The following is a 123,172-nucleotide window of genomic DNA, read 5'->3' on the forward strand; positions in this document are numbered from 1 at the left end:
ACCCCGGGGGTCATGATTTGAACAAATTTTGTAGAGGTCCATTAGGCAATGCTACATGTCAAATATCTAAGCTGTAGGCCTTCTGGTTTATTTTTAGAAAAATTTGAAGATTTTTCTATGTACAATCAAGTAACCCCATTGGGCGGGGTCAATTTGATCCCGAAGTTCATGATTTGAACAAATTTTGTAGAAGTCTACTAGGCAATGATACACGTTAAATATCTAAGATCTAGGCCTTCGGGTTTATTTTTAGAAAATTTTTGAAGATTTTCCTATGTAAAATCAAGTAACCTCTGGGGCGGGGTCAATTTTGACCCTGGGGGTCATGATTTGAACAAATTTTGTAGAGGTCCACTAGGCAATGCTACACGTGAAATATCTAAGCTCTAGGCCTTCTGTTTATTTCTAGAAATTTTTTGAAGATTTTCCTAATGTAAAATCAAGTGACCCCTGGGGCGGGGTCAATTTTGACCCCGGGGTCATGATTTGAACAACTTTAGTAGAGGTCCTCTAGGCAATGCTACATGTCAAATATCTAAGCTCTAGGGCTTCTGGTTTTTGAGAAGAATTTTTTTAAAGATTTTCCTATGTAAAATCAAGTGACCCCTAGGGCAGGGTCAATTTTGACCCCGGGGTCATGATTTGAACAAACTTGGTAGAAGTCCACTAGGCAATGCTTCACACCAAATATCTAAGCTCTAGGGCTTCTGGTTTTTGAGAAGAAGATTTTTAAAGTTTTTCCTTTCTGTTGCCATGGCAACCAGAGTTCTGTATGGAACTCAATTCTTTGAAGAATTTTTAAAGAAGACCATCCAAGGAACATCCCTGTGAAGTTTCATCAAAATTGGCCTGTTGGTTTAGGAGGAGATGTTGTTTAAAGGAAAGTGTGGACGGACGGACGGACGACGGACGGACGCCGGACGGTGAGCGATCACAATAGCTCACCCTGAGCACTTTGTGCTCTGGTGAGCTAAATACGTACAGATGCACCACGATTACATGCATAACATCACATTTGTGTACGTATTACGCCACATTGTAGCAATGTAGTATATATACAACTATATTTACATAAAAATAGGCAGTCTTAAATCTATTATTTTGACTCAGTTTTACAACAATCGTGAAAAAGTATTAAAAGATGAAATTATAGGAAATAAATAATATGAATCGGTCATTATAAAAGCTGTACAAAAATAGGAAAAAATTAAGAATAAAGGGAAGTAATTTAAAAATCTAACCCATTTTTAGACGAAATCAAACAGTTTCTTAGGTAGCAGGGTACACTTAGATTCGAAAATTTTGGGCACGATCAGGCTTACATGTAGCGAGTCGCAATGTTGCACTTCCCTAATGAGCAGAATCAGGGTGGCCATTTTATAAATTGCGTGCATGTTTTGTGCTTTTGATTAATGGCAAGATCAGGACTCTCATACAAGGATACAGAAAGTTATCAAAACGAAAGTTTTACACCATCCATTAAAAATAGCATGCCAAATTATCAATTTTGCACTTTTTGTACAGCCTGCAATGATCCCGCTGCAAGAACAATGCCCAATTTTATTGCATTTCTCAATTTAATAGTCCCTACTGAAGTACATGATATGAACGGAATGGGGGGCCCATTCAGCTCGTTTTTGTTTTCACAAAATAGCGAAAATGTTCCTGAGTATCATCAACAAGCACGGAACCCTTCCGTGATTTGAATTTCCGGCGCCAATGTGACTCATCGATTCATAAAAAGCTAGCAGCAGTTAGTTTTACAACTGAAATCAGAATTTTACATGTATCGACTGTTTAAATTTTCTAAAGAGTTAACAATCATTATCTCTGACCTTAATTTACAGACATCCAAAATCACGAATGTCTAATTATTAAAAATATTGACGGGGGCTAAAATTCGAAGTGTACCCTGCAACCTTATATAGCAAACTCCTACACAGTGATCTCCCTTGCCACTCGAGTCTGGATAGGTAGGAAGAATCGCATGTATATACAAGTACAAAAAAATGATTCAGATCATATGCTGTTTTATTACTGACGACTGCAATATGTAATATTAAGGCTAAATAAGAGAAATCTTTATAATACGTTTCGAACTATTTTTATCGGCATATTTTCATGCGCTTCGGTCACATCCGGGGTTTTCTGAATGTTTTAAAGGAATACACCTTCACTTTTCAAATTAGCCATGATCGATGGGTTAACAGACCTAAAAACAATTTTTTATGCGAAATGACGCATTCTTTAACCTTATTGTATTTACATATGTATGAAAATACCAACGGAAAAATGTTCAGATCTCGAGAACAGTTTATATAAAAAAATATCCTTCGGTTAGCCTGAAAAAAAAAACGGGTAAAAACCTTACGGCGGATTAATCTGCCTTTCAGTGAAAACTGTCAGTATGATATTCTTGCAAGCTCTGAAATACGGTAGTTACAGGTCTCGACCGCCTCGCGGTTTCAACATAAAACTATAATTCAGACAGCACCAAAACCGTGGTTCAATAAAAAATTGCAACATCTAAAACAACAAGTTAGAAAGTCGAGCGTACATGGATGTGTTATGGTAAAACAGATCAGTTTGAGTCGTATAAACAAGTAAGAAATGAAGAGAAACACACTCAGTGAAAAGACAGAGAACGCTAAAGGTGATTCCAAGACTCTGTATGGATTGGTATCTGAACTAACTGGTACCAAATCTGAAAACCCACTGCCTCAAGGAGAGTCAAATAATTCATTCGCCAAAGATTTGCTGACTTTTTCATGGCAAAAATCTCAAAAATACGTCAATCACTAAGTGAATACCAAAACTTTGAACCTCAAGTAAAGGATATACAAAATTTAAACAAATTTATTGAATTGACCCCAGATGCAGTGAAAAGGCTCATCAATGAATTGAATATTACGTCTTCAGAGTTAGATATTTTGCCAAGACGTATTCTGAAATCACATGTAGATGAACTTCTCTCTAGTATCACTAAATTGGTAAATCTCTCATTACAACAAGGTGTTTTTTCCCCTGTGAAATACAAACAAGCAGTTGTTAGACCTCTGCTAAAAAAGCAGGTCTTGAACTAGAGCTTTCCAATTATCATCTCGTGTGTAATTTATCATTTCTATCAAAACTTATTGAGAAAGCTGTTCTTTACAGATTAAATAAACATGTAAATCAAAACAAGTCTTTTGCCTAAGAACCAGTCTGCATATAGGAAATACCACTTCTGTGAATCTGCGCTGCTTCGGTCGGTCAATGATCTTCTAAGTGGTATGGAGAAAAAGGAAGTCACGGCCCTTATTGCGATTGACATAAACTGATATAAAACATAAACAGGGTTTACTTTTTGAGCTATGAGCATCACAAACAAAAAATCCACTATGTTGGCTATTTCAAGGTACCAGTGGGGGCACACTCTGTGTCCTACAGAACCAGCGCAGGCTGGTCTGGATCCATGCTGGTCGCAAAGCCACTATGTTGGTTTTCTCATTGCGCGGTCCATATATAGTTGAAACTCGATATCTCGAACTGGTTTATCTCAAAATTACAGCCCAGTATCTCGAAGACATTTTCAAGCCTCATCCTGAAAACATGTGCAAAAATGTAATTTTATAAGTTGAAACTGAACTGAAGCAGGTAGCATGTTAGAATGGTCTACTAATTTTGTGTAAAGAAGATTCAGTTATATATATTTCTTTTCCTTTAAAATGCATTATTTGATAATTAGCTATAAATAAACGATCAATATATGGGTACATTTTTTACTTATTTTAAAAACACGGCTGCATTTCAAGTTTTTATTTTTGGGTACATTTTGGTTTGGATACGTGCTGACCTGCACCCCAAGAAAATGACTATTGCCGCGGCGATCCCTGTTCGATTTACAACCGTCGGGCATGTTTTTTTTCTTCTTCTAGAGTCAGCATTTTTAGAATAGTTTAGAAAAAACAACAACACATTTTCTTCTGTTCATAACATGACCAAAATGAGCGGGTAGGTAACAACAAACATTTACTGACATCGTTAGGTTATTCACTAAATTTCTGTTGTTAGTTGACATTTATAAGCATCTTGATGAAATACTCTTCTTAATTCAATGATAATTGAGCCGCGCCATGAGAAAACCAACATAGTGGGTTTGCGACCAGCATGGATCCAGACCAGCCTGCGCATCCAGGCAGTCTGGTCAGGATCCATGCTGTTCGCTAATGATTTTTCTAATTGCAATAGGCTTTTAAAGCGAACAGCATGGGTCCTGACCAGGCTGCGTGGATGCGCAGGCTGGTCTGGATCCAGGCTGGTCGCAAAGCCACTATGTTGGTTTTCTCATTGCGCGGTCCATATATAGTTGAAACTCGATATCTCGAACTGGTTTATCTCAAAATTACAGCTCAGTATCCCGAAGACATTTTCAAGCCTCGTCCTGAAAACATGTGCAAAAATGTAATTTTATAAGTTGAATTTCGGTTATTAAGAAGTAAAGCGCACGATGTCTTGAAATTTGAGATATCGGGTTTAAACTGTAACTTATTTTGAAATAACAAGGTCTCCAGTATGTCTGTATGTATGTCATTGTTTTGAAGCGCCTGGTGCATCATCTCTGACTGATTGGACATATATTTGTTCTTACATTTGATCTTTATCTACTAAGGCTTATAAGAAGTTGAAAACTAGAATGTGTCTGTAGGACACAGGGTGTGCCCCCCCACTGGTACATTTGTCACATATAAGGGGAAATAATTCAAATGTTTGCAGTCTTAATGGGGTATAGCCTCAAAAAAAATATGAAAATGATTCATTATTCTATTTTGAACTAGGTGCGTCACAAGGTGAAAATGTGCATTTTTGACTATTCCAGGGGCCATAACTCATAAAATAGGCGACGGAGGCAGATAAAAAATAAGTGCACAAGTTCATATCATGATAAAGACTCATGCAAGGTTTAAGCAATTTATATGTTAGTAATACTTTTTGAGTTAGGCACGTCATTAGGTGAAAATGTGCATTTTTTGACTATTTCAGGGGCAATAACTCTTGATAAAGGGGGCGGACCCAGATGATAAATAGGAGGGGCGCAAGTTCATATCATGATTAAGATTCAAGCAAGGTTTAATAAATTTATATTAAATACTTATTGAGCTAGGCGCATCACAAGTGAAAATGTGCATTTTTACTATTTCAGGGGCCATAACTCTGGAAATAAGGGGCAGACCCAGATGAAAAATAGGAGGTGCGCAAGTTCATATCATGATTAAGATTCATGCAAGGTTTCATGAATTTATATCAAATACTTTCTGAGCTAAGCGTTTCACAAGGTAAAAATGTGCATTTTTGACTATTTCAGGGGCTAAAACTATAAAAATAGGTGTGGGGGAGGGTGGGGGCTGAGCCAGACGAAATATAGGAGGTGCGCAAGTTCATATCATGATAACAACTCATGCAAGGTTTTATCAATTTATATTGAATACTTTCTGAGCTAGGCATGTCACGAACTTCGGACGGACGCACAGATGCATGGACAAGTGCAAATCTATATGCCCCTACCACTCATGAGGGGGCACAAAAACATTACATATCTTAAGATTAAAATAGAACAAATGACCTTTGAACTACGGTTCTGGATGTTGCAATTTATAACTAGAATGTGTCTGTAGGACACAGGGTGTGCCCCCACTGGTACATTTGTCACAAATAAGGGGAAATAATTCAAATGTTTGCAGTCTTAATGGGGTTTAGCCTCAACAAACGTTATATGAAAAGGATTCATTATTCTAGGCCATATACTTTTTTAGCTATGAGCATCACAATAAAAAAAAATCCACTATTTTGGCTTTTTCAAGGGCTGTAACTCTGTAATAAGCCCTAAGATTCTCAAGAAGAATGCCAAGTGCACAAGATCACATCATAAAAAAGACTCAAGCAAGGTTTCATGAAATTACATCAAATACCTTTTGAGCTATGCACATAATTAGCTGAAAAAGTTGATTTTTTTACTAGTTCAGGGGCAATAACCCTGAAAATAGGAGGCAGAGGCAGACAGAAAATAGAAGGTTTGCAAGTTCATATCATGATAAAGACTCATGCAAGGTTTAATCAATTTAAATATAATACTTTTTGAGCTAGGTATGTCACAAGGTGAAAATGGGCATTTTTGACTATTTCAAGGGCCATAACTCTAAAAATAGTGGGCGGAGGCAGACTAAAAATCAAAGGTGCGCAAGTTTGTATCATGATAAAGACTCATGCAAGGTTTATTCAATTTATATGTAATACTTTTTGAGTTAGGCGTGTCACAAGGTGAAAATGTGCATTTTTGACTATTTCAGGGGCCGTAACTCTGAAAATAGGGGGTGGAGCCAGATGCAAAATATGAGGTGCACAAGTTCATATCAGGATAAAGACTCATGCAAGGTTTAATAAATTTAAATGTAATACTTTTTGAGCTAGGTATGTCACAATGTGAAAATGTGGATTTTTTACTATTTCAGGGGCCATAACTCTGAAAATAGGGAGGGGATCCAGATGAAAAATAGGAGGTGTGCAAGTTCATATCATGATTAAGACTCATGCAAGGTTTCATGAATCTATATCAAATACTTTTTGAGCTACGCGTGTCACAAGGTGAAAATGTGCATTTTTGACTATTTCAGGGGCCATAACTCTGAAAATATGGTGCGGAGTCAGACAGAAAATAGGAGGTTTGCAAGTTCATATCATGATAAAGACTCATGCAAGGTTTAATCAATTTAAATATAATACTTTTTGAGCTTTCATGAATCTATAGCAAATACTTTTTGAGCTACGTGTGTCACAAAGTGAAAATGTGCATTTTTGACTATTTCAGGGGCCATAACTCTAAAAATAGTGCACAGAGGCAGACTTAAAATTAAAGGTGCGCAAGTTCATATCATGATAAAGACTCATGCAAATTTAATCAATTTATATGTAATACTTTTTGAGTAAAGCGTGTCACAAGGTGAAAATGTGCATTTTAGACTATTTCAGGGGCCATTACCCTGAAAATAGGGGGTGGAGCCAGATGTAAAATAGGAGGTGCACAAGTTCATATCATGAAAAAAACTCATGCAAGGTTTAATAATTTATATTCAATACTTTTTGAGCTAGGCGTGTCACAAGGTGAAAATATGCATTTTTGACTATTTCAGGGACCATGACTCTGAAAATACGGACGGGACCCAGATGAAAAATAGGAGATGTGCAAGTTCATATCATAATAAAGACTCATGTAAGGTTTCATCAATTTATATCGCATACTTTTTGAGCTAGGCTGTCACAAACTTCGGATGGACGGACAAGAGCACTCATGGGGAGGCACAAAATTCGTGAAGTCAGTTCAGCTATTGTGTATACAAATCACAATAATTGTCAACTAAAAAGATTAGATAAGTACTTCTCTCGCATGGTATTTGTAACAATAACATGTTAAATGTTACTACTGAGAAAAGGGAAATTGGGTAGTGAAACCATTATCCATGACAAAATAGTTTTACTACTTTTGAATCGTACCGACTATAAAGAAAACTCTGATTTACCATGAAGTAAACCCTGAATTACCAATAAAGACATAATCAACTTTTCCGATAATGTTTTCGTTATCGTTCTCTATTTATACTAATAATGTATAATTTACTGTGTTAATATTCATTCTACCCATGACCAACAACGTTTCCAGGTGTTACAAAGTTATCGCATACGTCTATAGACAGTGGTTCATCCACCTTTTTCGCCATTCTTCTGTAACAGTTTTAATTTACAATGAGACTATGTTTCACCAGGGCCAGTGCCAAAAAATAATTATTTCTTTAGTAGCATTTTATTAGTCATCTTCAGACTTTGCTACATTTGAAGGCATGACCTAAATTTAAATTCTCATAAATTACGCATTTTGGCTAAAAATGTAAAAAAAAAAAAAAAAACAACTTTAAAATAACTTTAAATGAACTGCTTAACTGATGCGCATCAACCTCGGTCAGAAAAAAGACTAAAAGGTCAATTAAGAAATTATTTATAGCAAAAAAGTGTTTTAACACTATTTATGCACGATGGGCTGTTATACGTCGGGCATAATATTTTCACGAGGACGCAGCCCGAGTGGCATTATTTGTACAACGTATTACCGCCCGAGTGTATAAATAGTATTAAAACACGGTTTTGCTAAAAATAATTTCGATTCTAATATGCCCTTTATCTAAAACAGTAGATATATAATATAGAAGTGCGCTCTTTCTTTGTCGCAACAAAAACTTTGACATCATCGCACATCAACACGACGTCATTCTAGCGTAAGAGTGTTTTAACAAAGACAAGCACAATCTCGGAGCAGAGTTGTCGTTCGCGATCCTCACTATAAAATATCACCAGAAGTGCAAGAGATCGAGACAAGCATATCAGAATGTAATTTCAGTTGAGGGGCTTTACTGCGACAGCATTTGTAACTCAGGATTGGTCAAGAACTTTTGGTACTGGGAATGAAATGATTGATTCACAAGTTTTTAGTCAATATGTTTGTATAAGGTATTATTCTATACCTATTTTATCTGTCCAATCGCGAACGTTCATTTGCAACACGTGATCGTACAATATATTACGGTATTTGGATGCACGTGCGTACAAAAGTCCTGTATTTTCTGTATTTGGACGCACGCGCGTACAAAAAATCCTGTATTTTCTGTATTTGGACGGTTCAACAGTCCCATGTTAAACATACGATAAAGCCCTAAACGCGTGAAAATGTTCCGAATGTAAATCGGATGAAGTAGGCGCTCTATGTACAGAGTTTGATTATGCGTCTTGAAATCTGGATTTGATTTGAGTTTTTTTTTTTTTTTTTTTTTTTTTTTTTTTTATTACAACACACAAAAACGATTCAAGGGATAACAATGCTATCTGATTTAGATATTAAAACGTTCGTTAATAATCAAAAACTTAAAAATACAGTAAAAAGGATCATCAGATGTTGGAATATTTGAAAAGTCGCTTAAAAGAAGCCGTTTCGGACGAAACCGTGGCTAGAAATTGGTATCAGCCCTGACTGTCTGAATAGCTACCTCAGCAGTTTTTATTTAACGGTTAAGAAACAAAATGGAGAAGATTACGAATGGCAGCGGAGGGCGGTCAGCATCCAAAACATGTGTGCTCTATAATTCATTTTTCGCCGGATCTTCACCAAACTTGCTGACAATGTTTGTGGGCATTAATACATCTCGGCCAGTTCCGATAACCAGCCGAATTGTATCAGGCACTCTTTGATTATAGTCCTTGAATTACTCGAAAAACGGGGAATTTAGCCTTGTCCGCTCTTTTAAGTCGAACAGTTTTCATCCGATCTTCACCAAACTTGCTGACAATGTTTGTGGGCATAATATCTCAGCCAAGTATTATTACCACCCAAATCGCCAAATGGCTGTTGTAGGGAGGTTGCGCCATATACTTTTTTTAAATGATGATACGCAGAAAAAACAACATTCAATGAATTGCGTATATTACGTATGAAGTGAAATAAATATAGAATAAAAAGATTATTTAAGGTCTAACATTGTTCTGTATAATATATATTTGCACTCATACCAAGCTGGGAAAAACTAGAAAAGGCAGGAATACAATATTCAGTGAAACATTTTTAATTTAAACTATTGTTATAGTAAGATAAAATAGATATAGAATAAAAAGGTTATTTAACATTGTACTGTACAATACGAGATATATCTGGACTCGTACCCAGCTGAGAAAACCATATTAAACTCGCCTAGCGGCTCGTCCAATATGGTTTTCTCAGCTGGGTACTCGTCCAAATATATCTCAGTATTGTACAGAACAATGTTAAATAACCTAATATTAATTGTACTGATATGCTTACAATTTTCAAACCCCACTTTCTAAATCACTTCTATTTGCTGGGTTCAATAACTAATTCGTGCTCAAATGATCATTTTCACCTATTCTGATGGCTCAAGTGGTTGCTTATCAGCTTATAATTATATATATTATAAACATATATAACACAAACAAATTTCCGCAGTTGCCAGAAATTGCCAGGTCCTACAAGAGACCCTAGAAATCTAGAATAAATGTATACTTACTTGAATAACTAAATATGATGAATAATTTTAGGTCAGTTATTTCAAAAGTGTTCTATCTGGAAAATGGAAGAAAGGGTCCTAACAAGTTAATGGAGTACATGGTTTTGCTACCAACCGTGCCATAGCTTGATACTCCAGTTTCAGTATGGTCTGTTACCATTTATTTGAATGTCAACAGACCTTGTGGGTAATCATTAATCTACAACAATGATCTTAGAGTATTTTATTTATAAAGAATAAGGTAAAAATATAAATAAAAGGTACTAAAAAGAGCATGATATTATAACAATAACAAATATACTGACCAAGACAGCCTAGACGCCTGTTATCAACTGTGTAATGACACTGATTAAATAAACCTACATATTAATTATTCAAAGTTTTAAAAATATTTTATTGGTGCTATCTACCATTAATGTTCTTTCTCCATATAGTCAATACTGCATGACAAATGATAGATAGTTTTGGGAAGATTATGCAAAACAGTACGCAAAAGCAAGAAGAGGACTGGCTAATTGGCTGTTCTGATCAGTATGTATAGAAAGAGTATACAGGTATACAAATATAACAAGAACAATATTTTTGCGAGATAAAACAATTACAATAACATTCAAAGACAAATTTCATATTTTATTACAAAACAAGAGAGATATACTTAAACCAGTAAGAAACCTCTAATGCTTAAATCTGTAATTCATAAAATTTTTTTAATATAATCACAATCTATTTTTGTGAATAATCTTTGATATCGTACAATGTAAAATGTTTAACATTACTTCAGTAAATCTACAGCTGTACTAATTTGCTCACTAAACAACTACTTCCAAAAATAAATTTGAGACGCAAAGATTCAAAAGTGTTGTAAAAATCATCACAGCCAGCATATTCCTTCATTCAGGGGAAAAAATCTGGATTTTGAATAATAAATAGTACAAAAGAAAAACTGACATATCTATTTGTGTTATCACAAAAATCCTCTACCTACTGAAACATTATATCTACTGAACAGACAGGATTCTACATCCATTAATACGGTAAACAAAAATGTGTATAAAAACATAATTAATAATATATTAAAGCCATATCACATTATATGGATTTGTCGCATGACATTTCTTCTCCGGATGTCTTACTATAAATGTCCTAACATTGCTAACCCTAAAGCTTTTGCTAACAACAATATACTGTAATGTCTCCCCATACTTGGATTCAGTGTTGTTATATTTTCTGGTCCTTTGGGATCATGGAGTCCATTCAACATATGTGTAATAGAGTTCCACTTAAGCCGGTGCTAGGGGGCGTGAGAGGTGTTGCACATTACATTACCTCTTATGAACTGACTCGATCAAACCAAGTCTGCTATTATTCTTCTTGGTTGCATTCTTTGCTTCCAAAGGATCTTTTTACAGATTTTATTAGTTATCATGACACTTAAACTCTTGAATTAAATGTTGGAATCATAAGTTCTTGAAACAACACCAAGTTTAAACTGTTCAGAATAGAAAAAAAAAATCAGTAGTCTCCATCACTATGTAAAGCACCTTTGAATGTGTTAATAAAAAAAATGGCGCTACATAAATTTGGTATAATATATATATACTATGATGAAAATTTAGAATATTATATAATAATATGGACAGAATCTTAAGACTATTAATTTGACACATGATTTACAAAAATATCTCTTTTTTACAAAACACTAATTTTTATATTAATATTAATAATAAATTCATAAAAAGAATACAATTCAAACAGTTGTTTTTCTTGTAAGCAGTCCAGCGAACATTCATTTATTTACCCTCTGACTAATGGGGTACATACCTTGTCCAAATAGTTTATATACTCGGGTTAATTAACCTTTACCCTGCTGGCAGCAAGTGATTCTGCCTTTGCGACCAGTGCAGGTCAAGATCATATCATGGTTTACACTGTTCACTATTCTGTCAGTAATTTTTTTAGTGGACACATATTCCATTAATAAATGCTATTGCCAAAATTGAATGATAGACTGTTCATAAATATAATACATTTTTACTGTGAATGTTTATGTGTGAAATGTATTAAAATTTCTATATTCTTTTCTTACCCTATAAATCAACTTTAACACAGAAGAAAGAAGGCCATAATTTATTGACGGCTAAGTGTGTCTCATTAAAATAAATCATTATGACAAAGCCATGAAGTAAATATATTTACAATGTTGATTTTGAGAATAAAATGGCAAATGAGGATTATTTTTTTTAAAGGATGATAAATAAAGGATATGTTTAATTTCATGGTGCAAAGAGAGTATTTTTCTCAAAACCAAATCCAGAGTAGAGATTATCTGATGATTCTTCCAATGCCCTTATCATCATCAGTGAAAGTTTGTGATCCTCTCGCGTAACATTGAGCCTAGAATATAGTTCGTTTAGAGCTATAACATATGAATTTTGCACTACTTTCTCCTTGTCAGCTTCAGCAATGGATGCAATTTTGTTTGCTTCAAACTGTCCTTTCTGAATTATCTCCTTAGCTGAAATCACAAAAGGTTTTATATTTGAGACAGGACGGATACTTCATGTTCAAATCTAGTGTTTTAAAGCAACTCACATTAAAAAGTAAAAATAAGTGGTCATTAGTTGGTTGATCTGCTAATTTCCCAGTCAGCTAAACTTATTATAGGTCTAACCAAAAACATATGACCAATATGCATATTTGTTTCAAATCCATGAATTACACTGTTTGTCAATATTAACAAAAAAAAAAAAAAAAAAAAAAATCTCTGAGAATACTGCAGAATCTATGATACAAAGTTAGGAAAACCATTTTAAGAGAAGACCCTTTTACATTTCTAGCAGGAAAACAGAGAACATTTATTACAGGTAGCAAAAACAAGAGCTGTCAGTGGACAGCGCTCTCAACTATTCTCAGTGCTTGATAGTATAATATAAGCTATGAGTAAAACTTTAACATTACAATAAGCATATTCTAAGTCGAAAAGGGGCCATAATTCAGTCAAAATGCTTGATAGAGTTGCCTCCTCCTTTTTACAGACTGGGGTCATGATGGTAAACAAGTATGCAAAATATCAAAGCAATATCTCAATGGACTTTGAAAATATTTGGGGTGGTACGCAAACTTTAACATTTATTCTAAGTCGAAAAGGGGCCATAATTCAGTCAAAATGCTTGATAGAGTTGCCTCCTCCTTTTTACAGACTGGAGTCATGATGGTAAACAAGTATGCAAACTATGAAAGCAATATCTCAATGGACTTTGAAAATATTTGGGGTGGTACGCAAACTTTAACATTTGTGTGACACTCACGCTAACTCTAACGCTCACGCCAACGCGAGTAGGATAGCTCCCCTATTCTTCGATTAGTCGAGCTAAAAAGTACTGATGGTCTACCTTCATTTTTTATACTACTGGTGATTCTCTTTGTTTCTTCCTTTGTGACAGCATGCTCTTGCAAGAAAAACTCTTTCTCTTTTCGAACCTGCAAAAACAAAAATATATATCAATCTTATACTTACGTAACTGTTCAAATTCATCTTTATGAAAAAAAAAAAAAAAAAAAAAATTCTATTGATTTTGAAATGCAACTGAGTTTTTAGAACAATTTGACCAAACAATACTAAGTATAGCAAAAGATATAGATGTGCTATCAAAATTAACTGATTAAAACATTAAGATTTTCTGAATAAGATTTAGCCCATTTCCTATTTGTGAAAACATCTATCAAGCATAAATGGGAAATTTCTTCAATATGAAATTTTCCCCCGTTTTAGCTTCAAAGCATATTGTATGCAGTACACTGGAACCATGTCACAAAAACAAGGATAACTTGAATAAGTTTAATTCTAACAAAACCTGGTATATTTTAAATGAAATTGTGTATTATTATGTAATAAAATCATTTTTTGTTTGTCACAATTACAATGTCATATCGTCAAACATCATACCAGCATGCTGAAGAAGAAAATCATACAAAACAGGCAAATATTTGGCTGATATCAACAAGGATGTATATAATAATCCTCGACATTGTGTTAGAACTGAAATAATATCTCTCAAACAATGACTTTCTCTTGAATACTATCACTGTATTGTTCAGATCACTCAAGATATATGAGCCGTGCCATGAGAAAACCAACATAGTGGGTATGCGACCAGCAAGGATCCAGACCAGCCTGCGCATCCGCGCAGTCTGGTCAGGATCCATGCTGTTCGCTAACAGTTTCTCCAATTCCAATAGGCTTTAAAAGCGAACAGCATGGAGCCTGACCAGACTGCGCGGATGCGCAGGCTGGTCTGGATCCTTGCTGGTCGCATACCCACTATGTTGGTTTTCTCATGGCACGGCTCATATATCATTTGTTAAGTATAAGGGCAGTGTTACCTCTAAAATTGTTCTATACAGAAGTCGTTCAAATATTTCTCTGGCAATAGAGACAGAGAGCAGACGGAAGAATCTAACATCCACATGGTATCCCTGATCACAGCTTCCTGTTCTACATGTAGAACAGTATGTGTTGCTCTGGCACAGCTTCTCCTTACAGCACTGTGGACAACAGTCACCTAAGTAAAAAGACCATAATAATCATAAAGAACTGTTTACTGTGTTAGAGAATTTTGATTTTTGTCTTCAAATTCATTTAATGCTTTTATAAGTGCAGCAACAGTGGGTTTACTACAGTCTCATTTTTATTCTTTGTTAAATTACATGGAACAGGAAACATCAATACTTTTCTATACTTACGTCTTAATAACATACTAAATAGGTGCATAATGTTATTTTAACGTGTATGGTAACTTTATGATTTGTTGCATTGAATCGTTTACTTATGTCCATATTTCATTCATGCTATTGAATAAATTCATAACATTTATGTAATATCAATTTGTGTGATTACATATCGTGGCCTCAACGCGAAACTAGTCTATCTGCTTCTATTTCTATATACACATAGACTAGTTTCGCGTTGAGGCGACGATATATAACTATAAGATGCTTCTGCAGAAAAGTGCATGTCTCCCCCAGAGCAAAGTCATATAGGCAAGAAGTCAATAGAGGACAGGAGCGAAATTCAAAGAGACACTGATGGTTGGCTGCAATAGAGATCATCTACTTGGCATGTCCAATCATCCCACTAAGTTTCAACATTCTGGGCCTAGTGGTTCTTGAGTTATGAACTGGAAACGGTTTTCCATGTTCAGACCCCTGTGACCTTGACCTTTGATCGAGTGACCCCAAAATCAGTAGGGGTCATCTACTCTGCATGTCCAGTCATCCTATTAAGTTTCATCATTCTGGGTCGTGGTTTTCAAGCTTTTGATTGGAAAGTGTTTTCTATGTTCATGCCCCTGTGACCTTGACCTTAGCTGATGAGACCCCAAAAAGATAAGGATCATTTTCTCTTTTAGTCTTATCATCCTATGAAGTTTGAAGGTTCTGGGTCAAAAGGTTCTCAAGTTGATCAGAAACAGTTTTCGATGTTCTGGTCCCTGTTACCTTGACTTTTGATCAAGTGACCCAAAAATCAATAGAGGGCATCTACTTTACAAGTTTAATCAACCTACTGAACCTAGTATTAAGTTTCAACATTCTGGGTCATGTGGTTCTGAAGTTATTGATCAGAAACTGTTTTCCATGTTCAGGCCCCTGTGACCTTGACCTTTAACAGAGTAACACCAAAATAAATAGGGGTCATCTACTCTGCATGACTAATCATCCTATGAAGTTTTAACATTCTCAGTCAAGTGGTTGTTAAGTTATTGATCGGAAATGGTTTCCATATCCAGGCCCCTGTGACCTTGACTTTGATGGAGTGACCCCAAAAACAATAGGAGTCATCTACTCTATAGGTCCTGCCGCCCTATAAAGTTTGAAGGTTCTAGATCAAATGGTTTCCCAGTTATTGATTGGAAATGAAGTGTGACAGATGGACAGCGCAAAAAAAAAGTCTCCCAAGAGGGGAGGGGGGGAAGGGAGACATAATAAAAAGATCATTAGCATTGCATAGAGATATATACACTAGTCTTGTTCTTTTGCAAAATAATTATGTGCTCCTAATGTCACACAAATATCTGCTGCAGTTTTTGAAGATACAAAGCAAAACAACCTATACATATTTTCCAGCTGTCAGTCTTAAAAATATCAGATATTGCAATATAGAATACTTCCGAAAAAATCTTACCTCCAAGCCTTTTTCTGAGCATGGCATGCATCTGTGTCTCTACATATGTCCTGTTGAATCTGAAATTATCCACTGTCAATGTGGATCCTGCCAAATTGCGCATGCTGCTTCTGATAATCTTTCGGAAAACATCATCGTAGTCAAACATAAACACTGTAAACAGCTTTCCAACCTCAGGAGGCCTGTTCAGATGATAATACAGGAACACAGAACTTTTATAAATTCATTTTTTAAAATTTTGAATGGTCATTTATATCTACACAGAAATAAACTGTAATTGTTCTTAATTATTACAAAAGATATTAAATGGTGAATATTTTCACCTGAAACACAGTACACACTGACAACAGGTTCATATTGCATTTACAAAGTTATCCTTGACAATAATTATCTAGAAATGAAGCAAAACAGATCCAGCTTTTATGTATACCTCATATTCAGAGTAAATAATGAAAGTTAAACAGGACAGTTAGATATGAAGTGTTGGATGCACAGAAAGCCATTATTTAATGTGCGTATGCATTATTCTAAGGTCAAATCACTAATCTAAGTCTTCTATATACCTGATAAAGTAATGAACACTGTATCGTATAGAAACAGTAATGGTGTCAACAGTAAATACACTCATTTCCTCTACGATGTTGTGTACTGAACCAGTAAAGAACAGGAGTTTTGTGTCTGGTCCAAGAACGTAGCATCCTGGGTAATACACTGATTCCCTATCAACAACATTCGTCATTTTACTCTGCTTTAAGGCAATCTGGAACAGAAAATGAAAATTTTAGATCCCTGTCAATGAAATGCATAGGTAATAGACTGTCATGCTATCAATGATTGTGCTCATTGTATAAAATCCTTTAAGACAATTTGAACTGGAAAATAAAAATCTTAGATCCCGTCTTAGACAGCAGAAACATTGGTAATAGACTGTAACCTTGACAACGTTATGAAAATACCTTCAGTGGTAAAGAAAATATAGAACAGACACTAATTTGAGCTATCTGATCTTTGACCTCAGTGTCCTTGACCTTGGATCTTGTGACATGGGTTGTGTGCTCTGCATGTTGTCCCCGTGAGGTAAACAGCTGATGTTAGTTCTATAAAATCTTCCAAACGCCTTTAAAAATATGGTGCCGAAACAAAATTATTTGACCTTCAAGCATTCACCTGTGTACAAGGCTTTGAGTGTGTTTGTATAATGTAATGGTACAAGTACAGAGTAAGGTTTATATACATATCAAGGCTCTTGCTATTTTGGATTCAGAGAAGAAGCTTTTCAAAGTTTGATAGTGCTCAGGCGAGCTAAAAACCTACAGTTTTTCCTTGTAATAAGATGGGAAATGGGCCACTGTCAACAGAGAACCATTCCACTGCTAATTCAGCATTTAGTAGGAAAGCATTAAATGAATCAATAAGAAGTTGGTTGTCTGGAACAAAATTTACACTGGTCATTTTAGTCACTTTTATAACTGTATATAACAGGGTCTACCCTTACAGCCTCATAAATGTTTTCAAACACCAAACTCAGAAAGTTGTTAGTTCTTTCTGCATATGGTTCTCTAAATGGACATTCTTCCAAACATTAGATATAACTTCTTTATCCTTTACCTCTTTTAAGTAAGTAGACCATCATAAACTGCAATTAACTGTAAACAGAACACCGACAAAAACTATCATTTAAACAGAACACAAATTAAGGACGTATGCTAGAATTTGGTGCGAAAATTTTCCCAATAACAGAATTTCTTCAAACTTTGGATATTGAAGGACAATCATCTAAGAAACAAAAAAATGCAATAAAAATCATAGGTCACCGGTATCGAAAAAGAGTTATCTGCCCTTGAAAACGGCATTTCCACCAAAAATGACGTTTTCAAGGGCAGATAACTTTTTCAAATCCGGTGACCTATGATTTTTATTGCATTTTTTTGTTTCTTAGATGATTGTCCTTCAATATCCAAAGTTTAAAGAAATTCTGTTATTGGGAAAATTTTCGCCCATCTCATATACAGGGAATTCTAGCGTACGCCTTTAATAAGAAAATTTAAGACATTTAAAAATGCTACCTGGTGATAATCCACATATACAAAGCTGGCTGGGAACAGACCAACAAACAGAAGTAGACCAATGCCAGCCATTATAAGCAGTGAGAACAGGATAAGGCGCTGAAGTGACTGTCTACGTAGAAAACGACAAAAACGTGTCATTGGTTCGTCCAGTGGACCCCATCCAGAACACGTATATTCTTCCCTGAAAAAGAATGTATCTTTACTACTGTGTCCATATATATATATCTATATACGGATTCTATTTTGTCCAATATGGTTCTGGGCTTATATATATATCTATATACGGATTCTGTTTTGTCCAATATGGTTCTGGGCTTATATATATATCTATATACGGATTCTGTTTTGTCCAATATGGTTCTGGGCTTATATATATATCTATATACGGATTCTGTTTTGTCCAATATGGTTCTGGGCATATATATATATCTATATACGGATTCTATTTTGTCCAATATGGTTCTGGGCTTATATATATATATCTATATACGGATTCTGTTTTGTCCAATATGGTTCTGGGCTTATATATATATCTATATACGGATTCTATTTTGTCCAATATGGTTCTGGGCTTATATATATATCTATATACGGATTCTGTTTTGTCCAATATGGTTCTGGGCTTATATATGGTTCTGGGCTTATATATATATCTATATACGGATTCTATTTTGTCCAATATGGTTCTGGGCTTATATATATATCTATATACGGATTCTATTTTGTCCAATATGGTTCTGGGCTTATATATATATCTATATACGGATTCTGTTTTGTCCAATATGATTCTGGGCTTATATATATATCTATATACGGATTCTGTTTTGTCCAATATGGTTCTGGGCTTATATATATATCTATATACGGATTCTATTTTGTCCAATATGGTTCTGGGCTTATATATATATCTATATACGGATTCTGTTTTGTCCAATATGATTCTGGGCTTATATATATATCTATATACGGATTCTGTTTTGTCCAATATGGTTCTGGGCTTATATATATATCTATATACGGATTCTGTTTTGTCCAATATGGTTCTGGGCTTATATATATATCTATATACGGATTCTATTTTGTCCAATTATAATGGTTCTGGGCTTATATATATATCTATATACGGATTCTATTTTGTCCAATATGGTTCTGGGCTTATATATATATCTATATACGGATTCTATTTTGTCCAATATGGTTCTGGGCTTATATATATATCTATATACGGATTCTATTTTGTCCAATATGGTTCTGGGCTTATATATATATCTATATACGGATTCTATTTTGTCCAATATGGTTCTGGGCTTATATATATCTATATACGGATTCTATTTTGTCCAATATGGTTCTGGGCTAACAACTTCAACAGAGCTTGAAAAGAACTGGAATCACTGCCTTACCTTTGACTAATCATAAGAAGCTACAGATAGAGTCTGAACACTTGGTTTTGCTATATCTCTGTGATTCTAGCAGATATAAAAGTTGTGATTCCATACCTCAAATTTTTCTTTTGATGGAAATGAGATGTGAAATCAGAATTTTAGTCCTGTTTGGCACTACATAATGTGTAATGCCTTGGTGCACTATAAAACCCATATCAAGTCCAATAAAATTCTGTTTTCATTGCAACAGAGATGCCGATACAAAACGCAATACAGGTAAAATTTTATTTCGTCCTTCATGGCAAGAAATATGCTTCATAGGTTTAAGTCTACCTCAATAACAAGTAACAACGCAATTACATAATAAATATTATAAATATTTCTTAAAATCAAGTCCTACCTTCGACCACCGTCCTCCATCTCCATGGGAGCCATGTCAGCAGTAGTATCTACAGCAGGGGCTTCTGCTCTCTGTTCTGATGCTGGAATCTGAAATATAACAGCCCTCATGTGCTGGCAGGAAACCAAGTCTTTTCATAAAACAAACGAAACAGACAAGACTAGTTTTCTTAAGTTCTGCTGCGATGACTGGTATCACCGATTTGAAACAGGAAAATCAGAAAATGTCCTGACCCAGACAGGGTCACAATAACCAGTATATTTAACATTAATTTCAATCACATTCAAAATTTCTTTTTTGATTGCATTATTTTAGAGCATTTTTGCTGGTTAGCCTGGGTACATAGTTTAGCAGGTTAAAGTTAACATTTATTAAAACATATAATTATAGAGAACATTTGTTTGTTTCAGTGTAAGAAATATCTTTCACGAGTGAACACCAGTAATTATTGCAATATTTTCAGGAGTGGCATAGCCAAAAGTGAAAATGTCAGGTATGGTGTCCGTGAGTGAGACATCTTCTGATCTTACATGTAAAGCAATAATTTTTTAAAAAAATCTTGTTTTGTCATGTTTTGGCTAAATTTACCCATGTTACAGTTCTTACCACTGAAAAATAATTTTGATTTCTTTCACTGTGAAAATATCAGATATATATCTCTCTATTATTTCGATAACTCACTGAAAAACCTGTAATAAATCTGTTTTTCATCAATACAAAACACTGGGACTTTGAAAATATCAGTATTAAGATATTATAATACATAATACCATAGTTTGTTTTCAGACATTAAGACAGTCTGATTTCCTAATGTTTTCTCTACCCGTCATGGCATAAATAAAATCTGAATAATAAATGGTATGACTTTCAAAGATCCTGAGCATTTTGTCAGTACATGTCAACTATATATGAGCCGTGCCATGAGAAAACCAACATAGTGGCTTTGCGACCAGCATGGATCCAGACCAGCCTGCGCATCCGCGCAGTCTGGTCAGGATCCATGCTGTTCGCTAACAGTTTCTCCAATTCCAATAGGCTTTAAAAACAAACAGCATGGAGCCTGACCAGACTGCGCGGATGTGCAGGCTGGTCTGGATCCATGCTGGTCGCAAACCCACTATGTTGGTTTTCTCATGGCACGGCTCATATATTATCCTTAGTAACCAAACAGTATTATCTAACTGCAGCTTCATTCATAAAACTTGTGTAATACATTTTAATGACTTTGCAATAAATTTAGTAGACAAAAATAAGTATGTAATAGCTTTATAACTGTTTATAATGTAGAACTATTGTGATTTAATGAGGAATACAGTTTGAAGCTGGTGATTATAGCTTTAAGAAGACTAGCATACAAATTATTAAAAAAGAAGCTTCTATGCAGAAAGAAATGGGAGTGCTAATATTTGCATTAGAAGAGATTAAAGTCATTATTTACCACTAATTCCCCAACTTAGAAAATAACCAAATAATTGAAACAAAATAACTCACTGTCATTACTGACAAATATCCCAAAACAGCATTTCTGTGTAAATCGTTCAAATTTTTATATTTCAATATAGCTTTGATTGAATTTATTTTATTTATTTTGTTGGGTTTAACACAATTACACATTAGCAATCAAAGAGGTTTAAGATGCTCTGAAAGCTTTTTCCAATGGACTAAATGACAAACAAACTGACTATATACAACTTGATCTTCATTTTCCGGCATATAATTAAGCATTTAAACAAAGTTAGCTTGAAAATTAGACAGACGTGTCTTCTTGCTAATTACAACATGTACTGAGCTGCCACCCACCAGGTTCAAATTTCTCAAAATTTCACGAATTTTGTATGATTACAAACTCTTACTCCAAAAATAAACACCACTGTTTTACAGTACACAACATAAAAACAACTAAAACTGAAATAGTGAACTGTAGAATAAATCTGAATATCTAAAATGTACATAACTCACAGTGTACAGGAACTTAATCTGTTTATTAATAAATATAATTTATTGTAATAAGTTTTTTGAGAAAGTAAAAGCAGTTGCAAGGAGGATATTAGACTGGCTCCCATCCCTACGTTTGTTCTTATCTATATATATCAGTTTTCATCGGCAAGAGGGAAGTAACTCCAGCAGGTTGTTTCTATAGCAACATTTTTTATTGCCCCTGACTCCAAACAAAGGGGCTGAATGGTTCAGCCATCAGATAAAATTGCACTATTTAACATGTGTTTTAGAGGCTTAAAATTTTCTCATAAAATGTTTGCAGTATTTATATAAAAACTAGAATGTGTCTGTAGGACACAGGGTGTGCCCCCCACTGCTACATTTGTCAAAAATAAAGGGCAATAATTCAAATGTTTGCAGTCTTAATGTGGTATAGCCTCAACAAACATTTTATGCAAAGGATTCATTATTCTAGGCCCTATACTTTTTGAGCTATGAGCATCACAAACAAAAAATTCACTATTTTGGCTATTTCAAGGGCCATAACTCTGTAACACGAGCTAAGATTCTCAAGAAGAATGCCAAGTGTGCAAGGTCACATCATGATAAAGACTCCAGCAAGGTTTCCTGAATTAACATCTAATACTTTTTGAGCTAGGCACATAATTAAGTGAAAAAGTGCATTTTTTTTACTATTTCAGGGGCCATAACTTTAAAAAAAAGGGGTGGAGCCAGCCAAAAAATTAGAGGTGTGCAAGTTTATATCATGATAAAGATTTATGCAAGTTTTCAACCATTTATATTAAATACTTTTTGAGCTAAGTGCGTCACAAAGTGAAAATATATTTTTGACTATTTCAGGGGCCATAACTCTAAAACTAGGGGGCGGACCCAAATGAAAAATAGGAGGTGCGCAAGTTCATATCATTATTAAGACTCATGCAAGGTTTCATGTATCTATATCAAATGCTTTTTGAGCTAGGCATGTCACAAGGTGAAAATGTGCATTTTTGACTATTTCAGGGGCCATAACTCTGAAAATAGGGGGCGGAGCCAGATGAAAAATAGGAGGTACCCAAGTTCTTATCATGATTAAGACTCATGCAAGGTTTCATGAATTTATATCAAATACTTTTTGAGCTAGGCATGTCACAAGGTGAAAATGTGCATTTTTGACTATTTCAGGGGCCATAACTCTGAAAATAGGGGGCGGAGCAAGATGAAAAATAGGAGGTGCGCAAGTTCATATCATGATAAAGACTCATGCAATATTTCATCAATTTATGTCAAATACTTTTCAAGCTAGGTGCGTCACGAACTTCGGACGGATGCACGGACAAGACCAAATCTATATGCCCCCACCACTCATGGGGGGGGGGGGGGGGGGGCACAACAATAACCATGCAGCCAGAGAGCCAGGCTAGAAGGATATAACATTTAAATAAAGTAATCACAACCAAAATGTATTTTCAGCAATTGCAAAGGAAAATGCTCAACAGATTTTGGCTTCAACAAGTGTAGTGACCATACTATACTCAAAAACAAGAGACCTTTAATAACATGCAAATTACTCTATTTTGTACAGTATGAAAATATTTCTACATGTTAGCTTTAGCTGTTACCTTGAAATCCCTTGACAACAGAACAAAATCTCACTTATCAACAAATACGCTTTCTTCATACTTTATTTAATAAGAGGACACATGATTTCATTTGAAAGCAGCCCTGAACAATGCTGCTGTTCATTTTATATTACATGTATTTCTTTGCTATTACCTAGATAAGGGTTTACTTTTATTAAGCGTCAAACATAGTGGATATTAATATTGAGGTCTAGTACACCATTAATCAGTTTTAAAAACTCTCCAGTGGTGTTACGCCACTACATGTAAGTGTTCCAAGCTAGTGTCCCACTCAATATTGACATCAATCTATGATGCCTTGAATAACAAGGAACTGCGTTCAGTAAACGCTTGATGCCCACGGTGGCATCCTTGTTGATACAAAGCAACCTAAGTCCAAAATGAGGTCAAAGTCAAGGTCAAACTAAGGTAAGGAGATGTTTGAAGATGAGGAATGGTCACAGGTTTCATCTGTATTAGTAACAATTCATTCATGCTAGATGAAACGGTCCCATTTGGTTAACCAAAATAAAGCAACCTAAGTCCAAAATGAGGTCAAGGTCAAACTCAGCTCAGGTGATGTCTGAAGATGAGGAATGGTCACAGGTTACATCTGTATTAGTATCAATTCATTCTTATAAGCTGTATTGATGCTAGAAGAAACGGTCCCATTTGGTTAACCAAGAAAATGAGGTCAAGGTCAAAATGAAGTCAGGTGATGTCTGAAGATGAGGAATGGTCAAAGGTTACATCTGTATTAGTATCAATTCATTCTTGTAAGCGGTATTGATGCTAGATGAAACAGTCCCATTTGGTTAACCAAGAGATGGCCCATATAAAGCAACTTAAGTCCAAAATGAGGTCAAGGTCAAGGTCAAACTGAGGTCAGGTGATATCTGAAGATGAGAAATGGTCAAGGGTTACATAATGTATTAGTATCAATTCATTCTTGTAAGCGGTATTGAAGCTAGACAAAACAGTCCCATTTGGTTAACCAAGAGATTAACCTAAGTCCAAAATGAGGTCAAGGTCAAACTGAGGTCAGGTGAAGGTGAGGAATGGTCACAGGTTACATCTGCATTAATATCAAGTAATTCTAGTAAGGGGTATCGATACTAGACGAAACAGTCCCATTAGGTTACCAACGGAGGGACGGACAGGACAATCACTATATGCCTCCTGCATCAGTAGATGCCGGGGGCATAAAAATAAGACTATTTACTGGCAAACCCAGGGACATAAATAAATATACATTATTCCTGGCAAACCCCATCTCAGATGTTGAACAAAGAGGTTAATACTGCTTTAAGTATTCTTACAGATTAACTGACTAAGACTTTTATATATTATCTATCAAAATTAATGTAGATAGATAAGCTACAAATAAAAGTAAGTGCAAACTAAACAAAAGCATCCTGCTAAAGTCACTATGCTATTAACGTTTTTGAAAATATGATGATAATTGTGTGCTGGATTTGTGCTTTAATAATGACTGCTATTGAAGAGGCATAACTTAATAGTCTGGTATTATTCATGTCAAATTTGGAAAGATTGTGAATCATGATGATGTATCTTTTATGCAGCTTTATATGAGCCACGCCATGAGAAAACCAACATGGTGGCTTTGCGATTAGCATGGATCCAGACCAGCCTGCGCATCCGCACAGTAGGGTCAGGATCCATACTGTTCGCAAACAGTTTCTCTAACTGTAATAGGCTTTGAAAGCAAACAGCATGGATCCTGACAAGACTGGGCAGATGCGCAGGCTTGTCTGGATCCATGCTGGTCGCAAAGCCACTATGTTGGTTTTCCCATGGCGCAGCTCAATTATATCAAAGCTACAGGCGAAGTCTACATTATTTCGAGATAATTATTATAACTTCCTTACAACATTTTTAAGCATGAAAAGGACAATTATAATTTTGTAAAATGTCTGATTGCCAAATTTATGAAAATGACTTGTGAGAAATTACTTGTGAGAAATTATGCAAAACAAGGCCACCACTAGAAAGTGTTTCACCCAAAGGCATTCTGACTCATGCAAGGGGTTTTAACACTTGCATTATATTTTTAACACTATTGCAAAATTTAAATTTGTAATAAATGGAGATGCACATCTTAACATTCTGATTAATGAATTTCTGAACCATCCTACAAGGTTTCAAAGCAATATATGTAAAGGTTCTTGAGAAATTGTCATTTTTGTGCATTTTCAAAAACATCATTAAAAAAAAATGCTAATTTCTTTGAAGTCAAGGTACTAGGGGGCCAGGAGTCACCATGTGGGTTTAAAGTTAGTTTTTAAATCATCCTACAAGGTTTAAAAGAAATATATGTAAAGGTTTCTGAGTTATTCCCAATTGTTGATGCCATCGCCGCCTTGGGACTTTGGATTGCTTAGTCTTGCTTCAACTTAAGGGACAAGACAAAAAGGGGAATAATTCTGACAAAACGTTAAACAGAGTTATGCAACATATCCTATGAAGTCTATTAGATTCTAGGAGTTTCTAAGAAACTTTCACAAAAATTATCAGGTTAACACAGACTACAAAGAAACAATGTTCAATGTTCAAAATTTCCTCAACACCAAGAATCACTTTATATTTTGTTTTTCATATAAATGATTTACAAAATTATGTACACCTCTTCAACTCAATACAAAAACAGACAAGGTCTAGGTTATATGTATATTAGTGAACACAGAAAACTACCACTGTGGTCAGACAGACAGACAAGAAACAAACATACCTTTAGGCTGGCTCTAGATTTCTATCAAACATAATAATGTAAAAACACAAATATTTATGTTGTCCTGAAATACTTTGTTACAATTACCAATTGTAGCAAAGGAGTCACTACATGTGTCTAATCTTAAAGCATAAATAGAAATTCAAATAAGAACTGCAGTTAAATAATACTGATTTCTGATGACTGCCTTAAATAAACAAGAGCTGTCTCCATAGGATGACATATGCCCCCAATGGCACTTTGAATGAGTAGTTATGGCCGATGTTAGAGTTTAGGACCTTTGACCTATGGAGCTGGGTCTTGCACGTGACACGTCGTCTTACTGTGTCACACATTCATGCGTAGTTATTTTAAAATCCATGCATGAATGACAAAGATATGGACCGGACACGCCCATCAATGCACTATCATGAAAAATGACCTTTAACGTCTAAGTGTGACCTTGACCTTTGAGCTACGGACCTGGGTCTTGCGCACGACACGTCGTCTTACTGTGGTACACATTCATGCCAAGTTATTTGAAAATCCATCCATGGATGACAAAGATATGAACCGGACATGCCCATCAATGCACTATCCTTTAACGTCTAAGTGTGACCTTGACCTTTGAGCTACGGACCTGGGTCTTGCGCGCGACACGTCGTCTTACTGTGGTACACATTCATGCCAAGTTATTTGAAAATCCATCCATGGTTGACAAAGATATGGACCGGACACGCCCATCAATGCACTATCCTTTAACGTCTAAGTGTGACCTTGACCTTTGAGCTACAGACCTGGGTCTTGAGCACGACACGTCGTCTTACTGTGGTACACATTCATGCCAAGTTATTTGAAAATCCATCCATCGATGACAAAGATATGGACCAGACACGCCCATCAATGAACTATCCTTTAATGTCTAAGTGTGACCTTGACCTTTGAGCTACGGACCTGGGTCTTGCGCGTGACACGTCGTCTTACTGTGGTACACATTCATGCCAAGTTATTTGAAAATCCATCCATCGATGACAAAGATATGGACCGGACACGAAAATTGCAGACAGACTGACAGACCGACAGACTGACAGACGGACAAATGGTTCAAAAACTATATGCCTCCCTTCGGGGGCATAAAAATGCAACTTTAAATCTATACTAAATGTATGAAAATGATGTTTACAAAAAATATACTTATTTTGCAAAAAGGACAAAAGAAGGTATTGAATGCATTATGACAATAGACAAGGTCTGTATGATCATGTATTATGACAATAGGCAATGTCTGTATGATCATGCATTATGACAATAGGCAATGTCTGTATGATCATGTTTTATGACAACAGGCAATGTCTGTATGATCATGCATTATGACAACAGGCAATGTCTGTATCATCATGTTTTATGACAACAGGCAATGTCTGTATGATCATGCATTATGACAATAGGCAATGTCTGCATTATGACAACAGGCAATGTCTGTATGGTCATGTTTTATGACAACAGGCAATGTCTGTATGATCATGCATTATGACAATAGGCAATGTCTGTATTATGACAATAGGCAATATCTGTATGATCATGCATTATGACAACAGGCAATGTCTGTATGGTCATGTATTATGACAATTGGCAATGTCTGTATGGTCATGCATTATGACAATAGGCAATGTCTCTATGGTCATGTATTATGACAATAGGCAATGTCTGTATGGTCATTCATTATGACAGTAGGTAATGTCTGTATGATCATGCATTATGACAACAGGCAATGTCTGTATGGTCATGCATTATGATAATAGGCAATGTCTGTATGGTCATGCATTATGACAATATGCAATGTCTCTATGGTCATGCATTATGACAATAGGCAATGTCTGTATGGTCATGCATTATGACAATATGCAATGTCTCTATGGTCATGCATTATGACAATAGGCAATGTCTGTATGGTCATGCATTATGACAATAGGCAATGTCTGTATGATCATGCATTATGACAATAGGCATGTATTATGACAATAGGCAATGTCTGTATGGTCATGCATTATGACAATAGGCAATGTCTGTATGGTCATGCATTATGACAATAGGCAGTGTCTGTATGGTCATGCATTATGACAATAGGCAATGTCTGTATGATCATGCATTATGACAATAGGCATGTATTATGACAATAGGCAATGTCTGTATGGTCATGCATTATGACAATAGGCAATGTCTGTATAGTCATGCATTATGACAATAGGCAATGTCTGTATGATCATGCATTATGACAATAGGCAATGTCTGTATAGTCATGCATTATGACAATAGGCAATGTCTGTATGATCATGCATTATGACAATAGACAATGTCTATGTGATCATGCATTATGACAACAGGCAATGTCTGTATGGTCATGCATTATGACAATAGGCAATGTCTGTATGATCATGCATTATGACAACAGGCAATGTCTGTATGATCATGTATTATGACAATAGGCAATGGCAATGTCTGTATGATCATGCATTATGTCAAATAGGCAATGTCTGTATGATCATGCATTATGACAATAGGCAATGTCTGTATGATCATGCATTATGACAACAGGCAATGTCTGTATAGTCATGTATTATGACAATAGGCAATGTCTGTATGATCATGCATTACCGTATTTTCCGAACAATAGGCCGTGGCCTACACGTTTAAAAAAGTGAAATTTTTAGGGGTGCGGCCTATGCGTCGAAACGGCCTATACGTCATTTTATTTTTTCTAAATGGGCTTTTCATGTGGCCTATAAATAATATCAATATTACAACTCGGTATTTGAAATAGTTTTTAACATGAAATCAATATGTTTTATGTTCATAATTCAAAGAATTCCCATCTTTATAAAATCTCCACGAAAGACAAACTGTGAAATTAGCCCAGTTGTTTTACATCTCTATTGTCCTGTAGACAAAAGATGAATAGACGCAAACAGACAATTACCGGTATTGCGTCATCTTATTACCGAACAGAACAGTGTTTCTGTTACATACCTCAAAGTAGCGACCATCATATTGATTTCCATTCTCTTCAGCTTATGCAACCGAACAATTTTCTCTTTTTCGTCGGTGTAGCCATAATTTGCTTATCCGATCGAATCAGGTTAAAAGTACAGAATGGACAATTTTGCCAAGAGGGCCTTTGAAAACAGCTAACGATAATTTACAGTTCGGACTTTATAGTTCACTGCATTTGACGTATTAACAAGTGTGATTACCAGTAAATACAACCGATTTCAATGGCTATTTATCAAGGACAGCTAGTCTTTATATAACACGGTCAAAATCGCCGCATTGCTGAGTATTGGCCGCGGCCAATATGCCAGAGCGGCCTATACCATAAATTTTATTTCTAATATAGTTAAAATATATGGCTGCTGCCAGTACGGTGCAGCGGCCTATTGTCCGGAAAATACGGTATGACAACAGGCAATGTCTGTATAGTAATGCATTATGAGAATAGGCAATGTCTGTATGATCATGTATTCACTTTTTGTGACAATCTTCACTAGCATAAAAATCACTGGTTGTATGAGCTAAAGTTTTGACAGGAAAAAGCATACAAGAATAATAATGTCGGTACAGATGAATTATCTGAAACAAATATTTCAGATTTGCTGTTCCAAACCTGTAGTCACACTGTACTAAGATTTTTGATAAATATTAGGTATACACAGAGGCATTTTCCCATACATAGCACAAACAGGGAATTCTGCATGCAACATGAATGTATGCTTTAGTTTAGCTGCATCCAATCTTCTTCAAGCTATGTTTAGGCAGAACAATAAGGTATCATACTGACAAGAAATAAATATTTTGTACCTTATAAATGATGCAAGAAAGTCCCATAAATTTATAGAATCTGAATGTATATTTGAGCCGCACCATGAGAAAACCAACATAGTGGGTTTGTGACCAGCAAGGATCCAGACCAGCCTGTGCATCCGCGCAGTCTGGTCAGGATCCATGCTGTTCGCTAACGGTTTTTCTAATTGCTATAGGCTTTGAAAGTGAACAGCATGGATCCTGACCAGGTTGCGTGGATGCACAGGCTGGTCTGGATCCATGCTGGTCGCAAACCCACTATGTTGGTTTTCTCATGGCGTGGCTCATTTAAGTAACATGCTCTATTTAGGTAACTGCTGAAATTTACATGCTTTTCCTATTTAAGTATTTATAGAATAAGGCAGTTTTGTTTGTTTCACATCTTCTATTCTAGAACCTTAAATTCTTTATCACTTCAAGTTATTATTATTGAAACAGTAACATGATTACAAACCAAACACAAGTTAATACCACATATCACCTTTAAATCAGATCTGCTTAAGTTACAAACCTTAATCATTTTTGAACAGGAAAAAACTCTTCAGTTAGAAGACTGCGAAAACTTTTGCAGCATTCACGTATGTGATAACTGACTTATATTCTTATTTTTGATAAGACAGACAAATTTTATAGCACACACAGGTGTTAAACAGCAGTTTTATTGGCAGATATTGTCTAATTAGGCAAATCATTAAGTAAAAGACCATCAGTTAACAAAAAAGAAAAACTACGATGTGAATCAAGCAGAGCCTTGAATAAGTCAGCAAACAGAAAAGTGTTTTCCATCTTTCAACCATACAGAATTCATACACTTTAATACGAGACAAATTTACCGGCAACACCGCCCCATTCTCCTGTATTGGCAAAACAAGTTATACAATATTTATAATTAATAATAATGCTGAACACAAAGATTTCAAGCCTCTAATTTCAATAAACTGTCAAAGGCAATTGCTTAGTTTCCATTGTTTATCTAATAAGAAGTACTTTTTGTCCTGAACAGACTAGTACTCTAACAGTTCTCTTTCAGTTATTTTAATTTTCATGACTAAAAAAATGTAAATGGAAAATGAAAGCATACCAACATTTTACATCCAAGCTACAGGCTCTGATTAAAGCTTAAACAATAATTGTGCTGCTGGAGTATGTAAGCCCCAAAATAGAGCATTTTGATACAATTCTTTTTTTTTCAAAGAAACTGTAGGAACATAACATGGTGTATCTTACACTTCTCATAACACCATAAAACATGCATATCTACTTAACAACTGAAAACTTCCAAAATATTTTGCTTTATATCACTCGGATATTTTTCACAACAATAAACCTTACATTTAAGAGAAAAGGAATCTTTAACCTGTTAATTTAAGACAATATGGCAAATTTACACCAGAAAAATCTTCTTTATTCATTAATATCTTATACCATAAATTCTCAAGTTATAGACTTTGCTCAAGCTTTTGCAAATTGCTGTCAGATCTATAGATTATAACACTGTCAAATCATTGTTGTTGGTAGGGGACTAGTTTTTTCATGGCTGCACTGATCAATATAAATATCCCAAATATCACACACAATTCTAGTTTATTTAACAAGAGCACCGCCTTGTGGATGCTGACACTCATCTGATTTTTTTGTATAATAGAAATATTATCCTACCCATGATTTTCTAAGTCTAAAAAGGGCCATCTTTTTTGCAAAAAGCAGGACAGAGTTATGTTTCTTGATGTACAGCGTCCGCTTATGATGGTGAAAAACTGTTGCAAGTTTTAAAGCAATAGCTTTGATAGTTTATGAGAAAAGCTGACTTAAATTAATACTCAACCAAAAAAAACAACAATTTTCTAAGTCCAAACGGTGCAATAATTATTGTAAAAAGCAGGATGGAGTTATGTTTTTTGATGTATAGTGTTAGCTTATAATGGTGAAAAAGTGTTGCAAGTTTCAAAGCAATAGCTTTGATAGTTTAAGAGAAAAAGTTTACCTAAACATAAAACTTAACCAAGAAATCTGATATTTTCTATGTCCAAAAGGGGCCATAACTCTTGCAAAAAGCAGGATGGAGTTATGTTTCTTGATGTACAGGGTCAGCTTATGATGGTGAACAAGTGTGGCAAGTTTTAAAGCAATAACTTTGGTAGTTTAGGAGAAAAGCTGACCTTTACATAAAACTTAACCAAGAAAACTGATTTTCTAAGTCCAAAAGGGGCATTAATTCTTGCAAAAAGCAGGATGGAGTTACGTTTCTTGATATACAGGGTCAGCTTATGATGGTGAACAAGTGTTGCAAGTTTCAAAGCAATAGCTTTGATAGTTTAGGAGAAAAGTTTACCTAAACATAAAACTTAACCAAGAATTCTGATATTTTCTAAGTACAAAAGGGGCCATAAATCTTGCAAAAAGCAGGATGAAGTTATGTTTCTTGAAGTACAGGGTCAGCTTATGATGGTGAACAAGTGTTGCAAGTTTTAAAGCAATAGCTTTGATAGTTTAGGAGAAAAGCTGACCTAAACATAAAACTTAACCAGGCAACGCCGACGCCGATCAAGAGATGACAATAACTCATCATTTTTTTCCAAAAAATCAGATGAGCTAAAAATTCATGTAAAACTGACAAATGCATGTCCCTATTGTCAGACAAAGACACCAAAAATTTTTTTTCTGCTGTCTATCAACAGTCAAGTAAAGACAAAATTTCTATTTTTATAAATACCAACCATTTCCATGGCTTCTTCGTAACTGTCCCGTCTGTCAGAGGAAGGGAGGTAGCTATTGCGGTCCTTCTTTCTCTGATCGTACATGGCCTGCTGTTCTGGGGTCAGGTCATTTCCTGAAATATTGACAAAATAGCTTGGTTTCTGTTGTTTATTTTATCACAGCTTTTCAACACTATTACAGATATCAATTGTATTGGTTATCATTTTAAGCTATTAAGTTACCAGTGTTTCTGAATTTCATACAAGATATAGGTTGGTTTATGCAAGTACCAAACTAGAGAAAAGCAGCCATCTCCCACAACTGCCTAATCACCTGAATAGTAGTATATGAGTCAACCATGCACCAAGACCTCAACTGCCTAATCATCTGACATGATTAGGTCTTGGGTCATAAATGACTTATTTACTACTATTTGCATGATGAGTAGTATATGAGTCATTTATGCCCCAATACCCGAGCAATTTTCGGTAATTCAAGGGCCTTAATTCGGAAGGGCCCTTGCCAATTTGGCTAGTTATTAAACTTAGCCGAGGACTTATTGTTAAGATATTGTGAAGATCAGATGAGAACTGTTCAACTTAAAGCGCAGACAAGATTTGTGACAGACAGACATACAGACACGATTGATTCTGCTTTTGCGACCAATGCAGATCATGATTTGCCTGCACATCTGTGCAGTCTGATCATGTTCTGCACTGTTCGCAATTCAGTCCGTATCTTTTTGATAAGCACCCCCTTTTGACAGTTAATGGTACTGTCCAAATTGAAAGATGGACAAGTTCACTATATGTATAGCATGGTAAGGGTCAATCTATTTCAACTTTTGAAGATAAAATGAATAGGAATTTTGTGTGTTGATTGCAATTTAATTTTGTGGATTCATGCAACCACAAAAACAATGAATATTGGAACTATGTGAATATTACAGATTTCACAGCAAATTTATTGTGGGTTTATCATATCCACACTGAGAATTTTCATCTCAATCAGGGCTCAAACTTCATTTTCTCTCACATATTCTTCCACAGGCAAGTGGTACAGAGACAGAAGTATTATGTTGTTTTTCTATTGCTAAATGCACTCAATAAAGTTTGCATAAAGAGTACATGATAGTGTGCAGTCTAATAGTTCTCATTTAATGGTTGGTTTGTTCTGTTGGGTATTTAGCAAAAGAAAATATAGAGTTTAAACTGTCTAGTGCCTACAATGTACATACATTGGGTGTTTTCTATCCTACACTAAATATATTACATATAAAATATGCACCTATGTCCTAAATTATCTCCCATTGTGAGAAAACAGTTTATTATTTGTCTTACCACCACTAGCAGTTGCACCACCCTTGTTAAGGCCGGCTGCATTCATGTCTTCATGAGACCGCATGATCACTGCTATTTCATCTGGTGTAAGTGTGTCTTCTTCAGCTTCAGAAAAGAAAGACATGTACATTTAACATACCTGCTAGAAGAACAACAACTACAGAGCATTGCGCTGAACAAGTGGCTCTATTAAAAGTTTCAGAACAATATATTTTTTGTTAGGTTTAACATCACACCACCACAACTATAGGTCATATGGTGACTTTTAAACTTTTATGGTGGAGGCAAACCCCAGGTACCCCTTATTTCATCAGGAGGGGCCACTGGGTAGAACCATCAACCTTCCATAAGCCAGCTTGATGGCTTCCTCAAAGAATTTAACGCCCGAGTGAGGCTCAAACCCTGAACGGTGAGGGGCAAGTCAAGGTCTTAACCACACGGCCATTGAGGCCCCTTCACAACAATATAACCTATTTGATAATGCTAATTAATGAAAGATGTAACAGTTTAAGGTACAAGATGTATAGAATTATGCTTAAGGTAGTGACTCAGCTTACATATAATACCCGTAAATAGTTTTCATTGTAGTTATGATGATATGAATGCCATTTATAGAGATACAGACAAATGTTTTATCTATTATTGTAACCAGTCTACTTACAATTTCTAATCAGATCCTTTATCAAAAACAATCGATTAGCCATTTCAAGCTGGATTTCATAAACAACTACCTCTTATTTATTTGTTGTTTTTTGTTGGGATTTGAATTTAGACATTACCATGTACATTCATGCTAACTTTCTAGCTTTATTGAAAGGGGAAAAACCTAGGGTACTCTTTGACTTATGGTACATTCAGGTACAACCTCCTCAAATGAAATAATATTACATGCTGGCATGGTTTGGACTCAAAGTTGTGAGGGGTGAGTGAACCACCTTTTAAGTATTTGATACAAGAACTGTTTCTACCACATTCAAACCCCCATTTTCAGTTCCATGATGATCACTTTGACCTTGATCTTTACCTTCTTACCTAAAAAAAAATAGGGGTCAACTATTCATAAACCCAATCACGCTATCAAGTTTGAAGGTTCTGGGCTAAGTGATTCTAAAATTACCATGCAGAAACAGTTTTCAACATTAAGGTCCCAGAGACCTTGACCTCTGACCCCTAAAACTAAAGTTTTAAACTATAGGGGTCATCTACATCTTAAGCCCAATCATGTTATCAAGTTTGAAGGTTCTGGGTCAAGTGGTTCTCAAGTTATTCAATGGAAACCATTTTCAAGGTTCAGGACCTTGTGATCTTGACCTTTGGCCTACTGATCCCTAAAACATTAGGGCTCATCTAATTTATAAGCCCAATCATGCTGTCAAGTTTAAAGGTTCTGGTTCAAGTGGTTCTCAAGTTATTGTTCTTATGTTATGGTGTGGATACTGTTTTCAAGGTTCAGGCCTCTTGATCTTTGACCCACTGACCCCAAAAACAATGCCCAATCATGTTCCAGTTTAAATTTTCTGGGTCAAGTGGTTCTCAAGCTTTTGGGCAATAACTGTTCACTTTAGCATGTAATACAGATGGATCAACTGACATACCTACCAAAGTGACTGGCAGGTGCAAAGAAATTAACTCCTATTAATTTGAAGAGGGGCATAAAAATACCTTAGAAAGGCTGTATCTGAGGAATTATTTGCAATTTTATGCATACTTCATTAGTGAGGTAGTAATGCCATGCAGAAAATATAAAAGAAGGCCATGATGGCCCAATATCGCTCACCTGTTATCATTGCACTTGAGGACAAGAAGGTCCTCAGTAAAATATCAAAGTCCAAAGGACAGGAACAACAAAGGGAAGAAATTTAACCAAAAAGAAAAAAAAATTCTTACACGGTATAGATATGTCAAAATACACCTAAAAATTGGAGGTACCATCCATGTTGTACCACAGAAAAGTGGTCTCGGTTTTTCCCTACGGTCAATAATAAAAAAGTTACTAAAAATAAGCTATTTATAGTAACGTAAAAGGGAAGTAATTAAAACAAGAGGACCATGATGGTCCTGAATCGCTCACCTATCTCCACATGACCCAGTGTTCAACTGAGTATGACATCGTTATTTCTATTATTTGACATAGTGACCTAGTTTTTGAGCACATGTGACCTAGATATCATCAAGATAAAAAATTCTGACCAATTTTCATGAAGATCCATTGAAAAACATGGCCTCTAGAGAGGTCACAAGGTTTTTCTATTATTTGACCTAATGACCTAGTTTTTGAAGGCATGTGACCCACTTTTAAACTTGACCTAGATATCATCAAGGTGAACATTCTCACCAATTTTCATGAAGATCTCGTGAAAAATATGGCCTCTAGAGAGGTCACAAGGTTTTTCTATTTTTCGACCTACTGACCTAGTTTTTGACCGCACATGACCCAGTTACAACCCTGACCTAGATATCATCAAGCTGAACATTCTCACCAATTTTCATGAAGATCCATTGAGAAATATGGCCTCTAGAAAGTCACAAGGTTTTTTCTATTTTTAGACCTACTGACCTAGTTTTTGACCCCACGTGACCCAGTTTTGAATCTGACTTAGATATCATCAAGATGAACATTCTGACCAATATTCATGAAGATCTCATGAAAAATATGGCCTCTACAGAGGTCACAAGGTTTTTCTATTTTTAGATCTACTGACCTAGTTTTTAACCCCACGTGACCCAGTTTCGAACTTGACCTAGATATCTTCAAGGTAAACATTCTGACCAATTTTCATGAAGATCCATTGAAAAATATCGCCTCTAGAGAGGTCACAAGGTTTTCCTATTTTTAGACCTACTGACCTAGTTTTTGACCGCACATGACCCAGTTTCAAACTTGACCTAGATATCATCAAGGTGAACATTCTGACCAATTTTCATGAAGATCCATTGAGAAATATGGCCACTAGAGAGGTCACAAGGTTTTTCTATTTTTAGATCTACTGACCTAGTTTTTGACCCCATATGACCCAGTTTCGAACTTGACCTAGATATCATCACGGTGAACATTCTGACCAATATTCATGAAGATCTCATGAAAAATATGGCCTCTAGAGAGGTCACAAGGTTTTTCTATTTTTAGATCTACTGACCTAGTTTTTAACCCCACGTGACCCAGTTTCAAACTTGACCTAGATATCATCAAGATGAACATTCTGACCAATTTTCATGAAGATCCATTGAGAAATATGGCCTCTAGAGAGGTCATAAGGTTTTTCTATTTTTAGACCTAATGACCTAGTTTTTGACCCTACGTGACCCCAGTTTCAAACTTGACCTAGATATCATCAAGATAAACATTCTGACCAATATTCATGAAGATCTCATGAAAATTATGGCCTCTAGAGAGGTCACAAGGTTTTTCTATTTTTAGACCTACTGACCTAGTTTTTGACCCCACGTGACCCAGTTTCGAACTTGACCTAGATATCATCAAGGTGAACATTCTGACCAATTTTCATGAAGATCTTGTGAAATATATGGCCTCTAGAGAGGTCACAAGGTTTTTCTATTTTAGACCGACTGACCTAGTTTTTGATGGCACATGACCCAGTTTCGAACTTGACCTAGATATCATCAAGATGAACATTCTGACCAACTTTCATAAAGATCCCATGAAAAATGTGACCTCTAGAGTGGTCACAAGCAAAAGTTTACGGACGCACGGACGCACGGACGCACGGACGGACGACGGACGACGGACACCGCGCGATCACAAAAGCTCACCTTGTCACTTTGTGACAGGTGAGCTAAAAATAAATATTGTAAGTGAACAAAAGAAGGATCTGCCAAATAAATCTAGCTGTTGACATAAATGAAATTTCAGATCAGTATCTTCGTTAGTAATGGAGATATACCCATTTTAATTTGAAATAAAGGGAGGTAATTTGACATAAAACCAGTCCATAGTTATCTACCCTGACTGTCTCTGTCCAACTAATAACAATAATGAAATTTCAAATAAGTCCTATAAGTACTTACTGATATAAATCCATTTTGATTACAATCAGGGGAGGTAATCAGATATAAAATAACTCTGGAACCTATGATTGGATCTGATTTGTCATGGAATCCAAGATTTATTGTTGTTGAAGATATTTTAGAAGTTTGTATCAAATAAAACCATAAATGAAGTCTCTATATGGCTGCAAAAGCCAAAATAGCCAATTTTGGACCTTTAAGGGACCTTAACTCTGGAACCCATGATGGAATCTGGCCAGTTGAAGAAAAGAAGCAAGATCTCGTGGTGATACAAGTTGTGTGCAAGTTTGGTTAAAATCAAATCATAAATGAAGCTGCTATTGTGCAGACAAGGTCAAAATAGCTAATTTTGGCCCTTTTAGGGGCCATCACTCTGGGACCCATAAAGGAACGTCGCCAGTTCAAGAAAGGAACCAAGATTTTATGGTGATACAAGTTTTGTGCAAGTTTGGTTAAATTCAAATCATAAATGAAGCTGCTATTGTGCAGACAAGGTCAAAATAGCTAATTCTGGCCCTTTAAGGGGCCATAACTCTGAAACCCATAATGGAATCTGGCCAGTTTAAGAAAGGAACCAAGATCTCATGGTGATACAAGTTGTGTGCCAGTTTGGTATAAATCAAATCATAAATAAAGCTGCTATTGTGCAGACAAGGTCAAAATAGCTAAGTTTGGCCCTTTCAGGGGCCGTAACTCTGGAACCCATAATGGGATCTGGCCAGTTCAAGAAAGGAACCGTGACCTTATGGTGATACAAGTTGTGTGCAAGTTTGGTTAAAGTAAAATCATAAATGAAACCATTATCGTGCAGACAAGGAATTGTTGACGGACGGACGGACGCACTGACGACGGACGAAGGGTGATCACAAAAGCTCACCTTGTCACTATGTGACAGGTGAGCTAATAAAAAGATTGAAAATTATGACATTTAACAATACACAGCTTAGGGTTAGGGTTTTGCCTTTGAGAACGTTTATTTACTAGGAATAGCTGGTTGATTAGCAAATCTCCGTAAGTACAACACATCTTTTACCATTTTTTCCTCCAGATGTTTCTTTATAATCAGTAACCGCTTCATCATAGGATGGAGGTGGGGCCTCATTTTCCTCATCAATGGTTTCCGTGTGTGCCAATGGTGGCCGCCCTCTGAGGTATTCTGGTACAGGCATAGAACGACTAGATCTGATTGGTTCTTCTGCATCTTTATCATCATGATGCATCAGGCTGCGATCACTAGGATCACTTGCTCCACCCTCAGATGCTAAAAATAGACATTCATAGATTTAACAACATCAAATGGTACATGATACATAAAACACAGCGTCCTTGAAAACATATTTGTCTTCAGACATTGAAAATAGATTTAGCAGAATGCTGAAACTACATGTATATATTCAAATGCTTAGCAGCAGTTAGCCACTTCTAAAATTATTCCTCTTTGTTACTTTTACCACTAACATAATTATTACCTGTACCCATAAAAACATGTAAAGAACCCCATGTTCATAGCAGATTTATACATTATTGCCAGGAGCATATAAACCTGCCTCAGTTCTGCTACAATATGTAAACAGACTTAAAGGTGGTCAATCACATTTAAACAACATTTAATGACATTTTTTACTTTTTGTATATTCTGGTAGAGAATTATTTAAAGAACAAAAAGACCGATTACATAGAGTTAGATTCCTATTTGAAATGTATATTTTATTATTTTTATAAAATTTTGTAATTACTCCCCTTTAGTATGAAAGTATATAAAAAGCTGAGTATTTCTTTTTATTTCGATACAATCTCTAGTTTTACATTTGAATTTGATAGACATATCAACTATTGAACAATCTGAACCAAAATGCAAGTTTTAAAGCTGTGTGTAGCTTCTGAAATCATTTATTTCTAATCTATCTTGGTTGCGCAACCAAGATAGGCAAAGGGAGGTAATAATAATTTTTCAAACTTGCATTTCTAATGAATTCCATCTAAATACATAATTTTTAATGCAAATATTTTACAAATATTACAATATGTCTAATATTTATACATTTCCTTAGGCAAAGTATGTTTATCAAATTTATACTTATGATAAAATAACTCTATCTTGGTTGGGCAACCAGGATAGGAAAATGAAATTTTAAAAATACCTCCAGTGAAAATCTAATTTGTATTAAGTGTTAAGTGAACATAAATGATCAGATGCTAAAGTTTCGAACAAATCCGTTTCATGGCCAAAATCTGATTATCCACCTTTAAGGCAGGGTGCATGGAAAAATTGTTATCAGCAGAGATGTCAATATTTGAACATTTTACCTTCTGATGACTATTTTACATTGACATGGTAACCATTTTCCATAAGGTTAACCAAATAAAATGTTATATACCGATTTCAAAGAAGGGCCATAATTCTGGAAAATGTCATCAGACATGAAATTCCTGATAATACATGCATGTCCTCTTCTTGTTGACAAAGTGCACCAATTTGACCCAGTTTCAACAGGATGGAAACTGTAGGAGCAGTTGAGTACACAATATTCTGATGTAGTTTTAATATCTCAGTCTTAAAAAGGTCCATAACTTCAGAAAAAACAAGAGCTGCTTTTGAGAAAAGCGCATGTCTCCCACAACTGCCTTATCAGACTTTCAGTGCTTTGATTATCAAAAAACAAGTTTCAAGGGCCATTATTCCTAAGTGCCTGGGCCAATTTGGCTAGTTATCAGACTTTGCCGAGGCCTTATTGACAAACACATTTTGTTTGAGTTTGGTGAAGATCGGAAGAGAAATGTTTAACTTCTATAGTGCTGACAAGATTTGTGACAGACACACAAACATAGACAGGAGTAAATCAGTATGTCTCCCACACCACTGTATAGTAGGAGACATAATTATTGGACACAAAAAAAGTCCTGATAATATGTGTGTTGATGGTGTATATCAAGTTTCATTTCAGTAGGACGGAAACTGCAGTAAGCGCTGAATATGCAAGGAAGGGTCCAGATGGACAGAGGGATTGAGAGTTCAAAGCCCATATGCCTCACAGTCTTTGACACAGGGGGCATAATTTTTTTTTGTAATTTGGAAATTATATTTCTAAACTTATGAAACTATGAGTCAACTTCAGACTGGGAAGCCTCCAAATCTCAACCTCTGTTACAGAACAATAAGACCCAGTTTCAATTAAATGCTTCCCCCCACCCCAAATTTGGCAATGATTTGGTGTGAATTTTCCAATCTGAAAGACAAGGCCTCTTCCAAATTCCTGGATGAAAAAGCCTTGTAGATAGTACATGTATGTACATGTATATATACTTTTCCACCTGTGGATTACACATGCTATGTTATGGCCTTACCAGTGTTGAAGCTTGTTTCATGTACTCCATCGCTGTCAGACTGGCTATGATCCACACCTGGAACAGAGTTTTACTAAAATGTTAAAATGCCATACCAATAACCAGGAAGCTGAATTTGGAGACCAGTCTCACTGTCTTGCCATTGGTCAATTCCACATTTGTGCTCTTAAACAACCAATCAGGTGCTAAAATGTCAAGACTGGTTTCCAAACTCAGTTTTGAAATTTTTGCACAGCATATGCACAAAATTTCAGGGCCCAATATTAACAATTTTTCTATTGATCTAAGCAAGAATAAATTTAGTCTGGTAGGTATAAAATGATACACAGTCAAATTATGGTGTTTCTTCTATCTTGAATTTTCAAGTAGCATAAGTGTACCTTTTTCATGCTTTATTTTATAACACTGAAATGCACATGAGGTTTTCAATCTAAAATTAATGTCATTTACAACATTCAAAAGGCAGTAATACATGACTTTGTATAAAAATTTACATGACTTGTGTGTGAATGTTACATGTTTTAAAAAATTGAATTTGTAGACATCTCAAACAAGTTTCCCCCAGATTATGATTTAAATTTAGTCTGAATCAAGCTGACAAGATTGATATGAATTTCCTTCATCATGTTCATATATAATCATCTTAAATTTTAAGTTAACATAAACCAGGTAGAACCTGTCAAAATAAAAACATGCTTTTTCTTCCTATAAAAATCATAAAATTAACAAGTTTTTTTTTATTCTTTTATTATTCTGTTTGAACAACAAACATTTTTCTTTCAATGGAAAATTGCAAAGGTTAGATTTAGATTTTATAGTTATCACATTATGTATTAAATAAGTTTGATAATAAAATACATTGGTTCCTCTCCTGGCTTACTGATACAGTTAACACACTGACTGACTTTCCAATAAATACCAGTAATGACCCTGTTTATTGGAAACTCTTTAGCACAAAAGATAGAAATCCCTTATATAGACCTAACATTTTAGCTTAAATTGTAATTTAGAAAATGGACTGTTTTTATTTTGGACATTTTGTTTAAGAAAAGTTTTCATTTCATTTCAACTGTATCAGAATAACTGTTGTCCTGTAAAGTGAGGAAAATCCATGGTGAGTAGTTTCCAAGACTTAGTGGGTATGAAACACATGGAAGCATTTTAACCCTTAGCCTGCTGCAGGCGAATTTAACAGCCTTTGCAAACAGCTTGGAACCAGATCAGACGCCGATTAAATCGGCGCCTGATCAGGTTCCAAGCTGTTTGCTACTCTGACAATATTTTTTCCAATTTTGGAGCAAATTGAATGAACTTTACAATTTTAGCAGACGCCATTTCCAGCAGATGACAATTTATCTAGCATGCTAAAGGTTAAGGAATGTGGCAGATGAGGGCCTCAGATTTTAAACTGATCTAATGTTGAAATAGATATTTTTTTTTTGGGGTGTTCTTAAACATTGATTAATCAAATTTAGATTCATGTAGAGGATCTTAACAAGTGCTAAACTTAAGTTGGATGCCTAAATATGTATATCCTCTTGCTCCAAACTGAAAAGTTATGGCTTAAACCCAAACAAAAATTACAATATTTACCTCTATACTTCTTATCATCTCCATCCATTTTGTCTGTGGGTAACTATCTCTCCAACCTAAATAAAAAGAGTGATATGTTACAATGAAGGAAGTGTCTAGCCGTCCGGTAACCGGATGCCTAGCCTGTGCTCTAGCCGTCCGGTCACTGGACAACTAGCAAATCCTCAGGGGGATTTTCTAGCCATCCGGTAATTGATTTCTTAATGCATGAGTAATGACTTCATATAATTTTAATTGGTAATTCAGATATCAATACTTTTATCTGTAACAAAATATTGTGTGAATATATACCAAAGAATATTTTACATCACCTTGAATAGATTACTGATTTTTCAAGATAAAATTGATTAATAATGAATGTTTAACTTTTCTAAAAGTATTGAACACCGCACTGCCGAATTCCAGATGTTGGGGGTCAAAAGTCTGCCAATCTACAATGTCATTTAAAACTGTTATTCATTAAAAAAATATTTCTATGCTAAAATATGAAAATTGTAAGTATTTAAATTTTAAAAACTATTTTAATTTTGAAAATCAAGTGTTAATAAAATTAAAAATTCCGATCCCATAAAAACATTGCTTTGCTCTGCAAACTTTCGCTTTATCGACTGAATAATGCAGTGATTTATTTGAGATGATTAAAAGTAAATCTTTAGTATGTATTCACACAAAATTTTGTTTGCAGGTAAGTATCGCTTTCTTTACTAAATAACAGGTATCATTACTTATTCATAAGGAAATCTATTACTGGACAGCTAGAAAATGCTTGCACACAGGCTAGGGGTCTGGCTACCGGACAGCTAGACACTTCCTACAATGAATGACTGTTGATGATACAGATCCAAAGAAATCAAAGTATTCATCTACTTGCAGACCTGTCTCTTTTCCTTAATAAGATGATAGGGCAAAATTAAAGGATTAAGAAAGACATTTTGTAGATTTCATATTGGTATGAATTACAGTGTTTGTTAAAAAAGTCTGAGACTAAAGATCGTAGCCACTGCCATTTTGTAAGGCAGTGGCTACAATTACAGTACCGTATTCCTAGCCTCCGATTCTAGGATTACGGAAGTTCCATATTTCTTGACAACCCTGTGAAGATAGGGTAGAATTACGGAAGTATTTAAGAGGCATCAAATATATGTTAAGGCATGCATAAGCCATAAATGATGTTGTAAAAGTACTTATTTCACTTAAAAATTACTTCGTATGTCTGCCAATTTACAAAAAAAATATTTAGTATGATTGTGGAAAGAAAAACTCAGTGTTTTTTCCCAACAATTTGGGAATGGGGCTGGGGCCGGGGCCTTTAAAATATCACATTTAGAGAGAAAATGGCCATAATTTATCATTAACGCATTAATTTAGCAAACTGTCTTGAGTTTCAAATGTGTACGGTTTTAGTTTTGTTTAAAAAAGTTGGGAAAAAAAGAAAATATAATTATATATTTAACTTTGGGAATTTTAGCCTTGAATTTGAAATTGGGAAAAAAAACATACTATTTGCCACTGGGATTGGGGCCCTATTTCGGCCCCAAATTGGCTAGAAAAAAAAACAACGCTGAAACGTATGTATACGGGTGTTGATTTTGCCTGTTTCTTTGCGGAAAACTCGAGTGACAAGCAAAATCAACACATAAAATTTAAAGTATAGAATTTTTTTTTAATCTAACAAAAGAGCTATAAAATATTAATAATATACAAAATGATAGGGCAGGCATGAGAAATTGCTATTTTAAGTAAAATAAGTAAGTTTACAACATCATTTATGCATGTTCTTACATAATTTTGATGCCTCTTAAATACTTCCATAATCCTAGCCTATATTGTAATTGGTGATAAATCAAAGTAGCCCAATACCGCTTACCAACAACCTTAGATGAACGATGATGTATCAAGATGTGATACAGACAGATTCTGGTTTGTAGTGGTTGGTAATGGACGTAAGTCTAACTGGCTGAAACGCTCCACAGGAAATCATCCCTTTCGGTTTCCGGTAGGGCTATCCTCACATAGGCCGGACCAGACCGGAGAGGCACTACACTCCTCCCCGTCCTATAGAAGGAGGTAGTCATAGACCATGGGAGTTAACCATGGTCTCTTACTCACAATAATATGAGAGATTCCTGGGTAAAACCAGTACTAGTATTGTGGCTATTCAGTCACAATACCACAACTATCGGTGACCATGGATCTTCACATCCATAGTGCACCGGGGCTAGCCCCTATGGCTTAAGCTGACTCATCACCGGACTGGAGGGAGCTTCTCAATGTACAGTCTTTGTGCATTAGCATTTGCTAACTTGAGGAGATCACCCCAAGATTGGCCTCTGGCCTCAGCTATTCTGGATGCAACCCATCCAATCATGTAGGGATTGGACTTTTTACAGCGTGGCGGGCTGAAATAAGGAGCATGCATCTCAAGGAGCAAGCGGGAAGACTCTAAGTTTACGGAGCATGTCGAGATAGTCATTGGACTTACATAACTCTGAACCCAACATAAGTGTTAGGGAACACCTCAAACCATATCTGTAACATGTCCAGAGACCCTGTAAAGCAGCTAAGATGAATCAGCTGCTCCTTCATGACTGAGGGGATGACTCTGTAACAAATAAAACATAGTTAACAGAGACTCATCTGAAAGGTTTGTCAAACTTCTGCAATGAATAACAAGCACATGCTCCGGTTGCAGCAAAGTCAGGACTTGCGGAGCTGTTCAGCCCATTTTTCAGCAGGTTAAGTTTGATCAAGAACCGATCTCCCATAATCCTGCTACTTCCGGAAATTGGAGAACTTCCGCCAGCTTACTGAACGCTTTCTCGGTAAGCGCTTTCGGGGGGTGGAATCCCACGACCGTTAAAACACCCTGATCAGACTATGATTTAATACCCTCCTGTGTAGGGTAAGTCTCAGGGTCACAAAAACCCCAACAACTCCCACGAGGTGAACCTCGTGAGACTCTAGGGGGTTCAGATTACTCATCTCCTTCAGAGATGGGTTAGTCATCCCCCACTCCTTCATAGTCCTGTCAAGGTGACAGTGACTATCAAAAGCCTCAGGCAACTTAGGGAGGTTCTGTTGATCATCCTTGGACAGCTGAAATAAGTGTCCAAGTTTCTCAACCTGGTGTCGCTCAATCATCGACACCAATGACAACAGAAAGCGCCAGTGCACCAAGGCCCTGACATCATCACCCTCCGGTCTTAATTTCACGTCCCTGGGAACCGACACCCCCATAGTCACACCTAAATCAACCATTGCCTGCACTGTGGAGGCATCTGGCTGCTCAACCGAGGATAGTGGACTCAGCGATTCAAGATAGACCAGCAAATCACTGAGCTCTCGATGTGCTCCTAAAAGCCACCTGCAGCACAGCTTCAGGGCGCTTAATCTGTGTTGAGATATTTCTGTGAACCGTATGACCGGGTTTACGGCCAATAAGCTAATGTTGGTTCGGGAGGTAAATGCGCCTGCTCACCTAATGTTTCCTCAGCATCTGGGTAAAGGCCAGTCCCCTAGTGATTACTCAGATGAATTGGTCCAAAAGTTGTGGGAGGCACATGATACAGCCCGCAAAATGATGAAAACTTCCTCAAAAAGAATGAAGCGCAATTATGACTTGCGTTTACTTGAGAGGAATTATGAGGTAGGTGATAGGGTTTACCTACTTGATACTGAGGTGTTGAAGGGTAAATGCCGTAAGCTCTGTCCACCATGGAAGGGACCAGGGGTGATAGTATCCAAATAATATCATCTTTCCTCTTCCGTGTGAAACTTAGAAATGCTGTTTTGGCAGTAAACCATGACAGACTAAAAAAGAGTAAGGACAAGGAAGTGCCCCAGTGGATTAAGCACTGGGAGCAAAATTCAGGTGACATAACTGCTGCTAAGGGCAGCGACCGAGTCTACTGCTTATGTCGAAAGCCATGGCAGGGTATTTATAATCCAGTGTGATTTCTGTATGGAGTGGTTCCATGGGTTCTGTTTGAACATAACTGCGTCTGATGCACTAGACATAAATCAGTACAAGTGTCCGGCTGTCAAAGAAGAGTGAGGACTCAAAATTGATCATTTTGGGTATGTTTTCAGAATATGGCTGAAGAATACAAAGACGGTCTGGACAGGGTGATTAAGGTGCTAAAGATGAGCAACCTAGCAAACCCAAAAGAAATGGCAGCAAAAATCACCTGAAGTAGGTGATCGAACAGGTTTGAAATCCTGTTGGACCAGGTCCGTGAAGCCAAAAGCAGGCATAGGTATAGCTGGTTAAGAGATCTGGCCAGGGAGTTAGACGTTCTACAGTGTCACTCCCGTGAGTGGATTTCCCAGAATGTGAGCCGTTTGGGGCCCATTCATAAATCCAAGTGGCAGGATGCCCCATGTGGACAGAGTAGGGACATCCGATTAGGGACAGATCCGGCTATTGAACCGACTGGTGAGAACCTCGAGTTGGTTCCTCCGGCAGAGCAACAGTTGCTTGTTGGGGGAGAGGCCGACAGCGAGTCAGAATCGGTTTCCTCTGGAACTTCTGAAAAGTTGCTGGGATGTAACAGCCCAACACTACCCTCAGGTAGTGGGAAGCCGGTTAGTCCTGTTAAGCCTCGTCCGCGTGAGCGAGACGAGAGTAAGACCCAGCACAGTGCTTCTGGAACAGGGCAGGTTCCACAAGGCCCTGATTCTAGAACGCTTAGTCCGGCAGAGAGGGCACCAAGACCTATTGGGCAAGGCAAGCCTCAGCTAGTCATTACTGTGCCGGGTAAGGGGAAGCAGCCTGCTGGTCAGGGGAAAGGATCCCATGTTAAAGGCTGTTCTGTTCAGCATTCGCTGAGTGGAGAAACCCTTGCAAAGATGCCCAAGCCGTCTTTGGGGGAAACAGGGCAACCAGGGCATGGCCCTAGTTGTCCGGTAGGAGGATGTGGGGCAGGTGTTAGTCGCAAACATGCGCATCTCTGTCATTTGCCCAGTGTGTTTAATCTTGCTCTTTCGGGAGAAGAAATATCCCACCGCTGCCACCAATATTGTAATTGGTGATAAAACAAAGTAGCCCAATACCACTTACCAATAACCTTAGAAGAACGATGATGTTGTATCAAGATGTGATACAGACAGATTCTGTTTTGTAGTGGTTGTAATGGACGTACGTCTAACCGGCTGGAACTCTCCAAGTGAAATCACCCCTTTCGGCTTCCGGTAGGGCTATCCTCAAGTAGGCCGGACCAGACTGGACAGGCACTACACCTATCCTCACAGGGTTGTCTAGGAATACGGAATTTCCGTAATCCTAGAAGCGGAGGCTAGGATTACGGTACCGTAATCGTAGCCACTGCCATTTTGTAAAGGCAGTGGCTAGGGTTACGGTACCGTATTTCTAGACAACCCTATGAGAATAGGCTAGGATCACGGAAGTATTTAAGAGGAATCAAATATATATGTTAGGACATGCATAAATGATGTTGTTAACTTTTTTGTTTCACTTAAAATAGCGATTTTTCATGTCTGCCATATTATTTCGTGTCATCGATCCGCCATTTTGGGTTAGTAAAATATAGGTGGACAGTTATTTATGCGCTGTTGATGAATGATTATGAACGATAAAAGTTAAAATATTCTTAATGAAAATAGTAATGTTTCAATATTTACATAATTGTCCAACTATATCCACAGGTGCCCGTCCAGTCTTGGTGCCAATATGGGTGCCGCCCCCTCAAAAAAAAAAAAAAATTAAAAACACTGTTTTAAGCCTAAAACGAAAAAAAAAATTTTTTTCCCTATATATACTCTTATATGGAAAAGGTGCATGTGTTGCCGTAACGCTATGGAGGTTTACTAGGACACGCTGTGGAACAACCAAAATGTCCAGTTCAGTATTAATGCAAGCTACCCTGCTGCAATTTACACATCATGCATTTATAAAATAGTAAACAATCCTATTCTACCTAGCAAACAGCCTTAAATAACTTACATTTAAATTCTAAGACGCAAACAACGGAAAAGGTTTTCGTTTGAAACAAAATGGCCGATCGTCACTGTTATTTTGCAAGTGTCTAGACAATTTGGCTTGTTTGAATGTCATGATTATGCAATTTTTTTCTTTCATTTTTAATTGTTTTTCTCTATTTTGTTTTCTTTTCTCTTTCTTCTTTAACTAACCCATAACAGGCTGGTAACATTGCCCGATCGGGCTTTCGACATAAAAAGTAATATTTCTTGAAAACTAATGAAGTTATTTTTTTCAAACTTAGTCCATTTATTAAGCATAACAAATTATACAAATTAGAATAAAAATAACTTGGTTGCCTTCAGTTTTGGTAGAATTATTTCCCCTTTTCAGATTTTTATGACGCATAATCTTTGAAGTCCAAAAAAATATGTTCTAATGCTAAGTTTAAAACAAAAAAAGGGTTCAATGGCTTTCTAATGCTCTAAATTATTGCGCTAGTACATGAATGTTTACATTTTACTCTGCTTTCACTTACAACATCATAGAGAAATGTTAGTTTTAAAAAAAATGCTCGTACATCTGCACTAGAAACGAAGTATTAACCCTAAATATATAGAATAAAGGTATTGGCGCACAAGTTTGGAGCAATAGAAAGCCATTGAACCTTTTCTGTTTTAAACATTGCATTAAAACATAACTATTTTGGACTTCAAAAATTATGCATCATAAAAATCTGAAAAAGGGAAGTAATTCTAACAAAACTGAAGGCAACAAAGTTACTTCTATCTTGATAAGCATCATATGTTATGCTTAATAAATGGACCAAGTTTGAAAGAAATATCTTTATTATTTTTCAAGAAATATCCCTTTTATGTCTTAAGCCCAATCGGGCAATGTTACCAGCCTGCATAATACGACAGACATGAAAAATCGCTATTTTAAGTGAAACAAGTAAGTTAACAACATCATTTATGCATGTACTAACATATATATGATTCCTCTTAAATACTTCCGTAGTCCTAGCCTATTCTCATAGGGTTGTCTAGAAATACGGAACTTCCGTAATCCTAGAATCGGAGGCTAGGATTACGGTACCGTAACCCTAGCCACTGCCTTTTGTAAACACTTCATAGGAAATGCCACTGATGATAATTTACTATCAGCTAAATTCTTGTCATAAGCATACTTATCTAAATAACTTACTTGATTGATGGTTGCATTGTACAGAGTTTATGCAATGAGAAACAACTCAAAAGTTGTTATTTTGAAATAATTTATGTTCGTTGCTATTTCAGGAAGTAAACATACAAACTCCAACGCAGTGATCTCCCTTGCCGCTTCGCTCATTGATCACTGCCAACACAAATTTTTTAGCTAAAATTGAGCTAAACGGACTTTTTTATTTAAATATTTTTTTCGTTATTTTTTCCCAGTGTTTTCAAAGTTTACCCTTCTTTCAGCACCGGCGAATGTTCCATAATAAAAAAATAACGATTGTAAAATTTATTTACTTATATTCACAGAATAATTTCTATCCCCGACACCGGTTAGAAAGTAAACAAACATGTCTAACTCGAAGTTAATCTTTGACGCCGTTCATGATTATAATGCCTCTATTGACCCCAAGCCAAAGCAGATAGAGGCTTTTGAATATTTTCTTGCTGGCAAGGATGTTATTGTAAATCTACCGGTTGGGTATGGTAAAAGTTTGATATACCATGTGTTGCCAAAACTTGTACAGAGAGCTACGCCCGATTTGGAGAAGCCAGTGGTACTCACAATATCTCCACTGAATATCATACAAACAGAACAAATTGATATTCTTAAACGGCATAACATAAGTGCATGTAGTCTACCTTATTTGGACAACGAAGAATCTTTGGATTCTGATTTGAACCAGTTTAACCACTCAATTGTCAATGGTGATTTTGCTGTGGTATTTTCCCATCCAGAGGCATTGTTGAATACTTCTAAAGGACAGGAACTTTTAACCAGCTGCAGTTTTATTCACAGAGTTGCAGCATTAGTTATAGATGAATGCCATATTGTTGAAACTTGGTAAGTTTGATAAAATGCAAGCATTGGTGATGAAATTATTTTTGTTTATACTCTGTCGTCAGTAATGTCTAATGGTTCATCATCGTGGTAGTGCTTGGCTTTAAATATGCCAAACATTTCAATTATAAATGGGAAGACTGTACGAACTTAATAATAATAAGTTATTTGTTGAAATTTGTTGAAACTGCGCAACAGTTTATCAGTTGGTATGTTTTGTATAGATAAACGTCTCACTCAACAACTATGGTTATAATAAATGTAGACGAGTCCTTGCCCTGGCCAAGGGATAAAGATTCCGGATATCATACTCAAAGTTCCTTATCTGTAAGGCAAGCACTCTACCAACAGAGCTACCTGGGACGAATAGTTTATCAATCAAAGTAATGAAGTAAGCAGTATTTGCAACTACTATGAGTCTAAACGAAGGTTGCATTTAAGGTCTTTTATTATATACCTAAATAAATTCTGTAAAAAATCAGCTTGTATTTTACCATTAAATATGAACACACAGACAAAAATTCCGTATTGTACCTTTTGAATTCCGTATTGTACCTTCCGTATTGTATGCTGCCGGACTATTTTCATTAATATGCATGACACGACACATTTCTATAAATAGCGCACATAAAAACTTCACTAAGTTCCAATTAATATCGATAAACATTGGAGATTTCGTTCAATAACAAAACAAGAATCAAAATGGTAAAGGTATATAATAAAAGGGTCATTATAACAGTAGCTGGATCTGAGACTTTGTATTCGGCTCTCGTGGATTTTGCAAGGTCGGATCACACTCGGCGCTTGCGTGCCTCGTGAGATCCGATCTAGCAAAATCCACTCGAGCCGAATACTGCATCCCAGATCCAGCTACTGTTATAATAACCCTATTATATTTGTCATCTTGACAACAGCTTTCAGTCCAAAAAGCAACATACTCTAGCTTGACTGGTATCTGCCCATATAGCTCAGTTGTTTGAGCAAAAGACTAGAGTAACAGGTTCGATCTCTGGACGTGTTAAAATTTCTCCTTGATGATTTGATATAACAGTGTAACAATATATTGAAATTCACTGTATCACGATAAATTAGTCTGATGGTATGCATATCGTATCATATGCCTGTTTCACATTACAGTGAAAATAAGAATCAATGAATGAAAACGTTCATAAAATCAGTGTTAAAGATAGTAACTAAACAGAAGTTCCATTTCTTTAAAGCAAAATTTCAAGTACTTTCCAAGTGTAGCCCGCCGGCTTAGCTCAGTAGGTAGTGTTGGTCTATGGATCGCGGGGTCTTGAGTTCGATCGGAGGCGTATGTTCTCCGTGACTATTTGATAAACAACATTGTGTCTGAAATCATCAGTCCTCCGCCTCTGATTCATGTGGGGAAGTTGGCAGTTACTTGCAGAGAACAGGTTTTTACTGGTACAGAAGCCAGGAACACTGGTTAGGTTAACTGCCCGTCGTTACATGACTGAAATACTGCTGAAAAACAGCATTAACAAACTTTCCAAGTGTAGAAATATTGATCTTTTTTTTCATATTGTTTTATGAATGCTTACTTATGAGACTTGGTACATGTGTATCGTGATACGTACCATCTTGGTGCATCTGCATCCCTATATTTATTGTATCGTGAGGCTAACTTAACACTACACCCCTAATTTGATCTCAGACATTGGGTCAAAAGGTCATTCATCTTAACTCTGATTCAAGTGTGGTAGTTGCCAGTTACTAGCAGAGAAATGGGTCAGTACTGGTAAAACCCCTGGAACACTGGTTAGGCTAAATGGTCGTCAGTATAAAACTGATCGAAATATTGCTTGACACGGGCATAAATCAAAACAAAGTTTGACAGGACTTCGTGTTTTGAGAAAACTGCATTCTATGCTAGGAAATAAACAAAAACAAATAAAACACATGTATAAAATTTACTTGTAAGTCATTTTTTATAATTCAAATTGACAGTTTAAAGTATGCATATAATGGTGTATATTCATTGAAACTTAATGATAATGCTTTGCTCAGATAGCTCAATTGGCAAGAGCAACCTAGGCCTACAGTAGACCGGCTATGGGGAGATTTGGGTTCGAATCCCAATCTGAATAAGCATCATTATGTTTCTTATATTACTTTTAGTAATCCAAAATTACAAACTTGTAAGTTAATATAGTATATACAATTTATATGGACTTTAGGGATACACAGTAAAAGTTCATTGATACAATGAAAACATGTAACTTAGATATAATTCATTTTGACTGAAATGAAGCAGCAAATGAGCCACGCCATGAGAAAACCAACACAGTGATTTTGTGACCAATATTGATCCAGACCAGCCTGCATATCTGCGCAGTCTGGTAAGGATCCATGCTGTTCCCTCTTAAAGCCTATAGCAGTTAGGGAAACCGTTAGCAAACAGCATGGATCCTGACCAGACTGCGCAAGCTGATCGCATACACACTATGTTGGTTTTCTCATGGCATGGCTCAAATTGACAACAAGAGCATCACATTTGACTTTTTTTGTCTTTGTATTATAAAGATATTGCCCTACCTGTGTGGGCAAAATTCTTTAAAAACACAGAATGGGTTTATGTTCCTACCTGTACAGTTGTTGATGATGAAAAAGTGCTGCAAGTTTTAAAGCAATAGCTTTGATAGTTTAGCGAAAAAAGCTGAGCTAAACAAAAAATTAAAGCAAAAAATCTGATTTTTAAGTCTAAAAGGGGCCATAATTCTTGCAAAAATTAGGATAGAGTTAATTCTTTTGCTGTCAGCTAATGATGAACAGGTGTTGCAAGTTTTAAAGCAATAGCTTTGACAGTTTTGGAGAAAAACTGACCTAAAAAAACTTAACCAGGCATTGCCAATGCCAGTCAAGTGAAGTGATTACAATAACTCATCACTTTTTCTTTTCAAAAAATAAGATTAGCTCAAAATAAAATATATACATAAATCATATGACAACTGGATGAAATTGTAATTCATTAACCTAGCTAATGAAATTTCATTAATTAATTTTCAGGGGTGAAGAATTTCGCACAGCTTTCAAAAAGTTGAAAACACTTCCAGCTGTGTTTGAAAACAAGCCCATTCTTGCTCTAAGTGGAACACTAACTGTTGGACAACTGAAAAAACTTCCAGAGATTTTAGGCATGAAAAATCCTGCTATTGTTCAAGAAAGTCCAGACAGACAAAACATTTTTCTACAAAAAATTGAAAAGGTAAAAGGTCAGGATATTTGTGAAATATATGAGGAGGTGTTTAAGAAAGAATGTGATAACCTCAAGCAAAGCCCTATGTCATACCCCGTGACACTGCTGTTTATGCCACTGTTTTATATCAGCCAAGCAGCTGCATATTTACAACATATTTTTGGAAAAGCAGACATAACCAACTCTTACTATGCAGTTTTATATTCGCGACAGGATAAAGCTGTAATTCAGGCAACTGTGACTGATTTGCAATCTGATAATCCAAGAATACGTTTAGTCCTAACATCATCTGTAGCAGGCATGGGTTTTGATCCCCCCTGTGTTACTCGTGTGATTCATGCTAAACCCCCTCGGACACTGTCACAGTATTTGCAAGAAATTGGGCGAGCTGGCAGACGTGGACAAAAAGCAACAGCTACATTGTATTATAACAACAGAGATATTGCTAAAAACATTCCAGGAATTGAGGATGATATCTTACAGTACTGTAAAACAGATGACAAATGTCTACGTGAAATACTGCTGGGTAATTTCGGGTTCAGTAAAACCCAGATATCTAATGAAGAGTGTTGCTCTTACTGTGCAACAAAAGAACTGGACATTGCTGGTTTATTTGATGATACCTTGTGATTTTCAAATATAAGTCGAGTGAACAATTCTTTTAATTAAAAATCACCTACTGATATAAATGGAAATGAAAATGGCCTGTTGATATCAAAATCAATACAGTAAGTCTGTTTCATTTATGCAGTTACAAGATGCATGTTTTAAGGACAAAGTGTATAAAATATTTCAATAAACATAGGCTAAATAATACTAGAAGATCATTGCATTTTAATGAGATCAAAATGTAATATTGACCCTATATACAAGGTACGTTTATATGAAGTTTCATCAAAACAGCTCATTCTTATGTCAAGTCATCCATCGGAAACCAAAAGTTGACGCCTGTCTCCCACCAACATACTTCTTGAAAAATTTGGTAAAAAAACCCTGAAACAAGAGTTTGTTACAGGGTTACCAATGTTCCTAACCATTTTTCCCCATTTTTCACAAAGCATATTGCATGCCAATACAACATAATAGTAATTGGGCAACTTACAAACAACATATTCAAGTCATAACTGTATATCATATATTTCAGCAAGATAAAGTTTGAAAATGTCTGGACATCTAAAAATGCTGATTGCTTCCAAATGCTAATATCAGTATTTTAAGGATTTAATGTGATTTCACTTTTAAACTGGTTAGGAAAAATAAATCAGCGTGCAAGAATGTCACAATATACACCTGTCATAGCAATTTTCTTTACAGTAGGACAAGTATTTTTTTGCCAATTATAAAAAAAGTAACAAAATAAGTAATTTTTAGTGTCAACAAAAGGAAGATAATCCTAAAAAAACTAGAAATACATTCTGCATGCTCACAGGCAGAATGTCGAGCCTGCCAGCTGTCTAAAAAAGTAACATTTATTACACTATTTGGCTGTGACAGAACTGACACAGTAGCACCTGTATTTGCATATAATTTGTTTTTTGACAAATGATAAAAAAGATATATATATATATATATCATACAAGTCCACACAAAACTCATTACCCGGTCGAGATACTGATAGGTCAAAATACACCAAACACTGGATGTAACATGCATGTTGTACCACAGAAAATTGGTCTCAATTTTTCCACACAAACAGTAATAAGAAATTTACAATATAAGCTATTTACAGTATCAACAAAGGGAAGTAATTCTAAAAACAAGATTGCCTCATATGTACCATGTTACATCAAAATCCCCTTATGCATGAAGAAGACATGCTCCAGACAATGTCATTCTTGTATCTGACCTTTGGCATCTAACTGTGACCTTGACCTTTGACCTAGGGACCTGGTTCTTGAGTAAGACACTCCGTCTCATAAAAGTGAACATTCACGCCAAGTTACATCAAAATCCCACGACGTATGAAGAAAGAAAATCCAGACAATCTTCAATTTGACCTCTGACCTCCAGCTGTGACCTTGACCTATGAGATAAGAATATGGGGTTTGCTCATGACATGTCTTCTTATTGTGGTCAACATTTATGCCAAATATAAACAAATTGGTCCATGCATGTCAAAGTTATGGTCTGGACAAACTTCAATTTGACCTTTGACCTCCAGCTGTTACCTTTACCTTTGACATAGGAACTTGGGGATTGCTCATGACACGTTCTTATTGAGGTTATCATTCATGCCTGTCAAAGTTATGGTCTGGACAAAACCGGACGGACACACGCATGCACATACACTAAATGTGACGACTATATAGAGCTCACGGCATGCAGGCTAGATAAAAATTTAAAAAAAAAAATCAATATAATATAAAGCCTATCCACTTAACTCAGTATGGAGACACAGATATACAGGTGGCGGGGTAGAGTTCGAGCCCTAGGAGAGGCGTATATTATCCATGATGACTTGATAAAAGAAACTTCTGTCTGAAATAATCCGATCTCCACCTCTGATTCATGTGGGGAAGTTGGCAGTTACTTGATAACAGGTTTGTGCTGGTACAGAATCAAAGAACACTGGTTAGGTTAACTGGACACCATTGCAGAACTGACTGTAAAAAACAGTGCTTAACCTATAACAAACAAAAACCAAACAGAACTTTGGGTAGAGACAGGACAAAATACACCTAAAAATGGAAACATACATGTTTTACTCATCCTCATCAGAACACTGATTGACATTGCTACAGCTCTGCCCATAATACAATCTGGAAACTACCTGCATGATCCTGTATTGAAAGTCATTCTTATTAATTTTCTTCAAAGGAGACCTACAAATTTTAGGAAACCCATCACAACTTCTGCCTGGAGTTTTATTAAATGGTCTCAATTGACGTAATGACCTCTGTATAATTTCTTGATCTTTAACAGCCTTTGGAACATGGTGCTTACTAGATTTCTTCTGGGAAGCCACTGAATCAACATAACTAGAAATTTTTTCAATAGTATCAGCTGCTTTGGTACACCTTAGGATAGCCTTATCTGTCTTATTTGCACCGAGAGACCTTATCAAATCTTTTTGATTACAGACAGAATTTTCTTGTACCAGATCGGACTCAATATTTTTTCCCATACCCCCACGAAGGTTGGTGAACGCCCCTTCTAGAGCTCGAACTCTCTGCATGGGACTCAAGAGAAACTCACATTTTAAAATAAAGTCTAACATTTCCTGAAAGTACTTCGAGAGTCTTGAATGAGAAAAAAAGAATTGCAGACAGACCATTAAGCAAGGAATAAGCCTTGATATATCACCTTCCCTAACAATGTCTTCAAACATTAACAAATGTAACACCCAACGACAAAGGTTACAGCAATAGTTGAATACATAATCATCATCATCGGATACTCTGACATCATGAACAAACTCTAAGTAACCATATTGTCTCATGAAATCTGTTAACATTTCTTGCATCTGTGCACGTCTTTCAGAAAGTGATCTTTTAAAACTAGGCACATTCTTCGTTGGACTGCTTGATGCAGACTCCATCCCAAAATACTCCAAGAATTGTTCTATTATCATTTGTTGTCCCACCAACAAGAGGAACTCGTGATGAGTCTTAAATGCGCCTTTAACCTTTCCATTTACTTCCTTGCGCTGGAGTTTGGATTTGTAATGGTATAAGGTACCAGACTGTCGAAGACTTTTCCCCATAAAAAGTTCCTTGTAGCATTTCTGTGAAAATTGTAAAGTCCATGTCAACAGTGTAAAATATATATATATACGTATACAGTCAAACCTGTGCTAAATACCATCAGTGGATAGTGACCGCCTTTGAATAAAGACAACTTTTCTGTTTCGCAGGCATTTAAAGAGTAAATTCACCTCTAAACAGAGACCACCTATTTATAAAGAACAAGCTGAGGTCATCCCAATGAATGCCTTTATTTACAGGTTTGACGGTATCTAGATTCCTATCTCAATCAGAGTTACAGATCAATGACTTGTGTAGCGAAATTGTTAACTTGTGTTGAATCATTGCATGAACCCATTTTTCATGATTTGAAGCCTCAAAACTGTTACTTGACAAGTAGACTGAATGCCATTACAAATATTCAAAACTTTGTACATATTTGTGCAAATTCACATATGGAAGTAACGCGTAATGTTTAAATTCTTTATAACTAAGTGATTAGAGTATATATATTATGCATATTATGTTGTTTATGAAATTAGTTGTGTCTCTGTAGAAATCTGACAATCACTAATAATAAAAAGAATATACACATGCAGGAGTGACCTTATTTTACTTTAAAGTCCAACTTAGTTTTTCTAGAAAGTACATTCATTTTGAAATGACCTACAAGAAAGATAAATGCCCAAAGATACTTGAAATATCAAATGCATTGTATTTTGTAATTTTTTACAATCCAAACAATCATAGCATACTGCTATTAAAAAAATACTAACCTCAAGGTAATCTTGCTTTGTATGCCACAGTTCAATCACAAAAGGCTGTAGGTCTTCAAACCTTTTTCGGGGTGTTGTTGCTAATGTACGAAGATTTTTGGCCTCTTCCAATCTTACCCTTGTCAGCTGATCACCTCCTACTGGTACTTGGAACTTGTTCAGTAATTCAGTTGAGCCTATAAAAATGATATTGATATGGTTTTAGCCCGCTGCATATGTTTAATAATACAATCATATAACATTAATAGCACGGATTAGACAACAACATCTTGGAAGATATCTTGGTTTTACAGAGCATATTTTTCATCCCCATCAAACATTAAGGTCATCTGAATCTTTAAAGGAATACTAAATGTGATTTATTTGTTACCAAATAATAATAGATTTTGAATATAATGAAATGTGCAGTGCATTACTTTTTATAATATAATTACACTTAAGATGTGGATTTCTGATAACCATTCAAACTGTTACAAAGTAAACAATGCAAATTCAGATCAATACATTCCTTTCTTTATTAAGGCAGTGCAGGACTGGAATAGACTGAAAGTAAATAATCGTGTGTGCAGAAACAGTTGAGAGCTTCAAATAAGCTCTCACACATTGTTACTGAACATCACTTGCCCCAAAGCCTTATACCAGAAGTGGTTCTGCGTCGTATACATACAGATACAGATAATGTTTGAACTTACTTGTAAAAGTTATCACATATGTAACTGTAACCAACAAACAGCAGTAACTGTCCTCCATAAAGCCTGAACTAGAACAAACAAAATTGTCAACTGTAAACAAAACATTGTAACAATGAAAAAAAACAAACAACAATTTCAACTGTAAATGAAATGAACACTGCAAGGAAAATGAACTTCAAAACATGCAGCTAGTTCACCATTTCAGGAAAAAAAACAGCAACTTTACTATAATGGTTTCAATACTGGATATTCTGATTTTTCAGTTTAACTATGTTGACTGCTTTATACTTATGGTTTCTTTTGGTAAATTAACGTCTTACTCAGCAACTATGGTCATTAGGAGACTGGCCATTAGCCCTGACCAAAGGGTAGTGAAACCAGGGATCAAACTCACAACCCCTGTATAATAAAGCAAGTGCTCTATAAACTGTGTGGGTGCTTTCATTCTAATTACTATATGAATGACATATATTTCATATTTTAAGCTTACAGTTAATTTATAAAAAAGGTCTTTTGAAATAACATAATAATTACAAACAGATATTTTTAATTGGGCTAGCTGCCTAAATGAAAAGAAGGGGCTAATCAGAAATGGCCAACGAAAATGTTAACAAGGGCTTGAATACCACAAGGTGTAAAAAGATCAGTAACAAAAACCTTAAACAGGATATCAAGCCTTTGAGTTTTGCGAACTTTTATAAATCAAGTACAATTTCTAAAATTTTAAGTTCTTAAAAGTGGATCAATTCAAGCCCTGGTTACCACTATACAGTACAAAACTATAAACTGTGAAAAAGGCATGCAAACATCAAACTTTATTACCAAATGCCTTCACATAGATGTCACTCAGGATGGTTTCATATGTGTCAAGAATGTCGACACAATCCTCGTGTTTAGCTTCATTTTTCATTATTATAGGCAGCTGATAGACAGATGACTTCTGACTCATATGAACCTGGAATGGGTGGTATATGTGTGCTGGCAACACCGGGCCTAGCCAAGAAAACTCCTTAAGAGTAACCAGAATTCTACCTGAAAACACAAAACTACTTGTTTTAAATCTTCCTTAAATGCTATTGGTGACTAAATCAGACAGTCTGTATTAAATATTCCCCTTTCCCTTTTCTAGTTCTTAAATATTCCCCTTCCCTTTTCTAGTTCTTGTGCTGTCTTTATGATTATGGCTTTTCATGAACAAAACTGAAGTAAAACATTTAATTTCAAATATGAATACATGTATGAATGAGTACAGCATAAACTATATGTCTGCGATCTTGAACCTGGACTTCTACATTTTTCATTATATGTCTAAAAGATTAAATGTCACAATAACTATCAACCTGACATATCCAACATTAAAATATACGTGATAAAAAAACTGATATATGTAATTTAATAGTATGTTCCATTGGAGCGTTGAAATATACATAGTAAAACACAAATTTTCAGTGCGTATGACAAATAAACTGCTGATACCATTTGAAACACAACCTACCCAGTATAACACAATAGCTGTTTACCAATGTCTGCCTATGGTGACCAGTTGGAAAGAACATTTCAGGCCTTATTCTCTCAAGAGGAGTATGTCTGACAGAAGTACTATAAATGCCTGGCTTAGCTATCTGAAATGTATAGTAAAATAGTGATCATAGGTCTTTTAAAAGATTGCAAATGTAAGCAATAATTTTACCATTTTACTTAATTGAAATAAAAATATTACAATATTTCTATACACACTACCCTTTTGGCAATTTTGCGAAATATTGGTAGTGACTTTTGCCTTGATGCTACAGTACCAAACAACTTTATATAAAATAATTATGTAAGATTAATGTCATGCTTTCCAGTTAATGAGCTATGTTAAAAATTTACACATTTTCTTGGCAATTTTTTTCATACAGAGAAAATCTGTGAACAAATGAGGAAAGAGGCAAATGATAGCCCTATATTGCTCATCTAAGTCAGCAGGCAATACTACCATCAGTAAGGACATTGCTGCCTATTTATAACTGCATCAAGGGAAACTTAAATCTATGCCGTCAATGGGCCATCTTGTTTTCATAAACTCAATAATGTTACAAAAGAGTCAAAGAATATATTCGCTGACAAAGTTGTCAGAGAATTCATACAAATAATGGTAGTTGCAAATTGGTCCATAACAAAATAAATACATACTCTGCTAAAAATAATGTTGGAAGCAAATAAATGCAAGTCCTTGTTTGATCTGTCTAATGATCTATGTCCAGTCTTGATGTAGATATCTAAGTTATCCCCTGTGATCTTTACCAAAGGATTGTTGACTAGTTCACGAGCTATGTTTTTCTCCATACTTTCCCCAGCCTCTTCCAGGAGTCGGATCTTGGATGTGGTGCAAAGCATTACACCTAGGTGATTAAACCTTGTCAGAGCCTGTGCATATAATAAAGGGACCATGATACAATGCACTGCTGAATACAATAACATTTTTTGTCAGAGTAGGTTATGATTTCCTGGATGCCAGAATTCCTACAGAGATTTCCTGGGAAGTACTCCAAATTTACCACATGTTTGAAGCAATTGAAAATAATCCAAATTCAATTGATAATAGACCATGATTTCCAAAACGCAACTGAGGAAATATATTTGGGGAAAAAAAACCCCAAAACACAATTTCTTGAACTTAATTTAAGTTAATTTATCATAATAGTTAATTTAAAAAAGTCTTTTCTATTGCCTGACCCTGACTGCAAATCTAATTACAATGTTAAGATTGAAATTTTGGGTGAGATACCACAATAAACACCAATCTACAAAGATTACTCCTAGCAATAAAATAGTGATCACAATTTCATAAACAAAATTTACTGAAATTAGTTTATGTTCTTAACCATTTATGCATTGATGTATTGAACTTTTATATTAATCTTTAAATCATTTTTAGCAGACTTTTGCTGAGAGTTGCTACATTATTCCGCAAGACAGATTTTAAAGTTGACTATTTCCACTTAAACATGTTAAATGTCAACCTGGATTTGTTTCCAAGCACGAATGTCAAGTCATATCATGATATGAAGTACTAAGTATATTCCAATTTCTTAAGAATGAAAATTAATGTTAAGACTTCAGTATAAATGCATTTTATTATTTTTAACCTACAACTACTTTCATTTCAAAAAGGAAAACTTCATACCAGCTGAAGTAACTGGTAACCTATTGATAAAGTAATGGTTTCCTCATGCTATTAGCAAGTCTGCAAACATAGTTTCATACCGAGTCATCCAAATGTCCTTTGACTGCTACCATAGTTGTCAATCTATGCCATGCTGACAGTTTTTCATTTCTTGCCTTCATTAGTATGGCATATGCTGCAACAATGGGCATGACTTTGTGATCAGATGGTTCATTTCCTCCTGTCACAATGACTGTCAGCAGATCCAACAGAAATGGTATCCTATGAAAAAAGAAAATTAATATGACAGTCCGTTGTTTGAGTAGTATTTATTATGAAAAAATGTGTAGTAGTTTTGGTAGTCTGAAGCAGTGCTACAGATATACTGTTGTTCCAAACAAGTTTCAGAGGCACATTACCAGAAACTAATCTAAATAAGTAAATACTACTTTCCAATATGATCTCTTATAACACTGAAGCAAAGGCCAGCTGTCAGTCTAGAATTACAATGTATTGAAGACCAGCGGACTACCCAAAATCTGATGGAGACTGTAAATAAGTTTAGTGACAAATATGTCATATGAAAAAAAATGAAATTAATATAGAGGATAACACTGACTACAATATAATTTGAAAAATACAATGTTTACTTTTAAATTAGATTGCAAGTACTAAGTAACATGCAAAGCATTGGTTCTTTTGTGGCTCCCAGTATTACACTTTGCATTTTCTCTCCAAGTCTCTGAACAGACATGATGAGACAATGTTATATATAGTTATCATAACTCAATCAACTTTTCCAAACATTAAATGTAGAACATAAAGTGTTAAGTATTTAGATTAAAATGCCACTAAATAATTAAATCTTAATTAAATCATGATTAAATCTTATAGCTGCTAGTCCTAATTTGTTGTACTGGTAAAAGAAAACTAGTCTGACCACATAACAACATACATCAGTCATTAACCTAACTACAAAATGATTAACAATATAAAAATACCTTTCTGAAAGTTCATGGATAACTTCATGGAAGAAATTTTCACCAAGCTGCAGCAGTTTTTCTACATCTCTGTACTTGGACAAAACACTAGAAAATGCAGCAGTTCTTGTTGACAGTGTAGCACATGTAATATTTATATCTCTTAGGATCCTATTCTCCACAGCTCTCAATATAACCTGGAAATTTGTAAATTTGACATGGAATTAGTTATTACAAGTGCAATATATATTGCATGACTGTCATAAGGTACTGTAGTTATTCTGCTCTTGAGGTTGCAAAATAACTAAAATACCACATGACTTCACACAACACATGTTTTGTATCACAATGTAAAATCAATACTTGCTTTTCAATAACGATCATGCATTGGCTAGTTTTGCATGCCTACTGCATTTATTTTCACAGAAATGTATAAATTATATGTGGGCTTTGGTACAAAACACTGAAAAGAAATTTCAAACTATCTCAGTGTTCCAGTACATTATATTGTATGCCAAATATAAATTTCATGAAATAACTAGTATACAAAACAATAAAAATAATTTACAACCATCAGATTTCAAGATTATTATCAGTGTATTGTCTATACTGTCATTTCTGTGAAACTAGCTTTGAGCATATTAGTATTTACATCATTTAGAATACATAAAGCAACAGTCAGAACAAGAGCTGTCAGTGGACAGCTCGCTTGACTATTTTCAGTGCTTGATAGTATAATTAAGGTATGATTAAAACTTTAACATTACAATAAGCATATTCATATAAGTCGAAAAGGGGCCATAATTCAGTCAAAATGCTTGACAGAGTTGCCTTCTTCTTTTTACAGACTGGGGACGTGATGGTAAACAAGTATGCAAAATATTAAAGCAATACCTCAATGGACTTTGAAAATATTTGGGGTGGTATGCAAACTTTAACATTACAATAAGCATATTCAAAGTTGAAAAGGGGCCATAATTCAGTCAAAATGCTTGATAGAGTTGCCTCCTCCTTTTTGCAGACTGTATGCATGTTGTCAAACACATAGTTCATTCTGCATTCTTACAAACTGAAGTAATTGATTTGTTGATTTATGCCAAGTAATATCGTAATCTCTTGATGGATGACATATATAGTCCTGGAGCGGAAACGAAACATACCCTGTTCATGCCATGTTAACATTTGACTGCAAAGTGTGACATTGACCTTTGAGATAGGGTATGAAAAATGTGCATGACATATCGTTTTATTATGGTTTGCATATGTGCCAAGTAAAGTTAAAATCTTATCATGGTTTTTAGAGTTATGAACCGGACAAAGAAAAAGGCTCCGTTGACCTTTGAACTCCAAGTGTGACCTTACCTTAGAGCTAGGGGTCTGGGTTTTGCGCATGACACGTCGTTTCATAATGGGGAACATATGTGCAAAGAACTGGTAGAATAACAGAGTTATGGAGTGGACACGAAATTGCGGACGGACGGGATGACGGTCGGACAGACAGACGGACGGTTGGAAAAGCGCAATCCTATAGTCACCGAAACTGGTTTTCAAAAAAAAATAAAAAAAATTAAATCCTTACATTGTACTATCCTGAGAACTATCATACCTTGTGTAAAAAAAAATGCACGTTTTGTTTAAATGATTTTAATTAAAGTTTATGGTATGAAAAAAAAGATAATGCCAATCACATTCATACGTACGTGCAAAGTAATGTGTATTCAGTGTTTTCCTAACCTACCAGTATTTCTTTTTGAACGCCCGTCTGAAAGAGGAGAACGCCCTTGGCGGCCGGGAGGGCGGCCGGCGTCCACATATTTTGTCCGTAGCATTTCTTTTTCATGCATGGAGGGATTTTGATGGAACTTGGCACACATGTTCACCATCATGAGACAGATCTAGAGTGTCACGCGCAAGAATCAGGTTCCTATGTATAGCTTGATCTAAGGTCAAGGTCTTATTTCAAGGTCAGAAATGAGTGTATATGCAATATAATACCACGTACTGAGACACCCTGTCTGCCGCAGTTAAATTGTTCTTGATTCAGCAATTTTCGCATAAATGCTGATTTGGTGGTATTACCAGTTGTACGAGTTTGCATGTTTGTTGACGAATAATCTTAGAGGTATCGCGATAATCTTCCGAATTGCTCACTGTCATGGAGTTGTTTGTCATCGTAATGCGTCTCACACGATCTTAAACATCGGGATAGCGACTGTGGTACGGGTGGTATAGAAGGGGTACGTGTTAATATTGTTTTTTTTAAAATGTATTACAAATAAAGCAATTGCCTAGAATTAGGACCATTTTGGTTTGCCTGATAAAGTATGGTATCATGTATTTTATCCTTCAATTTTTATTGCATGTTTGCCATTTTTATATACATGTATTAAATTTTTTGAAACTGACTCATTGTATAGGCACGTGCCAACCATGCCTTTAGGAAGCTACGTCACTGGATCATATTATAGGTATATGCCATTCCTTGGTCCGTTCAAACTATGTCATGAGCTGATGTGCTTGTTTGCTATCATGATAGAACTTCTTTCAGAACTTGTTCGACAAAACATACAAACGGTAGAAGCATTGAAAACACCCTCTTAATTGTTTTTTGATCCAGATAACATTAATACATTTATTGCCTACAAAAATGAACTTAAGAACATCCGTTATACAAACATTTATAAGCGAATATACATACAATATAAGGACATTTTTGTTTCAAACGTGAAATTATATAGCAAAAACAAATGCATATCATGTATTCTACACAACACAACATACAGACTGGAATATGAACACATACAAATGACAATTATTCTGTGGTGGTAACCTGATTTACATGTTTGTTCCATCTTTATAAGACATTTTTAGCGTTTAGAACCTTTATGTAAACCTTTATTTTATACATATTTATCTAATGCCATGACCTTGTATCCTTATCTTAACATAAAGGTTAACAAATATGTATTAACCTCTGCCAGATAGTGTCACTTTTGTAATACTGGACTTGGTGTAAACATGAATAAGATTCTGTATTCTGGTATGTCACTGTTGCTTAAGTGTATGTCACTGTTACCTAATTGTATGTTACTGTTGCTTAATTGTATGCCACTGTTGCTTAATTATATGTCACTGTTGCTTAATTGTATGTCACTGTTGCTTAAGTGTATGCCACTGTTGCTTAATTGTATGTCACCGTTGCTTAACTGTATGTCACTGTTGCTTAACTGTTGCTTAATTGTATGCCCCTGTTGCTTAACTGTATCATAGTATGTCACTGTTGCTTAATATTGTATGTCACTGTTGATTGAAATAAAGAATCGTATATTGTGAAATCATTAAATTTCGTGGACATGAAATTTCGTGGTTTTGGTCAAAACGGCAATTTCGTGGGGAAATGAATTCGTGGATTACAACTTCTGAACATAAAGTGAATGGGAATTTTATTTGTTCGTTGGGATTAAATTTCGTGGATTGGCTCAACCACGAAATCCACGAAAATTAGTCCCCCACGAATATTAATGATTTCACAGTAATTTTTTTCTTCCAGCCTTGTGCCAGTTTAAGGTGTTAAGATAATTACTTAGCCAAAATGTTTGGTACGTTGCTTTTTTACACCAATAAAGCACTCAAGTAACTAAAGATCCATAGCATAAAGCAAAAACCGTCAACCGATATCACAGAGGATATTTTGTTGGTTTCGGTAGAAAATCTAGGTGCTTGTTTTGGTAATAAGCGACAAAATTGGATCACCACGCACAAACACTAACATATATACATGAAGAAAATATGAGTCGTCAAAAATAAACATTTCAAACAAGTGACCAATAAGAACTTTTGTAAAGTGAAGAATTTACTAGTCGTTCATAATATATTTACTGTCACATTATATGTTTGGATCAGAAAGAAGAACAAATGTTTAAAACAGGACAAAACATTTTAAAAACAACATGAAAGTATAGCTGGAACTATTTTTTTTTCTCATGGTAAAGATTAAAATTGTAGGAACTAAGAAGGATATTTCAAAAATCAGGAACTGCATCGGAAGGCGAATTACAGTTTAATGTGGGCGTGTCCTTAAAGTTGTAGTACTTATTGGAAGGACCTATACATGTTGACAACTACTTTGATTTTCTGATTTTCCAGGAAAGCAAAACCCTTTTTTTCTGTAGCAAACTACTGTAAAATGTAATTATAAGGATTTGAAGTTATGTCTTGTACGTTTAGACGAGTATATTGTATATAGGAATGGCTAGCACGATTTACAGATTTGCAAGAAATACAAAAAAAAAAAAAAAAAACAACAACAGAAAGTTACATTTAATTATAATGGAAGTTGAAATATCTCGTTGCAGGCATTATAGTATGTCTTCTGCTGTCATCTGCAAAAGGAACAGGTCAATCATGTGAAGATATAGATCACGATGCATGCGTGGCCATGGCAACTCAGAATGCAAATCTTTGTTCCGACCCTGTTCTTGCAAAATCCGCATGTCCACACTACTGCAACAACTGTCGTAAGAATATAAATGAGCCGTACCATGGGAAAACCAACATAGTGGCTTTGCGACCAGCATGGATCCAGACCAGCCTGCGCATCCGCGCAGTCTGGTCAGGATCCATGCTGTTCGCTGTCAGTTTCTTTAATTCAAATAGGCTTTGAAAGCGAACAGCATGGATCCTGACAAGACTGCGGGGATGCGCAGGCTGGTCTGGATCCATGCTGGTCGCAAAGCCAATATGTTGGTTTTCTCATGGCGCGGCTCAAATACAAATATGGTTATTATAATAATATTTCAACTAGATCTAATATATACTGCATTCCAAGTTTGACTTTGCGTATACGTATAAATGTATTTTGCAAACAGTGTCTGGTCGGTCCTATGTTCGTATAGCCAGTGGAAGATGCTGTTGCTGTATGCCAGACTGATTAAAAAGCTAAACATTAAGAAAAATACATTAAAATCATGAATATAAAGAGATTAACAATTAGCATTTTGTATTTGACATTCTAAAGCTCTAAATATTTAGAATTTAGCCCTTGACAATTAACATAGAGCACCATACTTCATTAATAGTTTGTTTCAGCTATGACGTGTTACAGTTGCAATACCACGGTTCCAGACATCACCCTGTGTAATACTGTAACTTGCAGCAACAATGAGGTAATACGATTTGTTCAAATCTAATTGGCAGGATAGCTTTCCGCGAAACAATGAACAAAAGCTCTGTAGAGCTATTGAGCGACCCTATTTCAACAACATTTAAAAGCAATTCAAAAATTGGCTAGTACCCATTTACAGCTTGTGCCCGCCTGCTTAGCTCAATAGGGAGAGTGCAGATCTACTGATCACGGGGTCGCGAGTCCGAGCCCTGGGCGGGACGTATGTTCTTCGTGGCGAACTGATAAAAGACATTGTATCTGAAATCATTCGTCCTCCACCTTCGATTCATGTGGGGAAGTTGGCAGTTACTTGTGGAGAACAGGTTTGTACTGGTACAGAATCCAGGAACACTGGTTAGGTTAACTGCCCGCCGTTACATAACTGAAATGCTGTTGAAAAAAACGGCGTTAAACCCAAAACAACCAACCAACCAACCAACATTTACAGGCAGTCGTTACCAATGGCCTTGCTAAAGAACACAACAAAGTTGGAGTAGGGAATCTTATCGGGGCCTTCGTCTCCGTTAGAATTCGTCTTAGCCATCTCGGCCAGTGCATCCACTGCAAGCATCAGTCGGTGAGATGATTAAGTCTTAAGACATGGATCATCATCTCACGCCGTGGGACGTATAGCGAACATGGTCTTGTAAAATCCCGTCGCGGAGCGTAGTAAAGAAAGCCACTTGCCACGGGGTGTAAAGACCATGGTCATTCGTATGCTAAACCCAGCCGTGGAAAAGACATGAAGTTCATATACTACGTAAATGACATAAATTATTATTACTAAATTAATGTTTTACTCAGTTACAAGACTTGTCGCTGCTACAAAATACATAATTAATGTAATCCTGCTAACATGACATTTTAAAGGGAAACGGAACGTTTTCTTAGTGCATACTAAATGTTTAAAAATAATTACAAATGTATGAAGTTTTTACGTTCACTTCAGATCTGTATGTGGAAAGAGGTTACACGACTGGATCACAGAAATCATCATTATGTGTTCGGATGTGCAACGAAAGCGGTATTGTATCAAACATTCTTTCTATACGACACTTTATATTCAATACGGCAGAGATCAGAATAGTCCATATTTATAACATTTTAGAAGTTATATTAAAGAATATTGCCGTATAAATTCATGGACTCCATTTCATAGACTGTAAGTCTATCCATTTCAGTGAATTAGAAGTTTTGCCATAAATTAGAATCTATATAACGAACGTTGAGAAGGAATAAATGGAATACATGAATAAATGAATACATATGCAAAATGAGAAAGAGTGTTCACCTGCTGCTTAAATCTATTTAATATCATATTTTGTTGTGTAAAATTATATTACATACCGTTAAATGGAACCAAAAACAATGCCTTAAATATTCATAACAAAACCAATTCCTTACAAAGGAAGATAATATCGTCATCAATCAGAGTAAAGCTTGACTGTCGATGTTTTTGGCATGCAATTCTATAACCGTATCAAAATTAAAATAACTAGTCACTGTACGCTTTATTATCTCTATCTCTGTCTCTATCATCTCTTATCTGATGAAATGCTCTTGTCTTAAATAATAAAATGTCAATAAAAATGTAAAAGATTTTAAAAGTGCTAGACAGAGTAACTTAGTTAATTCTATAAATATTCATGACAAAGATACTGTTCTCCATTTATTTTCATCTCCCATTCTGCAGAATTATATTAAATCACATGCAGTAGAGTAAAAATATGGCCTAAAATGTTAATAATTGAACAGATATAAGTTCAAAAAGGAGAAAACTTCATCAGTCAAGACATAAATATTGCTACTTATCTCTTCTATCCCCGTCTCCATCCCCCCGTCTCCACCCACCCCTTATTGACGTGAAAATGTACTGCTCATTGCACATTTTATATTGCATCAGTGTTGGGCGGTATTCTAGTTAGATAAATTTCCATTTGATGAATGAAAGCTCATGTGTTAAACATAAAAAGTTAATAAAATGTGAAAAAATAATTACCACAAGTCCCATACACTTCCTTTCAGTACGCCATTCTTTTTCACATCAAATATCATTTAATATTAACATGAATAAGCGCATGGAACCAAGCCAAAGGTCACCATTCACAATTAAGCAACATTGAAAGGCAATTGTCACCTTTTTCCATATTCTGTAGAGATGGTACCTACCCAAGAAAATCTAAGGGGAACAACTCTGAACTGACCAATAAACTGAAGCTAACATATAACAGTGGTCAAAAGTGAAAGGAAATTAAAACATAGATCCCTTTTGCAACAACTGATCAGGTAGATAAAACATCACCTACATTTGTTTAAAAGTCTTTGTATTCGATATACAACATGCACACTTTTCTCTTACACTGACAACAAATAATAAGTTGTGCTGAGGCCCTGCTAGAAGTTTAGTCGTGCATCAAAATAAAATAGAATAATGCTTGAATTTCTTTCAAGAAATTAAACGCCATGATAGAATTAATGGCCTTCAGTGGATAATTAACTCCTGTCTTAAGTCATAATACGTTAATAAAAATGCAAACAAAAAGTACCAATACATTTTACATCACTGATATAATTGACATGTTCTTTTATATCGAAGGTTTAACACAATTAAAAAGGGGGACATACATATATGAAAAGGCATTCAGGGTTATAGAATATGTTATGTCCTTTTGCTATATGAGGCCTTAATTAAGGTTCAATTAAGTTTCAGTGAAATAACTTCATTGGTTCCGGATTTTGTTAAAGGGTTAGAATTTAAGTTCAAAAGTCAAAATAATACATACATGTATAATTTGAGGTTTTATGTATAATGCATTTTGAACCCAGATATAAAAATGTAAATATCCTGCCCAATCCATGCATTGGTCATTTTTTCAAGTGCAAAAGGGAAAACAAGTTGTTTTTACTACTTTTTATGATGAAAATCGAAAAGCGTTTGTAACGCTTTACTCGAGGTAAATTGCATAATATATTACTCGAGGTAAACTGCCTATATTGTAAATATCTATATTGTTACGCTATGGCCGATGCAGATTTTAGGGAAGCTTCAATTGGTTTGAAATATATTTCTATGACCAAGTCAATTATGTAGAAAGCATTTGGCTGATAGCAGCAGCTTTTGAATGTGTTACAGTATGGCTGATGTAAGCCTTAAGGGAAACTTCTATAAATATGTAAAACAAACAGGAGGTAACTAAGGCTGGCAGGTTTCTTGTACTTACCTACAGGAATTATCAACTGCTCTATCAGTTAAACTATAGTTTATTAAAATAAGAATTTCCACAGAAACTGTTCATGTTCAGCAACAAACATAATTCAGAAATTCACACAATAAATCTGTAAACATTTCACAGTTCTCAAGAATAGTGTTATAATATAGTATTTTTACCTTACAGGACTAATATTCATTAAGTGATTAATAAAACCCAGCCCCTGGTAAATTTTGGTAACTGTGTGAAAGCTTCTAAAGCATAAAAGAGCAACAGTTAAAATTAATGTACATGTAGATCTAATGAAAATAGAAGTTCTATTCAGCTAAGAGTTTAAAATGCTTATCAAAAGTTAAAATACAGCAGCCATAAAACAAACCAAGTAAGTCAATATTTGTTTAAAATTTGTTAAACTTCTTTAGATATTTCTTTAGAATTATTAAGTATGCCAGAGATTTAAGATTGTGAACCCTGAAAACATGCAAAGTGGAGTATTTATACCTCCCAGACTTCACAAAAATAAGCGCGGAAGTGCACACTCAGAAATGTGAACTCCACACAAGTAAATGTGAACCCAGCTTCACACAAAAAACTGTGGAGCTGTGGAAGCTGTGAACTGTAGACTGTTAGGAAATAAAAGCAAATGATTCTATTAATACATGAAATATCATATTAAATATTAGTATGAAAAGAAAGAAAAATGAATAATCTAAATGATTATAACATTAAATTTTCTTTTTAGTGAGTTTCTTGGAAGCATATTTGCTTTAAAGTTAAATGACATTTCTATACACAACAATGTAAACAGTTGCTTACCACAATGCATTACAAATACAACAACAAAATCATGTCTGCAAAACCAGGAAGTCAGCTGTTTTTAGTAATATAGATTTACGAAGTAGGTGAGGTTGAGCTAAATCGTAAGTTTAAAGATCAAACTGAATAGAAAATTACTTAAAATAGCCTGTACATAACCTTATAATAAACCCGCCAGCTTAGCTCAGTAGGTAAAGCGTCGGTCTACGGATCGCGGGGTCGTGAGTTCGATCCTCGGGCTGGGCGTATGTTCTCCGTGACTATTTGATAAACGACATTGTGTCTGAAATCATTAGTCCTCCACCTCTGATTCATGTGGGGAAGTTGGCAGTTACTTGCGGAGAACAGGTCTGTACTGGTACAGAATCCAGGAACACTGGTTAGGTTAACTGCCCGCCGTTACATGACTGAAATACTGTTGAAAAACCCAAAACAAACAAACAAAACCTTATAATAAAATGACAGTTAAGCCCCAAATTCAGTAAAGTAGGTCACTGTACTCTGAAGTATTACAATAGTGAACGCAAATTATACGCTACATCCTCCATAGCGGTATTGGTAACGGCAGCGGAAAACTTCTTTATTGCCGCGACGGTCCGGGTTCGATTTCCGACGCAGTCATCTTTTTCTTTTCTTATTGTGGCATTTTCAAAATAGTTAAAAAATAAAATCTTATATTCTAATGTTATATATAATAATTATATAATATGACCAAACTTCAATTTGAAAGAAAGATGATTTTTAGGCAAAATTTGGATGTCAGTGCCTTTAAAGTTACACTACCATGGTTACTTTGGTTTCGGAGAAAACAACTTAGACACACCTTTTTTGATGTGTAACTTATATTATGATGTCGGAGGTTTGTTTGACGTTTCAGTCAAAAGCATGCATATTTTTAGAAATACTGAAAGACAGTAAAATGTTAAAACAATTTAGTCGAAACAATAGTCAGAGTTTTGGAACCTAGCACGTGGACTGTCTTCTATCCGTTTAACTTCTGTATCAGTTTCAGGGTTGGGACGGGACAAAGTGACTCCTATCTGGCAAAGTCTGCGTTGGTAGGGGTATAATATTTTGGGCCTTTTTATCGATGGGAATTCTGATAAGCAACAAAGTGGCATGATTTGACTGTCCAAGATTATTTTCTTATCCAGTCAATTCGTAATCGACTATATACTCTAGGACAGCTGAAAGTAACATACAATCTATCTGTATACCAGTTATAGTAAATAATTTAAGCCAGTAGGTTAAAGAAATTTAAATGCATTTGATTAATTATGTAAGTATTGCATTGGTCATACATTTTATTAATTACATATAAAGTACTGTAATGATGAGCGGAAACGAGACATTCACTCGAGGTCTATCGTTATCAACTGTTGTCTCAATGATCTCTGCAATAAACCCGTGCCGACGACGACAATGTCCGCCACATCTACGACTCGAATCACAACTCCGCCATTTCCAGGTATGTAAAATGCATGTATCAATATACGGGTGCACTTATATATTTTAGTGCTAAGTCATAATTATTATTGGGGTCATTATAAAAATCGCTATTTGTTTTTGCGACTTGCTTGCCGCTACCTATATACTTACTTGGCCATCTTCTATCAGTCGTAGTGGTACCCCATGTATTATTTGAAAACGAATTTATTTCTAGCACATACTTGAAGCAAGAGTGGAAAATAAAAATGCTACCAAAGACTGCAGCTTCCAAACTATTGAAGGAAGAATGGAATCAATTTAGGACAACAGAGCGGAAAAATCATAAAATGTGTAAAAAAAGATCCTCTGGAAACATAGAATGCAACAAAGAAGAATAAAAGAAGACTCGGTTTGATTGAGTCTGTTCATGAAAGGTAATGGAATGTGCAGCACCCCTCACGTCCCCTAGTACCGGCTTAAGCAGAACTCTATTACATCATATTATGTTGAACAGACTCCATGACCCCCCCAAAGGACCAGAAAATATAACAAGACTGAATCCAAGTACGGGGAGACTTTTTACAGACGCCACACGATACTTAAAGATTGCTGTTGTGATATTAATTTAATCTGTAAAAGGATCCTTTGAAAGCACATAATGCAACCAAAACGAATAATAGCAGACTCAGTTTGACTGAGTCTGTTTATGAGAGGTAATGAAATGTGCAACACCCTTCATGGCCCCTAGCACCGGCTTTAGCGGAGCTCGATTACATATATTTAAAAAAAAATACAAGTTCATTTCCCATTTTTTTCTCATGTTTGTCAGATATTGGAAATAAGGGGTAATGCAAATGCAGAAAACTAGTTAGAACTTTACTTCAGATATTACCGATTTATATACCCCACTTGTAATACAGGGACCAGTTCGCGTGTACTACTAAAATAATCCAGCGGAAACACGTTAACTTCACTTTCAACAGTGACCTTGACCTTTGACCTATAGACATATGTCATTAACATGAATTATTTATACACTAAGTTTTAGTATATATAACAATATATTAAGTTTCATGAACCTAGCTTTAGTTCTTTTAAGTAATTGCAGGATTCAGATTTGCGAACGGACAGACGGACGGACGGATGGACGGACGGCATTACTATAGTTCCCTTCGGTGTTCCAACGGCAGGGGGCTGATAACAGGAAGAGGGCACTTTAACCAAATATTGGACAATAAAGGATATGTATCATATTTTTTGACGTCATTTTACTCTGTGCAGTCACGTTTAAAGTTCGTTCACATGTGTGTGTGGATGCTAGCCGTTTACAAGTAAAGTATTGCAAAACTTTTTTGGTGAACAGGTTGAATAGAAAAGTAGCCGGTTGGAAAATTTTGAAAATAAGCGCTTCATTTCATGCATTCTGGGGCATTTGAGGAGCATTTAAGACAACCTTTCTATTGCCATTTTATATACAATGTTCTCCTTGTTTTCACGTTTGTATGAAGCTCACCTGTTAAATTTGGGGAAAATAATTAAATTTTCTCAAAGGTAAAATTCTTTTATTTTTTTTATTTTTTTGATAAATAACATAAAAATGTATTTCGTCGAGGTCGTATGTAGCAGCGACCACAAACACTTTGAATGCCGTCCTAAACTAATATTGTTTTCTGAAAAACCATTTCCTTTCCATCATCTCTCTTTTTTAAAAATTATTTTCCGGGGGGAGAGGAGTGGGGGTGGGGGGTGGGGGTCTGGATCCGATCTGCGCAAGGTTCATATCGTTAATAAAAACTAAACCGGATTCACATAACAGTCATGTTAAGGTCTGGCATCATGTATGTTATACCACCTACCACTACCTTTGTTGCAGTTTGTCCAAGAGATATAATAGTAATGGTGGATCATAGTGATGCCGGTGTTGCTTACTATCCGGAAATTAAGTCATTCCTATCTGATCTTGTGAAGACAATGAGAATTGGTCCTAACAACACTAAAGTATCTCTTGCATCATTTGGCAGAATGTATACGCATATTGAATGGCTTTTGGATAGGTATACAGAATTATGTTTTCTCGATTTTCTGATCTTAATATACTGAATGAATGTATCTTACTCGTTATCGTAATCGAAAAAATAACCCAAAAAAACCCCAAAAAAAACAACAACAAAAAAAAAAACAAAAAAAAAAAAAAAAAAAAAAAAACACACAAAAAAAAAACCAACAAAAGTTCATGTTTTAAACAAGACAACTTTATGAAAATATTTTCTATATCAAAATGTATGACAAGACTGATGATTAGAATTTTAAATTCCACCCCACCCCCATTTCAATGTTGATATACTTTATGCAGCATATTGTAGAGTATATATTTCTTCATTATTTCGCTTTGCTAGAGGGTATAGTCTTTTTGTATGTAATAAATGTATTTCAAAGAAGCTTCCTTAGCAAGGCAACCGTAATTATAAATTACGTAAACCCTTTTTCTTAATTTTACTATTGTAATTCAGATTTGGCTTATAAATTTGATAGTATTTTTAAAATATCAAAATCTGTTTTTACGGGAATGTTGTTTAAAAATTTAGTAACGTCGTCTGGTTCATTGCTGATGTTTCAGAAAGAACAACACCAAACAAAGTCTACTAAATGCAATTCAGCAGTTTCAGCCGTACAGTAGAAGACTTTCACCTAATGACATTGCAAATAATATCAATCCTGTCAGTCATTTAGTCCTCAACACCCACATCCATTTAAGTGAGAGGGATGGAAACCGCCCACAGTTTCCAAATATAGTCATTCTCATAACTGCGAGCGGTGTTGGCCACGGAAGTTTGAATACAACCATTACATGGGCAAACGGCCTTCATAAGAAGTACAATCAGACAGTAACTATTGGCATTGGAAATACTGACCATAGGCAGTTGGAGATCATTGCGACTGACACACGCCATGCCTTCTTTGTTGACTCCGGAAAAGATCTCCCCTCTCTAGAACATCAAGTCATGAATCTTATTTGCTCATGATATGTAAGAGAAGTACATGTAATAAAATCTATAACAGATATACTGGTTTTATTGACTTAAATAATTTCAGAGGCGTAAAGCCACCACCACGGTTCAGTTATCCTGCAATACCCCCAAACACATGGCAGTGTAAGATTCAAGTTTAAACTTTAGATATTTGTTGTTTAGTCTTACAAAAAGAGAAATGTTTGCTACCGAAAACAATTGTAAATCAGACTAATTGTTTCAACAGCAATGAAAAATTGAATTACTTTGATAGAGGGCATGAAGTGAAATCGTTATCATTATATCATTCAGAAGCCACAGTTCTCGCTACTGATTTCTTAAGTTTGAAGCTTCACTTCGTAGCCTCTATCCTATACATAAAACTTAATGATATGTACAGTGAACAGCTTTGAAAACGCACGTGTAGTCAGACCTCTGTATTTCATGTCTTAAGTTATTGGTTTCACTAGATATAGGATAGAGTCTATGATGTGAAATCACTTACTTCATGTTCTGTATCTGACTTAGTGCTTTTAATACAGCTATGGATTATATCGCCCTCTTAATACCTCTCTTCACTGATATTTTGTAGACAGTTCCTGAATATGTATTGCGAAAATTTGAAAATGCCTTGTATGTGAATGGTAAACATTAAAATGTATGGTTGAACTTTATATACCGTTCGAGTTACCTGTCACACTGTTTAATTATTGTTTTTTTGCCCTCGGTGTAAATAATTAAGCGAGTCTTAATTATTATCTATCTATCTTATCTTACATGACTGTCTAAGCCTTTACAATGACGTAGCCACTTTCGTCAAGCAGCAAAGATTGTTATTAGAAAATAAAAGAAAATCAGGCAAAAATAAAAAGCGAAAGGAAAATTCGTTAGTGAATTAAAAGGTACAAACATCGGCGAAGAGCAAGGTTCTGGTGAAGTTTGTTTAATGCTGCAAACAGCGGTATTGAACTGCTCAAAGGTTTGGAAGAAAGGGAATGTCGGGCGGGAGATTATTCCATAGGGCGGGAGATTATTCCATAGAAATATAGTCCTGGGGAAAAAGGAGTATTTGTAGTTGTCGGTGGTTGCAGAGATTAACATGTATGACAGCGGAGTCGGAAGTCAATGCGCAATAGATCTAGCCTGCGCCATATTAGACTGTATAATACTAATATGTCAGTGACACTGGATGTGCGACCAAAGTAGGACGTAACCCAACGCATTACCTATCTTTGGGCCGCTTCTATTTGGTCTGTTTGGGTTTGTGTGTATGGAGAACAGACTTCGGAGCTATATTCAAGCTGTGGTCTGTCGATGGTTTGATATGCCATGGCATTAAGGGGTTTGGAGTTAACCTTTGTATTCCTGCGGAGGAAACCTAGAGTTTGATTTGCCTTTTTCGATGACTTATTTATGTGTGCGTCCCCACGAGAGATCATTTGAGATATCCACGCAAAGATATTCTGCTAAGGTGACAGATTCTAGTAGTGTATTATGCAGGCAGTATTCAGAGGGAATACGATGGTTCTTTTTTGTGACGCAGATAACTTAACACTTGGAAGGACTGAATTACATATCCCAGTCAAACTCTCACTTTTTTTTACTGTTTACTCATTTTGGAGGGTATTAGATTGTTTGACAGAGGTAAGTGACATGTATATGTATATCGCAGTTAGACTGGATATTCGTGGGTGGTCACTTATATATGCAAGGAAGGGCGGGGACCCAAAGCACGGACCACTGCAGAATTCCAGAAGAGACAGACGGGCTCTGAGCTTGTTCCGTTAAGGATTATGGATTGAATCCGGTTGTCGAGAAAGCTCTTAATCCATTTCAGGGTTTCACCATGTAAACCGTAGTTATGTTTTTTTTTTCAATGCTTTGCTAAAGTCTAATAGTATCAGGTCAACCTGTTATGTGTTGTACACTGATTTGACAAGGTCATTTACAAGGTCATTTTACACTTTTTTTTATTTCGGAAACCATGTTGGAGATAGTATAGCATGTCAAGGTTTGTAAAGTGTTTTGTAATTGAAGTGGACATTATAAAAAGAATAAGAATTAATACTACGCATCTACACATTTTGATTTATATTTCGAAAACACCACATCTTGATTTTTTAAACGTATTTTTTGTAAGCTGCACTTACCAGAACATATTAGATTTTGGGCTGTTGGCATGCTCTGTACAGGGATAAGCTATGGCGCCTTATTCCCTCCTCTCAACGAAAATGCGTCAAGAGCATCCCTGTACCTGAAGACCGGGACCATCAAAGACCGTCTATGACCGGGACGGCGGCTGGTAACCACACAATGACAGGATTCAGAGACTGCACGGACCGCTTCCGGTCAGCCACCAAAAAGTACCAGGCGAATCATTATATCATTGGTATGTCACATATATGCTAAAATTGTTAACTTAAGTTTAAAGAAAAATTAAATAAGATAATTTTAGCCGCCATATACACTCTTCCATCGTATGCATTTATTAGTTTGAATCTTACAAGGTGTCTATAACTTTTCAAATTTAAAATGTCAATAATTTAAGATTGTTTTCTCCTCCAAAGAGGTAGATCTAAAATTCAACAGATTCACAGTTCAATATATCTTAACTTTCCAAACGCCTAATGACAAAATATTTCTAGTCCATTTCACAAACATCAAAATCTAATGACCCAATTAACGTGTAGAGAACCTCAGAACCGATATCGAGGTCGTTCCCAATGGCATACATGTACATTGGATCAGACGCCATTTCAAGCATTAATAACGTCATATTGATATTTGCATCGATAGAAATAGTAGCCAAAATTACACCAGAATCTTCAGACTTTTCGCTCCTGTTAACACTTCATGCTGGTTCTCGTTTTCAAGATTTCCGCTGGTAACCAGTAAAGCCAACTTTCTAGTTTCTGTCCTTGCCCCATTTGAAGACCGGAAACCAAACTGTCCTAAATGTTTCAACGCGTTTGTAACATTTCCGCTTGCTGAAGATTGTCTCATTCCGTTAAGTTTGATAATCATATTCGGCGCCGAAAAGTACTGATTGAACGGAAAAACGTCCCCAACCTTATGTGAAAAATGAGACAGGCTGACGTGTACACTATCTACTCCAATTGGAATTGCATTCAGAAGAACCCCTAGATCAGAAATTTGTTCATGGTAGTTGACGGGCGAGATATTGACAGAATTGTCGACAATTATAGACACATCACTAGTACTGTGATAACAATCTGAAATGAATAGTTCGAAATGTATCGCATCTTTGTAGTTATATTTCAGTACCGGCGAAAAAAATCACCATTATAGGGTATCAAATGGGATTAATCAAAAATTGGTATTTTAATAGCAATTATAAATGTACACGTTACCTTTACATTTTACGTAAAGTATTTGCAATTATCAAATAATGATAATAATTTCATAATTTAGAGTTACTATTCTAAATCAAACTGGTTTTAAAAGTCAAAAGAAACAACCAGATCAAATGAAACAAAATATGATTAGAAACAGTTTTAGTTGATAATAAAAGAATAACATTCTGATAATGCAGCAATGATCTCTTAAAAATGCCGAGGAAAGGGAACAAAAAACTATATTCATAACAATACCTCTTCTTTGTAATGAGTAGTGTAACAGTACCTGGGCACTCATCCATAACATGCGTTTTCAAGATGGCATTTACGGCGTCTTTGTTGCTGACTGGAAATACTCTTCTCCAGTGACTCGCTATATCAGCCAACTCTTTGTGGTTGATTTGGTTTCCAATGGCAACGGATATGACATCAACCCCAGTCTTTTTCAGTAAATCCGCCTGTAGTATTGTATCAACAGGGTTTGATGAAAGCCCTTCACTTAACACAACGACATATTTATATACACCGTTTCTTGCACCTTTAGTGGCAGTAAACACTTCTTCCCGTATAGCCAAAAGTCCCTTTCCAGTAAAACTTTGTTCCATTATCAAATACAATAGAATCTATCGCAGACATCATTTTAGTATCATCTGAATAACTATCTAGGTAAAAGTACACCTTTGCATTCAGTGAAGCTGTGACTAAAGCAATTTGAAAATCATTTGGTCCTATTGGAAAATCAGATATAAAACCCTTCACATACTGCTTTTGATTTTCAAAGTCAACGCCATCTTCACTTTTTGAGGTGTCCAAGAGGAAAATGACATCAGCGCCAGTCGGAAACTGGGGCTTACACATATCTGAAAGTTCCATTAAAAGTGGTTAACATATACATAAATGTTAACGCTAATTCAACCGGTAGCATGGATTATCAAAATAAGATCATTTAAACTTATTGCTTTAAAATTGTACGTAACAAATCTTAAAAAGTCTTTCGTTAATGTATTATGGCTATAACTGATGACAGATAACTGGAAGGTTTACAAAAATTTCCTTGAATTATTTAAAGAAACATTTTTATTAATAGTTTTTAACTGTGACGATAAAAGTATAATACATTAGATATATGTCTGCATTATCAACATTTATATATTTATAATCATTTTTACCTAAAGTTAGGCAAAATTAGAATACTACATGAATATTTTACGGAAGAAAGAATATTATAAGCTTCTTTCCAAACTGCGAGCTTTCTTAATTTCATTTTACTGTAAGAAACTTTGTCTTTTAATTTTGCCGAGATAATGACTTTTTAAAAGACTTTTGTTTTATAATTAATTTAAAAATGGACATTCTTTCTTGATTTCAATTATTTGAGTAAAATTAAAGATTTGTTAATGAAAGACAATAAAACATTGCAACGGAATAAAAAGACTTGCATTTCCTTAAAATTTATATTGTAAGTGGATCTTTAATTATACGACAGTAATCAATGTAAAGTTTCATACCAGTGTCACAGTTTATTCCTGTATAATCCTCTGCGCATGTGCAAGTATAACTGTTCAGATGGTCGTGACAAGTGCCGCCATTTTGACAAGGTTTGCTGTCGCATTCGTTAATCTCTACATCAAATACAAATGTAACATCATACCGAAACAAATGAGAAAATCACCTTTATAATAATAAAAACAATAATTATTCTATTAAAAGAGGATACCAAATTTGGATGTAGCCATCTAACATACGAACATTTTAGTATGTAACATAGGTAGTGAAGTGAAAGACATGAAAGGCATGATGGTTATGTTTGAAAGAATTGTTACTGTAGCCCGAGATTCAGTCGCGATAATTTTTTGTCTTTCTAACAAGAAAAGGCTTTACTGTTACAGCTCAATTCGAGGACTGATCGCAATACTGTCTTTGATAAATCTATCTTTATTTTATAAGAGTTATGACAGTCAACACTACCTACCCACGAAAATTATCTTGGGGCTATATTGCAAAGTAATTTTAGTTATTTTTGTATTAGAATAAAACAGTGCCGATTGTATTGACAATACATTTTCAAAGTTTATTATATATTACAAAGATAATGAATGGACTCCATGATCCCAAAGGACCACAAAATATAGCAACACTGAATCGAAGAACGGGGAGACTTTTTACATCCGCCACACGGCACTTGAAGATTGCTGTTATGATAGTTGATAAAATCTGTAAGAAAACCCTTTGGAAGCACAGAATTCAACCAAACAAAATAATAGCAGACTCGATTTGATTGAGTTTGTTCATTAGAGGTAATGGAAAGTGCAACAACCCTCACGCCCCCTAGCACCGGCTTAAGCGGAATTTTATTACTAAGATAATGAATGGAATCCATGATCCCAAAGGACTAGAAAATGTAACAACACTGAATCCAAAGTTATGACCATTTTTCGACTTAATCAGCGATTAGTTAAGCTGTCACATGTAAGCTCTGAAAGCTAGTATCTCAGTAACTACCAGTTTGAATGATTTGAAACTTCAGATTAATAACTGTTTTTCAGAAAGCTATGGTTAAGTTGGTTTCTCACAAAGTTGTGCCCCTTATTTTGACTTAGCCATTTTTGGTTAAGTTCTTTTTTTTTTTTTACATATTTTATTATAAGGCGTTTGAAAAACCATTCCTTATCCTCCATAAGCTGTTGCTATTCAGTAGGAAACTTTTCAGATATTTCTCCATTTTCATTTATGTCAGTTTCAATGTGTGTGGTTAAAGGGAAATGTTGACAGAGGTTACTATTCAGAGCCGCGCGTCTAGCACATACGGTCCTGGCGTATTACACTGTTTTGTTCAGTATAGTATATTTAGTTATATTCGGCATGTATGTGAACTATGTCAACTTGGCTAAAAAATATTGATTTTCTTGTATTTTATGAATAGTTTTAAAAATAATACCTGTTTCGCAATTTATTCCCTCATAGCCTGCTTGACACGTGCATGTATACGTTCCATTCCCATCTGTGCATGTGCCATATTTGCACGGGTAACTCAGACACGCATCATCTGAATATGAAATCTTGCCGTTACATTAAATAAGAATTCGAAGAATAAAGTCGAGGACTAAGTCATTTCTGCTGACTATATCATCTATGACTTAACAGTAATAAAGTTTATTTTAAATCTGACTAGATTATATTTGGCAAATTTCTTTTCATCGACTTAGTATGTGCAGTCGATTAAGGTAGTTCTGCAAATTCCGATCATTTTATTTTTTACATTGTAGAATTTGATTACACCCCGACTTTTCAAAACTTAAGAATATGTTTAGAAAATTCTGCAAATCAAAAGAAAGGATCGTATGCACTGCTTTTGAAAATTTGGACCTCGCACAAGTTTTTATAATGCGAGTCTATGGGAAAAGTCACAATAGTGAATAGAAGTTTTTCTACACTGTAGACTTTAAGGAAACGTCTAAGAGTCGTAAAGAAACTATAATATTGTATAATATGCATAGGTCTGTATGCTTGCTGATATTTGTCCAGGATTAAAAATATCTACAGATTTTAAGCAGATTTTTATACATTATTTGAAATTATTTAAAGTGTCAAACTTTTTGATTTCGTACTTTATATTTAGAGAGATAGCAGCTTTATCTTAAAAAAATACTGACATGTTGCCATTTATTCATGAAATGAGTTTCGTTTCCGTATGCCGAGGCTAAAATTTATTCTGCGTTTTCCGGATAAATGACCTTACTTCATTACTTACGGTTTATCAACATACTTTAAATGAATATCAGACCCCAAATCAGTTCCCTTGTGAAAAATAACTAACCTGTACATGTGGTTCTCCAGTGTTTTGGGCAGGGAGTTGAAAGATAGCAAATCATTCCTGGTCCACACTGTGTTCTATGCACATGACAATAGTGTTCCCGATCACTTTCTTTCTAAAATAAAACATGTGGTTAATCTTGCTCATCCAAAGTAGGATGCCTTCTTCTGCACAATATCTGATATTTAAATGCATGTATTAAATGTTGTTTTTCAACAAATTATTAAAGCGTTAGCGTGAAATATATCTTGTAATTTCGAGGTAAAATACTTTTCACTGGTACGAGGGTCCTGCAAAAAGTTCTGTCACTAATAATAGTTGTATCCCAAGTATTTTAAAACGCTTCATTGCACTTGAATGGTGTGTCCAATAGCCGTTTATTTCGTACAAATTGCTTTTCAAATGACCGAATTATTTCAAATTGAAAAACATCCAGTCATATACACAGACCAATTTACTTGTCACGTTGTAAAATGGACGAAAAGACTGAAATTCGTAGCTATATTAAATGCCGCATTAGGCTTGATACAGATTCAAAGCAGATATTTAATGACATGTGTGTTATATATGGATATCAGACCATTTCAATGCGCACAGTTTTTAGGTGGGTTAAAATTTTTAGAACTGGGAAATTATCTGTCGAAGATGATACCTGATCTGGTAGGCCTAAAACCTCTGTGACCAAGGCAAACATCGCTGCGGTAAAAGCTGTGGTCGAACAGGATGCGCGATTGTCGGTGAAAGTTAAAGCCCTGCTCCGTTGCTATTCAACTTCTGTTGTGTGTATGCAACCCATGATTGCAATAGGTAACAGTTTACGGCCACGCGCCACACCTTAACACGCAAAACCACAGGTATTTTATATAAAATAGACTCTATTTTGACAGGCGTCACTGTTCATAGTCAGGATTTTTATGCTTTTTCAGTGACAATTTAAGGTTAAAAGGTAGAACTGGAGCAGGTCTTTAAGTCTATAAGTTCTCTTTGGCAGCGCCATTTATCAGTGTCTCTAACATATAGCTAAAGAAGACTATTTATCTGCTTCTCGCGATTGGGTAATAAGGTCACAAACTTGTGTTTCGGTAAAGGGGGAATACTTTGAAGGTTTGTAATAAAAATAATTTTTGTTAAACCTAGCACTTAAGAAGTCCGAATCTAATGACAGAACGTTTTGCAGGACCCTCGTTCAGTAAAATTTAGTTGAAATCATTGAAAAGGGGTAGAATATTTACACGTAAGTATCAAGATATGTTTCACACCGGAACAACAAATTTACACTTTTACTGGCGGTTAAGCCAATGAAAAATATCAAATCTGGCGAAACAACTTTCGGTGTTACAATAAAAAAAAATATATCCTTTGTATATTATATGTACGGTGTTCCGTTTAGACAATCGTGACTTTTTATTTAATACTTAACCGCGATGCACGATGGTACGATGACGAAAACGCGATAGCGCGATGGCACGATGGTGAAACAACGATGATACGATGGTACAAACGCGATGGCACGATGATGAAATCGCGATGGTGCGATGGTACGATGGTGAAATGTCGATGTAATATCGCATTTTCATCATCGTACCATCGCGTTTTCACCATCGTATCATCGTACCATCGCGTTTTCATCATCGTACCATCGCGTTTTCACCATCGTGTCATCGCGTTTTCATCATCGTACCATCGCGTTATCACCATCGTACCATCGCGTTATCACCATCGTATCATCGCATTTTCACCATTGTACCATCGCCTTTCGGTGGTCATGCGCAGTGGTACAGTATATTGTCAGTAAAATACAGACTTGATACAATCTCATTTTCACATTGCACTATGTACCTTCTACATCCTAACAAGAATAAGCTGAGTTTGAATAATACCGTAATGACTATTACACCCAGCTTTTTTATTTACTTTCATGCATACATAAAATACAACGGACGTGGCCTTGAAGATTTTACAGTTTTTATGAACTAAGCACTGAACATTTTGTAAAACATTTTGCAAAACAGCAGAATCTAAATGGTAAATTTCGTCTCACAAAATACATTGAGATACATTCTATTCTATCTATTATTGACAAAAACACAAGTGTACGAGACTATGCATTTCTAACCGGAAGGCGATGATACGATGGTGAAAACGCGATGGTACGATGGTGAAAACGCGATGGTACGTTGGTGAAACCACGATGGTACGATGATGATAACGCGATGGCACGATGGTGAAAACGCGATAGTACGATGGTGATAACGCGATGACACGATGGTGAAAACGCGATGACACGATGGTACGATGATGAAATTGCGATGGCACGATGGTGCGATGATGAAAACGCGATGGTATGATGATGAAAATGCGATATTACATCGACATTTCACCATCGTACCATCGCAATATCGCGATTTCATCATCGTGCCATCGCGTTTTCACCATCGTACCATCGTTGTTTCATCATCGTGCCATCGCGCCATCACGTCATCGCGTTTTCGTCATCGTACCATCGTGCATCGCGGTTTAGTATATATGAATAAATAAAATATTTTGTTTCCCTTCTTAAAGTAATGAATCACAAAGAAAACCACATAGTTATTATATTTATGACGGAATAAGGTATTAGAAACAGCGCATTATTTTTGCTATTTTTCCGCATAATTCTTATTATGAATCAAGGTACATGGAGTGAGATGTGTAAATTATGTTAAAATTATATTATCTATATTTCTAATCATCTACTACGGAAGCATGGAGGGGACATCGGATTTTTTTAAATTTTAATTTATCTCATGGCCACGAGATATAACTAAAATGTTATTTTGTGGCCAAAACAACAATTTCTTAATTCGACGACACGAAATATAACTTAAAATAAATAAATAAATAAAAGATTTCTTAATTCGTGGCCACGACATATAACTAAGAAAAAAATTTTTTTTTTCGCCAATTCGTGGCCACGAAATATAAGTAAGAAAAAACAAACAAAAAAAACCCCGATTTTTTTTTTGCTAATTCGTGGCCACGAAATATAACTTAGAAAAGAAAAACGAATTCGTGGCCACGAAATATCAGTATGAAATATTATATTTTTATATTTCGTGGCCACGAATTAGCAAAAATCGTTTTTTCTTTTTTTACTTATATCTCGTGGCTACTAATTAGCAAAAATCTTTTTTTTCTTAGTTATATTTCGCAACGAATTTTTTTTGTATTTACTTGTGCAGAAGCCGAATGCACATATATAATATCGAAGTCAAGAGCGTTTTTGATCAGGAAATGATATTTTATATATCTTTCACACATGAACACCATAACATTATCTTATATACTCGCCCGCGGCTCTGCCACTCGTGAAATGATTGCATTTGGTGTTCACTCGTGAAAGATATCAGTGTTAATATTTGAACTTTGTTATGATTTCATACCCCACTGTTTCATAATTTACTGATGGGTGGCAATGCACTTTAGTTATATGTACATTTTGAATATAGCATATTTTAATATTTAACATGTTTTTGTTCTCTAATGAAACCATGATTACTAAAATACAGATTAAATGAATAAATAGCGAAACTTATTACATAAATTTTCGAATACAGATTCATCTCGTTCTGAGGCTGTCTTTCAACAGTTAATGAAACACTGTGAAGATTAAAAAAACAACAACAGAAAGACATTTACTTACCTACTGCGAATACAGCAAACGTCAACATTGTCGGTAAGACATAACACGACATAAGTACTGTCGGTAAGACATAACACGACATAAGTACGTCCCGATTCATTTTAATATTAAGACACGGCTACTAAACGCTAGCGCCACCACCAAATTATGGTGATAAGGAAAGGAGCTATCGACATTTCCGTGGTGCAGCTATCGCCCGTTTCTACTTGTAAACACGTGAGTAAAATTTATACTTTATCTTATATTTTCATTGATATATTATTTTTCGAAAATCGGAGAATGTAGTTCCGTGTAACAACACTTTTACAACAGGTTGGCTGTGATTTCATTAAAATATTATGCAAATTGTGGTGCCAGGAGCTTTTCTCCCAAATTTGACAGTGGCATATTTTCATATCGGTCAGTATTCGAACACCATTCCGATGATAAGACACACTGTAAGAACATAACTGCGCATGCAAATGGTGTAGAAATGAATTACACGTATTCCCATACACCAAAGAATTACGAAAAACACAGTAAAAAGTTAAAACACGACTATTTTTTAAAGTGGTGGCGCTATCACTCAAGTGGCGACGCTATACAGTAGTGGTGGCGCTGTTGTATATGATTAGTGGCTGATATGTTCAATTTTAATATATGAAAATGTCTTGTCTGCAAGCCACGGAAATTTCTACAATAAATGATGTTATCAACCTATCCCACACACAAAATACATGTAGTAACCTCTACATGATCGCAAAATAATCTACATGTATATGGATTCAGATTGTACATCTAAGCTCTATTGATTAATCATATTTAATCGATTGGAATTGAAAATGCACTGTACTCACCTTTCAGAAAGAATTGTGAAAGTAAGGTCTTTTGTTTACAATGACATGCAAACGACATATAAAAACAAAGGGAAGTAACTTTCAGAATCTTAATATAACAAATAAATTCTGCACTATCTTCAAATTATTTCCTGGACACAAATCTTTGTTTGAAATAAAAGTATTGCTACTATTTTTCTTGACCAGAATTTAAAGTACACTTACGTTTGTATTTAAGTAGAATATTTAAAGGTTAGAAATAATTCTACATTAACATTTTAAACAAAGGAAAATATTAACTTAGACAACAAGAGTCCCAAGGGTCTGTGAGTATTTTGTTCTTTTTTTCTTTCTTAGATAGAGAATGTTTCACAATGGTAAAAAAAACTATGATCGTGTTTTTCTTTCTTTAATAACATAATTCCTTGCAGGAAAATTATCAGTTAAGAGAATGTTGGTGTCTGTTTTTTGTTCCGGATGCGTCAGCAGTTCGTATTGTTGAATGCCGTAACAGCGCCACCACTACTGTATAGCGCCATCACTAGAGTTATAGCGCCACCACTTTTAAAAATCCCGGTATATTTCTTCTAACCCGAGATTCTATTATTCATGGTGTGTGCGTATATAGTTATTTATCATTTCTACACCATTTACATGCGCAGGTATGTTTTTACAGTGTGTCTATTCATCAGAATGGTGTTTGAATACTGACTGATATGAAAATATGCCACTGTCAAATTCGGAAGAAAAGCTCCTGACACCACAATTTGCATATTATTTTAATGAAATCACAGCCAACCTGTAGTAAAAGTGTTGTTACACGGAACTACATTCTCCGATTTTCGAAAAAAGTTCTATCAATAAAAATATAAGATAAAATACAAATTTTACTCCCGTGTTTACAAGCAGAAACGGGCGATAGCTGCACCACGGAAATGTCGACAGCTCTTTTCCTTATCACCACAATTTGGTGGTGGCGCTAGCGTTTAGTAGCCGTGAAGAATAGGATTAAAAAACGCTAATGTAAAGTTATATCCGACTTACATTATCGACCCGTTTGTAAAAATACCGGTTGAAAATTTATCATATCACCATTCAAACATGACATTTCAGTTATTTTAAGTTCTGTATTTTGAAATCATTCAATTTTTTCTTGTTTAAACAAATTTTATTCACGTCTGTTTACAAACCGTTTACAAAATCAGTGAAAGAGGAATTCAAAACTAAACTAAAAACTAATTAGCTTACAGGTGTCCAATACCTGAATAAAGATTTAATTTTGCATTGAACTAAGAAACTAGATCTATACAATTTATTGTTGGCATTTGTATCTTCTACCTGTTCTTCAGATCTATATTTGATTCTTCAGATCTATATTTGAGGTAATAGCGAGCGTAGCTCGCGAGCAATTGCGCGAAGCGCAATTGCGAGCGCGTAGCTCGCCTTACGGCAATGTATAGGCGAATATAACAAAGGTGTGCCGAATGGGGCAAAGTGATGTAGCTGAAAAATTTTCCTCTCGTCTGGGCGCCGCCATTTTGGGTGCCGCCATTTTGTTCTACTTCCGTCAAAGTCGGGAAAATTGTTTGTTTTTTTTTTAAATTTTATATTTGAGTTACAATCTCTATGTTCATTAGGTGTCTTTATTTTTTAAAAAGTTATGTTATGGAAATAATTTCAATTTTGCTTTTATTTTACAAAGTGCGTGTCCCTAGACGACAGGTGCTCACAGGAAATGCTTTGTTGGCAGTGAATACAGAACTTCATTTGATTGCTGAATATTATCCATCACTCAAAAATAATGCAAGAAAGATTTCCAGTTGGTAGAAAAAAATATGATTTTCTTTTAAAAGATCAAGCATTGGCCAGAAAATGGGATAGAATATCATAAAAAAGCATAAAGCAATAAGAACGCCACAAACAGGTAATGACGTCACCGTGACACCGGCTTTCCATAAATTTTGCAACGTATGATATTCGCTGTTACAGGTATAATGACACTAAATTTTTGTTTCTTTTCAAGTGAATAGGTTCTCGGAATTGTTTTAAGCAGTGAATAGTTTCTTTGCCGTTTAAGCTACGCTCGCTCAGAGGCTTTGCCTTTTTCATATTAAGTGAACTCATAACAGTAACTAAAAACGTTAAAAACAAGTACAGTTATTTGGAGCTTGTCTCCAAATAGATGTCTTTATCTGGAGATGTTATGGGAGCTAACTCCTCCGGTCTTGTTGGTTGGCATGCACGCGGTTTATAACTACGTCATCAAGCCTGCGTCATCAAGAAGAAACGCACAGAGCTCCTCCTTTTTATCTGGGAAGCCGAACAAACAGGTCACGTTTTGTAAACTCTCATTAAAATTATGTTGAAAAAATTGTTATTTACATGTTTACAGTACAGTATATTAAAATGATTTTAAATGTTTGCAAAATACGATGGTTCATTTACATGGAATATATAATTTTGAAAATTTGAGTCAAAACAGGTTTTTAGACTAGCTAGTGTCGTTAAACTAGAATGGTAGAGCTATTTCATTTTATATTTTAACAAACTAAATTGTAAAATTATTTGTGATAGACATAACCTCTAGCAAATTAAATATTTTATTCAAGCATGCCAAGACAACGAAGGCAACGTATTACAACTGTGACTGGCAGACCCAGGCGTAATGCACGGCGACAAGAAGTAGCCACAGAGTTACAGAGGTTAGCGTCAGCTACTCCACAGTCCGCTGAGTAGTGCCTTAATTCAGACCCAGCTTCTACGGTGGGAACACCTCAAACTGCGCATACTGTTACAGCTGCCAATTTACAATCGGGGACTTGTAATTCTCGTGAATGCAGCGATCAGCTACAAGGCAGCTCTGATTCTATAGTCAATCCCACGCAACAATTCTCGTGAATGCAGCGATCAGCTACAAGGCAGCTCTGATTCTATAGTCAATCCCATGCAACATGGTTACTCAAACATCGGAAACTCTTACACTCCCGAGACTGTCATATCAGTACCTAGTGACACCTTCCAGTATGCAACGTCGACACAATTGCCTAGTAACCAAATGGCATGTTCTCAGAATTTCAAATGTCATGGAAACGCACCATCTGCCGGATATGTTAATACTATCTCACAACAAACTAATCCGGGCAATTACACTTCCGGTCAATATATATCGTCGGAACATTTGATGAGTACCCAACCAGGAACAGTACCCTATGCGACATGGGCACAGTTGCCTAGTAATCCAATGACAGGTTCTCAAAGTTTCGGTTGCCATGGAAACGCATCATTTGTCGGATATGCTAATACGAACACGCAACAAATTAACTCGGACATTAACACTTTTGGTCAATATGTATCATCGGACCATTTGACAAGTAGATCTATCCAATCAGGGACAGCATCTGGCATGGATCACAATGTAAACACTATTTCAGATGCAAGTGTTACATCAGCTGTGAATGTCCAACAAACAGTGTACCCCTACCTTAGCAACTCTGGGCCCGTTATGCAACCCACTAGCAATGTTCCCGCACATAGTACCCAGCAATACATGGCTCAACCACTGTCGGAGGCTAATTCACATATGTCAGGTAATGAAACTTTTATGACATCTATATGTACAGATCTTGCCTTGCATGTTAGTCAAAATATGAAGGAAAAATGTTGGCGAGGAGAGTTTATCGAACTCTCGTCATTATTAGAAAAAGATGTAGCTAGTAAACAAGTTATTAAATTAGTCAATGGTGAATTGCAAGTTAGCTCGCCACCTTCAAAAACAAACGAAATTTTGTCAATTGAAAAGTGGACTGATGCATTTTTGGTTTATATGAGCATAATGTTACAAAAAATGCCTTATCTTGCAAGAGATTTATTGCAGTATGTTAATACAATAGGTTCAGCTTCTAAACAAAACTCTTTTGGGTGGTGTAAATATGATCGGATGTTCCGGCAGAAACTTTCTAAGTATACAAATATGAAATGGTCATTTATAGATGCCGAAATCTGGCTTATTACTATGACCAGCCACACACCGGTCAGTGACAAATTAAGGCCTTGTTTTGATTTTAATGATAAAGGTTACTGTTCAAAATACGCATGCCAGTACGCTCACAAATGTAAAAAATGCTCAGGGTCACATTCTTCAGTAATTTGCGAAAATGTTTTTCAACTAGAACAAACTAGAGGCACGAATTATATATCTTATGAATTATAGTGTAACAAAAACATGAATCTAATTTTAAGTATGATTAAAGACCAGAGTCCGCATATTCTAACATTGGTTTTAGAGGCTAGTTTCAGCTTGCCATTCGTCAAATTCAAAAGTTAGGTCAGAATCTACCAGTCAAGTACTCAAATGTTTCACAGCATTAAAGCGCTTAATTTTTTTGAAATCTGTGCTTGCCTTACATTAATTACGTTTTCCTATTACAGGCAGTTGTAGCTGCCAACTCATACCTACTTTTGTAGCCGTTCTTCCTTCGCCTCTTATTTTGCCAGCAGGAAGTTGGCAGTTAGCAGTTGCAGCAGTTACAGCAGTTAACTGCTACAACTGCTAGCAATTACAGCAGTTAACTGCTAGAACTGCCAGCAGTTACAGCAGTTAAACATTGCAAATGTATGAAATGTCAATAATTACAAAGCTGAAAAATATCAAAGCTTTTAGTAAGAATGTAACATCTTTATACAGTTTGAAGTAGTATAAACATACGGATAACCGGAAGTTTGCACTGGAGTAGTACTTGCAGCTTTGCAGATGTTAGGTTTTAATAACAGTAACAACATAATTTATTCTATTACTGTTGCAACAACAAACACTAAATTAAGAGAATCAATGTTACTACTGTATTCCGAATTTTGAGGGCGAACCATATATAGCTAATATCTAACATAAACATATTTTAACATATATAAACAATACGCAGAGTTTAGGGCCTACACGAAAGAATTTCACGAGTCTAGTCCGAGTGAATTATCCACGCAGCATGTAACTGACTAGTATTGTTTGGATAATTAAAACATGGCTGTTTACTATTTCGATCGATTCTAATATTTCTTTCATGTAAAGACGTAGACGGAAGAATGGGGAAGCACTATTTCACGTGTCATATAAAGCGCCAAATCTTGTAGTTGGACATGTCACCATGCAACGTGTAATTGTGCTAATAACGCTGAAAAAATCATAGGAGTGAGTGGAGTGAGTTATATTCTGCGTGCCTAGTAATCCATACACTGTGCGTAAATTCATGAATTCGCTTGTAACTGCAACAAGCCTTTCATATGAAATAGTAGATTAAATGTATATGTAGCAGCACTCTTTATTCGTACCTGTTAAATGTAATGTTCATATTAGAATCAAACTATCATGTATTACATCACCATCGGATTGTCAGTATGCCAAAGACCTAATTACAAAATGTACACATATTTACTGCTCTGTTACTATACAGCATTAAAAAACTTCTTTTTTTGAAGAAACATGTTAGTTCATGTTGAAAAAATGTTACAGTTTTAAACTGTTGCGCATTAACCATTTCTGTCAATTCAGCATACAACACCAACATCATGCTTCTGGTACTGAATTAATAGAATTATTGTGTCTAATACCATTATACAGAATAAGACTTCTAGACATCAATATGTTTAATATGAAATAACATTAAATAATGTAACTGTTATGATATTATATTAATATATCAGCGTTCGACACTAACTTTTTTGCTAGGTATCCCGAAGGAATACCTGCTGGGAAATTTAGGAATCCCTGCTGAAAATTAGGAGTCCCTGATAACAAAATGTGGTAAGAACATGAAAAAAACTAAAATCTAACAAACACAACTGTTTACAGTACTACATGTATTTTATTTCCACTTTATTTCCATTTTACATCAATGACAACAATAGCTTGTATGACTTTTGCTGTAAAAGAATAATGTCATTTCTGTCCAAGTCCTCTTCCCCCTCATCTTCACTACCATCGCACTCCTCTGCCATTTGTTGTAGTTCGTCTAAATGTATGCCGCCTAGTTCAATCCCCCTTATAACCCCCTTATTTGTAATCATTTTTTTGACATAAAAAAAAATTCCGAAAAGTATAAAAAAAAAATTAAAAAAAAAAAATGTTCCGACCTACCTACCCTAATTTTTTATGTTACCAGATACAAAGATTTTTTAGGCCTTATTAATGCAACTCCTACAGACTCCCACAGACTTTATCTAAAACTAGTACATTGGTCATAATAGATTTTCTTAAACATTTCATATTTTAGTTGTTTTATTTTGCACATTGCCTAAAAGTGGGTGGGGTTTAGTGTTTGCATGCTTTTATTATCAGCAAATTCTTCTAAATAAGAGCTGCTTTGGCAACAGTGATCATATTTTTCGTAAATGCAGACGTTTTATTGGCTTTTTATTTTAGTTTGTACTAGAAAAATCTTGTAAGAAATGTTAAAAATGTTCGAAAATGTCGGTCTAGAAAACGAGTGACAAATACGAAAAACAAAAGTAACGGTTAAAGTTCTTGAAAAGATAACTGTTTTAACTTTATTTTCTCATCATACCACGTATAATTTCTGCTTATTTAATTTGTTTTGCCCAGACAAAGCCTCGGCAATGATAATAAATTTGTTATAGACCGTAACGGCCCACCGGCTCATGTAATCGCAAACAAAATAATGGTACAAACACGATAATCTAAGGCTGCATTGTTTATCAATTAAGTTGTAAACATTGATCAATAAACACCTTTGATAATGACAAAGCATATTGTACTAAATACAAACCGCGAGATAAGCACGTGTCATTTGGCGCGTGGCGTGACTGACATCTGTCGGTAGCTAATTAACATACGACGCTCCGCCTACTGCCATATTTCCGCTTGTGCCGGCGAACAATATTGAAATTCACTGGGATTTTGATTGACAGGGGGCAGAACTATCGAACTTGGAACGCATCTAAGTAAATTTCCGCGAGTCAAGCCGACGCACGTGCCGTAATTTATGCGGGTAAAATACGAGTTTTTCTCGATTTTCGCGGGTCAAAACCCGGGTCAACTGAACGCCCTGGCTTAGCAAAAGACCGATGTTTGAGCGAACAAGACTGGGGAATTACATTTTTTTAGAATCATATTTTATCTGAAAATCAAGAGTCCCGACGGAACACCGAAATTGTGAACTTTAGGATCCCTTGCGGATTTTTGGTGTCCTCGGGATCCCGGGACACCGTTAGTGTCGAACGCTGTATATTACGTAATTTATACCTTGTCAGAACAATGTTGTCTTTTTTTCTCCTAGTATCATGTGCGCGGAACTAATGTGTCAAGGTTCCAGTTACACTGGTTGCAGTTCCAGTGCGGTTACCGGAAGTAACTCAGTATTTTTAAAGATGTCTAACTCTACCCCTCCTGATTCAGAGGTAAAATCACTCTGAACAGCAAAAAAAAAAAAAAAAAAAAAAATCGCTTATAAAATGAAAAATTTCCACTTTTGTACAATACATCCATAATAAGTCTTGAAAGAAGTAAAAACTTACTAGAAAAAATGGAAAATATGGAAAAACTGCTAACTGCTCACTTCCCACCGATGATATTTACTATCGAATTAAAAATATGTCCTTCCGTGTTGTTATAAGACAGTTCTTTTCCAGTATTATGGGATACATATTTTTTTTCTAATTAAATGGAGTGTTTGTCAAGAGAGAATGCTGTATTTAAATGTTCATCATTCTAATTCTGTCGTATATTATAATTAGATAATCAGTTTTAATCTATTTTTGTATGTTGAACTGTTTTTATTTAATATTACAGAAGGCCACATTGAAACTTAAGGTTTTTAATATGCTCTAACACTGTTATATATCTTTATATGTTACCTTCTTTAAATAAAGTTATTATTATTATCATTATTATTATTATAAGTTGAAGTCGCGTCGATTCCCAAATGAGGCAGAGCCCTATTTCCTGTTATGAAAGGAAAAGTGTCTTTGTTCTGTAAACAATTATTCTGCTGGGGTTGAAAAAGTAGATTTTGTTTTTTCGGCGAATGCCGTATTAAGATCGAATTCGTGATAGACTCTAATCACACCCTTATTCATGTGATACGCAGACCGTATTCAGCTCTTTCTGTAAATTGATATATGTTGATATTTGAACAGGTTTTTACCATATTTATTAAACTTACTTATCATTTTTTTAGATATATCAATATTCTTGCTAAATATACTGAGCGAAACTTAGCTTTAAAACTGTGAACAGCGCCATTTAGCATAAATGCTTTGTCTACATTTCACCCAGCGTAGCACAATCAGCAGAGTGAAACAGATAGACACTCTCGTCCAATCAGGCAGAGTGTTGCATAAATCGTTCATTTTGATAAATTATCAATAATGCGTTATCGAGTAGTCTGATTTGCAAACTGAAATCACGTGGCATGGTCACGAATTCGTTCTTAATACGGCATTCGCCGAAAAATAATACCTTCTGTTATAAAGTAAATAAATGAACATGCCATCTTACTAACGATGTAACCTTGTGCGCCGTTGTACGAATACATCTGCGACCTGCGGGTTTCCACATTTTCTATTCAACAATTAATAGTTTAAAATATCACTACGCATTATGTACGCATTGCGTATCCTTAGTTAACAAAAATAATAATAATAAACATTGATAACAATAACAATTAGATATATGCCACTTAGTATTTTGATAAATACGAGGAGTGTTCGATATGAATTGCTTATTGTCCTCTAGCTCGATATCCACGTGGGGCACGATAAAAACCAATACCTACCTGTATAGGGTTATTCAATACCTACGCAACGGTGTATAAATGTACATGTTAGACTAAGTGTAAGACATAAAATTTGCCATTTGAATACACGCAATCATTGACCACTGTAGTAAAAGTGGTTGGTAGAAGCGTCGACAAGAAAGATGAAATACGGGCTTACATCAAAGCTCGCTCAAAACTTAATTGTTCTTTGAAGCAGCTGATGACTGAACTTTCTACTGCTTATGGACGTTCCTGTGTGTCTTATGACACAGTTCGGCGGTGGAAAAAGAAATTTGAGTCTGGTGTAGAGTCCATCAAAAATGCACCGAAATCAGGTAGGCCAGAATCTGCATCTCGTAAAGAAATCGTTTCCAAAATAAAGGAAATCATTGAAGGAGATGCCAGATTTACAGTTCGTGATATTGCATGAAAGGTAGGCATATCACTATCAATGGTTCACCTTATTTTGAAGAAGCATTTGAAAGTCAGAAAGATTTCTGCTAGATGGGTGTCACATCTGTTGACTGATGAGCAAAAGAGGCAATGGGTTAAAGTGGCCAAAAAGCTGCTTCAAATGTTTCCAAAATATGACAAAAAGCAGTTTGCCAATGTCGTCACAGGTGATGAAACCTGGGTCCATTATTTTGAGCCCGTCAGAAAGGTTAGCAATAAGATCTGGGCCACTAAACACAGCAAACGCCCAATAATTGCCAAACGTTCTTTGAGTGCAAAGAAGGTTTTGTATGCAATCTTCTTCTCTGGTGAAGGAGTCGCAATCAGTCCCGACAGGCACTTGGATCTGCCATTCATCAGTACCTTATTACTGTGCCCAAATCAGCGTACCGTGACGCCTTCAAGAAGTGGATACATCGGCTGAAACTTTGCATTTCTAGCCACGGGGAGTACTTCGATGGCATGAAATGAGCCCTTTTGGGCTAACTTGAAATTTGAAGTCTCCAGATAGAAATAAGCAATTCATTTCGAACATCCCTCGTAACATAACACGTGGATCAAAAGCAAAACAGTACTGTAGCAATTCGGTTGGATTGAGTCTGTTCATGAGAGGTAATAGGAAGTGCAACAACTCCCACGTCACCTAGCACCGTCTTAAGCAGAATTCTATTTCAAAGATATTGAATGGACTCTATGATCCTAAAGGACCAGAAAATATAGCAACAATTCATGTACGGTGAGATATTTTACGACAGTCACACGGCACATAATGATTGCTGTTGTGATAGTTGATATAGTCTTAAAAATCCTTTGGAAGCATAGAATGCAAACATGCAAAATAATAGCAGACCCAGTTTGACTGAGGCACATTTTATTTTCCAAAATTCTGAGATAAAGAAATTATTATAGAAGGGAGACGACTTTCTATGCTTAACCATGTTTTGTGACTTTTGAAAGTTGTTCCCGCATTGAAATTACAGCACAGCTTTGTCTGTGTAACACCAACTAGATCGATTTGCAGAATGCCATCCTCCGTTCGTGAAATCGTTTTAAAATTTAAATCATATTTTTTATGCATGGTATTTCACTGAGAATATGTTCGATGATCTTGCGAACTAGTTAATTTAAAACAGTGTACAAAAATGTATATGCAACGTATAAGACAGGTCATTATACTGTGAAAACATTAAATAACAGCCTTGGTTGTTTTGTAATTTATTAAGAAGAATTACGAAAACTTCGACACGAAAGACATGGTGCGATTTACCTGATCAATAATAATAAAATTATCTTGAAAGTTTATATGGAAGCAATCATACCTCATGATGGCATAGGTTTGTTTTCACTTCGTACTAGTTTATGTTGTTGGTAGTTGGAATACATTTGAGCCGCGCCATGGGAAAACCAACATAGTGGCTTTGCGACCAGCATGGGTCCAGACCAGCCTGCGCATCCGTGCAGTCTGGTCAGGATCCATGCTGTTCGCTAACAGTTTCTCTAATTGCAATAGGCTTTAAAAGCGAACAGCATGGATCCTGACCAGGCTGCGCTGCTCTGGATCCATGCTGGTCGCAACGCCACTATGCTGGTTTCCTCATGTCGCGGCTCATTTAACCTTTTTGACTAGAGCTAATGTTCAGCACGAAACTGTTATATTTCTCATTTTAAAGATAAATCGTTTATTTCTGATGTTTCTTTTAATTTATTATAAATTATCATTGTAAAGTTATCTCATTGTCCGTTATTGTTGCATTTCTATTGTAACCAAGTATTTATTTAGAAGAAAATGTGTTTTTCATTCCCCCCTGAAGAGTTTGGAAGCGAATTTTGAACAGTGTATCATTTTCTTATGAAATGATATTTGAAAGAAATTATGGATGTAAAAATAATACGAACATCAATGTTTGCATAATGCATACTTGTGTCAAATACGTATTTTCAAATACCATGAGGAGAGAAGAACTTTTAACTTTTATTATGTATTATTGATTTAAAGTAGACAAGAACAGAGAAAGACTAATTATATTCTTTTCCTAAGACAAGTTGAATGTAGTTTATTAAATTTTCCAGAACAACAGACACTGTAGAACAAACAGATGGGGCGCTCTAAAGGCATTTATTCTTTCCATAAAACACTGAAAAATATCAGAGGTACGCTGTAACAATCCTTAGTCATTTAGTGAAATATAACGATTTAGGTATGAACATAGTAAATGTGTACTGTCAAGTTGATGAAAAAATGTTATGGACGTTCCATCATCTCGTTTTACTACCACTTTTAAAATTTTCATCATGCAGAATAGCCACAAATATTAATGTTTAGGACGTCATGTAAGATAGTCAATAACTGCAGCGTACATTGGCGCGAGATACCTCGCAACTCTGTTACTATCATGCATAGTGATATATTCCAAAATCTGCTGCTCGCATCTTGTATTGTCTTGGTGGCTAAGTATGAAGATTTCAGACAAGTTTCCTCCTGGAACAACAGCGATAGGATCTTGATTTTCCGATCGCAGTATAATTTTCATAGAACACATGACGTCATATATACTATTCTGAATCGATGCTAAAGACTTGTTAGACGCATCGTCATTGGCCGTTTTCCTTAATTGTTCCAAGTAATTGGCGAGTAAATTGAGCCTGTGGTAATGTTCCTCCATCGTCTCTAGAAATGACGATTGATTGGAAATAAACTAAAAAAATGCAAAAAAATATAAGATTACAATATAAAACTTGGGTGTAACAAGTGAAAATCAAAACGTAAAAGAAATATTTTGTACCTGCAATAGTGTACTGCGATCTTTTACGGAAAGTTTCTCGATAAATGTTTTTATTTCAATTCAATTGTAATTTTAAAGATGAAGTTAATTGTAAATATATTTTGAATGCAAATCACTCGATAATGTATAACTTTGCTTCGGCATTGAATTATTCAAATATATGAATAAAAAATAATGACAATCAATAGTAATACGTTAAATTCAAAGTGAGGCAAAGAAACCTGTTAGAATATAGTCCAAAACTTTCCATCGATAATAAAAAACATGATGAAATATGCACGGATAATTAATGTTCTGTTTAAAAACATTATTCCTTATATATAGGAAGTACTGTTCTTAAAATTGTAAAACAGCCATAAAGCATATAGATCAAGACGACTTTTTAAGTACTTACTTCATGTAAGAATGTTTCATCGTCTGCAAAAATGTTCATTGAAAACTCCATAAAACTGCCACTTTCTGTACAATATGTTTGTTCCATCTGAATAAAAAGGTATATGTATTAATACCTCCTTTTGCAGTTCTTATTACATAATCATTAAAATTAGAAAGCTTGTTCGCTAGTTAAAGCAGACAAGTACATTCAAGCATACAAAATGGCCGTAAGTACATAATCTCCTTTAACAGAAAATAGAACTTTACTACTTAAAATCAGGGATTTAAATAAAGTTATCTTCTATTTTTATGTCCTTTTCTTTTCATATTACTGGTCCGTCTCAATATTAATAACTACTTGTTAGTCCCTATGACGGCTATTACGCATAACGCTGAAACGCTGATATTATTTTTGCGAACGAAACAAGATTTAGCTTCCGCGATTGTATTAAATGAGTTGAAGTTGTATTAGGTATTACAATGACGTACATTTTACATAACTGACCGGTTCTTCATTTCTATATCAGAAACATCAAAAATAACATAGCAGGAAGAATAAGGATAAGCCTTTTTGCAATTTACTAATGTAGACTTGATCAAAGTTAAGTACATTGATCTGTAAAATATATTATATCACGTAGACAGTACATGCTTTTATTGTCGAGAAATATATTATATAAATATTGCATTCCTGAGAGGGCGATATGAAAAATGTTCACCACGAGATATATGAATATCGACCGAGGCGCCAGCCGAGGTCTATATTCATATTTCGAGGGGTGAACATTTTTCATATCACCCTCTCAGGAATGCAATATTTATTTTATTATACCGAAATGACATTAAAGGTCAAAACATTTACTGTAAAATCAACATAATGTTTTAAATGATTTATCTAACGTTAAAAATGAATTACCAAATAATGGAGACTGAATTAAGGAGTGCTTACTTGTTAGCACTCGGATGGCAACTCTTCTGTGTAATAAGACATTTTTGTAGATTTAGTCGACACGTTTGCATATCGCTGAATCCTATGTTAAATTATGCGCATTATCATTTCAACATTGTGACGCTGCTGAAATCGCTAACAGTAACATTCGAAAAACGGCGATAACTTTATTATTTCTAAACGAAACATATATGTGTGAGCACTTATTTTCTTAGTTAGATCATTTCCAATCTCATGGAAATAGTTTCGATTCAATATTTGATAAAAAGTTGTTTTCGAAATTTTTGGCACGTAGAACAAATCATTAATAAAAGAAAAATCGGCCGGGTTCACAAATGAAAGAAATTTAATCCTAAATTATAAAAGCACATCTTCTGAAAAGTTAACGTCTCAGTCTTTTACTCAGAGCAAAAGTATCAATTACTCAACGGGAGATATGAAAAAATAATATCACATGCGCAGAAAAACAAAATAGCGCTTTTGCGCAGGTGATATGAAATTATGTATCATATCGCATGCGCAGAAACTGAAAATAACGATTTTGCGCATGAGATAAAAAATTACTGGGGAATATGATATATATTTCAAGTTAAACTAATGGGAAATTTGCATTGGATATTTATGTGAGGTATAATAAACTAAAATGCGTCAGACATTTAACATAATTCAATTTAATCATAAATTTTCCGTTCTTTGCGTGAATTTAATTTTTTGCTTAACATTTAAATATCTATGGAAAACGCAGATAAGGTTTCTGGATGATCAAAACAAGTTTTACATAGTTTTAAGACTGCATCAGTCGCATTGAAAACATGTTATATCATGTTTCATGCTACTAACGTTTTACTGTTTCTTGCAATGGTTACTACTGAGGGTCAAAAAATGTAAGTTAAATATTAGTCATTTTAAAATGATTTATAAATTAAATTTATCTTAAGGAATCCATAGAGCAAAGTCACATTTCTTTTGCAGAGATAATTTGTGTCCTTCATTGTGAATATAATTTAACCGGCATATAGGTATGCGAAAAGTTACGAGAAAAATCGCGACAAAGATAAATTTTGAGATGGACCTGACATCGTTTTCCTCGATATTTGAGAATATTTACGGACTTTTATATTATACCAGAAATAGTGAAATGCTTGTCAAATTTCAGACGCTTTAAGTAAGCCTTTTTATATTTCAGGGGCTTCGTCAGATTTACAACATTTAACATTCAGAGAAGATATTACGTTTAACTGTGCTTTACTTACTTCTCGTAAACGTGATTCAATGTGAGAGCTTAAAGAGCGTATTCCTTCGATGACAGATGGTAAAGACGTTTCATAGGCCAGATTAACAGCAGGGGAATCGTCGTCGTTTAGAAAACAAGGCGGTGTTTTACTAGCTTGTCTTTCGATGGAGGCACCACCTACCACTGCTACAAATATACCTGAAACGAAACATGTAACTCAGAAGTGGACAATCGTTATAATACTAATGAAACATAGGCATAAGAGAAAAATGGAATTAAATAACCATATATATTTCCTTTTTTATACGCTATGATTCAAATATGGTTTCGCAATGTCTTGTCTGCAATTATATTCTGACTTAAATCTTAAACATTTATTTTGCTTTTAAGAAAGAAGAAGACAATTTGCAAAGCTATAAACGAATTGATGTCTTAAATTAATTGATCCTTTGAAATATTTCATACAAACTACTATTAAATGCATTCCGACTGTTTGAAATTTTAACTTAAAACGACTTAATTAAAGTTTAGGTGACTTTATATACTAGCCACAGAACTGTGTTTGACATTAGTGGAAACGTAGGTTGAGGGTATCTGTTGTATCAAATGGGTGTATTTATTGTTTGTATACCACTAGAATGTATAGCAAAGAAATTCACCTTCATACTCCAGACATGTGGGAATAACCGTTTGTTTGGAATGTAAACAAGGAATGGAGTAAGTAGGCAAAAACCTCCATAAAACACCTTTATTCTATCTGTAACATCTGATTGCTGTTTATATGTTTTTAAATATTAATCTACATACGGAAGTCGTGTCGGCTTATTTTGAATGCTAGCAGATAATTCCAGTCACAATTGCATTTCCATGAAAGTGTGAATAATTGAAACAATTAAACAAACAAAAAGGCTTGGCTGCAATTATTGTAACGTTATACCCTAGTAGTTCCCAGTGCAATAAATTATTGACGAATATAAACTAATGTGTGATTTCTATAATTTATTGATAGGTTTTTCTTGATGGCGATAATAGTTAAGTTTTCGCGCAAACCGATCGCAAATATATGTTGTGTTTTACAACTGTTCAAGACGTAGGACTGGTTCACTGTTTCGTGGATTACCGACATCAAATGCTTTTGTCGGTTGCTATTATATATCGGTCGAATGGTTTTATTTCATTAATTCTGTCATAAGAATTGTCAAATGCTCTATTACCAGACCTTTATTTCATATTGACTGGTCTTCAGAACCTAGCTTGTCAGTGTTGATGATTGGGTGTTTGTGCACCGATTCAATCTCCAGTGAACATTCTTACCTTTTAAGTTTCATTTCTACCTGCCAGCTTTTCGCAGATAATTTTTCTTCACGACTGCATTCTTTGTTTCAAGATTTTTTTAAGTTTCTGCCTCCACTTGTCTGCTGGCTGAACAATACCATTATTTCTTTTGTCAATTTGTTTCACAGTTCTGCATGATTTTACTACTTTAGCTCTAGCAGTTCTATACCTATGCAGTAATTACCAAGGACCGTCCCCTCTCTTTTTCTGTGTTGCTCGTCCAGTAAACCAGCGTATTTCTTTTCATTGTAGTGTATGGCTTGCTGCCTTCCAAGCTTCATACAGTTTATGTTGATTTAATTGTGCATAACTAACTCTTGTTGTTTTTATACAATACGTAGGTGTTACTGAAAAATGTAGACCTGTCTACATTGTATAATGTGTGTAGCGTACTGAAATGTGGAAACATAGATAGTAGTTTCAAAAGTACTGTTTGTTCATGAACAGGGAAGTGTCTTACTTTAATACGTTTGCCTTTTCATTACATGATGTAATCAAATATGTACAAATCAAATTTTTTCCTGTAATGAGTGAGTGAGTTGGGTTTTACGGCGAATCGGCAGTTTCCTGTAATGGAGGTATATGTAAATGAAGGTATATGTAGTTTAATTGTTTAATGCTGGAACTGTGGTTTATACAGAAATGTGACGTCAACATAAAAATAAAAATCTAAATGATAAAGCATCACAAATACAATTTTAATTCAAGACAGTATCTATTATTATTGTTAAAACTGTGTGCTATCTCTTGGTAAACAAAGTACAAGTTTGCAATCTAGGGTTTTTATGAAAAATGTAAAAGAACTCAAACTCGGCAATTTCTTATTTTTACAATCCTGGTATTAATGAAATATGCTTATTATACTTCATTTGTAAAGAAGAAAAGATTTCGATAGACATGCTCAAAAGCAATTACAGTAATATTTAAGACGTGTACAAAGAAAAAGCAGATGAAAAGTGTAAAAATAAGTTCCAGTAGTGTTTGAACCTACGAGAGGAAATTCTATAGAATTACTAAGCTAAATTTTAACCTCTGGGAAACGTAGGGTAGATGAATTATTGAAACCTTACTACGTACATATATTATTAATGACATAGAGGAGTATTTACGTAAAGATTGATATTTGTGTTGGATTTAGAGTCCAACTGTTGAGGAGGAAAACTGTAGTTGCCCCTTCAAGGATTGGCTCATTAAAAGGTTGGCACATGGATATCATTGTTATACAAGATTTATCTAGCACACCCTGTATGCGAATCTCGTTCAAATACACTCTACATACCGAGGCAGCCACTACGGCCGCCACATTTATCCTATTTAGATACAGACACAGACCTATCTGACCAGAAGAACATTGTAAGGGTAAGCCCCTGAACATTGCTGAGGGGTAGGTAATTCGGAGCCAGCGCCCACATTTTGTTCAAAACATTTCCAAACTGTTTCAATTATTCATGTACTAATAAAGGAAGGCTTGGCTTCATCAACAACGCCTAATGTATTTCAATATGACATACTAAGTATCACAGCATGCTTTATGACTTTTTCATGCATAAAATATTCAAAACATTAATTAGTTTATTTTTCAATACTCCCTGCTGTTACCTTATTTTTGTGTCGTTTAACAGATTGAAAGATTTGTTTTCATTCTCTAAATTTTATATACTCAAAAATTACATTAAGATTAAACATATTAAATGACACATATTGTATAGTAATATAATTCTAACGTAAATTAAAAATCATCAATTTTAATATTATATAGTAATAAAGTTCTAATGTAAATTAAAAATCATCAATTTTAATGATGTCATATTCGCTGAAGGAATTTATTCTTGGCTCTAATCAATCGAAGACTGTAATTATAATCATTGGCAAGTCCGAAAGCTTATATATTATTATATAAGTAAACTAAGCTAGGTGAAAGCTTCGTTTCAGAAATTAACGTTTTTTAGGAACAGAATATGTCATGTGGTAGAAGGAGTGGTTAAATAAGGAAAATCAGCATATCAAATTTCATCATATGGCTAGATAAAACGTGTACGCCTGTGTACTTAATTTATGAAAATTGACCAAAACTCGATTTAATTCCATACATTTCTGTTCAGCAATGCTACGCACACGCGCACACACATACGCATACAATAAGCCACGTCATTCCTAAACCCCACTTCAATTTCTTAGTATTCCACCACTGCTGCCGTATTAAATCCCAAACTCCTTACCCACTGCCACATTACATCCCCACCACCTACACAAACCCTCCTCCTGTGATGAAGTGTTTATTACCAGAAAGTCAACAAACTAACTTAAGTATCTAACAATGCACAAAAACCTAACTACTCTATACCTCGGCAACTTAACCTGTTTCAAATCTTATTATGAAACCTATTACCCCGTTTACAGAACTCTTGTTGCTAAAAAGTGTCCTTCAAGGACCGTTAATTTCAAAATATGTAACAATACATGGCGAAAATAGCTTATACAGGTATGAAAATCTGAAGATGACAAGTGAATAATCGTTTAGTTTCTTGATATATTTAGAAAGTGTAATACTATTTTGAATACCTAAATGCGTAGTACATTTATTAAAAATTCAAGGGAATTTTCATTAACTTGGTAGTATCCTTGCACACTCCAGATGTTGGCCTTCCTCGCCCGTTGACAGCAGCAAAGTCGGCATATGCGGACAAACTTTATTAGTAAACCGGCGACTATATTTGATACGCTTTTGGATTTTGCAGCTGGTAGAAGAAGTTATTGAAATGTGACAATGAAAAAAAAAAGATATTTTAGATATAAAAGTTAATGAAAGGCTTACATAAAGGAATTAGGAGCTGAAAATTGCATAAGATTTTTATTATTTCAAAAGATAGCTTTTTAGGAAAATAGGAAAAATGTATATAGAACTTATCCCTATACTCAATACTTATCCCGTATCAATAGCCCTATCACGTGATCTGAAACAGGTAAACATTCTCACGACACTGCAGAGAGAATGCCTTTACACAGGGTTTACAACCATGTCAGATTAATAACCAGTTAATCTATTTCTTATCACTTGCTAATAAATAAACAATTGGACCCTCAAAAAAAATTAACCTACACAGAATCCTAATTTTATCCCAGTCTTTACAACATTCTACAGATAATTTCAGAAATGGCCTCTAGTAGTTCTTTGAATTGAAGTAAAAATAAAATGGAATTCTAAATTATTGCTATTACATAAAAGAATGAGGAAATAAAACAGGGATTTACCAGTCCACATACATTGTCTATAAGAGTCAAACGTTCTTGACGGACAATGCAGCTGTATTGCCGGGTAAATTAAAAAAAATGTGTACTTTCATTTAAACAACTAAAACTTAATTGAATTTTTGTGTTTTATTTATTCAAGATAATAGGAGAGATCGTGTTTGTATACAAATTCTATTTTTAGAACTGATAAGACAATGATCGGGTGGGCAGAAGCCGACCGTCCATGTTTTTTGTAAACAGTGATGTTTTTCTAACGGTCTAAACTTTCTTAAAACACAAATTACATAAATAATTTTTTGATCAATGGAAAGGTTATAAAACAAGCAATTTATTGATTACTTTTAATTGTTATTTCGAAATAAAATGGATTAATTATGAACGCTTAACTTACACTGTTTTTCTAAAGGTTGTGAAAATCACTACGCCGCTTTTAAAATTATATGTCATTTAAAATGGTTATTCATTGAAAAAAGATATTTGGATACAAAAATATGAAGATTGTTAGTATTTCAAATCTTTTTGAATTTTGAAAATCCATAAATGAGCAAAAAAGTTATTAAAAATTAAAAATTCTGATTCAATACGCAAACGGTGTTAAAATCATGTTTTGCCAACCACCAGATAAACAGATGTTAACGCGTGACGTCACGGCGATCTCTCCTATACAAGGTAATCTTTGCAATGTGTACATGTGGTATGTATATTTATAAACACACTGGCTGGGAAACTCTTTCGGATCACGTGATAAATTTTGTCAATATGGAGTATATGTATATCATTAAATTTCGTGATTTTTTTACCGTATTGTAAATTCAGTTTTCCGGCGATTTGATGCTCTGCATCAAAATTTTACTCGTTCTATTCTAGTATAACGATGAAAAATTTCAATTTCTCCATGCCTAAATAATAAAAATATGATATTTTATAACACTACTCAAATTATGTAGTTATTGTGGAAGCTGACCCCACACACTTAACGAGAAAAAAATGCTCACCGTTTCATTCAGTATCACTTATCCAACCACATAATTGACTATTTTCCTTTGACCATTATTTTTCAGTGAAAAATTGGGAACGAAAAGTAGGATAAGCACAGACTTGCGTTTACATTGAAGGGGTTCTGCCAAATTAATGTCGAGGACAAAATAATTCCTGACAAAATGCCTTTTATCAAACTGTCACACGAGGATCAAACTCACGATCCCGGGACCCGTAGACCTGCGGTCTCCCTATTGAGCTAAGCGGACATGTTGTTGGTCTATAGAAATAAAATAAAGTTTCAATCGGTAACATAGTTATTGGCTGACATTCAAGTGTCACGGGCTATACAAAAGCATTGTTATATTAAAAAAAATAAAGACTAGTATCTTACTAACATATTGTGTGCATATAGCTATAATATTTAAAAAAAAAAAAATACGCTAGATGCATCAAAAGTAAAAAAGAACAAATTTCCCGAAAAAAAAACAGCGCAAGAAAACGGAACTTAAATGCCGGCAATGAAATTTTACAAGGGTTCTGAACGAAATGTTGAAGTCATCATATAAGACCGGAATCTTGTTTGCGCGTTTATAACTGACATCGTGTTACATTTTCCGTGTCTTCAGATGCACTTCACATTCGTTCATTCAACATAAAAATAATCATAATCAACATCATAAGAAATTTTGAATTGATTTTTCAGTGGTAAAAAATGTATGTTGAAAGTTGAAGTTGAATCCATTCTATATAGTGCGTGCATTTAAATCATAATATTATCTGTTTACTTTACAGAAAATCAGAGTGTTATCAAATACAGCGGGTTCTAGAATTCACTTAAAAGCACTGACCACCAGATCGTGCGACAACTGAAAAAAAGGATTTTTGTAGATACACGAAATTCATGCTATATTTCTTAAGAAGGCATTGACACTTAGATACTGACAGATTATGTGTTCTGCAAACATGTGAGAGTTGTTTTTACTAATTTTATGCTCAAAATACGGTACCGCCTTACTGCTTAAATTATAGTTCTTTATATTTCATGGTCATTAAGTACGTATTCCTCCGTGGTGTATTGGTCAAGAACGCATTGTGTAGTGTGGTTGTTTTTCTGGTCTGGTGCCAGTGGGGCCGGTGTAATGAAGTATTTCGACCCCCATAGAATAATGATTCCCCGGTCATTATTCTATAGAAAAAGTGACCCCCCGGTCATAGTATTATGACCTCCAGATCATAGTACTATGACTTCCCGACGTGAAGTAAACTGAACCTCACGAAGAATATTGACTCCCATAAAAAAACGACCCCCGGTCATTTGGTCAAATTTAGTGATAACTCATGCATCTAAGGCCTAATTGCTGCATTTTATGCCCCCACTTGGGGTAGGGGGCATATAGATTTGCCCTTGTCCGTCCGTCCTTCCGTTTGACCATTAGCCCCAGATACCATCACTTGACACAGAAATCAGAGCATTCCGCAACGGGAAAAGGGATTATATTTCTAGACGCTGTATCTTGGTGTATACATTTTTTTCAGGAAAATAACAATTCACAATACGTTCACAAAACACACCAGTGTCAATAATCCCTGCAAACTTCGGTATGAAGTTATTCTTCAAAAAAAAAACTGCACAAGAAACTGCTAGCATAGAACTTAGTATTAATAGAAGTTGCAATACTTAGCAGTGGCAGTAAAGTACGGCAGCGGCAACAACAGAAAGTAGTAGTAGTAGTAGAAGAAGAAGAAGAAGTACATGTAGTAATAGCAATAGAAGTAGCGGCACCAGTAGTAGTAGTACAATCAAAATGTTAACTATTGGCAATGGAGGGTATTAGAGTTGTAGATCTAGTAAAATTGTCCGTTAGGTGCCGGTGTTTTACACGGAAAGAGTAACTTTTTTAAATAGAATAATGTCCGGGAATCGATATTGTATGAAAGTTCGAATGTAGTAATTTCGGCAGTGAGTATTTTACATGGAAGGGGTCACTTTTTCTATAGAATAATATCCAAACTGAAGTTACACACTTTCAAAATAACACGCAGAAACGGCAAGTCCAAACTTGTGTATCAACTTAACATAAACTACAAAAAAGCATGTAATCCACGCATCACGCACAACTAACCATAAAATTTAAATATACACATCATACCAAGATTTCTTTCATAAAAAATTAAAATAGAGTTGGAATTAAATTTTAATCTGCTTTCCAAAGTATTATATAAATTTGAATGAACTGCCCAAAGCTATTATTCTTGAACAAAAGACAGACGGTCAGTGTTTTTACAAGAGATGTCACTTTTAGACAGTCTGAAATATACACAATTTCGTGCCAAATACTAGATTCAAACCAATCTGTAATTCGACAAAACAAATATATCTGGTCAAATTAATTATTCAAATAACGTAAATCCGAAAATTTGCATACCGATGATTGCTAAAATAGTAAAAGATAAATACACTCGGCTACGGACTCGTGCTGGGTGCGGTGCTGGGTTTGGGGTGGTGAATCTTTTCCACATGCGACATACATATACTGTCCTCATAACACAGATTTATGATTAATAATATTGTAAAAAGAATTGTAAACAATAGATGGTTACGTTTTACGAAATATATCCTGTTTGTTCTCTGTAAATTAGATTTGCTATGTACCGCTGTTTAAAACGTATTACTATATATATACCTCATGTTTGTATCATGTATGATACACTGAGTGAATAAATTTGATTTGATTTGATTTGATTTGGTTTGGTGGGGATAACTTTTTAATAGATACTAGTATTATCGTCGAAAGTCTTTTTAGGAGCCGGTGTTTTACACGGAAAGAGTAACTTTTTTAAATAGAATAATGTCCGGGAATCGATATTGTATGAGAGTTCGAATGTAGTAATTTTGGCAGTGAGTATTTTACATGGAAGGGGTCACTTTTTCTATAGAATAATAACCGGGGTCGTTATTCTATGAGATTCGAAGGGAGTCATCTTTAGGGAGTCAGTATTTTACTTGGAGGGGACAGTTTTTCTATAGAATAATGACCGGGGTGGGGGGGGTGGTCGTTATTCTATGGAGTTTTCAAAGGGAGGCAGTTTTTTATAAGGGGAGTCAATATTTTACAGGAAAGGAGTCACATTTTCTATAGAATAATGACCGGGGGGGTCGTTATTCTATGGGGGTCGAAATACTTCATTACACCGGCAGGCCCATAACTCTACTATACGTCCGTATTGTTTCATTCCTTGGGTGTTTGAATCAGATGATTCTTTATTAACACACGTTTCGTATATGGACTAATGAATAAGAAATTAACAGTAATTGTATTTATTCGTGGCTACACTACCCAACGCTACAGTTCCTTTACTTTCCGTCGTCTTACATCTAAACAAAAAAAACTCTTTTACATTGCATTTTCCTTTGATGAGATACATGTAGAAACGGATCAATTCTTTTTTACAAAATTAACATAACGGCAAAAAATCCGCACGCTATTGAATGTCCGCACGCATTTAGTGTATAATATGTATAATATACTGACTAAAGGTTAGTATTAGTATTACCAAGATTACAAAGTATATACATAAAAATACTTCATGATTGAAATCGCTTAAATCCGGTATATACCGGAGTCTGTAATTTATCACAGGCGCTCTAGATCTGCAGTGCGTCGCAGTCTATTTACTCTCAATATGTTCCAGAATTCTAAGCTCGGAGTTTACTCTGCGCCACTTTGTATGATATTCGCGTTTCAGTTCAGATTTCTGCTTGTCTATCACTCTGTTGATGAGCTGAACAGCATATGCATGATTTAAGAGGGATTTCCGATAAGTGGTTTGTAAAGGGATGACTGTCGTCTACGTGACGTCAGCATTAGCAACTACAACATTATTCGTTTAATAGTAAAGTAGCCTCCTAGCTCCTGGTGAAACCCTTTGCTTTTCAATTGTTGAATCCAATGATTTGGAATCATTATGCTTACGCTATGTGCTGGAGTATCGTCTCTACTTGCCCGTTGAGAAAACACGTTTGATGCAACGAAAGCACCCGCCCGCTTAGCTCAGTAGGAAGAGCGTTGGTCTACGGATCGCGGGGTCGCGAGTTCGATCCTCGGGCGAGGCGTATGTTCTCCGTGACGATTTGATAAAAGACATTGTGTCTGGAATCATTCGTCCTGCACCTCTGATAATTCATGTGGGGAAGTTGGCAGTTACTTGCGGAGAACAGGTTTGTACTGGTACAGAATCCAGGAACACTGGTTAAGTTAACTGCCCGCCGTAACATGACTGAAATACTGTTGAAAAACGGCGTTAAACCCAGAAACAAACAATGCAACGAGAGCCTCTGCTTCAACTGCAGATTCTCATACAAAATTTTATGCAGAACAAGATTTTCTTTTGATAATAAGTCTATAACCTAAGCCAAGAACCGTATCTTTACCACAAATTTTATTGATATTGATATTACAGAGAGAGAGAGAGAAAATTTATATACAGACATGCCCAGATAACATATTTTAGTTCCTTTTTAGCATTTAAGTAGACACGTGCCCGTTGGAAATACTATGAACAACACTGTTGAACTTTCAGATTGAACCCGTGTCCTCTTGGCCCACAGTCTTAAGTGTTTTGCTGCTGGACCATCGATCATTTATTGGTACGTATAACTATTTATGCACGTTTAGGACACCAGACTGTTTTATATGGAAAATATCTAAATGCTGATAACTTTCCAACTTTCTTCAGTTGCACCATCTCTGGCTAATATTTGTCTTTATTATATCCTCTTTTGAGTTTAACTTCACAATTTTTGGACAGTAAGTTTTTATTGTGATAATAAGAAAGTAATTATGTAGAACTTGCTTAGAAAAATCTTCATAAAGCGAACATTTATACATCTGAAAAGAAAACCACACTCATTACTTGTAAGTATAGTTACATGCTCACCGGCATTGAATTTGATAATATATTTGAACGTTATGAAGCGATTTAATTATCAATAGTGTAATATAGAGAAAAAAATGTTACTACTGTGCTCTATATGTCTTGACAAAGAGTGTTATTTGTCTTTTTAGCTCATCTGATTTTTTGGAAAAAAAAATGATGAGTTATTGTCATCACTTGAGCGGTTGTCGGCGTCTGCGTCGGCGTTGCCTGGTTAAGTTTTATGTTTAGGTCAACTTTTCTCCTAAACTATCAAAGCTATCGCTTTGAAACTTGGAATACTTGTTCACCATCATAGGCTGACCCTGTATAGCAAGAAACATAACTCCATCCTGCTTTTTGCAAGATTTATGGCCCCTTTTGGACTAAGAAAATATCAGATTTCTTGGTTAAGTTTTGTTTAGGTCAACTTTTCTCCTAAACTATCAAAGCTATTGCTTTGAAACTTTGAATACTTGTTCACCATCATAAGCAGACCCTGTACATCAAGAAACATAACTCCATCCTGCTTTTTGCAAGAATTATTGCCCCTTTCGGACTAAGAAAATCAGTTTTCTTGGTTAAGTTTTATGTTTAGGTCAGCTTTTCTCCTAAACTATCAAAGCTATTGCTTTAAAACTTGCAACAGTTTTTCACCATCATAGGCTGACCCTGTACAGCAAGAAACATATCTCCATCCTGCTTTTTGCAAGATTTATGGCCCCTTTTGGACTTAGAAAATATCAGATTTCTTGGTTAAGTTTTATGTTTAGGTCAATTTTTTCTCTTAAACTATCAAAGCTATTGCTTTGAAACTTGCAACACTTGTTCACCATCATAAGCTGACCCTGTACAGCAAGCAACATAACTCCATCCTGCTTTTTGCAATAACTATTGCCCCTTTTGGACTTAGAAAATCATTTTCTTGGTTGAGTATTATGTTTAAGTCAACTTTTCTCATAAACTATCAAAGCTATTGCTTTAAAACTTGCAACAGTTTTTCACCATCATAAGCTGACACTATACATCAAGAAACATAACTCTATCCTGCTTTTTGCAAGAATGATGGCCCTTTTTAGACTTAGAAAATCATGGGTAGGACAATATTTCTATTATACAAAAAAATCAGATGAGCGTCAGCACCCGCAAGGCGGTGCTCTTGTTTACAGTTTCGCTGGTTCTAACACGCCTAAATGATTCCTTTATTAGTGTTCATGAAGAATTAGAGCTAATCAATACCATACCATAATATTTCTAGACACCTCTCAAAGGCCTACAATTTTTTTTTAAATACCATATTTATGCGTTTTTCCCAGACCTCAACTGCTCTTTCGCTAAGGCTCCCCAGTAGAGAGTTTTAAGAATGACATGTATTTTTAAAGAGAAAGCAATTATTTGTAAGGTATCGGTCATATTATATAGATACAGTTGTAAATGGACTAATGTTTTAGTATATTTACCTCTGTATAAATACGAAAATGTTCAACACCACTTAGAGTCTTGATATATAAATTTTCTGAAAACAATAAACATGATAAATGGTACATGTATAACATTTATATGAATAAATGCTAAGCAAAATACGCACCGATAGAAACTATAGATAGAATAAATATTTATTATAAACAAACTGCAAAGAAAATAAATTATGCTGTTTCCGCTAAACTATTGTTCTGGATAACTTTTCAGACGTTTACTAAATTAATAATAATACACTACAAAATGGTCTCATTTATCTCTTTTCTATCAATTTACCATTTTTTGTTGTTTTCAATAGCATACAAGAAATGTTCCGATCGGCTCATTCTTCATTATTCTGAAAGATGAAATGTTATGGATATTAGACAGTTGTCAACATATTCCTTTCATACAACACAAATTTATCATATACCTACAATTTTTGTGTAAGTTTGCCATAAATTTGGCCGCAGGCCGTCCTTGGGCGGTGTCCGACTGTTGTTTTTTCCTGCTTGTATGTGTGTACATGTGTGCGATTGAGTGTCTTGGGCGGTGGCCCACAATATTGTTTTATCTTACTTGTTTGTTTGTTTAACTTTTAATATTAGTTGTGTGTGTGTTTGTCTTTTGTACGTGGGTGTCTGCGCTGCTGTGGTTTACGTTGTAGGGCTACTGCTTTTAAGGAACCTGGTTTTCCCTTTTGAATATTCGTCGTTGCTCCACTTTCCCCCAACACCCGGCCCCATTTTCTTACTCATTGCTTCTTCCCCCTTTTTTTCTTTATTTTGCATATAATTAAAATGTATTTGGATTTTTGAAGCAACCCTTCGACAATATTTTTCCATTATAGCTGCTTTTTGTTGTGGGCCTACTTTGCGATGCATGACTTTATGGCTGTGTTTGGGATGCTCTGTGCTTCCAGGAAATCTACCCTTACCTGTTATCTTCTTTTGTTGAAACAAAATTGAATGTCTTGCAGTACCTCGAAGTCTCGGTCTCGTAAATGTGATGATTTGATTAATAACAATGTTTCTAATGCTTCTAAACAGGAATGACGGCCGCATGATTGTGTTAGTTTAAGAAATAATGAACATGTCGACATATTGAATTGACAGAGTGAATATCATGTAGGCAGGAGCTCGGATTTGTTGTAATTAAATGACGATAAAATATAGGTACACATTATTTCAGTTCTAACCACTTAACAATCTCGCTTTTATAAGCTGTTACAATTCACACCCAGATGGAAAGGCGCTGCATTACAAAATATTCACATGCATTTATCAAATAATTGTTTAACAATTCGCAAATTTTTTTAGAAGAATAACAAAATACCAAACAAAATGCAAAATGGAAAGGATTCTTACTGCTTAACATTATTCTGCCCGGAACAAAAATATGCGCCTTTTTGGAAAATCTGCAAGACAAATTTCACATTAGTTAAAACACAGTTTCGTATAGTGATTTTGGGTCTGTTTTACGAATTAGTTACAATAGATTTAAAAAAAAGATTATGTCCTAGTTATTTAATTGTATCCAATTGCTAGATTATTAGAATACCTGTTTTAGAGAACACAACGTATTGTAATCTGAAAACTACTTTTACCATATTCATTTGCTAAATCAAATACAAAACTAATACACATTACGTCAGAATATCAACCACCATTTTATATCGACTGACTCCTATTACTACGGTCAAGTTTTGGAGCTATTTACCGTGTTGACGTGTTAGTTATCTGAGCAAAGTGTAAATAGTTTGGATAAAGAGTTATAAAACAATGACTAAAAAGCGAAGTGATTAAACAGGGCTTCAACTCTTACAGGTAGGATACAACAACCGGCGGCGCAACTTAAGACAGTCGTGAGCACTTTAGAGCATTACACTTAGGAAAATTGATGACTATTCAGTCGTAAAAAACGCAACAGAAAATTTGCCCTTCTATTGAAAAGATCGGCGCGGAGATTGTTTTTTTTTAATAGAGCAAATAATTAACCTTTTCATTTTCGTTACCGGTATCCTCGTCTGGAATTGTAAGACACGCATTACTATCACTACTGGTAAAACTACTGGCACTTTTTGTGCTATGCAGGTCGCTATCATCTTCTGTATTATCAAACTCATTCCTTAAGCTTTCTCCATTGTAACCGTTGATATTTTGTGTGCTGATATTGTCAGTGTGTTCGTGAGTATCATCTTCAGTTTTGCGTAAAATTGCCTCTGTTCTATGCAAAGAAGTTTGTGCATCCGCTTTCGCAGATAATACTGAAGGGTTATGTGTAGACGACATAAGGCAGTCTTTATTTGATGAATATGTTTTCGTTCCAATGAACTTATTGTTCTGAGACTTGGTTGTACTCGGTCTACTCTCGTTCAGAGAAGAAAGGCACGTACCATCATCTACATATAAAAAAGATGCAGTGTATATAGAAGTGGGGTCTGTAAGACTTTCGTTTTGCCTTCCCACAGTATTCATTGATCCTTTCACTGCAGAATGCGACGTATTTTCCTTTACAAATGTCTGACTTGAAACATCCCCTTTAATAGATGAGTCTGAATCCGCAGCTGCTGTTTGCAAATGTTGATCTTAAGCTGACAAATGTTCTAAACTGGTGTCTGAGTATCCCTGCGTACAACAAAACGACAAGGAAGACATTGTACCAGCTATATCAGATGAAAGTGGAGGCTCTGTAGGTAACCATCAACATTCTTACTGTGTTGAGTCTGTGCTGCAACTGATAAGAAGAGTAATTAGTTTGATTTCGAATATACCATTACTCCTCTCTCAACCTTTACCTTATATTTCATCGAAACTTTAATAGAATAAAAAAAATGTTTATTCTTCAAACTCAAAATTAAAAATGTTTATTCTTCAACTCAAAATTAAAAAGTCAAAAAAGTTGCAAGGTTTATATTAGATGCAAAAATGAATAGAATGTTATATCTTTTTTTTTCTTAGGTTGTTTACATTTCACATGAAACTGACGCTTTTTTCTCACTCCCGAATTCCAACACAACGATTTGTATAATTATGTGTATGTGTTTATTAATACTACAGCGTTTTCGTATTACTTGTTGTGAAATAGTTAATTAAATTCACGCCTCGGCATTGGCTTCATTATGTTATGTCAGTCTTTCTGCATCTTTTTTTGAAAAGAAAAGTAATTACAAAATACGTAGTAATCAGGATGTTTCAGGATTTAATTCCCTTGCAACTGAAGTTTCGATTGTTAAAACAGTTTTTGAACACAACATACGGGCATGATACATGCATTGTTGCTTTATACGACTGTGCCAGTTTGTAAAAAAGAAATACCTTTAGTTTATACATGATTTATTTTAGGTCGATTGTGAAGGAAGTTCTACAACTGATATTAATCGCTCTCGACACCACATTGCTAACTGAATCCATCACCAGGAGGGTATGAGATGGATTGTGGAAGTATGCCTTATATAAAGGCAGTATAAAAATTGCCTTTATATAAAACACACTGCTGCAAAATGTATTAACTCACCCTCATTCTGAAAGTCTGTTCTGTTTTAAGTAAAATTCATATTAGTTGATAATTTTTTTTTTTATAAATTTTTTGCATATGAAATATATTGTAATCTCAGAAAAGCAATAACAACAATAACAAATAATAACCTTGGTCTATTTCGTTTGTGTCAAGATGACAGTGGTCATCACTTCTATCACCCGGCTTAGGTAAACGTGATTTTAAATTTTTCATTTGCGCCATACCTGCATGAAATAAAGTTATTGTTTCAATATATGAAAAGAAAAAAAAGTTAGTAAGAATCAAATGATAAATAACCACTTTTACGAAAACTTTCAAATTTAGATATTAATATTGTTACAGAAAAAGCCACTTTTTTTTGTTAATTCTAATGGTAAACATAATGCTTTCTAATCATATTAACGATCAAATGATTTGTAAAATGATTTAAATTGATAAATTTAGTAAGCAACTTCTTACTGAAATTAGTATTTGTACATAAATATTCGGCTTCCCTTTTTGACAAAACAGTAAAAAAATAACTAAGAAGCTCCAAATATTTTGAAAGAAATCTTTCATATGTAAATGATTAATTTAGCATGGAACAGGTAACTCATTATGATGAACAATTATGAAACGTGATGTTTTATTTTTCTGGCAGGGAAACATTTTGGTAATTGGTAATTTCTAGTCCAGATATTCAAATAAAAAACAAAAATTTGTAATAAACCATAAAGATAACCAGATATCATCTCTATCATATGCAAAGGAGGTGTTGCAATTTCATCCAGAGATCATGGGGTTTTCCTGTAATACGTGTGACATTTTACAAGTCATAGCTGATACAACTGATGAATGTTAGATACATTAGTTTATTTTTCTCATTTACCTTTTTACATTGATATTGTATCTACCTGGTATGTTGTGTATTGTGTTTATGGTCGTTTCCTAGTGTACAAAAAGAGTATCATGATTTAAATTAGTGAACTGGTAGAAACAAATTTTAAACTATAATTTCTTACGGGTTTCGGTTATTCATCTTGAAATGCATTTGATGAATAATGTATACAAATTGTAAGATATGCAACACTATTGATGCAGATCATCTTTGAAACCCAGTTTTTAAAGTCAGCAAAATATTAGTAAAACTCTATTGTTTTGATTTGATATAAATTCGATTAGGTGATTGAAACTTGATTTTGATATCAAAATAAAATCATACTAAAAAATACTGACATCAACTTACTGTGATAATCATCTTACATTGTTATATAAAATCTTATATAAAACTATTTCTGAATTGTTGATTATGTAGAAATAAATGGCTAGAATCAAATTTTGTCTTATACGTTATGTTTAGGGCTCTAAGAGAAAAGTTGTGGATAAGTAGGTGTGTAAATTAGAATGGCAACGCATTGCATGTTTGGTATTCGAATATTCGGTCAACTTTCCGAAAGAATATTCGAATATTCGGTCATTAACTGATCAAAAAATCGACTCAAAATCCTTAGTGTTCAGCGACATTAATTCTAATTTCGTTTACACCGGAAGTAATTCAGACATTGTCTTAAAACTGTGTACTGATTAAAAAAAAAGTTTGCCGTATGAAATTAATTTATTCTTCATTTGAATTAGATAATTCGATTTACGTCAAAAAATAATATACATCCCAGTTGACTTGTCTTCTACACTTTTCGGAATTTTTCTTTACTCGAATACATCTTTTTATCGACTTTGTGATATCTGATCATTTTCAATTACATGCGGTTCGCACCTACCGAAAACAAGGCGAATTGTAACGGATTTATACAAGCAATAAGCGGTATTGACTACGAGTACACTGTCATCACCATAGCGATGTACAATCTCGGTACGCTAATATACAAAATGACACGTAAGCCAAAGACAGAAGCCATTTTCGCGCGAATTTATAATGAAAGCGGGTTTTGGCAAACATAAACGAACATTTTTTCTTCTTTCATTTGACTTTTATTTATTTTTCATGATCTTATATTTTTTTCCGAATATTTGAATAGTGAAACAGTATTCGAATATACGTGTAATGCACAAATATTCGAATATTCGTTGCCATCTCTAGTATAAATATTGAAATGGGTAAATAATTCTATGGTAGATATCTATATATATTTTGTATGTATAAATATTGACGAAGATAAATAGTTCTATGGTATACAATATGTGTATAAGTATTGAAGTGGGCAAATTGTTGTATGATATATGTGTATACACATTTAAATGGATATAGAGTTCTATGGTGTTATATGAATAACTGCCGAAGTGAGTAAAACCTTCTATGTTTACTGTGTATAGATATTGAACTGGAACATAATAATTATAGATTCTAACTTCCTGTCTCCTGGACGGGAGGTGAATAGACTTTCTTTACGCAAGTTTCATCAGAGCTTCTTTGTCCCTCTCTGACTTTTGTAACTTCAAATTCATTTTCTTTTCCAGTAAATTTCATATTTCAAAATTAATTTTCAGAAAATAACAACTATATAGATATATACAAGATAGACTGTATTTATCAGAAATTCTAACATGGCTCGATTTGATTTCCAGTTAAACAAAGAAGAAAATCAAGCTCTGTATATTCTGCGATAAACAACAGTTGACGCGCGGACCGATCAAAGAGCATTATGACGTCAATTATGATGTCATATTGCCGCATGACGTCCGATACATTACTCCTCACGTAAATGAAGTCCAGAACAATATTTATTAAGATATGTCAATGAGCATGTCAGAATGAAAACAATCAAGGCCTTCTTGTGATTTATCGTCTAATTTACCACGGTTCATCGTTCAGATGCTTCAGTATTTAACCACTCGGGCTAACGCCCCCGTGGTTCAATTCCTACGCATCTGAACTCTGAACCGTGGTAAATCAGACGATAAACAACTCGAAGGCCTTGATTATTTGTTAAGTATATGCTGTATTTCATTCAATTAGCCTTTAATGCTGATTTCAAGAAAGGCAGATTACTGAAATATTTTAGATGAACTTCAATAGTTGGCCAGCGTAAAGACTTGAAAAAGTTTTATACACGTAGTAATTAAATTCGTTAGTCACAAGTCAGTGGAGTTAAACATAATTTTACGTTTCAAATACCTTTTGGTATTTTAGAATATTCAATCCCGGTTCACCCTACATAAGCCATTTAATGTATTTCCATGTTTCGTACCAAACAGTACTCGTAAAAGTAGAAAATCCCCTTACTTCTAAAAGAAGAATTTATGTTAACATAAGTATGTTTTGTTTTATTTTTACAATCAGCAGCAACGTCTACATCTGGGTCACCACGTGCTGCAACGGAGGTCGAGCTCATTGTTTGTTCTATTTTCTTTTGACTATTTGCTTTTGATTCAGGAAGATTTTTCACTGAGTCAGTATCTGCGTCTAAACACGAAAAACAACAACAGTATTTTAGTTATCAGTTCTTTTCTAAATAATGCTGTTCGTTGAATCATTTTGCGAAATCTAGTGTACATGTTAATTCATCTTTATACGAAATCTGCTACGCATGGTAATTCCATTGCGTCACCAGTACAGGAGTATTATATTTACCATGTGTTTACATTGGAATCTAAAACATTACGATGATACTGTTATATGCTTCCCTTCCTTCTGAAGAAGGAATTAAAAGCCGAAACTAGTTGGGAATAAATTTGAAAACAGATTGAAGTTGTTCTACCATTTTCTTTCATATCCTTTTCTTAAAAGGAAATTTGAAAGTATTATATCCAGAAATCAATGATCCATATTTATTTTAAACATACTATATCAATTATTCTTAAATCACTGCTTAAAAGTCAGCTACTATAAATCTGGCTTTGTTTTCAGTATCCAAAATACCCTAAAACCCTAAAATCTTACCTATAATGTTAAATCCTTCTGATATGCATTCATTTTCCACATCTGCGATGGTATCGTAACCTGTCTTTTTTCTAGTTGTGCCTGTTTAAATCATGATAAATGGACAAACCAGAAATTCATATCGATGTTTTGATATTCCTGATGATGGATTTACTGAGATAGCATTTCAATGAAAACAATGTCATTTGTAATAAAAAAGTAAAAGTAA

The 123,172-nt window shown here is 35.1% G+C and overlaps 5 protein-coding genes across 9 annotated transcripts; 3 read left to right on the plus strand and 2 right to left on the minus strand.

Annotated features, from left to right (window-relative positions):
- Positions 1 to 10,308: 10,308 nt before the first annotated feature.
- LOC123539461 (uncharacterized) lies at positions 10,309 to 50,530 on the minus strand. 3 transcript variants are annotated; one of them, XM_045324099.2, is made up of 14 exons: positions 50,427 to 50,530; positions 43,283 to 43,338; positions 41,690 to 41,746; positions 39,378 to 39,605; positions 34,319 to 34,423; positions 32,999 to 33,111; positions 26,445 to 26,465; positions 20,136 to 20,224; positions 18,348 to 18,531; positions 16,845 to 17,041; positions 16,282 to 16,463; positions 14,484 to 14,662; positions 13,493 to 13,580; positions 10,309 to 12,615 (listed from the first exon to the last, which is right to left on the minus strand). In XM_045324099.2, the coding sequence occupies exons 2-14, from the start codon at positions 43,308 to 43,310 to the stop codon at positions 12,374 to 12,376; spliced, it is 1,713 nt and encodes a 570-aa protein (XP_045180034.2). In that variant the 5' UTR covers positions 43,311 to 43,338; positions 50,427 to 50,530; the 3' UTR covers positions 10,309 to 12,373. The 3 variants fall into 3 exon arrangements, with proteins under 3 accessions (XP_045180034.2, XP_045180033.2, XP_045180035.2); XM_045324098.2 differs by lacking the exon at positions 26,445 to 26,465 and adding an exon at positions 31,115 to 31,135; XM_045324100.2 differs by lacking the exon at positions 26,445 to 26,465.
- A 257-nt stretch (positions 50,531 to 50,787) lies between these two features.
- On the plus strand, positions 50,788 to 55,128 carry LOC128550548 (uncharacterized). Its single transcript, XM_053529788.1, has 2 exons — positions 50,788 to 51,281; positions 54,309 to 55,128. Exons 1-2 carry the CDS (start codon positions 50,788 to 50,790, stop codon positions 55,126 to 55,128), a joined length of 1,314 nt encoding a protein of 437 aa, XP_053385763.1.
- Positions 53,199 to 64,822, minus strand: LOC128550851 (uncharacterized). Of its 2 annotated transcripts, XM_053530763.1 has the most exons (8): positions 63,799 to 64,822; positions 62,899 to 63,079; positions 61,825 to 62,058; positions 61,141 to 61,271; positions 60,472 to 60,677; positions 59,650 to 59,712; positions 58,958 to 59,133; positions 53,199 to 58,222 (listed from the first exon to the last, which is right to left on the minus strand). In XM_053530763.1, exons 2-8 carry the CDS (start codon positions 63,007 to 63,009, stop codon positions 57,200 to 57,202), a joined length of 1,944 nt encoding a protein of 647 aa, XP_053386738.1. In that variant the 5' UTR covers positions 63,010 to 63,079; positions 63,799 to 64,822; the 3' UTR covers positions 53,199 to 57,199. The 2 variants fall into 2 exon arrangements, with proteins under 2 accessions (XP_053386738.1, XP_053386739.1); XM_053530764.1 differs by lacking the exon at positions 59,650 to 59,712.
- Positions 64,823 to 66,715: 1,893 nt separating this feature from the next.
- On the plus strand, positions 66,716 to 77,457 carry LOC123539470 (uncharacterized). 2 transcript variants are annotated; one of them, XM_045324109.2, is made up of 7 exons: positions 66,716 to 66,817; positions 68,133 to 68,294; positions 68,866 to 68,942; positions 69,891 to 69,965; positions 74,290 to 74,434; positions 76,268 to 76,448; positions 77,012 to 77,457. In XM_045324109.2, the coding sequence occupies exons 1-7, from the start codon at positions 66,796 to 66,798 to the stop codon at positions 77,415 to 77,417; spliced, it is 1,068 nt and encodes a 355-aa protein (XP_045180044.2). In that variant the 5' UTR covers positions 66,716 to 66,795; the 3' UTR covers positions 77,418 to 77,457. The 2 variants fall into 2 exon arrangements, with proteins under 2 accessions (XP_045180044.2, XP_045180045.2); XM_045324110.2 differs by having other exon boundaries at positions 77,225 to 77,457.
- Positions 77,458 to 91,355: 13,898 nt separating this feature from the next.
- LOC123538953 (uncharacterized) lies at positions 91,356 to 106,524 on the plus strand. Its single transcript, XM_045323381.2, has 3 exons — positions 91,356 to 91,399; positions 91,679 to 92,656; positions 103,581 to 106,524. Exons 2-3 carry the CDS (start codon positions 92,014 to 92,016, stop codon positions 103,670 to 103,672), a joined length of 735 nt encoding a protein of 244 aa, XP_045179316.2. The 5' UTR covers positions 91,356 to 91,399; positions 91,679 to 92,013; the 3' UTR covers positions 103,673 to 106,524.
- The last annotated feature ends 16,648 nt before the right edge of the window (positions 106,525 to 123,172 follow it).

Source organism: Mercenaria mercenaria, chromosome 18 (assembly GCF_021730395.1).
Source record: "Mercenaria mercenaria strain notata chromosome 18, MADL_Memer_1, whole genome shotgun sequence".
In the NCBI taxonomy this organism is placed as follows: domain Eukaryota; kingdom Metazoa; phylum Mollusca; class Bivalvia; order Venerida; family Veneridae; genus Mercenaria; species Mercenaria mercenaria.

Coding starts and splice junctions, on each gene's coding strand:
- LOC123539461 (XM_045324099.2), bottom strand. CDS start 43,310: ATGGATGGAGATGATAAGAAGTATAGAG. Junction 17,042..18,347: donor TATATGTGGATTATCACCAG/GTAGCATTTTTA, acceptor TTTCTGTTCCAG/ATTGCCTTAAAGCAGAGTAA. Junction 16,464..16,844: donor AGTGTTCATTACTTTATCAG/GTATATAGAAGA, acceptor TCATCTGAACAG/GCCTCCTGAGGTTGGAAAGC.
- LOC128550548 (XM_053529788.1), top strand. CDS start 50,788: ATGTCTAACTCGAAGTTAATCTTTGACGCCGTTCATGATTATAATGCC. Junction 51,282..54,308: donor TGCCATATTGTTGAAACTTG/GTAAGTTTGATA, acceptor ATTAATTTTCAG/GGGTGAAGAATTTCGCACAG.
- LOC128550851 (XM_053530763.1), bottom strand. CDS start 63,009: ATGCCCATTGTTGCAGCATATGCCATACTAATGAAGGCAAGAAATGAA. Junction 61,272..61,824: donor CCAACATTATTTTTAGCAGA/GTATGTATTTAT, acceptor TATACATTTCAG/ATAGCTAAGCCAGGCATTTA. Junction 60,678..61,140: donor TATTGTGTTATACTGGGTAG/GTTGTGTTTCAA, acceptor GTTTTCAGGTAG/AATTCTGGTTACTCTTAAGG.
- LOC123539470 (XM_045324109.2), top strand. CDS start 66,796: ATGAATAAGATTCTGTATTCTG. Junction 68,943..69,890: donor TAACTTGCAGCAACAATGAG/GTAATACGATTT, acceptor CGTTCACTTCAG/ATCTGTATGTGGAAAGAGGT. Junction 74,435..76,267: donor CACAACTCCGCCATTTCCAG/GTATGTAAAATG, acceptor CCTTTGTTGCAG/TTTGTCCAAGAGATATAATA.
- LOC123538953 (XM_045323381.2), top strand. CDS start 92,014: ATGCAACATGGTTACTCAAACATCGGAAACTCTTACACTCCCGAGACT. Junction 92,657..103,580: donor GGCTAATTCACATATGTCAG/GTAATGAAACTT, acceptor TTTATATTTCAG/GGGCTTCGTCAGATTTACAA.